We start from the raw sequence: 144,179 nt of genomic DNA on the forward strand, positions 1-144,179 counted from the left end.
GCATTATCTCTTCTTTTAGCCAACAATCACGTGCAAGCGCATGAGACACAAATCTTATTGAAGAGAAGCTCGGCTATGTGGGAGCCATAGCCGATATTTATGAGCTCAGCTACAATGTTTCCAAGAGGGTAATTTCTGACAACAATAGTACATTGACAATCTTTGCTTTAGACTTCCTTCTAAAATTTTGCAAATCTTGTATGTTAATAGGTTATGTTGAAGGTTGACTAGCTCCCAGTTGAGTACAAAGGGGCTGGAGCCACAATGACATAAGAGCCCTCTGTGTTTTGGTCAGTTGACTCTTCAAAGCCATTATGGACAACACAGGAACCATACATATTACTGGCACACTGTGAGCAAGCTTTCTTCTATGCTGCCCCAGATTCTCATAGTCCATGGAGGCAAGTTGTGCCTATCGATCCTCGAGGACGATGGGTGTTTGACACCACCTGTGGGGAGGCAGACCAAGAGAGTCTACAAGAGGATGACTCAACTTCTAAAGAGCCCCATTCACTCACAACATTAGTACAAGAAGTGCACCAGGAAGAGGAATTGAGTAACAATGATGCAACAGATGATGAGACGGAGGATCTTGAGTTTGAGTTGTGGACTTTGAGTCTCCTATAGACCCTAAACCATAGATATCTTCACCCCCCACTCTCGCTCTTTACGTACAACTCACGAACGAGGATCTTCAAGAGACAATGCAAGAAAATGAAGAGATTGACTTGATCATTGATCTCTTTCCAAACCACGCTTGAGTCGTAAAAGCCAAGGTATTCTGACCACTTTCTTAATGATTGCAAGAAAATCAAATTCGTATCAAGGGACCCTATTGGTAAGACCTAACACATTTTTCCATTGATCATATTCATTCATTCATTTCTCTCTTTGAAACTTACTAACAATGGGTGGGTTGGGTGGGGAGTCTTGTGGATGATATCCATCTATGGCTAGAGTTGGGGTTCGATTCCCCACAGACTCGATCTTGTTTGTTTGAATAGGTTTTGAAGATTTCATCTTTCTCCCCCCTCTCTCTCCCTCTCTCCCCCCCTCTCTCTCTCTCTCTCTCTCTCTCTCTCTCTCTCTCTCTCTCTCTCTCTCTCTCTCTCTCTCTCTCTCTCTCTCTCTCTAGTTGGAGTTACTAACCATGCATTATCTCATCGAAGTCTCAGCAGTCAAGCCATGTCGCGCAACACCCTCTTATGGCTCCATTCGGTATCAAACTCGTGCTCTAGGTGATTGAGGAAAAACCTTTTGTGGATCTCTAACTGATCCCTGCATTGCAACAAAAAAGAATTAAACCAACCTCCTGATATGTTGCAAATCATTAAAGCAAGTCAAAGATATATACGCCCATAGAACATGCACTCTAAGCATGTAGGTCTCCAGCACATCGATCCGATGTGTCGATGGAAAAGACATGCGCCACCTCTGATAGGTACCACCCATCCCTCAACATCAATGTTGCAAGTGACCCCTAACTCTTCAGTGCAAGTCCTGAATGGTGGCTGATGTGCTGTAGAGCTCTCTAGCAGGGTGTCAGACACTTGGGAGTGCAAGTGCTCCCTAGAAGCCATTGTTGCAGATGTAGATGTGGTGGCAGAGGTCCAGCGTTGCCGTCGTGGAGGCTCACTACAAGTAAGAAAAAACACAAGATAATTAGTCATAGGTTCATAGGATATCATGCTAACCTAAAACAGAGGGGCAAGTTATATAACTATGTCTCAATCCCGTGCTGAGTCACAACCCCATCATCCAGTGGTGGCTGGGTAGTGTCTAGAAGGGGAGTTCATGTTGTGTCTGGAAGGGGAGTCCTCGTAGCATCAACAAGTTAGAATTTTGCCCCTAAAAATACTATATAAAATATAAAACACTAGAAGAGCCCTCATCAGGGCAAAGGCGAGCTGGCCTCAAAATGTGTTGGAGATGAACTATCATTGCCTCCAGCTTCGCATCGAGGAGGAACTCATAATCTAGCCAATCCTCTACTATGTACTCTCTGGGGATGCCGCTTGCCCGCCGCAAGATAGTCCTCAAAGTGATCACTAGACCGTTGTTGGAAGAAGCCATATATGTAGATGACCTATTTGTAAAAACAAAAAAAGTAATATGTCAATATAAGCAGCAAAAAAAAAGTAACATGTCATGTGGCAATGACGACACAATCTTATTCCAGGTATTCATGTTCACTTTCAGGTGGATATGACAATAATTTGTCAACTCACTTTTAGGTGGATATGTATTTGTGTGTGTGTGTGTGTGTGTGTGTGTGTGTGTGTGTGTGTGTGTGTGTGTGTGTGTGTGTGTGTGTGTGTGTGTGTGTGTGTCTCTGTGCAGGGTCAACATGGGGCTATGTAAGGTACAAATGCAAGCACACTGAGTGGATGCCTTGGACTACGAGATGGCAAAGACTACTAATAAAGAAACCAATGGATATGAGACCAAAATTGGCACACAACCAATTGGGCTAATGATAGGAGGCACTACATCAAAAGGGTAGTATAAGACACCCACTAAGGACGAAAAGTTCTACTATAGACAAAACAGAAGGAGAGCCCATGAAAATGCCACTCCCACAAGCACCAAGCGATGGACAAAGATGCAAAGGCTGATTGCAACAAATGGTTTGGATGACATGAAATCCCTCATAAGAACTGAGATTACAACAATATGTATGCCAATGATTGACAAGGTATCAAGTGACATGAATGCAATGCACAAAACATGGGGAAAGGAATTGAATGCTAAAATGGATGCAAACCTGAAAGCGTGCATGAGGGTGTGTGGCAACATGCAACAAAAAGTCATGAATGACATGGATACAAAGCAAAAAGATATGTATGAAAAATTGCAGGAAACTTTCAGGAAATAACTAAATGCTGCTATAGAAACAAATGGGAAATCCTGCTCTAATAGTTGGGACGATGAAAAATATAAAGAAATCAAGGCTCACTTGCAAACGGATATGATAGATAACTTGAACATGGAAAGGGACGCTTGGAAAGCAAATATGGATGCATTGAAAGTTGACACAAATGCATGCATAGCAGCCAAGGACATGGAGATTGCTAAACTAAAAAGGCGGTTAGAGTCATGTAAGAATGAATTAGGGACATACAAGTCAATGATGGATGCACAATGCTAGATGCACAATGCTAGATGCACCAGAATTAAAGAAAGAGGTGGAAAGTTTAAAAACAGACATGTACACATGGGTGAATGTGGTAGAGGGAGCTCAAAAGAAAGTAGAAAATGTTCATCAGCAAACAATGAACAAAAGTGCATAATGGATTGAGATAGTCAAAAGAAACAAAGGGATGCCTCAGAACAAAGTAGAAATTATGAACGCAACACTAGAGGAGGAAGCAAAGAGGAAACTCCATGCATTGCATGTACGTGTGGTGGGATGGGCTAAAAAAGGAAACCCCCACAAGGATGCAAAAACACTTTGTGCTAAAATGGGTGCAGACGAGACATGCATTATGGATGACTTGATGCAGGTTATTTTGAGGATACTTTTCATGGGATAGACATGATTATGTATACAAAGACACATCAATGTATAAATTCTAGATTACTGGATGTTGTGGGATAAAAATGGGAGAGCATCTATAGACCTCAACCTCGTAGACCAAGAGGAACTAGGGGGTCAGGTGGGGTGGCTATTATTTATCGTGAGAGCCTCCAAGACATGATTCACATGGTGTCACGAGATGTGCATGCTAGATATATGTTACGTGTTATTCCAATTGTCATGTCTAGCATGCACATCTATCTTCTCTACTTCTCGGCCCATACATGGAAGTTATCTTTGGGCCTACCATAAAAACAAGTATCACCTTGGCAACATAATGGCCGAGCATAAATCAAAATAGGAGATACTCAATTTTTTCTTGGAAGGTCTCTTTTATGTTCTTCTTGCCCAACACTCCAACCATAGCTTGATATGAGTCTTTCTAAAAAGACCATGTGTGGAGTGCAAGTGAGTGGCAACCAGCCCTTTGAATGTGAAATCCTTAAGGATCATATGGGGCCAGCATTTCACTTTCCTTTTTCCCCCTATTGCCATAGTGGGTCCCTCTCACTCTATTTCCATCACTGATTCTAGCAACCCTTCCCCTTCTTCCCCACATGATATTGTAGGGGCCCACCCAATGTTTTTCTTTTAGGTGAATTTTTTATTTTTAGGCTAAAAATATGGGTCCTCAAACAAATCAAGCAAAAAGAAAGGTCATTTTGGAGCCCCCAAAATCATAATAATCACCTAAAAATGAAAATTTTAGTATAAATTTTGAGTTCTAATCGACTAATGCCTATTTCTATAGAGAAAAACTATGGATATCCACAAATATCCATACAAATGTATATAGGAATACATGATAAGGTACCTCTCAAGTACAGGAATTGTCAAACACGGCTCACTCTACTAGATGTCCCAAAAAAGAAGCTAAAGAGGTTAATCTTATGGCCCTGTAAGCAACTCAAAGGCAAGCTGATGCAAGCGAAGGCACTATCTTCTAAGTGTGTCATGCACATTCACTCTCTCAAGGAAAATGTTACTAGCCAAACTAATCACATTGAACATCTCAAGCAGCAACTCATGCTAGTAGGTGTGGAGCAAAATCAGCTTCAACCAGCTATTCAGTTGGGTACTCATTCACTCTCTCAAGGACAATGTTACCAGCCAAACTAACCACATTAAACATCTCAAGTAGTAGCTCATGCTGGTAAGTGTGGAGCAAAATCAGCTTCAGCCAGCCATTTGGTTGGGTGCCTACTACTTGGAAACTTTGGCTATGGAGCTCTTATTCCACCACATCTCCTAGCCCCCACATTTGAACTACATGGATCTCTAGCTCCAACAGCACCATTTGAAGAACTACAATCCGGTTCTTCCACCCCTACAATTGGTACCTCCACATCCTCGCATAGCCTAGACTTGGACTCCTCCTTCGCTTATGCCTCTTCCTTAAAATCTACTAGTTCTAGCTCCACCCCTAACCCTAGCATTACCACAACTAATAGTGCCTAAGGATACACCCACTCTAGAAGATGTAGGAGCCATTGAAGAATAATCTCCTATGGGTTTGAGTCCATCATGCATGTCTCGTGTCAACAAGGTGTAGAATGGTGCAAATTGGTAGCTAAGTGTCAATTAAAGATGACAGCAGTGGTATAGTAATGAAAAGAAATGGTGTAGCTAAGGATAGTAGCAGAAGGACTTCAAGCCACCATGGGCAAAAAGGCTATATACGGAGCAGATAGGAAGAGATGAAGGTTCTACACACAGATGGTCACACACATGGTTTGACATACACATGATTAGCTACATTTTTGCATTTCTATTGTAGCCATGGTTATTTAGCTTATGCCTTGTATTTTTGAGTAGACAATCCTTGTATATCGGTCTTCATCTAGCTCTACTAGTCTCTCAAACCAGAATGGGAGGGACTCTTATGAAAGAGGGTGATCTTCCATAGCAATCCATAGATTGGGAACAATCAACTCTAGAGGAGTGATTGCCTAAATGCCAAAAGCAAGCTTGTAAGGGGGGTAAGGCCAATTGTCACCTTAAAGGATGTGCGGTAAGCCCATAATGCTGCTGGGAGCTTTGTATCCCAATCTTTTTTGTGTTGCTCCACCAGCTTGGTAAGGTTTTTGCATAGGGTCTTGTTGGATTATTTGGCTAAGTCCATTTACTTGTAGGTAGTAAAAAGGAGAGGATTTCTTATGAATGACCATGAAGAAGGTAGTTATATGCTTAATGACCTTATTGATAAAGTGACTACAATGATCACTTACTAATTCCACTGAGAAACCATAGTAGTTGAAGATATGCTTGATTAAGAACGTAGCTATTGCATGGGCTAAATTGTTTGAGAGTGCCCAAGCTTCTATCCACTTAGTACAATAATCCATTGCATGGAGGATATATCTATTTTTGGTACAAGAAGGAATCGATCTCCTTATCCAATTTGGCCATGTGCAAATTCATGCAATACCTATCTATGCAAACTAGAATAGCATCTAGTTTAAGTAGAATTTGGTGCTGATAGAATCTAGGGTCCAATCCCATGCAAATACATTCAGAAATTTCGTCATGAAGGCAATGAGCTGCTCTTGAAACTCAGGTTGCAGGTGAGTATTGATCTTCACTGGCTTAGCATCTTTTAAACTAAGATAGACTGTGGAAATTGCATCCTTCATGACCCTAGTCACATTTTTCATATGTGCTTCAAATTCATTTTTTTGTCTTAGTATGTTTACTATATCCGATTCATTTATAGCCATAGCTTGAGTCCAGAATCAAGATTTCTATACCCTTGGAAACATACAACTATTGGTATCAGGCTCTAGGGTAGGATAAAGGAGGGAATGCAGATTCAAGTAATGCTAAGTGATTTGGATGGCATCCACAAGATAGAAGGGTTCCAAATGTGCATTTGCTACTAGGAAAGTAGCTCTCATCATCATCCAAGCCATCCACCATATTGGCTGTCTTAGCTACCATTGGTCTATAAGCTATTGATGGAGAGGGGATTTTGTTTTTAAAAATCATGATTTTGTTGTGACTTAGCACCCATGGTAGTTGAGGCGTTATTCCAATGTTCTTGTGAGAAGACGCTTACCTGGAATGTCTCTGAGGTGCTCACCGGTGCGACGTATTTGGGGTGATGCTCGTTGAATGCAGGGTGGGCCGGAGCAAGAAGATCTCTCTCTCTCTCTCTCTCTCTCTCTCTCTCTCTCTCTCTCTCTCTCTCTCTCTCTCTCTCTCTCTCTCTCAATGTGTGTATGTGGGGGAGGTGAAAGAGGGCAGGGCGATCTCTCTCTCTCTCTCTCTCTCTCTCCCTCTCTCTCAATGTGTGTGTGTGGGGGAGGGGAAAGAGGGCAGGCCGATCTCTCTCTCTCTCTCTCTCTCTCTCTCTCTCTCTCTCTCTCACACGCTCGCTCTCTCTTGTGGGTTGGGAATTGACCCAGCTTGCGAAGAAATTAAAATATACAAAGCATTGCTTAATCAATGACATCCATATTGCAAATGTCACTTAACACGTTGCAATTACGCATCACTTAAGCGACTTCATTGCGATGTAACAACGTGTCGCTTATACGACACTTTAAATGTTACTTAGGTGACGTGCACTAAGAATTAATATGAGAAAAAATAGGCCTCGCCTAAGCGACTCTTCGTCATTTTTCCTCGGGGGGGTTACTCATGAATATATGTATATATAATGTGAGTTCAAAATATGGGGTTTTTTAAACACCATTTTTATACATTTTTTACATACAGAAGGGTGTCATATAAAGGGGTTACTTACAGATTCAATAGAAAAGGGTTGTGTTTTATTCAAGAAAAATTCACAGATTGCGATATTTATAGATAGGCCATGAACGCACGTTTTATAGAGAATATATATATATAGTGAACCCCTCGAGCATTTTTCGTCGTGTCTCTAACACCACCTCTTGCTTCTAGTGTCACCAAATACCTCTAAAAATGGAGGTGCTTGGTGAGCTCACTCCGATCTATGTTATGCAGTAGGATATGATTCCATAGAAATATTATTGAATAAAGCTGAATCTCACATACAGGCCACCACATCTTCCACTTTATCAATCTTATTTACCTAAAGAGCCTATAATCATTGCATTAACATGACCTCCTCCACCTCCTTGACATACTCTTCTTCGATCCTCCATGGAGTATATACGGATCAATTTTGTAGTCATCCTTATAGACCCTAAGTGGCATTCGCCGTCAATTCTCGTACTGTCGATGGGTTTTTGAACATGATCAAATTTAATGTCGACTCTCAATGAATTATAATTAGGCATATTTAGAGTCTCCCCATTTGTAGATAATTGGAGCTACATGGTAAGAAGTGGAGTTGGCAATTCCCTATCCACGCAAACATTCATGTGGCAATGGACCCGACCCTCATGAAGGCTATTGAGGAGAGATGGATCAAAGAGTCATCTAAGCTAGCGTACTAATATCCTTTATTCGTGAGAAAGTGAGATATAGTGTCCATGATAAGAATTGCTATTCGTTAATAATAGGTAGGTGAATGTTTTATCAATTCAAGGTCAATGCTTCACCTTAGTTTTCTTTTCCATACCATGTAACTTGAAAGCCGTCTCTCACAACTTTAGGGGTCAAGGACTACATAGAAACACTTTTGTACATTGTTAACTCCAACAAAACTCCGTCCAAGTCACAACGAGTAGCTGGCCCCTGGGAGCCTTTTTGTCTAGCAGTCAATGAGTTGCAACTTGCTGGCCCCGGGGAGTCGGGACCGAGTCAATAAAGGTTGGGCAAGGAGTTGCAACTTGCTGGCCAACTTGCTGGCCCCGGGGACCGAGTCACGACCAGTAACCACTCTCTTTCAATTACGGACGGCGGGCCACGGCCCTTGAAGATCGATCGTCTTATCTTCTTTGATCGAGAGACGGACTAGAGCGGCTCGTGTCCGTGGGTTTTGACTGGAGTTGTATTAATAAAGTCAAACTGGCTGGCTACATCCGAATACTAGTCTTTCCACAACGTTGTTAGAAGGAAATGGCACACATAAGCTACTAAGATGCACGCTCTCTACCAGAAGATTCAAGAAAGAGGAGGAAGAGTGGTACAATTAATTGCACAAGAAGAGATGCTTTGAATATCAAGCACAACATAATGAAAAACCTGGATTACAATCCATGTCGAAAGCTTGGAACCCAAATCACAAATTTTTGTATGTCAAAAAGCCTGGAATCCAAATCACGAATTTCGTAAGAAAATATCCTAGATATTAGCCCTCCACTTCATCCAAGCATTTCCATGGCTTAGGAGTGGTCAAACTTTGCTAAGCCCTCTACATTATCCGAGCATAATGTCACTGGGGAGTGATCAAAACTAAGCCCCTATTATTAGCTCTAATGATCAAGTCTTTTTGAAGCATCATGTAATCATTCATGAGCAAGAACCCTATATCAAAGCCTTGGCGAGTGGGATCTTGTCTTGAATTTTCTATAACTTAATTATGCTCTAACTTTCACATATGAACCCAAAATATAGTCCTCAAGGTACTCAAATCAATTGAAATAGGCCTGATCTACAAGCCATCGTGGATAGAATTACAAAAATGATCTCACAATTGTCGAGTTTTACAAAACACACTATTTTAGTTGTTTTTTTTGTTTGGAAGCCCTGCACCACTTGAACATAGACTTGAGTTTAACCTACTCATGGATATTTAGCATTGTCACTTGGTGTATCTCTTGATAGATATGCATTGTCTCTTTAATCATTATAACACTCATGATCCATTGCTTTCCATAGATCATTCTTCTTAGGTTTTGTTACATCACTCGCAGTACATGCACACACTTGGCATCTTGATTTTCTACTTGCAAAGAGTGACAACATCACACACAACTAAGCAACTTAACATCCCATGGAAATAGAGCTATCTATGATTTTTTCATGGGTGGACACAGTTCTATAATAAGGTTTGCACACCATGATATGATTTAGAAAATTGTGGATATATTCTATCAACTAGCTTATTTTGTTTTGTCATAAAAATACCTCATCTATCTCTCAAGCTACTGCTAGAACTTTCATGATCACTATATTTTCTCATCACAATTTCTAAAATTATACTTGTCGATCGTGATGGTGGCTGATCTTGTAATTATTTTTCGGTATCTTTATTTAAAATTCTAGGCTTTAAGATGGATTTCACATCAAATTTTCACCCTGAGAGTAATTGTCAAACTAAAGCAACTAATAGTACTATTATTAACCTTCCTGGATCCCACACTATGGACAAAACCTAATAATTGGTATCAATACTTGTATGTCCTCCAGTTTACCTACAACAACATCCCACATTCTCATATTGATAAAGCACCTTATGAGGTAGTCTATAAAAAGAAATTGCCTATCCCTATGACCACCATTACAACTAATGTTTTAGCTAGTGTTGATACTTTGGTCAGTACTAACCATAGAAATAGTTTAGAGGAAGTTATTGAAAAGTTTAGGCAATTGCAATTGAGGTATGCCACCCAAGCTAACAAGAAGATTTAATATGGTGGAGAATTGAGAAGAGGAGGTAAAATCCATTCAAATGTATTCAAAAATTAATCTACTACCAAGGTATTAAAGCCCATTCTGTATTGCTCACAATATTAATATGAATGTATTTGGATTGGGCATTCCTCCGCACTCACAAATTCATAATTCTTTCCAGCTTACTTTGTTGAAACCATTTATGCAAACACCTCCAATTACTCATGTTGTAGATGACCCTCCTTTGTTTGAGGAAAATACCAAAATTTTAGTCCGTGAAGTAATTTTTGACCATGAGCAAACCACTACTAGGACTAGAAATCAATATGATAGAAATCCAGTCAAGTATAGAAACCATATAGTAGAAGAATCTTAATAAATTCAAAAATCAGCATTAACTCTAACCTATGACAATCTGATCAATGCCTATAACTCACAATCACATTAAATATCCCATGGGCATAGATTTATCACATGAGGAACTATTTTGTGTAAAAATCCATAGAACCTTATTCCATAAGAAGGTGCACATTTTTTTACATGAGGCAACATTAGTATGAGATTGGCCACCCTTGCATTTTTCTTTGTGTTATCAACTAGGGACAATTACTTTTAAACCCCTAGGAAATGTTATGAAATGATATTTATCACAGTATTTTACTAGAAGGCATTATGAGAATAAGATGATTGTATTTCATTTATGGTAGATTTTGCCTATTTTCCTCATGATCTGCAAGTTATCGCACGAGATGCATGTGTGATATTGGTCCCATTATGCCTGGAAGATACATAGAAGGATATTGTGCTATGGTAAGACTATTATTAGACAGAGTTATGCTTATTTTTGGGAAGTGAAAATTATATGCTTCATAGTGTGGAATTATTATTGGGAATTATACGCTACATAACATAAAAATATTACATTTTTTGTAGGCACTCATAATTGCAAGGACTTTGTATACTCACATATGCAATTGATTTATTTTGGATGTATTTGTTAAAAGGGTTAAAATATTATTTTTGGATATAAGGCTATTTAGAATATGGTGTCTTAGATTGATTTTCCCAAAAGTAAGTCCTGAAAAAAGAGAAAAAGTAAGAACACAAAAATATATCTAATGTATTTTGAGCATAAAAGCTTAATTCAATTTCATAAATATACGCATGAGGGAGGTGCTCACTCATGCATGAGGGAAATAGTATTCAATCTTGTATAGTGTATATTTTTTCTCAAATCTCTTCTCTCGTGCAATCTATTCAAGTTCTATTTTCTTTCAATTTTTCCCTATTGTATGATGAAGACTAGCAATGCAAATTTCTTAAGAATAAGCTATCTGCTATAGACGAGGTAGCTACATGCATATTGCTTAAAAGAAAGGGGGGAGGGAAGAAAGCATATTGAAAGAGGGAAACCTCACGATCTAACAAGGAAGGTCATAACGAAAGGATGGTTTGCGAGAGGATTAGTGTTCTGCTCTATAGTTAGATTTAATTGCAAGAGTTAGATGCATTATTAATAGCATGCCAGAGAGAGTCAGTGGAGCTTTTAACCTTAGTGTGAGGGTCTTAAAGCACTAAGAAAAAAGGGGACAATAATTGACCTCCCAACAACACATTCTACTCTTTCTAGGTAGCAAGGTAGGCTACATGATAGCTTCCAATAGTATTGGATCTTTAGAGTTGGCAATGTGGTTGTAATTGTAATGCTTTAGTATGGACTAGAAGCTGCAAGTCAATTGGGACTATAATGTTAAAGAATGAGTGAGGGTCTTTAAGCACTAAGAAAGAAGGGATACCACATGACATCCCATCAACAAATTCAACTCTTTCTAGGTAACAAGGTAGACTAAATAACAACTTTCAATAGTAGTTGGGAGGTGGGTGGATCTTTAGAGTTAGCTGTGGATGTGATTGTGATGCTTTATTATGGACTAGAAGCTCCAAGTTGATTGGGACTATAATGTTAAAGCAAGAGTGAGGGTCGTAAAGCACCAAGAAAGAAGGGGATAGCAAGTGACCTCCCAAGAACACATTCAGGTCTTTCTAGGTAGCAACATGGTCTAGATGACAGCTTCCAATAGTAGTTGGGAGGTGGCCGGATCTTTAGAGTTGGATGTGGGTGTAATTGTGATGCTTTACTATGTACTAGAAGCTCCAAGTCAATTGGGACTAAATGTTAAAGCAATAGTAGAGTGTCTTATGTTAGTGCAACCAACTAAAATGAATTAAAGGAAGCGTGATAATTGCAATCTTCTAGTTTGAAGATAGATGCATCTTCTCAAACAAAGCTAAAGAGAGCGAAGTTTAGGATTGTAATGGGTTTTTCTCAAGGTCAAGGATTAGGGCACTGTCTCTACAGAAGATTGCCAATAAGAAAAGGCTGCCAAAGTATCATTGGCAAGATTACAAGCCTCTTCTCATGAAGGGGGGCATTGCCATGAAAGTGGTGAAGGAAAAAACAACCCACTCATAACCTGATGAAAGAAGACAAGGAGCATTGTTAGAGTTAAAAAGACATTGACCAAGAGACATGATTATCAACATAATTTTTTTCTTGACATATTTTACTTCACAATGAAATTTCTTGAAAGGAAGGTTCACTACAACAAAAAGACCTCATAAATACACATTTAGACACGATTTTTGAATATAGAGAAATTCTTACGGGCGCGTCTATCCGCCCGTCTATTTGCGCGTCTACGATTTCGCGTCTATAATCGCATGTATCAATGAATTTAGACGCGCAATAGACGCACATATACATGTGCATATAGACACGCTGGTAGATGCGCTTTTACAAGCACTGATAGACGCGAACGGAAAATAAAAAATGTCATTAAAAAAAAAGATATTTAATTTCTTTTTTAAAATTTGAATTATGAAGCGCGTGTACAAGTGCATATAGTCTGCATTATAGACGCGCGTATAAATGCGAATTATCTGCAATATAGACGCGCGGATAGACGCGCAAAACAGAACTGGAAAAAAAAACCAGAGAGCATGTCCCATGCTCTCTGGTTTTTTTTTCTCCCTCCCATACATCAAATTGTGCATTTGGGAAAAAGACAATGTATCTTACGGGCACAAGAATTGAAAATAAAAGTCCATGTATTCATTATATATCAAAAGCATTTACAAGGGAAGTTTAAGTGCTTGCGACCTAAAGCGTGGCCACAAGTAGTAGGCTCAAAGAGATATCATACATATACAAGAAAAGAAGCCCTCATGAGGAGGTATGGTGCTCCTCTACGAATCTGAAGAGGAAATATCTTCGCTAGTACCACCATAGCTACTAGCGTTGCTATCCCCCTCCTCGCTATGCTCCACATCCGGGTTTGCCTACACACACAAAAGATTAGGGTTGCTTACATAGACAAGGTGGAGAAAAAGTTATAATTAGCTATACTTTTAATAGGAAAGTAAGAAAAACATACCTCCTCTGGCTGTAGAATCCTCATGGCCCGATTGTATTGGTCCTTAGTGATGAGACCCTCCTGATAGAAGTGAAGCCATGTCGCTATGCGGTTATGGCCTCGATGGTAACCTACCTCTCTAGGAGTAGGTGTCCTACCAACGATGGTAGTCTACAAAACATTTAGATATATACAAACAATTATGAGTCACAATATATTAGAATAAAATATATAAAGAATTGAAAGAAATATAAATTTAAAAAAACTAGAAATCAAAATATACTTACAAACTCTGCCTCCCATGATTCTCTGCCGCCCGATCCGTAATGCGACGATCCCATGGTTTCTATTTGGATTCGTCGTGCCTCTACGTGCTGGCGACTCTTCACTTTCTTTGCTGCTTTCTTCTTGGCTTTCTTCCACTCTATGTGGTGGCATATAAGGGGTTGGCTATAGACTCCACGCCCCTCCTCCAGCCTCCTTAGTGAGTCCCTCGCCCGTGTCATGAGGTGGGATCTTTTGTTGTGAAGCATATCCCTCACTTTTGTGCATCCCCAATCATTCGAGAATCGCTGACCCTCAAGATTTGGGTACCTCCTATGGACTGTCCTCAACACCTCTTGCCACAAGCCGCTTTTCTGATTTTTGAAGGCAATGAAACAATCTTTATACGTTGCATGAACGATGCTCCTCATGTACACCATTACATCCCTTCCCTCATCATCATGAAAGATGCCACCAGCATCTGTAACTCTATAGTACTGGCGTACAACCTCCTCTACGTGATCTACTGGTGAGGGTGATCGCTCTCCACCTCCTAGGCAACCCCCACACAAGCCTCGTCCTCCCCCTCCACTCTCGCTCCTCCCTCTCTGTTGACTATCCTCTGCCTCGCTAGACACACCAGCTTTTGCAGATGCATGTGCTTCTGCAGATACTTGTGCTTCAGCCGATGCACGTGGATCACGTGGAGTACCTGCATATGGAGTACCTGCATGTGGAGTACCTATATGTGGAGTCTGAGAAGTAGTGCCAGGCAAAGATGTCAGAGGCGTCCTAGACATGACACTGAACACCTCATCCGCTGTGGGAGAGCGGCCAAGGTGTCTGGTCATCTCTCCCATGAAGTCTTCCCTACTAGGAAAACCTCCAAAAAATGCATTAACCCCCCTGTCAAAGGAGGCCAATGTATCATTCATGCGATCCACATCTGGGTCATTGCTAGATGAACCAGGATACGACATCTGCAAAAAAACACAAGAAAAAGACAAATTTATTTACATACAAAAAATCATATATTACCTACATTTTCAAATAGCTTTCTTTAGACATTGAGTATAACACTTAAGTGCTTATGCTTCTCTTAAACAAGAAAACTGATAAACACAAACATGGGATTGGTCACATTCATCATTGCAAAAATATATTGTTTACTATCAAAACTGGGAGACCTGGCACATGTATCCCCGCGTCTAAATTGCAGGTTAGACGCGCCCTCAGACGCACTCCAGAGTGAACCTTCTGTCAGCGTGTCTATCTACGCATCTAAGATGCATCAGAGATGCGCTGTCAGATGCACATTCTAGGTCAATGCACGTGTATAATCGCGTGTAGACTGCAGGTCAACCTTCTGTGCAGTGCATGTATCATTGCGTGTATACTGCAGAGCACACACGCCAGCACACGTGCTCTAAGATGCGCCCTCAGAGAAACATTTCTCGCATCTATATCTGCGTCTACACTGAGATGTAGACGCGCTATCAGACGCGCTCGGTCGGCTGATTTTAGGCCGACGACCGCCATTGATGATTTACAAAATGCAATACATAATGGAATCACAAATCCTAAATACACAGACAGAGCAGAGAGAGGAAGACAGAAACAAAGAGAGAGAGAGAGAGAGAGAGAGAGAGAGAGAGAGAGAGAGAGAGAGAGAGAGAGAGAGAGAGTCACCTTGGGTGTTTGGTGTGGCGGGTGGTGGCGCTTCTTCCTTCTCCTTCTTCCTCTCCTTGGTAAGTTACCCTCCCTTGATGCTTGCTTACTGCTTCTTCTTGTTCTCCTCTCTCTTGTTCTCTCTTTCTTCCTCTCCTTGGCTTTTCTTTTTTCCTTCTTGTGTGTTTGAAATGAAAGAAGAGGTGAGTCATGAGGAGGTGAGGCATGAAGAGACTGCATGTCGGCTAAACTCAAGCTTCAGAACCGCAAAAAATGTAGGAAAGGAAAGTTGCAGTTTGAAAAGAAATGATTTAAGTATGATTTGAATTTTGACGTGTGCATCTATTTTTGCGTGTATATGCGCGTCTATTGTTCAGGTAGACGCGAGTATAGACACGAAAATAGATGCGAAAATAGATGCGGAATGAGAGGGGGAGAGGGAGAGGGAGAGGGGGAGAGAAGAAAACATAATAGAGAAATGAGAGAGAGAGAGAGGGAGGGAGAAGAAATAAGAGAAGGAGAGGAAGAGAGCCAAAGGAAATGAGAGAGAAAGAGGAGAGAGAAAAAAAAGAGAGAATGAGAGGAGAGAGAAAAAGAGATAAGATGTTAAACATAATAGGCAAATAGAGCAAGAGAGAGTATGGCCCCTGCATGACATCCACATCTGTGCACGACATCAACCGCGACTGGCCCCTGCAGCATGAGGCCTCCTCTGTGCCCTACTGCAAAACACAAACCAGATTGCCATCAAGACGATTGTTGCATGCACACAATCGCTTCCTTGCGGAAGTACTTTCATGAGTGGTTTCAAGTTATATCTAGCAGAACAAGCTCCTTACAAAGGTCAATCCAAATCGAAGGCTCTTCCTCAAGGCCTTTCAATTGAGTCTCTCATCGTCGACTACCTCAAGAAAGTATCACAATTTATCCTGCATTACCTGAGGGACAGGCATGGTGGGCAATTGATGATGAAGGATATTCAATGGTGTCTTTCCGCGCCAGCAATATGGGTAGAAGCTGCCAAGCAAAAGATGAGGAAATGTGCTCAGGAAGCTGGTATGGTCAAGGGAGTGTCAAGTAGAACATGCTCAGAGGATGCTAGCCCTCATCTATTAAGAGTAGTTCTGGAGCCAGAGGCTGCATCTTTGCATTGTCTCCAAAATGCTAGATTCCTATCCATCAGAGAAGGAGAAAAGTTTGTTGTGGTTGATGTGGGCAGAGCCACTATTGATTTGCTGGAGGGTGAGGATTTGCAAAAATCTGAGGTTGATGCTACAGCGTTAGATGCGACCTTATTGTGGCTTCAAAACTAATGAATGATCTACATTTCAATAATTATCCTTGGACCTAATGCTAGTCCGCTTGTCCAGATTTCTTTAGTATATTTAGGATAAAGGAGCCAATAAAGTGATACTTAACATTAATAAGGCAATAGCTCAGTTGTGAAATGGTCTTGGTCCAAGTTGCTTATATTGTTAGCCCATGCCAGTACCCAAAAAGTGTCACCTGATTGATAGCTGTCTTTTTACAGACTCCTCTACCCTGTAGTGTTCTGACTTTGCATTGTAAGCCTTGTGTATTCCAACCTCCCATGCCAATGAGAGAGGGAGAGGAGAGAGAAAAATGAATGAGAGAGAGGAGAGAGAAAAAGGAATGAGAGAGGGCAAGGAAGGGAGAGGAATGAGAGAGAGAGGAGAGAGAAAAAAGAGAGAGGGAAGGAGAGGAATGAGAGGGAGAGGAGAGAGAAAAGGAAATAAGAGAGGGAGAGGAGAGAGAAAAATGAATGAGAGAGAGAGAGAGGAGAGAGAAAAATGAATGAGAGAGGGCAAGGGAGAGAGAGGAATGAGAGAGAGAGGAGAGAGAAAAAGAGAGAGGGAGGGAGAGGAATGAGAGGGAGAGGAGAGAGAAAAGGAAATGAGAGAGAGAGAGGAGAGAGAAAAAGAGAGAGCGATGAGAGAAAGAGAGAAAATGATAGTGGGATAGACTTATTTGTTTTGTTACCTCTTGGTAACATAGACCTATAAGTAGATAGTTTAGCAAGGGCTGATCTCATTGAAGATGAGATGGATCATTCACTGTAACATACTTAATTTGCTTATTGATTTAATGTGTATTCCTAACTCTATGATTTTTATCATGCGCACACGTGCATACTCAAGAATCAATAGTCAATTTTAAAGCTAAATCGAATTTTCCATAATAAAAAGGAAGTATCTTTTATCATCTTCAAGTACGTAGAGAAATTACGAGATACATATTGCAATGCTTGCTACTAATTGTAAGGTTTGTGTCGCTTGCCGCTAATTACTTATATCAGGCTTGTCAACTAGAGAAACTGTCATTCATTAGAGAGCAATGAAAAAGTAATTATTAACTCTATTTTTTTAATTCAATGATTCAATGTGTTTTCTTAATTCTATGGTTTTTATCATGTGCACATGTGCATGCTCAAGAATCAATTTCAGGTGGTTAAATAATTATTAACTTTGGTTTTTTAATTATGTGAATTGCTAATTTTAGGTGGTTATATAATTGTGTGTTTACTGGCGCATCTATATTAACGTCTATTTGCACGGATATATAGACGCAAAATTCGCATCTATTTACACGCACGTTTTCACGCACTTATAGACGCTATGATAGACGCGCCCGACTTTGCGTGTCTAACATGCGCATCTATGCGTCGTTTCTGTTGTAGTGGTTGTCTCTAATAGCTCAGGGTAAGGTACTCTTTGAAAAAATCATTTTCCACAATTGAGTATGTAGGATAAACAATCTTAGATTCAAGACAAAATTCTTTCAATATTACTTTTAGTTAGAGCAACTTGCAACTTTTGGAAGAAAATTCTGAACACAAGGATCAAGTTTTGTCAAGAAACCAGTGTGCTTATCAAATCTCAACCTTGAGAGAATGGTATGCAACAAAGGGGTCCGAGATGCTTGTTTTCACAATTTTGGATTCTAACACTAGTCAAAATAACTCTTCGCTTCCCCAATTAGTGCAGCACCGCATTTTCAAGACTCAAAGACCAAACATAAAACATAAGATACAAGAATTCCTCTCTTCATCTCCTTTCTATCATCATCACACATCAACAATACCAAGCATGAGTTCTCCAAGCTTAATCCAAACACATAAAAATTACAACATAAGAGAATAGCTTCATGAAACCAACCTAATTTGTCCTTTAAAGCACCATTATGTACTTTGGAAGAGAAAATATATTGTTTTAATTTAGATAAGAATTGTGGTTGGTGCCCCTCCTTGTGAACTCGCCAGCCGGAGGAAGAGGACGGTGATTCCTTTTAGGGGATAGAGGCAAATTGTGAAAGATAAAAGACCTGTGAATGATTTCTGATCGAGCATCTCGTCGACTTCAACAAGCATCGAAGTGAAACAATTTCTCCTAAATTGTCGTGCGTAGGCGGAGGGACTCGGGAGTCGGGAGAGCAGCTGGCTCACTCCAACCCGGGGCCAGGACTCAACTAGCCTGTCATGACGTCTAGCGAGCTATTAAATGCACGTCAACTTTCAAGCCTTCAATAATTTGCGAAACCCAGGCCCGCCACCCTGCTCCCCGCTAACCACAATTTTTTAAAAAAGAAACCACAAAAAACATACCAAAAAAAGAAAAGAGTCTAATGAGTCCATGGCGTGAGAGTCGCCGCAGTAGAATTAGTGCACTGGTCAGTCACGACTCACCACAAAGAGAGAGAGCACGTTAGAGCGAACTGTTGGGGTTGGAGCCTGGAGGGCATGGCAACCGGATTACAGCAGGCGCACTTGGCTCGGATTCTGCGGGATCCAAATCTGCTGGAGGACATGCAGGAGAATCTGTTTCAGAATGTGCGAATTCTGGTGGTTGGGAAGTCAGGCTGCGGAAAGTCCACTCTCATCCGATTGATGATGGAGGAGGGCGCCATGAGGAAGATGCACCAGGAATTACCGATCACATCTGATCGTTCTAGTTTATCCTCTAGCCTTACGGCGCCGGCAGCCAGACATGACGGCCGTGCCGGCGTGCAGGACGTGTGGAGGGAGTGGAAGCACCCGGACGTACCGATCACCTTCCACGACACCAACGGCATGGACAACCGAGGAGCATCACGCCTACACGACATCAAAGACTTCCTGGAAATGCGCCAGCGCGGTACGAAATCGACCAGCTTTGTCGAGAGAGTCCACCTCGTCTGGTACGTCGTGCAATCCACCGACAACCGAGTAGCGGAGGACGGCGGTCTCATGAAGCTCATCAGCGGATACGACATCCCCATGCTGCTGGTCATGACCCACAAGGACGCCAAGGCCGACCTGAAAAAGTCCAGTAAACAGTCGCTGCTGAAGTTAGTGGGGAACTCCTCGAAAGCGGCTTTCCTCGAGGATCACCTGGTCCGCGTCGGCAACGACGTGGAAGAAGGGATCCTGGACCTGAAGGGTTTGAGGAGGCTCAACCAGGAGACCCAGGAGCTCCTGCAGGAGCAACAGAAGTTCACGTGGGCGGCCGCGCAGGCCATCGACATGGAGTCCAAGCTGGCACAGTCCGCGGAGCTCATCGTCAAGCTTAAGCGGTCGTCCATCCTCTCGGGTTTCTTCCTGGCCGCCATTCCCGCAGCCCATCAGAGCACCATTATCGCACTCTTCATCAAGATTCACCACGGGCTTTGCCGGATATGGCAGGTGCCTAGGAATCTCGAATCCGCTTTGTGGAGCTGCTTCTTCGTCCAGGAGAGCGGTCACTACGTGATGAGACGCCTGATTCCCAATCTCGTCGCCGCTGCGGCACTAGGCGTTGCCGTGGCCTCGACAGTCCTCACGGCGGGAATGGCTGCCCCGCTTGTGGCTGGAGTGATGCTTCCAGCTGGAATGAGGGAGTGCAAGGCCACCCCGACCATCTTCATGACCTACTCGCTCTTGGTCCTCGGTGGCATTCTGCATGTCCAGTGCGAGAATGGTGTCCTGGGCGGCTGGAGTAAGCACGTCGACACCCCAGTTGAGACCTTCTCTCGACAATGCGTTACCTTCTCCACATCCACCAATTACAAGAACCAATTGCTGCCCCTTGTCCGGAAGCACCGGTGCCTTTGGGACTCCGTTGCACGCACTAACAGTGAATCTGAGGTGATCAAGAACCAAATCATCGACTTCTACAAGCATCTCGTCAAAACAAGACCAGATAGCTTCTTCACTCTAATACGGACGACCGAGGAGAAGGTGAACTCCACCGACCTTAATTATTCAGTCAGAGTCTAACAAAAAACTGCCGAAAGCACTGTTCAAGGATCTCCCGAGTCCTTTGGTTGTATAAGGATCTCTTATCCTACTACTATTTTACTTGTGCAGAGCTTATTAATGTGGATGAACTTCCTCTTTCGATTGCTTTTGAGAGTCATGATGTTTGAATATAATGTGCACTGATGATGATGATCAATCGTTTTGGTCAAAGGATGTGGAACATAGTCCAAATATGCCGCTTGCTCAAACAAACATTGGGGGTTACAACATGCCAAGACCTTCTAAGCACTCACCCCCTCCCCCAGCAAACGATCTCAACAAAACTTCATGGAAAATGCAAAATGAGGTATGTCTATTGATCTTGATCAAGAAATTTTCTCAAGTATGATACATGATCATTTTCTAACATCAATAGAAGGAATGATCTCTTTCTCCAAATCCATCTAACTTTTTTTTTGTTAAACTAGCAAGTTTGGATCTTTCAGTGCAAGTACACAGAGAAAAAAAGAATGATTAATTCTATTCATGGAGAAAAAGTTCTCACACGCACCCTTAACCTTAGGGCTTCACTATCCATTAGCCCTATGTGCCATATGTACTTAAGCTCTAACTATAAGATTCATGATGTGTGAGTTTCACATTTAGTAAAACAAATCTATTCTCTTTGGAAATCTAGAAGTGTTTTCTCAAATCCTATAAATCACATCCTTTTATTAATATGTCTATATATATACTTCTATGAACACTAGGCCGCTTCGAAGCTTCCCTAGCACGAAGTAGCAAGCAAAGTTGCTATTGCAAAGCAACTTCACTCGATAATCCATTTCTCCTCTTTCGCTCCCCTCTTTTCCCCCTTTGTTTCTAATTTTCTCTTTCTTTCTCCCTCTCTCCCCCATTTCCCTATATTTAACTTTTTTTCTCTCTCTATCTCTCTTTGCCTTTAATTTTAGTTTATTTTCTCTCATCTCCTTATTCTCTCTCTCTCTCTCATCAAACATAAAATTCTCTCTCTCTCTCCTTTTCTTCTCCCCCCTCTCTCCTCTCTTTTCCTTCTCTCTCCCTCTTCTCTTTTTTCATCATCATCATCATCATCATCTTCTTCTTCTTCTTCTCTCTCTCTCTCTCTCTCTCTCTCATTATTCTTCTCTCTCCCTTCTTCCCTCCCTCCCTCCCTCAAAGTATAGGAAAAACTATCTCAAATTTTTTAAATTAAAATTGTATTTTTAAATATATTTAATTAAAATAAAAAGAATTTTTTGAGAAGGATTTTAAAAATATTTAATTAAAAGAGGAGAAAAAGGGAGGAAAGTTTAACTTAAAAAGTTCAATATAACTAAGAGGGGGAGAAGAGAGAGAGAGAGAGAGAGAGAGAGAGAGAGAGTGAGGAGAGAGGGAGGAGAGATTCCTTCTCTCTTCATCTCCTCCTTTTTCTTTTTTTCATTCTTCTCTCTCTCTCTCTCTCTTCATTCTCTTTAAATTTTTTCGTTTCTCTCTCTGTTTTAATTTTTTTCCTCTCTCTATAATTCTCTCTATCTCTCCTTTTCTTCTCTCTCTCTCTCTCTCTTCTTCTCCCCCCTCTCCTCTTTTTTTATTCTCTTTCTCTCTTTCTTTCCTCTTTTTTCATTTTTTATTCTCTCTCTTTTAAATTTGGTCTTTCCTTTCTTTATAATTCTCTCTCTCTCTATGTTCTCTCTCTACCTTTTTTATTTTAGTTTATTTTCTCATCTCCTTGTTCTCTCTCCCTCTCCCTGCTTTTCATCTCTCTCTTTCTCTCTCCCCTATCTCCCTACTTTTCTTCTCTCTCTCTCTCCCCTTTTATTCTCCCCCCTCTCTCCTCTCTTTTTCTTCTCTCTCCCTCTCCTCCTTTTTTCTTTTTTTGTTCTTCTTCTTCTCTTTCTCTCTTTATTCTCTCTTTATTTTTTTATTTTCTCCCTCTCTCTCTCTCTTTTAAATTTTATCTCTCTCTTTTCTTCTTCTTCTCTCACTCCTTTTCTTCTTTCCTCGCTTTTCTTCTCTCCCCCCCTTTTCTTCTCCCCCTCTCCTCTCTTTTCCTTCCCTTTCTCTCTCTCTCTCCTCTTTTTTCCTTTCCTATTCTCTCTCTCTCTCTCTCTCTCTCTCTCTCTCTCTCTCTCTCTTTTAAATTTGATCTTTCCTCCCTCTATAATTCTCTCTTTTTGTTCCCCTCCTCTCTCTCTCTCTCTCTCTCTTCTTTTTCTTCTTCTTTTGTCCCTTGCCCCCTCTCTCTCTTCACATTTTATTTTAGTTTATTTTCTTTTTCTCTCTCTCTCTCCTTTTTTTCTCTCCTCTTCTCTTCTCCCCCCTCTCTCCTCTCTTTTCCTTCTCTCTTCCTCTTCTTTTTTTCCTTTTCTTTCTTCTTCTTCTCTCTCTCTCTTTCTTCATTCTCTCTTTATTTTTTTATTTTCTCTCTTTCCCTCTCTTTTATTTTTTTTACTATCTCTCTATAATTCTCTCTCTTTTTCTTCTTCTTCTCTCTCTCATTTTATTCTCTCTCCTCTTCTTCTCACCCCTCTCTCCGCTCTTTTGCTTCTCTCTCTAATGTAGACGGGCATAGGTGAAGAAATGGTGAGAATAGGAAGGAATAAGGAAAGAGTCTAGGCTAAAATGGCCGGTCATGTAAAAAAAAGATCGGGTAATTTACTCATCAATATATGTGTGCATCACGTGGGTTCAAAATAAGGTATTTTTAAAATACCATTTTTATACATTTTTTACATACAAAAGGGTGTAATATAAAAGAGTTATTCACAGATTGGATAGAAAAGGGTTATGTTTTATGCAAGAAAAAATCACAGATAAGGATATTTATAAATAGGCCTTGAACACATGTGATGTAGAGGATATACATATAGTAACTTCCTCGAGATGGGCACCCAAAAGAGGAGGAGGTCATGTATAAAAAGGCAAAATAGTGAATGAATAAGATCATTCTTGTGTGTGGTCAAAACTAGCTCTTGTCTTCTTCTCCTTCTTCTTGTTCTTACTTTCTTGAGCTTGTGCTTTTAGAGAGGGAGTGTGAGGGAGTAAGTGTGTGAGAGTAAGGGACTATGGTGGAGAAGCTCTCCATCTTATTCTTATCTTCTCTTGTCTCACGCACAGCTATAGAGCTTGAGGATCAAGCTTACTTGAGGTCGCATCTTGGATTGTGGAGCTACCAGAGTGCTTGTGGGAGGGGGCAACTTGATCAAGCATGGAGGTAAGCTCACTACACTTGTAGATATGAGAGTCCACACAACTATGTGAGAGGTAGTGATTGGACTTGGCTTGAAACGCTTGAAGCAATAAGTGGTCCATGGGTCTTGGTAGTTGATCGAGAAGCTACACCATTTTGATTCCGTTGTTGGGACAAGGGATTCAAGCTTTGAGTGCTTGCATACTTAAAAATCGAGCGATGAAGTAAGAGTTCAACTTCAAAATGGCACTTAATTATAAGTAGGAAGTAAGGGAGTCATAGGCTATTCGATCTCTTTTATGGATAAGTTTAGGAAGCAAGGGAATCATAGGCTATTCGATCTCTTTTATAAGTAGGAAGTAAGGGAGTCATAGGCTATTCCATCTCTTTTATGGATAAGTTCAAGTTTAGGAAGCTTTTAGTGCATTGGTTAGAGTAGGAGTTGTGTATTTTCTAACAGATTTGGGACACTAAGATTTGAAAAATAAGAAAAAATAAGGAAAAGATAACTCTTTGTATAATTGAAAATAGGGAAGCAAGGAATTAGATTTTGCATATCAAGGAAGGAAAATAGAGGATAAGGGGAGAAAGAGAGAACATAAAAGGTGAAGCAAGGGGCAGAGAGAGCTCATTTGCATTCAGGGAGATTGAGAGAGAGCTAGTGAGAGAGAGACATGGAGTGATAGGTTCATAGACTACTGCACCAATGATCCTTATCCTTGACGCTTCCAGCTCTTCCAGGTATGTTTGAATCCTAGTTTTTGATTGTTCTATTGGTCTAGACTCCTAGATGAATTAAAGAGTGGCATTAAATCATTGAATAGAGCGTTTTTACCATTTGGAAAAATTTCAGGCGCCGCTCAGACGGTGACCACAAGCCTTGGATGACCAATTCGTGACTATGGCTCGAACATCCAAACCACTTAAGTAACCCACTCGGACATCTGACTCAGACGAGATAAAACCACTTGGCCTCCGACAGCCACTCGGCCACTTGAACAAGTATCCCTCATCCCTGACCACTCCAACATCTGAACCCACAACTTAGACAGCCAAGTTTGGAACTCGAACTAATTGTCCAAAACCCTGTCTGATTGGATTTTAACCCTTCAGGGGCTTGTTAGGACTTGGTTCCAACTGACCAATAGCCAGGCTAGAACCCGTAAATTAGACCATAATATTATTTTTACTTAGAGAAAGGAGGAATCTCAACCTAGTAGTCTGTGGGAGACTGAAAGATTGGACCTTTGGCCACTATTTGTGATTAGAGACCCAAGATGACTCCTTGGTGTTGAGCCAAACACACCAACAATCAGGACTTTGGATAGACTTCTATTGTTTCAAAAGTTGCAACTCACTTCGATGATAATCTCTGACCTTTTCTCTCAACATTCCACTATAACTAACTAAGTATCCTCCTCTCCAACCCAAGAAAGCAAGAATACAAGACTAGCTCGAGTTGTAGTGAACTTGCCTAACTTACCTTCTTGCGTTCGATGACTCAAAGGCTCAAAGATGGTTCCATAACCATGATCAACACAATCCAATGCCATCATTCCTTCACATCCACAACCAAGCATACCACCGAATCGAAGACCTAGAAGAGAAGACAAGAAAAGCAAGATGATGATGAAGAGCTTCAACTTCCCTCAGTCCCTCACTCAACACATCTCTCAATCACTCTCAACACAATGGAAGCAAGATGATAGAATGGAAAGATAGAATAGAAATCTTGAGTAGTCACACTGATAGAGCTTTCGCAGCATGGATGTGCCAAAAGGGTGAATACAATTGAGACCTCTCACCCTTATATAAACCAAGAATTAGACTAGGATTAGGGATTGTGCCCCTTTTTCTTTTTGTGTTTAGGGTTTGCATCCTCCTCTTGAGCATCCTACCCACTTTGTGGCCTCTAGGCCATCAATCATCATTGCATGTATTAACCTTAGCCTAATTAGATCAAGCTTAAGATATTCTAATTACAAATACATGTGCGCAACCCATGCAATAGTTCCATGCAATAGTTGCGGGTGTGACAAACACAATTATGAGTGATAGATGCAATCTACACGAGAGTGAGTGTGTCTCTCACAAAGTAATACATCCATGATAATGTGGTGATGTCCATCATCCCTAAAATACAGTAGTTGGCACTTATGCTTTCTGTAGCCTTCTCAAAATACCATTAATAGCTGGACACTTGATAGACCATCTATCATGACACATAGAGAACCCAGTTTCAACTGGTCGGGAGTAATCAAGAGAGAGCAGGAAACTAATTGATGAATTTGATGCCATAAAGGGTCACACTCTGAAGTATAGGCATTTAAGCATGTGTGAAAGCTAGAAAGCCTGATTTTGCACAATGCACATCAAGACACATTGCTGGTGTATAAGTATTGCACATTTGTGAACTATTGATTAACAAGGAACACACTAAGGGGAATTAATCTAAAAATGAATCCACCAATAGGAGTACAACCCCAAGAATTTGACAAGGGACCCAAAAAACCAAGAATAAAGACATAGAGGGGACTAAACCATCACATTACTGAGAGAAGAAAATGCTCACTAAGATTAGGGATACGTCTCTAATTGGCTTAGTTGACCTCATAGATGCACTAGTGGGTCGTGAGGCAACTAATATAGCAGGCACCAGCTCAAATGAGAATAGTTTTAGACCTCAACCTTGACCTTAACATGGGTGAGCACCCCGACGACATCTAGAAACTTGTCACACAATATGACTAGCAGATGAGGATAGCGCACCATGGACGACCAATTGGCATATATCATAGTCAACCTTAAGGAAGAGAGGAGACTGGAAAGGATGGCACTGTAGTGTATTATAAGTTATAGCCAGGAGAAAAGGGCTCAAAGTTTGTATCATGAGTGAGAGCTCAATGAGGTTCATAGGATCCTAGCCATATCAAGCAGGAATAGAATGGGAGGCAATGGAAATAGGGAGAGAGTCTTGGAAGCTGATCTTATAGTAAGTGCACTGCTCACCAAAAGATTACTAGATAATATCAGCGCTAAACAAAGTGGGAGGGCCTTGGTAGCATCATTACGAGCTACCTTAAATGCAAGGAACCAAATAAAAATACTCATATTTGCAAAGCAACCTGATAAATACCAGACAAGAAATTACCCCTACAACTTCGTCGAGCAGATTGAGCTGGTCTGTGAGGCTAATAATCTCAGGGACCCCACTCAGTGAGCACATGCATTTGGTCTTTGCTTGGGAGATAAGGGATGGACTTAGTTCACTAGTCTAGACAATGATAAATGTAATAACTTCACCCAGATGAAGGATCTCTTCATCAAGAGATTCTCGGAGGTAGAATACTCCAATAACCTCATTGTTAAGCTAATGAATGTCTACCAAAAAGACAAAGAGGACATACGAGAGTACATCACTCATGTGAGGAGTCTCTATAAGAGAATACTTGTAGTTGAGCAACCAATGAGAGAGCAGTCTCTATTGTAGTCATTAATGAGATCTGCAATGAAGGCCCTTGCAAACAACTCAAAACTACAAAGGGATGTACTTGCAAGAGTCTTTGAGAAAGCCATATGAGTAGATGACTTGCTTAGGAAGAGAAGCTCTCAGACGGTGTAGCAAAGTAGCAATGCCATTAGAAACATTGAGAGAGTTGTCGCAACTAGTGAATGAGCAATCTCCAGTGAATAGGAAAAAGGGAAGAGTGTTGACCAGACCCAAGCTATAGTGGAGCTTTCTAGACTGCAAGAGTCAATACAAAGACTAGTGCCGCCCCACGTGCAATGTGTGCACTTTGGAGGGAATCACCTACCCTTTGAATGCCCCAATCCTAGATCAAGGCCTTGTGTCAATTGTGGTAGATTTTAGCATGATGCCCTGCAGTGCTAGCTACCAAGAAGGTTGCCTTACACAAGAGCCTTACACTCAACCATATTATCCAGGAGTTAGACAACCATATTTTGGAAGGGGAGCCCCTTTGGCCCTCCATGTGCCCAACAATTCAAAGCTAGTCACCCCCAAGATAGTTCTCAACATAGATATCAACCCTATAGGAATCCCTAAACCTCCAATACCTATTGTGACCCATCCATCGAGCAAAGCTCTAGTGCACTTTATAGAGGAACCACTAGAGGAAGATTCTTACTTGAACCATGAAGAAGGCTATCCCATGTTGATGGACTATAGATCCGTGCTGGTCATGGCCTTAAGCAGAGGAAGAGGTAGAGGCCTAGGAGGAGTTTAGACCTAGAAACCCATAACATATTGGACATGTGTCCAATCCAAGGCATAGCTCATCTTCCTGCCCTAAAAAGAAGCAAGAAAATAGAGAGAAGGCTAACTTGAGATGCCCCAAATGTGGAGTCAAAAATATGTTTGCTGACTACTCTAAGTGAAAGCCCTCCACTATATTGGCAAACAATCGTACCATCTGTGCTGCTCGGACTCTTTTGTGTCGAGTCGCATGACAATGATGCTACACCTATTCCCTTAAATGTCATGACACGAGCTCAAACCAAGCAAGCCGATATCTCACTACTACCTGGGCCTAGCAACTTGGATGCATCCTCCATAGGAAATAAGAGTTGATGACGGAGGAAAAAGAAAACCGAGGCAAAAATAATGCTCAAGCCCAAGAGTGAGACCACATTAACCAAGGGAAAGCAAGTCATAGGTGCTGAAGTAGAAACATCTAGTCCTAAGATGAGAGAGAAGGGAACCCTAAGGTTGGAGAGTACCCTGGCCCCAACTAGCAGCTGAAGGTTGCAAATAAGGTCAAGGAATGGATAAAAGAAACACAAGCTTACCTATCAAGATGCCAAACCTATAGTTGAGGAAGATATTAATAAACTCTCAACCATGAGCCCACTAGTCTCACCCACATATTTGAGGGTAGGAGAGACAATGCCACCATGTGAACAACTGCATGGGTAGAATGAGAGGGCCAAGAATACACAAACAGTTCAAGAACAATGGCAAGGAGTCCATGAAGTTGAGGAGGAAAAGAGGGATGGCAAATTACTAACCACACTCATAACAACTCGTGTGACCTTGTCATTGGGAGAACTATTAGAGAAAACTCCACACTTTGGCAAGAATTGAAGTGATGGGTAGAACACAATAGTGACTATAAGCCACAAGACTTTCTAGACCATGACACCGTGATACACGTACCAAGCGTGACACTGAATCCCATGATGAAGAAGTGTAGTTCTTGAGTGAGATTGGAATATCTATCTTTTTTTGAGCGAGTGTTGTTCTTGATAAGTGAAAATTCTTAGACTCTCAATAGTCAACTAGGTTGTAGAAATTATATTTAGGAATTTGGGCTATTTATCATGCTTTGGGAAAGTATAGTCTTGATATTTAAACTCATGTGTAGTATGTTGTTGCATAGGCTAAGTAGTGTGTAGTAGTTATTTTTCATACTTTAAGACTTGGGGAAGTTACTCTATGTCAGCTATATGTATATCCCCTATATCACCTACATTCATGGCCTATTTCTAAATATCCTTATCTATGAATTTTTCCCGAATAAAACATAACCCTTTTCTATTCAATTTGTAAATAACCCTTTTATATTACACTTTTCTATATGTAAAAAAATGGAATTTTAAAAATACCTTATTTTGAACCCATGTGATGCACACATATATTCATGAGTAACTTACCCGAGCTGTAAGAATAATAATTATGCTTTCACATGTACCATGAGGTACAATACTTGAGATTTGTGGTTAGTAAGTAACTCTTGGATTAGTTGCCCCATTGTTGGGAAAAACTACTTACTAAGAAGTATAATTAATTTTTTAGATTCTTGTACTTGTTTCACATGCGGTTCTAGAATTGGAAATTGTATACTATCTTAGCGACTATATGTCCTTGAGCTAAATCCACAATTGTATTTGACAACTTTCTAGTTTGGTTTTTGTTTTCTTGTATGTTTAATTGTTTCACATTTGTTTATTATAGACTAGAGCTTCTAGATATGAACCCTCAAAAATATTAGAGGTCATTGCTTGGCTTGATAGTTGTGTGGGTCGCTTAAGACATAACATAGGCACCAATCCTAAACACCATATTTATCTATATTGCTACTAAGATTTCACTCAAATCTCTACATATACTCTTCATACACATTTGAGCCATGTCATCAATTAGCAATAATAATCAATCAATCTATTAATGATTACAAATTTGCATGTAGCTAGAGGAGTGCTATAATATATTAGCCTACTAATCGTAAAATAATGAGATTATAACCCTTAGTAAAATTGAAAAGTGATTTAAGGCAATGAATATTCAAGCATGCAAAAATATGTACTCCAAATAAATTGTATGCATATAAGGAGGGTTTAAGACTTGAGCCTTAATCTTTGCAAGCACATGCAATTTTATGGTGGGGGACATAGACCATTGCTTACTCGTTTTCTCTCTCTTTGAAAAACAATAAAAGTGCACATTCAATGACAAAATGTATTTTGTGATACTATCACACGACCCTTCTACATATTAGATCTAAGCCACTTTCTAATAATCATAATACTAACATTCATTTTGTAGGATTATGATGCATCATTTAACAATATGGAGTCAACCATGTGGACTCCAGAAAGTCATCAGGTATCTCCTTTAATTGTACAAGGATCTCTAATCTTAGTACTTGTTTACTTGCACATGGTTTATCAATGTAGATGAGCTTTCTATATTGGTTGGTTTTGAAAGCCATGATGTTTGAATATAATGTGCATTAATGATTGATCATTTTGGTCTTAGGATGTGAAACATAGTCCAAGTGCACCACTTGCCCGAGAAAATAGTGGGAGTTTCAAATGGTTCAAATCTTTCCGACACTCACCCCCTCCTTTTGAAAGAAATGTCAAAAACCAATCATTGGAAATCCAAAATGAGGTATGCTAATTGATATTAACTAGAAAATTTGGTCATGTATGATACGCCATCTTCTAACATCAATAAAAGAGAACATCGCATTCTCCAAATATATCTATCATGTTTTAATTGAACTACGAAGTTTGGATATTTCACTACATATACATATTGAAAAAGATAATGGTTGATTTCATTTAGGTAGAGAAATTTCTCATGCACACCATGAATCTTAGGGGTTCACTATGTATAAAAAACATTTATTACGTGTTCATGCTTTATTTGTAAAGGCCATTCTTTGTGACTTTCTCATTAGTAAAACACACCCATTTGCTAGAAATCTTTATCTCATCTCCACAATCCTAAAAATGATCACCTTTTCTTAGCAAATTTTTACAAAGTGTATAGATTTTTATATGTAAAACTCACATGATAAGCACATATCTTACATGGAGGGTGGATGTCCCAAAATGTGAGCATACCACATGAGCTCAAAAGGGGAATTTTATTTGGAAATATCTTGGTATATTATATAAAATTATTTGGTAATGATTATGTTACTACTTTTGTACTCAATTATAACAATAAAAAAATTGTAAACATTTGATTGTGATACCATGACGTACCCAATTCGAGATTGATGAGCAAGTTTTTAGTGGTGGATGGATTAAATGATGAACCCGTTATCTATCAACCTAATCAATCTTGGATTATGTATTAAAAAGCATAGGTTTAGCATACATTTAGGAAAGAGTATAAAAGTCTAAGAATATAACATGTTCACATCTTATTTAGTTGATTTTTCACTAATGGATTCCTGATTTTGGACCTTGGGCAAAAGCAAAGAGGTGTGTACCTTGCTCCACCATAACAAGAGGTGGGTATCTTGTTGGCATCTACATTTTTCCCATTGTATTTCTTCCATATGATAATCTAAGTATTAACTCTAGCCACCTTGGTTATGGCTTTTGCAATATTTCATGGTTCGTTTTGAGTGTTTCTTGCTTACAAGAAACTATCTTTCTTACATTGGTATTAGAGCAAGTCTTTGATTAACTTGGGACATCATTTTCAAGCTTTTATGTGATTTTGTGCATAAAAGATTGGTTACATTGGTTGAGGATCTAGTCTTTGTCTAGTTATTCCATATAACCATGACTAGGTAGGCTCTACTAAAGTAAAATGTGGCCATTTTGAAGGACATGGACAAGATTTGGAGAAAAGTGGTTGTCTTCTTGCCATTTTAGTAGGTTGTGACCTTTTCTCAAGTCATTTTTGGTCCAAGATTCCCTTGAAAATTTCATGGAGTATGTGGATCCTACCTTCCTATATTAGTCTCTCCCCTTGAATGGCCACTTGATCCTACATCTCAGCAACATATAGAGCATGGCTATAACCATCTTGTGGAGCTTTGAGTTTCTCACCTGGATAAGAGTGCTAAATTCATTTTGTGTTGTGTGTGCATGATGACATTTTACTCCATTTTTAAGCATCATGATTGCTTAATCCCTTATTTCAACCTATAAGATGCCTTCTATTGTTTGCCATTGGCAATTATAACTCCCATATTCTGGAATAAGAAGGACATTAGGTGATCAAATCAAAAATAATCAGGATTTCCAACCATAAAGTCATCCTATCAATGCTTATTGGATACTTGAAGCTTCTACAACAAAAATTGATAGACATTATACATATTCGGAGTCAAGAGATGTCATCCATGGCTATTACCAATGGGAAAAATGCTTGAATGGATAATCTTATCTACATTTTCATGTGGATTTTGACATCCTTTGGAATATTGGACTAAGGTTTAACTATAGTACAGATTTAAGGACAAATATTGATCCATTCCTTTATCATTCTCTGCTCCCATAACCCTAGCTATGGTGTAATATGATATCATTTAATATTAAGGAAGATTTTGAGTATTTCTTGGATCGTTTAATTCATTCTCATCCCTATCCACTCAAGGAAGGCTATTAGCCTCATATTGGTCATCCTCCCTCTTGATAGGAGCTATCATCTTCATTTATCCTCTTTGAAGAGTAGGGTTCTTTTAAGCTTGCTTTAATGATGGTAAAATATTGAACAAGAACAATTAATTTGCCTTGGAAAGCCTTCTATATTATATATTTACATGCATTGATCAATATTTTTGATCCGGAGGTCAAATGTGAAGTCAAAAAAGCCTCGTATGATGTGAAGGATATATAGGTTTGTCTATATATGTGTAAAATGAGGAGTTTGCCCCTAGCATGGAAGTTTTCCACCCCCTCCTTTGAAAGAATTTATCCACGTACTACAAAATCAAGTTAGCATAGCCTAATCAAGCTCTTGTAGCTTGGGTTTGAATCACTTCTTTTACTACGATTATTTAAAGAATTAAAAATTACTTAGTAAAGGATGTTTTCATGACATAAAGAGGGGCATTGCTAAATTTTTATGTAGCATGCTTAGCGTGTGATAGAATTTTTTTCTTTTTCCTTGCTTCCCTACCAATTTCCCCTATGCTTGTGTGCCCAAGGAGGGCTAGTATAGTAAGGGTAGGATGTGATGTCATCAAGGTTTCATTATAGCCTTGGACTACACCAACCACCGTGTAGTCATTAGGAGTGAATTGAGCTACCTATGTATAGTAATTCTGAGAAAAAACTACCTAGAATTAAGGGCACAAGGTAGATGGTGACTATAGACCAATCCTTGTGTATGATGTCCCTGAGAGGAGTGGAAGGGTTGGATATTGGGTTTGAGAGGATAATTGATCAACTCAAGGCCTTCTTGGTGGCTACCTAACTAGAAGGAGGTGTGAGAGGATAACTATGAAGGATGCGATGAAGAATCATGCATGTATGTCAAAATAAAATATGATAGTAATTAAACAAACAAAAACATACCGCTTGAATAGATGGAATGTTGGAGGATGGACATATCGACAACCCATCCAATAGACGGATGGACTCTTAAGAAAGTATACATACCATCTGCATTCAAAAGATAATAAAGAGTACCATTCTTTGCACATTTGATCTTAATAAAAATATCCCCATAATGTTTAGAAACTTATGGATTTTTCCTAAAAGATCCTTTTAAAAAATCCCCTCATGTAAATGTTTCTATGACTCTCTTCCAAATTACTAGTTTAATTAAGTCATCCTCTTGAATGCGCATTGTATACTTACATATTTGTCAATGATTTCCTCGAATTTCTAGGGGAATAAGGTATGACCATGCTATGTATGAGGGGCAAGGATTGATAACATGATTACATTTTTGTGATCTTATAACATCATTAAATATTATTTTATGCTAATAATGTTAAAGATAATGTAAATGTGGTGAAACTTTCTATAGCACTGAACCCCCATGGGTTTTTGTGTTTCCTTGTGGGTCCATCAAGGTGTTTCAGCCGAGGTGGGCCCGCCAAGCTTTCTAGAGGCATGGTGAGCCTTAAACCATAGAAAATCCACTATTTATAGAGAAATCAAATCTCATTTCTCACTTTTCAATATTTCGGGTGGATCTTTTGGGGAGTGCATCCTTCTTGTATGAAGAACTCTCCTACGGAACAACCCTAGAGTAACTTGTGTATTGAGTGGATGATTCTAAGAATCTTTAGATGAGCAAAAATCTATTATGTGCAAAGGGATACTTAAAAACAGATTCCAAAGCATATGCAAATAAGATCTGGTTACTTGTTTGAGCAAGAGCAAGATGTAATCCTTGATTAGTTGCTAGTCTTGATACTTGCTTTTAGCAAACATTGGGACAATTGCAAAGTGCTTTATATCTTGGGTATTTGGTCCTCTCATGGGTTGCATGTATCCTAGGTATGATCCATTGTATTAGAAAATAGTAATGAAATATGTGTGTTTTTTTTTAATGGGCTAGCATTCAACCTTGGGGAATGTTAGTTCATGGTATGGTTGTTGTTTGATGCGATTTGGACTATGTTGTCCCTTGACTAGACAAAGATTAGTTCATAATGATTAGCTTTGTTTATCATTAGTTTAAAAATTTAATTTAAATTTTAATGTTATGCTTATTTTTTATAAGTTATGTACAAGTAGGAACTTTTATACCCATGAACATTAGTATTCACATACTTATATTGAAATATTACATATTTAATAAATATGCAATGTTTTGAATATTCTCATATGTTTACTGGTGTCTATGTGTATTCCTTAGATATGAAAGTATTCAACATTCACATATTTATTGTATGTTTACTTATATATTTCATAATTCTTTCATGTCATGCCTCACAAGCATTATGTGTCTATAATTAGTGTACATAACATTTATTACAAGTGTTTAGTGTATCGTCAAAATGAATAGTGTTTTGATATTATATGTATTTGTTAAAACGATATAGGAATAGTATTTGCATGTGAGTGTATGTTTCTTATTTTTAATTGCACTTATTTCATATAATATTAAGAGTTTAAATATTATTTCATTCATTATTGTATAGTTCATTTGTCTATTTATCTAATTTATTGCTTTATGTATAGTTTCATGTATTACTAGTTTGTTGTAACTTGTAGCAAAGTAACATTATAGAGAACTAATCTTTTATCGCTTACTTTTACCTCCATTATGCATTTCCATATTCAAAAATATGAGAACACGAAATCCCCAAGTTTTCAAAGACAACCAATGTTTCTTTCTCTGAAAAGCCTAATGCAAAGTCAACTCCTAGCTCCAAAAAAAAAAGTCACTCGAGATAGAATGGTGATTTGCCAAATATCTTTTAGGTGGATATATGAATTGGGAGTGTAATTTTTGTCACATTGTGACATCTAGTGGTGAATGCCACATTAGGGACCATTTCCTTGATAGTGGGAAAAAGTCCATGTGTGTATGTCATACTAAGCCACTAAATAAGAAGCTAAAGCTATTTGAGAACATTACGAAAGAAAGAGGGATTTCGTTGCAAGGATATCATGTGGTGAAGTTGAGATTTTTGACTCCTAGAGTGACATTGTCAACTAGCCAAATGCCTCTCAATCTGAAATACCCCATGCTCCGAAAATATGGAGAGCTTCAAGTGTGACATGATGGGGGAAGTTACTAGTCCAAGAATAAAGCACATGCCCACCAAGCCTCTCTCCATGATAGTTTTTGTATGACACAATGAGTAGAAGTGTAGATGGCCTTGGCTAGGGATTTCTTTTCCTGACCATGTAATGAGAATTGTGGATAATGATCATTCAAAACATGCATGGAATACAAGTGGGGAATTTGGGGCTTTCTTTTTCCCTATGTCTTATCACTCAACATGGCATGTTGTTCTTAATAATTGCCACTCAAAGGTGAAGGAGTGGGTTGAAAGGATTATTATATTATTGTATTGGCAACAATGATTCTTGATAAACATCATGTTGGTTTCACAATAGAACATTGTTAAAGGGCATAAAGAGCACAAAAAAATTTAAGTTAGGGGAATGCACACAATGAGTGATAGTAGGGGATTGCATGATCAGTCCTCATGACATGCATATACCAAATTTAGGTCGCTTGCCAATAAGATGGCCCCTTCTCTCATCCACGTGCATGTACACATGCACACATATATACACATACATATACACTTAGTGGTAGGAAAAGATTGCCTCATGGCAAGCATATATTGAATTCATAGTGTATGCCAATTAGCAAGCCTATCCTATCACATACACCATACAAGGTGAAAAAGAGAGAGAGATTACCTAGAGGTAAGAGTAGAATAGAGCCCTATGGGTTCCCCGGGCTTGCCTTTATATAGAAATTTGAAGCTTATTGAGCTTTTTGTTTTGTGCCCAATGGACCGACATGCTCTACATATTACTTGACAGGCTTGGTGGGCTTTCTACTTTTCCTAGCAAGATTTTAGCTATTTTGAGCTTACATTTTACATCCAGAGTGATAAAATATCAATGTAATCATCTTAACATAGTAATCACACACCCTATTTAGATAAAATTTTAAGTAATCATGTAAATATTGAATCCTTGATAAGGGTTTGATAGTTTCTTTCCCTCCTTTTTAGGGATTGAACATTTACATAATTACTCAAAATTTTATGTAAACAAGGTGCATGATTAGTCTATTAATATTTTTACATTGACTATTTTTACATTTGAGTATGTTGAAGGTCACTTTATAACTAGCAAAAGGCTTGCTACACTCTTTTAGTTTCTTGGTGGGCCCACTTGGCCCGATCAAGATCCCATTAAGATTTTCCAAAACCTATATAAAGAGCACATGGAGTGTTGACATCTCATTATCTTTCTTGAAAGGGTCACCTCACTCTTATTGTAAAAGAGTGGGGATAGACGGGTAGGACACGGGTTAGCATGGGAATACCCAATTATACTGACAGGGTATATCAGGTGTTGAGAGACCCAATTAGGGCATCAGTTTTATCAATAATCAAGTCTCTTTTCTCCTTCCTTCCAGCTTTCATGGCTTCCCTCCTCTCTCTCTCTCTTTTCCTGTCTTTCTCTCTCTTCTACTAGTCTTTTTCTCTCTTTTCCTCTCATCTTCTTCCCCTTTCTCTCTCCTCTCTGCAATCTCTTCCTTCTCTCCTTCTCTCTCCTAGGTCTCCTTCACTACAATTGGTATGAGAGCTTAGATATTTGGTCATTTCTTCCTTATCTTTCCTCACATCTAGTTACATTTTACAGAAAGCCCTAGTTTAGATAGGTACAATAGGGACAAGAGCTGTAAGGAGCAGTGATGGAGTACCACAGGGGGATGGCAGCTTTCTTGAAGACCATATCAAAAAGCTTTACTCCGCCTACTGTCTACAGCTTTTCCCTCTTTCCCACTTCCTTCCTCCTCCCTTCACACACACTCTCTCTCCCCCCCTTCTGTCTGAAGCTCGAAGCTTCCTAGGTATGATGGAATGCGAAGTCTCCTATTCCCCTTCCCTTTCTGCAATGATAGGTTTTCAGCTCCTCGCCATGCCTTGGAATCTTGTTTCAGCTTAGTTTTTTCCTTTTTTGCCATCACAGGCGCAATTTAATCGGTTCTCCATTGCTCCAATTATGGCACCAATGATGACTCGACAGCGGACCTTTCATGATCTCTAGAGCTTTACCACTGGCTCTTCAGCTTAAACTCTCAGATCCAGTCCTCTCGACAGGAAGAGCCATTGCTTTCCTTTAGAAGACTAAGGTTATCCTGAAGCATCTCAAGGCAATTTGGCCAAATAATCATAGAGGGCCTTTCGTGATCTCTAGAGCTTTACCACTGGCTCTTCAACTTAAACTCTCAGATCCAGTCCTCTCGATAGGAAGAGCCATTGCTTTCCCTCAAAAGACTAAGGTTATCCTGAAGCATCTCAAGGCAACTTGGCCAAATAATCAGAATTTGGTCAAGCTTACAGACGTAAATGACAAACTTCGGGGATGTTCCTGGAAGAATTTTTCATTTGCGTGATTATTTGGAGCTGAATCTTTCTTCAGGCAGGAATTGTTACCATTCCCATCAGACTGTATCAGGCCTCTGCATAAAGTGAAGAAAGCAGAATCGGACTATATCAGGCCTCTGCATAAAGTGAAGAAAGCATAACAGAAGCCATCTCTTTCTCACGATTTTTCATGTCCATAGCTATTGTTATCACTTTTTTAAGAAGACTGGATTCAAATCAGGTGTAGCTAAGTCCTCCAGACTTCTTATTACTTCTCCAGCATCATCAGAAAGGACATATTCTTGAATGATACTAGCATCTTTCTGCTTAAACTTGGCTTCATCAGGCTCTGCAATGTCATTGTGTCGGTAAATGAGAGAGTTGATGTCGATGCTGCACTTAAAAAGCCGCTTTCTATTGCCTTAGATACAAGAGATAAAAGCATCTCTTTAGTATGTGTTATATCAAGAGACAAGTCATCGATAGCATCTGCAAGCTGACTAAAACCTTTTATTATTTGACTGGATGTGATCAATCCTTCTTCATCAGCTTCCTTCAACAAGGATAAGATCAAACCCTTAGAGCTCCTGTTCTCCATGAGCTATGAGTACAACAATCGACTGCAACAACACCCTTAGGTGTAAAGGACTCCTACAATAAGCTGTTCATTTTTTCTTTGGCTTCTACATTTTAAAGATATGCACAATTCAGTTCCCTCATTTTCGTCCTTGGAGTATTTTGATGGAGCCGACAGAGATTTGTACATCATACCGAAACAGAAGACCATGTGCAGAATTTGGGATTTTTGTGCAAATTACTAGTATTTGTAATGAAATTGATTGCTTGACCTGAACATGTCTAGGACTCAAAAACAGAGAATTGGCTCAATACTGATATGGGGATATGGATGCTTGACTTCCATCAAAAGATCATGTACGCGGGCAAGATTGAACATACTAATGTGATGAACAAGGCATAATCGATTTGGATCAGAGTACACATTAGACAACATATGATCGCATGCAATTGTGCACGCTTGGAATCACAGTGTTCTATCTTGCATGTATCACAACAAGCATCCTTGTAGTCAGCCTCTCAGACTAGCTCATTTGACATGTTGACAATGACAGTGTTAGACATGGGAGTGCATGATAGGTGTTTTGATGCTAATTGATCTATGGATGTGGTATGGTTATGCCTCAGATATTATATCATAATTGCAAAGGATATTGACACATTGACTTTTTTGGCAATGACACTTATGGTGGCACTCATATGCTCATGCTAACATTGAGATGTCGATGAACCCCTATTTTGCAGTGATGCTTATGTGGTCATGAGATGATCATGTTTGAAAAGGTTATGCTCTTATTGGCAATGTATTTGGCCATGGTGGCAATGGTTTGGACCATATTAGCAGTGACTTTCAATCTACAATGATTTACAAGACAACTTCCAACTCATAAAGGGGTTATAAATGTTGTTGTAGACTTCCACAGGTGTTTACAAAGGTACTTGTGGGTTGAAGAAGTATTTTCTGGTCCCCTAGGGTGCTCATAGGTCTCCCAAAGGTCCTCATTTAGTTTGATAAGTGATTAGACCCTACAGAGTATCGACTGTTCAAAATAGGCCTCTCACAGTTGAAAACAGGGTGGACTACACAGTTCAGCCATGCATTTCTTATTATAGAATTTTCAGTATAAGACCTGTTATTGCATACCTATGCTCTTTGTGTAGAGGGAATTGATACCTTCAAGTAGAGCTTGAAAGCTCCCCGATCGGAGCTCCCATTGGAGAGTTACAACCACTTTTGTGTGCAGTGGTCATGCAGGACAGGCTGCAGTCCCCTTCAGAACAGGCACAGAAAGTTGTTCACAATCATTTCTGAATATTTTTTGTCATAATTTTTTTTTCATATCTCCTAGAGGGCACTCTCCTCTCCATTGTGAACTAGAAAGTTCCCCGATCAGAGCTCCCTAGATTGAGATATTGCAGTTTTTGTGGCAGGGGGTTCGGTGGACTGCACCTAGTATGGCAGGTCATAAGGATAAAGCCAAGACCCAAGAGGACTTCCAGAGTGAAATTAGAGATTCCCGTGCATCTATGAATGATCCTAGCTCCGCCCAAGAGGATTATGAAGACATGCTTGAAGAAGGGCCCCCCGAGACGGACGATTTTGCTATGCTTAAAGATACACTATGTCAACATGAGACCCATTATGCTGAGCGGCATCGAGAGCTAGAACACTGCCATAGGGAGATGGAAAATCACCAAGATCAGCATCATAGCAAGATGATGGCTAAGATGGACTTGCTGGTAGAGCGCACGGTCACCCTCATCTCCACCCTCTCACCCTCCTCGGCTTAGCCCAAGGAGCATGGTCCTCCTCGAGAGACCAATCACCCTCCCCCCTTGATGATGGGACATGGCCAGCAAGGTTTTGATAGCACCCATGGTTTTTCCCATAGCACGTATGAGCTGGGTGAGCCCTCTATGCAACATGGTGAACCCATCCTCCCATCACCCGTAACGAACCCTTCCAACCCATCCTTGGGACAGCACCACCCACGTAGTGGAAGCTATATGCAAGGGCAAAATACAAATTTTGGGCAGAAAGGCCCTAATGCAGGTGCACATGGGTAGCATGTGCATGGTAATGGGTAGCATGCACATGGCAGTTTTGGGCAGCAAGGCCCCAATGCTCAGTTTGGTTCACATGCATTGCATGGGCAGCAAGGCCCTAATGTAGGTGCACATAGGCAGCATGCACATGGTAATGGGCAGCATGCACATGGCAGTTTTGGGCAGCAAGGCCCCAATGTTCAATTTGGTTCACATGTATTGCATGGGCAGCAAGGCCCTAATGCAGGTGCACATGGGCAGCATGGGAATTTTGGGCAGCAAGGTCCTAATAATTAGTTTGGCCCACATGTAATGCATGGGCAGCATGGCACCCAAGGGCATTTTGGTCAGCAAGGCATGTATGGGCATTCTCACAGACATTATGAGTACCATGACCATTGGCATGGGTTTGATGTGCAAAGGCAAGTGCATGCGCCTACTTATGGTCAACATGCATATGATGATTGTGAATATTTTGAGCAGCATGCATCTGACTCGACTATGTATGTTCTTATGAGCTACATTCTGGTCACATACATGGACAACCATCTAGACAGCACTATATACATGGGCAACATCATGCAAATGTATATGAGTATGTACATGGGGAGCAACATCATTATTAGTAATGGACTGCTCGATATCATCAGCCACTTCATCATTACTATAAGCAACATGCGCATCCTTATGAGCCACATGATACTTCTCAAGAACGATGCCATGATGAGAGCATCTCACTGCTCCAGGCTCATGAGCATGTGCCCCATTAGTCCAAGGCCCTTAACTTTGAATGCCCAGTAGTAGCCACGCATGTGAAACTCATGGACATGAAATGCCTAGGGATTGATGCAGTGAATGCTGTAGTGATTGTAGCCTCATCTGCCCCAATCCAACTTGACCTAGTAGTTCCCAATGAGTTTATGGACAAGTCAATGCATGCTCACGTATGGGTGGGTAAGGATCTTGTGCCACCATCACTGCTTGATGATGACACCATGAATTACTTCTATGATACAACGGATGCATTGGATCACAATTATCCTTTTGACCCCGGTGGTAGTATGTTGACCCATGCTTGTATGGATGACCCTTGTGCTCTTGATACTTATTATGCAGGTTATCCATTTGATCTCAGGGAACGCAATTGTCTTGGAAAATCCCTATCCTGATCAGCATTTCACCAGTGCAGTTCTTTCCCTAAGGATGAAATTTTGATTGAGCAGTAGCTAAATTTTCCCCAGTCTGAAATGCAGACAACTTACACACAATACACTATTTCAGAATAGTTTTTACCCTGCATTAATGACAGTCAAGTGTCACCTATATGGCTTGAAAGTACGCTTCCTGAGCTTTGTTTTGACATGTCATATGCCTCAATCAGAGCTTCCCATAAAAAGTTATGACCAGTTTTCTCCAGCAGGCCTGTTCTAGACAGCATGTTGTCCACTGTTTGTAAGCCCCTAATTGTCAAGAATTGGAGGCCAAACTCATATGCTATCAACTTGCACATGTCATATATCATATACACAATTCTATGCCCCAATTCCACATGAGATTATACTTTCCCATATCTATATTCTCCTTTGTAATGCTGAGCAGAGTAGTACTCTGCAACCCCCCCCCCCCCCCCCTTTTGCTGTAAGCCATAAGTCCTCTTTTTGCTTTTGAGGGAAAAAACCTTCGGGGTCAGGATGGAATGTAAAAGAGTGGGGATAGGCAGTTAGGACACCAGTTAGCATGGGAATACCTAGTTATACTAACATGGTATATAAGCTATTGAGAGACCCAATTAGGGCATCAGTTTTATCAATAATCAAGTCTATTTTCTCCTCCTTCCAACTTTCATGGCTTGCCTCCTCTTTCTCTCTCTTCTTCTAGTATTTCTCTCTCTTCTCTCATCTTCTTCCCCTTTCTCTCTCCTAGGTCTCCTTCACTACACTTATCTTGTCACTTGGTTGACATCTACTATTTTCCTTAGTCTCCAGAATAGACATTGCAGTAGCATATTAGGCTAATCAAACAACATGCAATGCAAGATTTATTAAAAAGGGATATTTTGCATTCAATGAGATGTAGTAGCAATAATAAATGTGGGATGAGGAAGGGATCACCTCATTAGCTTAGTGACTCAATGCCTACTAACTTACCCCTTTTACAAATTTTGTTTGATTTACTCAAGAATCACACAAAGCAAAGATGGTTACAAGTTAGGATTACAGATCTTGACTCAAGGAATGCGATTTTATTAATCTACAAGAATTTATGTATGTGATGAGTGACTCAATGGGGCTAATGCAATTGTTTGACCTATTCTATGCAAAAGATGATGACCAATATAGAAGAGGGCCAAATTCATGATGTCTCTCAAGTAATTAGGCATAGGCTTAGCAAATAGATAAAGAGAGAGATTAATATTTTCATGTGACATACCTTTTCCATGCTTGAAGGAGTAAGATTAAACTTCCATGATCAAGAGACCTAAATATTGCTTCCAAATTAGCCCATAGAATCAAGATGCCTTTAATGTCTTGAAATCTCTAGACATTAGAGTCATGCATTGTTGTAGGTGACCCCCTTGAACCTTGCTTAGGCCTTACTTCAAGAATAGGAAAGATTATGAGAAGCTTACATGGCTGCCATGAAGAATCCTTGGAATCTTGAGCTCCAAGTCTTCAATCTTGAGTAATTTGACCAAGAGCTACTATAGGTAGGTGTTGGGGATGAAATATGGAGCTCTTATAAAGGTTTGAAAGCTTGGGATTGTGTGGTTGTGGCTACATGCCAATAGTAGGGTTTCCTTAAAGAAGTAAGAAATGTCAAAAAAGGAGAAGAAGGCTTCAATGCAAGGATGGTGGCCATTCCTTAAGGAAAAGGTTGAATTGGAGGAGTACTAGTTTAAATTGGGCACAAGTAGTAGATTAAAATGCATTGAAAATTTTGGGGCATCTCTTAGTGGTCCACCTAGGCTTGGTTAGCTATAAAATGGTTATTGGCTTGATGTGGATGACTTGTAGAATGTTCCTATAATGTTTACTTGTCAATCAACCTCATAAAACATGTAAGACACCATGTGAGTTCAAAAGAAAGGGTATTTTATGTAATAAAATTTACATGATTATATTTTCAAAAGGTATTTTCCAATTAGAATTTGAAAAAAATCCATAAGGTTAATATAAGTAAAAATTTATAGCCTTATAGCGTGTAAAGAAAGGATATTTCTTAATATCCTTTGAACACACGTTATATCGACTTCTTATAGGTGAACCCCCTAAGTAATGCTTCTTGTCTCTAGGAGTGAAGATCAAAGGAGGTGACGAAAGATTTCTCCCTACATCTCCGTGAAAGTCTAGCATGAAGAAGAGAAAGAAGGTATTCTTGAAACAGTAGTAGTGGTTTCACTCTTCTCTAACTCCTACAGTGATCTCCTTTACAAAGAACCCCCTAAAATGTGCATAAAATTGAGTGATGACATGCTAAAATAGCCTTGTTACATCTAGATATGTCCATAGGCCTAGCCATAGCTCATGTGTGCCTTCCAAGAAAGTTGTTAGCTTCCCATGGGGGGACATGCCAACTCTTGTGGTTCAACACCTATTTATCCATTATACTAGCATAATGGAGAAATAGGTTATTTTTAATTGAGAAATAGGTGAAACTTGCTATGCAAGTCAATTAAAAATCCTATATAATGGAGAAATAGGTTATTTTTAATGGCCTTTGCATAGCAAGGTTTCAAAACCTATTTCTCCATTATACTAGCATTTTCTTCTCCGAAGACCCTAATCATAGCAAGGGCCATTAAACTTCAACATTAAACTTTTAAATCTTGAGAAAAGGCTTCATCTATAGCTTTTTTTATCATGTAACATGTCAGCTTGTCCACTTGTGGGACACGTCTTAGCAGCCATTGGGAGGGGAGTCTAGAAAGTGCCACTTGGCACTCACAAGGAATATCACAGGGTTTGCGATCTAGGTCTTCTCGAGTTTGCCCCGAAGCGGAAGTATCCGGCCAGAAGTCAGGGTTTCTTTCCTATCAGCCAAGTCTCTAGGAAGTAGCTAGCGTCAAGCTCCAAATGAACCACTTTGCGTAGGAGCAACAGAGTTGAAGTGGATTTATGCTGCACTTGGTTCATGGAGAATGGGAAACGAGAGGGATGCGAAGCTCAACCTTTCTGCCCATAAGGTATAGTCCCATTCCGCTTTCCTAAAACATCATAAATCGGGATTCTAACTCTACTAACTCTAGGTCTACACAGTCTTGTTATCACGTCTTTTGAGAAAATTTCGCTGATCAGGACCACCCTTCTGTAGGACAGACCCAAGTCATGTCCACCGCACTTTCCTCGGGTTGCTTAGTTATCTAATTACCTACCACATTATGTTTGACATACAAAAGTAGCTTCCTTAATTACCCAATTTAAACACAGGTTCCTTCATGCAACTTAGGCACTGACATAAAAAAATAATGTCAAGCAAGTTCCTTTTCCAAATATTTGACCTTTATTTATCATAGTCTTGAAATACATCAAGTATCATGCCCAAAGGCTATCCCAGCAATCAATAGGATTGATGCTCCAAGTTTCGCCCGTAGACAAGTACACGAGCCTCGAGATCCCATCTCGAGTCATGTCGACCTCTTCTATGGGATCCGGAGGCAAGGAATTTATAGTCAGAGCCTCCCCTTGCACCCATTTGTCCTCTTGCTCCAAGCAGCACCCACGAAGAGACCTCTTGCAGCGGGTTCGGTCCATGTACCTAGCGAGGCTAACAACCCCCATTGGATAGGGCCAAGCAGATCGGAGGGAACTGAACCTACCTCTCCCTCCAGGCTTTTAACTCGAAGCATTAAGTGTTTTGCGTTGAATTAGTTCCTTCAACAAAGAAGTTCAAACAATGTACCTAAGAGTACAATCACGATCATTTCAGTGGTCATTTGTATGATCAACTGCTAAGGTGTGATTCCTTCTTTCCAAACGCTCCCAGCATTCGATCCTGGATCATTCGAGACTTGGCGAGATTCCAAGGGCTTGGGAAGCTAGGTTGCTTGTTTCCCCTTTTTCTTTGGGTTAGGGTTTGTGCCCTACCGACCCTAATTATCCTTACCTTAGGTCTCCTTGTAAAATAGATCTTAGAAAACCATGTCGCCCTCAGTTGGTCAATTTGCTTCTTGTCAATTCCCAATTTCCCTAAGTTTGACAAATCGGACCTCAAAAGAGAGAGTTGTAGCAGGGCGACTACTTGACTTCTTAACGAATCTAACTTGTAATTAGATCTCGCCTCTTTTGGCCTAAGATGTAGTGGTAGCATCTTATGATTTAGTTGCAATAGCATCTGACCCTGCAGACTAGTTGCACGAGATAGGTAGTAGTGCCTATCTTGAGGAATTACATCCCTTTGTTTGTTGATATTACTAGTATTTGTGTCCTAAGGCTTGGTACCCTCTCTTACTTGCAACGTAGGACGATCTAACTCTACAAGCGCAATACTAAGCAACATTTTAACTTATCTTACTCTATCTTTCATATTGAATGTAATTATCATTACATGCGTCTTGCATCCTATATGCTTTTCATCAAATGAAATATAACCCTTTTATTCCTCTCCATAGCAAGTACCTATTCTTTAATTAACATCCTCCTACGAATCAACCTATTTACGGTCGTCGCAAGGGATTTTTTTTAATTGCACAAATGCATTGTGTGCAACATAACTCATTTATTCCAACGTAAGTTACCCAATGCAACCCTTCCAATGCCCATGAGCATCGCAATATATATTTAACCTATGTGCACGATGCAACTAGGACATTATTGCATGAGTGCATCTTTTAACACATGAACCATATATTCACGAATGCAACAACCTTTCATCATGATGGTGCGAGGAATATAAGTACCTTATCATGCAATTTAAAACTTTTTCGAACATCCCTATGATATTTTAAAAACAAAGTTTTCCAATAATGCAATTAAGTTTTTCCTATGGTAATTTATACTTAATATACCCATATCATGCGGAAATGAAAAGGGTGAATTTGATGGAACCTGAACTTCTGTAGTAGGGGTATTATCAGCTCTCGCGCTTTAGGTGGGGACTCCTACATGTGCTCCTCTTACTCTTGCGTGTACTCCTCTTGTGTGGCGCTTTGGGGCCATCGCAGATGGGACTTGGGAACAAGTCGGGTAGATGGAGGGTGTGCTAAAATTCCCTGCAATTGGCAGTCCTTCCCTCTCGCAAGGGAACTCCCTTCGCGGATGAATTGCGTCCTCCCATGGTCTGCGAGTGAAACACCCCCTAGAAAGATTTTTTGTGGAAGCTTGTAGGAAGCTTTTCAAGAAGCTTCTTTAAATTTTTTTTTCTGACTCGGGGGGCGTCGTGCTGATGAAGATGAGATGATGATGATGATGATGGCGACGGCTTTGGCAGCCTGGTGGCCTTCAGGCCGAGCAGGGGGGAGTGGTGCTGTTGTAGATCACGGGGGGGGGGGGGGGGGCGCTGTGTCAAAGCCATGAGGGAGGGGGAGGCTCCCCTTTTATAGTGGGGGAGGGGGTGGTTTATGGGGGGGGAGACAACCGTTTAACGGCCCCCACCCCTCCACCTAGGGGGTGCATGCCCCCCTCTTCTTCTCTTAACTCCCTCCCTCTCTCTCTCTCTCTCTCTCTCCCCGACATGCTGTTGGTAGGGGAGAGAGAGAGAGGAAAAAAATTGAATTAAATTTGAATTTTTTTTAAAGGGGGGGTTCTCATGGGAGAAATGTTACATCCTCTCCCCCTTGGAGGAATCGAGATGTCCTCATCTCGAGAAGATCTGGGGGTATTGTCAGTTGAGAGTATTGTCATCCATCTAGGTGGCATCCTCTTCAGGATAATATTTCCACTGGATGAGGTATTCTCTCATGATCCTTGATCTCAAATGCCTCTCCCTAACATCTAGGATTCTATTAGGCCGTAGCTCAAGGACTCCTTGGCTAGGCACTACAATTTGCTGATCATCAAGTACATGATTCAGATTAGATAGATACTTTTTCAATAGGCTAACGTGGAATACATTATGAATCTTTAGAGTTGCGAGCAGCTATAGTCTTTAAGCATTAGGCCCTAGGCACTTGATGATCTTATAAGGTCCACAATACCTCAGACTTAGCTTCTTGTACTCTCCCAAGGATGGTGAACTCTTTTTAGGGCATACATGGATGATGTTTACTACAGCACAAAGGAAAGGAACAATGGAGCAGAGGAGCAGGAAAATGGAAAAAGAAGATAACCGAAAGGGCATAGGACAAAGGAAGGAAAAGGCACCTTGGATGGAAGTCAGACCCTGAAAAATTTGAATGACGATCTCTCTAGAAGGCCTCAATGTCACCTCGAGAAAAGAAAAGAGTGAAAGTGCACCATTAATTGTGAAAGCGCTCCCGAATCCGTGTAAAAGAGTGCCAGGCTCACTTCTGTGCAAATTGTATGCACTAGTTGGGAATGGGATAAGTTAGAACGGTGGGAAATAGGAAAAGAGGGCTAATGGCCGGCCATGTAAAAAGTGGGGATGACCGCCCAAAAAGTAGGGCATGCATATAAAGTTCAAAAGTGAATGAGAAGATCATTCTTGTGTGTGGCCAAAGCTTCTTCTTCTTCTTCTCTTGTTTCTTGCCTTCTTGCTTGTGCTTGAGTGAGGGATTGAGGGAGTGTGAGGGAGTGAGTGTGTGAGAGTGAGGGATCGTGGAGAAGAAGCTCCCCATATTCTCTCTTCATATTCTCTTCTTCTCTTAACTTCTCTTTTCTCGCACGACTATGGAGGATGGAGCTTGGGGGAGAGGGCTTGAGGTTGCTTAAGCTTGCCACAAGGATCATGGAGCTACGGGAGTGCAAGAGAGAGGAGGGAACTCGATCGAGCATCAAGGTAAGCTCACTACACCCGTAAGGTAGGCATTACACGTCGGCTATGTGAGAGGTAGCCATGGCCTCGAGCGCCGCGCGCATCGAATCGGGCATAGAAGTAGGGTTTGCAATCTGAACCGGTGCTCGAGATAGTTAAGAGATTGAGGTTTTAATCCTTAGAGTAAGTAAGTATTGTGATTTGTTGTTGAATATTAGAGTAGGACTATCCATCTCCATCTCTGTTTTTTATTTTTGTTGCATTAGGTTAAGATTAGGATAGGAAAAAGAAGGAAAACAGAAAGGGTTTTGCTATTGCTGGAAACAAGGAAATAGGGGCATAAATTCAAATTTCTGGTTGGAAGAGTGTGAGGGATTAGCTTCTGAGGTTACAGCAGGCTGGGATGGGGCAACAATAGGCCCAGGGAACTAGGAAAGACCACACTTGACATTCTGCTTTGTGAGAGAGAGTGAGCTTGAGAGCCAGGGGGAGGGAGAGAGAGAGCTGTAGGGAGATCCTTGGAGTGCTGTTCGATTTGAGCACCACAGTGATTACAGGTATGTCTAGCATTTCCTTGTAGTGTTTTACACCTATTTGGAAAGTAGTGGATGATTCCATGGAGTAGGCATTGAGCTTGAGCCATCGTACACAACGCGCGCGCTGTTGTCTTTGTAGTCAGACCAAGTTGTCCGGGTCCGATTCCCAGAATCCGACCACCCAATTTCTAGAGTCGGACCGTCCGACTGCGAGAATCAGTACCACCCCGTCCGATCTGATTCGAGCATTCAAACCGAGTGCTAAAATCGGACCACGTGTCCTAGTTTCAAGATCGGACCACCCTGTCCGAGTTTCACAATCGGACCACCCTGTCCGAGTCTCAAAATTGGACTAGCCCCTTCGATTCTCAAAATCGGACCACCCTGTCCGAGTCTCAAAATCAAACCACCCTGCGCGAGTCCCGCAATCGGACCACCCTATCCGAGTCCCACAATCGGACCACTCTGTGCGAGTCTCAAAATTGGACGAGCCCGTCTGATTCCCAGAATTGGACCACTTTACCAGAACTTAAAATAGAGGGTTTTTAAACTTGCCTGGTGACAGTCCTAGCCACCTTGTTCACATCTCTCACCCCCCTAGAAACCCAATTTAGCCCTTAGAAGTGATACACCAGACAGGATAACCGAGGATTCACCCCAAATAGCTAGACACTGAGCAGATCGAATTTAGAACTCGACTTGACTTTCGGTAACCGACCAACCAACCAACCCTGAAGCAAAATAGAGAAAGCAACATGGACTTTCAGTAAGACCTTAGATCAGCGAGAACCTGCGCTTAAAGCCATATCAGGCTATGAACGTGAGGGGAAGGGTGGAGTTTGCATTGAGTATTCCCTGCATCTGCACCTCACTTTTGATTTTACCACCAAAGGTGCACTACAAGAAAAGAAAAAGCCTATTTTCACACTGAGCACTATAAAGCACAAAGCACAACTTGTGAATAAGATTGATAACTGCTTTCAATAACAAGGAATTCATTAGGAGATATAATAACATCAAGGAACCCACTATTAGGAGAAGATCCCAAAACATAGTTGGGTACCTGAGAGCGCCATTGGTAGGACCATAAGAGGACACGAAGATCCAGAAGGCGACAACATAGAGGATCGGACGCTACCGGAGCTACTTAAATTGATCGAAGACCTTGTGGAGCTGGAAGTAGGAGCAATGTTAGGATCATGAGGCAGACAAGGAGAGGACCGACTAGACTTGGGAGAATTCCCAGTCTTAGTGCAGGAGTTAGTCAATGAGTATGACTTGTTGACTAGGATGGTAGTTCAAGGCAGACCAGTAGAGGAAGTGGTAGTAAGCCTAGAAGAGGAAAGAAATGCGATTAGAAAGGTGTTAGAGAGCATAATTTCCTATAACCACGAGCAGAAGGCTAGGAAACTCCAACAAGATGTAGACATGTTGGACCCTATGTAATCCATCCACCGAGTGACGCTCGCTCCTATTCACTATGTGGAAGAACCTAGTGAAGAGGAGACCTACATGAACCCATACATATCCTATGATGAGAAAGGAAATCCAGTCCTGATGGAATACCGACCAGTACCAGTGATGGTGCTAGGTAGAGGAAGGGAAAGAGGCTTTGGAGGACCAAGCTAAGATCCAATATCATGCTGGACTTGCGGTCATCCAGGCCATATTTCATCATGCTGCCCGACAAGGGAACATGCAAACAAGGAAAAAGCTGACCTTTGATGCACCGAGTGTGGAATCACACACCTATTTCCTGATTGCCCTAGATGGAAGCCCTCAGTACCCTTGGGGCTGTTCGGTGTGGAGACCTTTGACAAAGAGGATACGCCCATCCCACTACATGTCATGATGCGAGCATAGAAAAAACAGACAGGCATCTCATTGCCTGGGCCAAGTAACCTGGATACAGCCTTGTTGGGAAAGAAAGGGTGGAGGAGAAGGAGAAAGAGAACAAATGCAAAGATTACCCTTAAGACTGAGGAAGCTACAATGCTAGTGACAGGAAAGAGGGTCACTAATGCAAAGGCAAAGACCTCAGCTCCTAAGACAACAGAACTAGGGAGTGCCAAGGTAGGGGAATACCCCCACCCCAAACGGCAACTCGAGGCTATAGACAAAGTCAAGGAGTGGGTTAAGGACGCCCAGGAACACCTTAAGGACATAGAGCCCATAGTCGAAGACCAAATTGAAGATCTCTTTATTGTGAGTACACCTGTTTCACTATCGCGACCTCAATCGGGGAATGCACCCACACCACATGAGATAACATAGAGGCAAGACCAGGAAGAAGCATGTCAACAAGCTAACCAAGACATATGGCCAAAGAGTGCTAACCAAGGCAACCACCCAGCAACCTCCTCACCACTATAATAACCATTTAGTAACCTTGAGACTAGGAGATCTGCTTCAGCAACACCCTTCCTTATGGAAAGAATTAAAGCACTGGGTGGAGGGAAGAGAGGAGCACACTGCCGCTGACTTGCAAGAGCAAGAAGTAGTCACACAGATTCCAAGCCTAATGCTACACTCAGTTCCAAGGTCACTGCATGTCAATGCTTTCTGGGAAGGCACTAAGATGCATACAATCTTACCTATCTTAGCCTTGGGGGATGTAACATGAAAAGGAATCGTAGACACAGGCGTCGATGTCAGTGTCTTGAGCCACGCTGTTCTATAGGCTTGGGGAAACCCACCCATGGAAACGGCTAGGTTCAATGTCACATTGGCCAATGGAAAGAAGATCAGACCATCCGGGGTCCTAAAGAGCTAGCCAGTGAAGGTTGCAAGGGTGCAATTTTCCGTGAACTTCATTGTCATGAAGGGAGTGGACTATGACATACTGCTAGGCCGACCCTAGATGAGGAACGCTCGAGTAATTGAAGATTAGGGTAACAATCTCATCTTCTTGGGGAATAGAACAGAAGTGGTAAGGGTTGAGATGGATACATGAAAGACTACCCCAGCCGACCTTTATCATCCCTTGCCCTGAGGACGAGCGGGATTGGATGCACATCTTGGCAACCATTGACCTACCGTTCTTAGATGAGGAAGAGCTATATAGGCAAGCTGCTAAATCCCCAAGCATGCCAGCAAGGGAGTCCATCATGCCACTCTGTATGATGGCAGGAAGCTCACGTAACCCAGGGAAACCGATCTCGTTCAATATCCCCACCAACAAGCTCGAGCTTCAGGAAATCATAGAGTACTTGACTGATAAACTGAAGGGCAACTTGGCTGCCAACCTAAAACCCCTAAGTGATCTTTTGGCTAAGCTTGAGTGAAAATGGACCAAAATTCACGATCTGAACCCATTATCCAATTGGGCTTTAGTCACTGACGAAAAGAAGATTGGAGAGAAAAGCCTAGGGGATGACAAGCAGTCAAAGGGGCAAGACTTTGATGATGAGGAGTATGAGAACTGCCGCTTTATTGGAGACGAGAGTGAAGAAGAGTTAGACACGATAGAATATGACACTGAAGGGAGAACGATCAAACAGATCAAGGTAGACTCTAGACCTAGAAGGGAAAGGGCAGGACAGAATGAAAAAGGAGCCATGCGGATGGAGTGCAATAGATCCTTGTTGGAGCACATAGGAGCCATGGATTACGAGCAGGCAGGAGTGGCATAACCATTGGTAGTTCCAGTGCTTAAGATGGATACACCTACTGAATTACGTCGTCCTGATGGCAATCATCCATGAGGCTATCAAGGATGCTGGTGTAGATGAAGAGCAAGCTGTGCATCAAAGCTCACCTCACCCAAGGAAGACGGCTCAAGTGAAAGGACAATAAGTGACAAAGGAGAGCTGAAGATACCACCTACTCAAGCTCAAGATGAAGAGGGCTCAAAGAGAGTTAAGAAGGGTGGAGGAGGAATGAAGGAAAAAAGAAGAGGAAGAACTCAAAAAAATTATTGAAGAATCAAAGAGGGCAGAAGAAGAGAGGCAAAGAAGGGCAGAGGAGGAAGCCGAAGAACTAAGAATGAAAGAACTTGCTGAGTTGGCAGAGGCCACTCATAGATCTGTGGAAGAAACCCATGGCGGAGGAGAGATCTATTAGAAGTCAAGCTCAGTAGGTCCGTCTTTATGTGTGACCGACATCTGTGACAGCTAGGTGTGTGCTGTCTCCATGTGACTACATTGAATAAGTCGGGTTTGTGTTAGTAGGTGACCTGACTAGACTTAGTCAGTCTAGTCAACACTAAGACTAGGTTACTTTACATTGTATTTGTGTGCTTCTCAGTTAGTGTGAAATAATGAAGAAAGCTATGGGAACCTGAAGGTTCATGGAGATTGAGTTTCCCTGTCTCTCTCTCTCTCTCATCTTTGAACATGGTATCAGAGCATTGCCAAGTTGAGCTCTCTGGAGTAGGAGGAAGGCAAGAAGACTTGCAGGAGTGGAAGATCAAGGGTTCTCAAAGATCAAACAAGCTGTCATTGTGATGGAAGGTAGGCATTGTGTGATTGCTTACTCTATGGTTCAAGCTACTGTCTGTGGCTTGTTTAGAGCTTTGTGAAGGGGGTATTAAGCACTAGTGTGTGCTTCATCATCATCACCATCATCAAATCGAGCTGCTAGAGCAAAGGACAGATCTACGCAAACTGCGCATGTATTCTACGGACATCTTCATGGCTGGAAAACATCATATGCAAGTGATATGAAGTGGCTAAATGCCTGACAGAGACTAGTGGAAGGTACTTGAAGAGTACAAGGTGTAAATGCTTATGTGAGAGCTCACCTATGAGCTGAGAACAGAGACTGTAGGTCTGCAACAAACAGTGGCATGTTGTATATAGGCATTACAAAGCATGTATGCATTTATGACATGAATCTAGAGCCCTTAAACATACCCAGAAGCATCTATGGAGCAAAAGTATATGCCAGGAAGACATATGTACTTGATGAAATGCATTTGAGCTAAAGTTGCTCACTGAAATCATTCAGATCTAATATATGTTAATGGCTGAAAACTGTCATACACAGTGAATGACAAGCATTATATCTTGCTGAAGCAATACATGTCACTTTGGAGCTTCTATCACCTATATGAACTGACATATGCATTCTGAATGTATGGAGGATTGAGGAAAGCATTGGATGTTGCTGAATATTCAAATCTGAACCTGAAATAAGTCCCTTCACAGTGCTTGGGTTGGTTGTGAATAGTCATGGTTATGAACAGTCATGTACTCTTTGACAGTGATTAATGAAGACAGGTTGTCTATGCTTACTCAAATGCTCATGTATTGAACTTACCACTACAAAGTAAATGTATGACATGTATTGAGGACTTTTGAAGCTGAAAAACATCTTGATTGCCAGAATATTGGTTGTTGGTGATCCGTAAGAAAATTTATGTCACTTATACTTGCTGGTTATGCACTGTTTTGTGCCTCTATGCTTATGTCTTGACTGCCAAATGTACTAGCAGCTATCTGGGAAGTTTTGGGACATGTATGATGTTAACCCTCAAACAAACGAAGGTGAAAAATCTGGAAAAGATAAAGCAGAAGACAAAGACAAAGGCCAAGGCAAAGAGAAATGAAAGACAAAGATGCACAAGGAGAAAAGTCCTAAATAAGGGAGAAAGGCGCACAAGGAAAAGCGCAAGTCAAAACTTTTGTAAAAGAGTGCAAGCGCATCATGGTTTAATTCAAGGAGCGCCCGTGCAATTTGTAAATGTAGACGGGCGGTGGAAAGAAAGCTAGGAAGATAGAAGGACAATGGGAAAAAGGGCCTAGGCTACGGCCGGCCATGTAAAAAAGGGGAAAAGGGGATGACCGCCCAAAAGGGATTTAGGGTTTTGTATATAAAGTTGAAAAGTGAATAAGAAGCTCATTCTTGTGTGTGGCAAAAAGTGGCTCTCCTCTTCTTCTTCTTCTTCTTCTTCTTGCTTGCTTGAGCTTGTGCTTGAGAGAGGGAGTGTGAGAGTGTGAGGGAGTGAGTGTGTGAGGGTGAGGAACCGTGGGGTGGAGAAGCTCTCCATCTTCTCCTCTCTTCTTCTCTTCTCTTCTCTTATCTTGTCTTGCTCGCGAAAATGGAGCTTCGAGCTTGGAGCGGGAGGATCAAGCTTGCTTGAAGCTTGCACTTGGATCGTGGAGCTACCGGAGTGCGCGGGAGAGGAGGTAACTCGAACGACACGGAGATAAGCTCACTACACTCGTGGATATGGATGGTGCGTTGGTTATGTGAGAGGTAGCCATTAGTGCTCGGCTTGGAACGCTTGAAACAATAAGCGGTCCGTGGGTCTTGGCGGTTGAGCGAAAGCTCTCACATTTTGGTTCCGTTGCCAGGACAACGGATTCAAGCCTTGAGCACTTGCGCGCTTCGAATCGAGCATTGGAGTAGGGTTTTCCCCGAACCAGTACTTGAGGTAGATAGGTAGGAAGCGAGGGGGTTGAAGATGGTATTCGATCTCCTTGGCAAGTAGGTTTTTTACTTTTTTGAGATTTATGTGTGAGATGGAGTAGTTAGGTATTTACTTTGTGATTTGGATGCATTTAGGATAGGAAAAAACAAAGAAAAAGAAGCAAACAGTAGGGTTTTCTGTTGCTGTATAATAGGCAAAAACAGGGAAATAGGGGCACAGATCCTTGGAGTGCCGTTTGATTCGAGCACCATAGTGATTCCAGGTATGTCTGGCATCCCCTTGTAGTGTCTTGCACCTATTTGGAAGGCGCTGGACGATTCGATGTAGTAGACGTCAGTCTAGAGGCATCACGTGCAACTCGCGAGCCGTCGGCCGCGTAGTCGGACCAGGCCGTCCGAGTCCTAGAATCAGACCAGTCCATACTCGAACACTCGGACTCGGACCAATCGGACCAGTCCATAATCGGACCACCCAGAATCGGATGCTCGTTCGTTCGGACCATCCTGTCCGATCGGACCACTCGGACCAACCCGTCCGATTTTGGAAATTGGACCACTTGGACACTCGGACTCGGACCATTCTGTCCGATCGGACGCTCGTCTGATCGAGGCAATCGAACCACCCTGTCCGATTCGATTCCCAAAATCGGACCAGTCCAGAAACGGACCACCCTGTCTAATCCGATTCCCAGAATCGGACCACTCCGAAAATCGGACCACTTTTTTTATCCAACTCTCAGAATCGGACGTGACCAAAATCGGACCACTAGTCGGATCGGACCACCCAAAATCGGACTCTTGAAAATCGAAAAGAAAACTGTCAAAATCAGACACGTGTCTAGAACACAAATTTTGACACATCTAAACCCTGAGATTGACCCCAAAGGCTACGTAGAGCTAAAAGCACATCATAGATTCATCACTGGGCTAAAATTTAAGGCACATAGTTCAAATTTGGCTATAAATGGTCCTCCAAATTGCGCATGGTATTTACCGTAACGGCCCTGTGGGTCCGGGGGGACTGCCCCTCCCGGACCCCCGCAGAGGGGGCTCCCCCTCCGCACCTCCCCCAAGTAGGTTGGAGAGAAAATGCGTGCCGTGACAGGTCCTCCAAATTGGACCCTAGCGAAGTAATGGCTCTACACGAGCATGGATCCTCACTTGCAAAAGAGTAGCCAAAAGCCCATACCCGAACAGAGAGAAACAAAGACCCTAGAACATCAATGGGACAATCTAGCCATCAAGGGCAAAAAAGCCACACCACAAGAACACAAAGACATTGTGTTCATACCATGTCTAGTCAGAGTGAAATGCAACATCAGCAAGTTATAAAGGCCAAGATGACTAGACATGACACTCTTGACGAGAGATGTACCTTGAGCAACACTACATAGACAACCCAAGACGTTGGTGGAGAATCCACATCTGATCATGCAAGTGGGGACTCAAGGGCATTTGTCAAAAGGCTTAAATTCACAAGCCAAGACTCGGAAGATGAAGACATAGTACCACCTGCTTATCTTAGGGTCAAACTCACTTCGAAAAAAGAGCATACTATTGATGTTCTGATTGATGAAGGAGCAGATTTTAACATCTTGACCTATGAATCATGGACCCTACTAGGCCAACCAAAGCTCACACCGACTAGTGCAACTCTTAGCCCTTATGGGGGACACCCACAAACACTCATAGGGAAGTGCAAAGTCCTTGCGACAATTGATACTGAAAGCTTGCCTATCCTATTTCATGTTCCTCCAAATAGTGCTAGCTGCGGGAAAGAAACCCTCCTAGGAAAACCCTTCAAGAGGGCGACCAAGTGTGAAGCCGACTATGTGGCACAGAGGATACACTTGACACTACCGGATGTGAGGATAGTCACAACCTTTAGCAAGGGTGACCTCATCAAACCTCGAGGGAAAGGAAAGGAAGGTGTTGACGTAACAGTCAAGCCTACTAACAAGAGTAAAGACTTGTTGGAAGAGTTGATACAAGTACAGGTCGAACAACAAGAACCAGTGAGAGTGAGGCCATGCTTGAAACAAAAAGGTCAGGAGACAAGGCCAAGGATGGAGTTGGGACTTACAGATATCGTAGAAGACCGCGAAAGAAGTCCAAGCCTTATAGACGGAGGCGTCGATGGAGAGCCAACACAACGCCATGATGGATATTCAAGGCGTTGCTTCGGGCTCAAGGGTATTATGTAGGCAACCGATGGATTTGGGTGCCAAAACCCCTTGCTAAACCTCCCTGGTCGACTGAAGGCCAGATCGTATCAAGAGCAAAGAAGCGTAGGAGGAGATCTAAATGAAAAACCAAGTCTCGAGTCAACAATAGTGGAGTGACTGAGCCCCTCATGGTCGAAATCAAGAAACCAAACGGGACCAATCGGAGGGTAGATCCCCAGCCTAGCATGCATATATCATTGAATTCGCGTGCATATATCATCGAAATCAAGAAACCAAACAATAGTCTATTTGCGCATCTATGATTTCGCGCCTATAATCGCATGTATCAATGAATTTACACGCACAAATAGATGCACATATACACGTGCATATAGACACGCTGGTAGACGCGCTTTTACAAGCACTGATAGACGCGAACGGAAATTAAAAATATCCTTTTAAAAAAAGATATTTAATTTCTTTTTTAAAATTTGAATTATGAAGCGCATGTATAAGCGCGTATAGTCTGCATTATAGATGTGCATATAAACACGAATTATCTGCAATTTAGACGCGCGGATAGACGCGCAAAACAGAACTGGAAAAAAAAACCAGAGAGCATGTGATTGCAAAGTAACCACATGCTCTCTGGTTTTTTTTTCCCCCTCCCATACATCAGATTGTGCATTTGGGAAAAAGACAATGTATCTTACGGGCACGAGAATTGAAAATAAAAGTCCATGTATTCATTATATATCCAAAGCATTTACAAGGAAAGTTTAAGTGCTTGCGACCTAAAGCGTGGCCGCAAGTAGTAGGCTCAAAGAGATATCATACATATACAAGAAAAGAAGGCCTCATGAGGAGGTATGGTGCTCCTCTACAAATCTGAAGAGGAAATATCTTCGCTAGTACCACCATGGCTACTAGCGTCGCTATCCCCCTCCTCGCTATGCTCCACATTTGGGTTTGCCTACACACACAAAAGATCAAGGTTGCTTACATAGACAAGGTGGAGAAAAAGTTATAATTAGCTATACTTTTAATAGGAAAGTAAGAAAAACATACATCCTCTGGCTGTCGAATCCTCATGGCCCGGTTGTATTGGTTCTTAGTGATGAGACCCTCCTCATAGAAGTGAAGCCATGTCGCTGTGCGGTTATGGCCTCGATGGTAACCTACCTCTCTAGGAGTAGGTTTCCTACCAACGATGGTAGTCTGCAAAACATTTAGATATATACAAACAATTATGAGTCACAATATATTAGAATAAAATATATAAAGAATTGAAAGAAATATAAATTAAAAAAAATTGAAAATCAAAATATACTTACAAACTCTGCCTCCCATGACTCTCTGTCGCCCGATCCGTAATGCGACGATCCCATGGTTTCTATTTGGATCCGTCGCGCCTCTACGTGCTGGCGACTCTTCACTTTCTCTACTGCTTTCTTCTTGGCTTTCTTCCACTCTATGCGGTGGCATATAGGTGGTTGGCTATAGACTCCACGCCCCTCCTCCAGCCTTCGCAGTGAGTCCCTGGCCCGTGTCATGAGGTGGGATCTTTTGTTGTGAAGTATATCCCTCACTTTTGTGCGTCCCCAATCATTCGAGAATCGCTAACCCTCAAGATTTGGGTACCTCCTATGGACTGTCCTCAACACCTCCTGCCAAGCCGCTTTTCTGATTTTTGAAGGTAATGAAACAATCTTTATACGTCGCATGCACGATGCTCCTCATGTACACCATTACATCCCTTCCCTCATCATCATGAAAGATGCCACCAGCATCTGTAACTCTATAGTACTGGCGTACAACCTCCTCTACGTGATCTACTGGTGAGGGTGATCGCTCGCCGCCTCCTAGGCAACCCCCACACAAGCCTCGTCCTCCCCCTCGACTCTCCCTCCTCCCTCTCTATCGACTACCCTCTGCCTCGCTGGACGCACAAGCTTCTGCAGATGCACGTGCTTCTGCAGATGCTTGTGCTTCAGCCGATGGACGTGGAGCACGTGGAGTACCTGCATATGGAGTACCTGCATGTGGAGTACCTGCATGTGGAGTCTGAGAAGTAGTGCCAGGCAAAGACGTCAGAGGCGTCCCAGACATGACACTGAACACCTCGTCCCCGCTGTGGGAGAGCGGCCAAGGTGTCTGGTCATCTCTCCCATGAAGTCTTCCCTACTAGGAAAACCTCCAAAAAATGCATTGACCCCCTGCCAAAGGAGGCCAATGTATCATTCATGTGATCCACATCCAGGTCATTGCTAGATGAACTAGGATACGACATCTGCAAAAAAAACACAAGAAAAAGTCAAATTTATTTATATACAAAAAATCATATATTACCTACATTTTCAAAGAGCTTTCTTTAGACATTGAGCATAACACTTAAGTGCTAATGCTTCTCTTAAACAAGAAAACTGATAAACACAAACATGGGATTTGTCACATTCATCATTGCAAAAATATATTGTTTACTATCAAAACTGGGAGACCTGGCGTGTGTATCCCCGCGTCTAAATTGCAAGTTAGACGCGCCCTCAAACGCGCTCCAGAGTGAACCTTCTGTCAACGCGTCTATCTGCGCATCTAAGATGTAGCACAGATGCGCTGTCAGATGCACATTCCAGGTCAATGCGCGTGTATAATCGCGTGTAGATTCAGGTCAACCTTCTGTGCAGCGCGTGTAACATTGCGTGTATACTGCAGAGCACACGCGCCAGCTCACATGCTCTAAGATGCGCCCTCAGAGAAATATTTTTCGTGTCTATATCTTCGTCTACACTGAGATGTAGACGTGCTATCAAACGTGCTTGGTCGGCTGATTTTAGGCCGATGACCGCCATTGATGATTTACAAAATGCAATACATAATGGAATCACAAATCCTAAATACACAGACAGAGCAGAGAGAGGAAGAGAGAAACAAAGAAAGAGAGAGAGAGAGAAAGAGAGAGAGAGAGACTCACCTTGGGTGTTTGGTGTGGTGGGTGGTGGCGCTTCTTCCTTCTCCTTCTTCCTCTCCTTGGTAAGTTACCCTCCCTTGATGCTTGCTTGCTTGCTTGCTGCTTCTTCTTGTTCTCCTCTCTCTTGTTCTCTCTTTCTTCCTCTCCTTGGCTTTCCTTTTTTCCTTCTTGTGTGTTTGAAATGAAAGAAGAGGTGAGTCATGAGGAGGTGAGGCATGAAGAGACTAGGTGAGGCACGAAGAGACTGCATGTCAGCTAAACTCAAGCTTCAGAACCGCAAAAAATGTAGGAAAGGAAAGGTGCAGTTTGAAAAGAAATGATTTAAGTATGATTTGAATTTTGACGTGTGTGTCTATTTTTGTGTGTATATGCGAGTCTATTGTTCAGGTAGACGCGAGTATAGATGTGAACATAGATGCGAAAATAGATGCGGAATGAGAGGGGGAGAGGGAGAGGGAGAGGGGGAGAGAAGAAAACATAATAGAGAAATGAGAGAGAGAGAGGGAGGGAGAAGAAATAAGAGAAGGAGAGGAAGAGAGCCAAAGGAAATGAGAGAGGAAGAGGAGAGAGAAAAAAAGAGAGAATGAGAGGAGAGAGAAAAAGAGATAAGATGTTAAACATAATAGGCAAATAGAGCAAGAGAGGGTATGGCCCCTGCACGACATCCACATCTGTGCACGACATCAACTGCGACTGGCCCCTGCAACATGAGGCCTCCTCTGTGCCCTACTGCAAAACACAAACCAGATTGCCATCAAGACGATTGTTGCATGCACGCAATCGCTTCCTTGCGGAAGTACTTTCATGAGTGGTTTCAAGTTATATCTAGCAGAACAAGCTCCTTACAAAGGTCAATCCAAATCGAAGGCTCTTCCTCAAGGCCTTTCAATTGAGTCTCTCATCGTTGACTACCTCAAGAAAGTATCACAATTTATCTTGCATTACCTGAGGGATAGGTATGGTGGGCAATTGATGATGAAGGATATTCAATGGTGTCTTTCCGCGCCAGCAATATGGGTAGAAGCTGCCAAGCAAAAGATGAGGAAATGTGCTCAGGAAGCTGGTATGGTCAAGGGAGTGTCAAGCAGAACATGCTCAGAGGATGCTAGCCCTCATCTATTAAGAGTAGTTTTGGAGCCAGAGGCTACATCTTTGCATTGTCTCCAAAATGCTAGATTCCTATCCATCAAAGAAGGAGAAAAGTTTGTTGTGGTTGATGTGGGCAGAGCCACTATTGATTTGCTGGTGGGTGAGGATTTGCAAAAATCTGAGGCTGATGCTGCAGCGTTAGATGCGACCTTATTGTGGCTTCAAAACTAATGAATGATCTGCATTTCAATAATTATCCTTGGACCTAATGCCAGTCCGGTTGTCCAGATTTCTTTAGCATATTTAGGGTAAAGGAGCCAATAAAGTGATACTTAACATTAATAAGGCAATAGTTCACTTGTGAAATGGTCTTGGTCCAAGTTGCTTATATCGTTAGCCCATGCCAGTACCCAAAAAGTGTCACCTGATTGATAGCTGTCTTTTTACAGACTCCTCTACCCTGTAGTGTTCTGACTTTGCATTGTAAGCCTTGTGTATTCCAACCTCCCATGCCAATGAGAGAGGGAGAGGAGAGAGAAAAAGGAATGAGAGAGAGGAGAGAGAAAAAGGAATGAGAGAGGGCAAGGAAGGGAGAGGAATGAGAGAGAGAGGAGAGAGAAAAAAGAGAGAGGGAAGGAGAGGAATGAGAGGGAGAGGAGAGAGAAAAGGAAATGAGAGAGGGAGAGGAGAGAGAAAAAGGAATGAGAGAGAGAGGAGAGAGAAAAAGTAATGAGAGAGGGAAAGGGAGGGAGAGGAATGAGAGAGAGAGAGGAGAGAGAAAAAGAGAGAGGGAGGGAGAGGAATGAGAGGGAGAGGAGAGAGAAAAGGAAATGAGAGAGAGAGAGAGGATTAAGATTTCACTCAAATCTCTACATATACTCTTCATACACATTTGAGCCATGTCATCAATTAGCAATAATAATCAATCAATCTATTAATGATTACAAATTTGCATGTAGCTAGAGGAGTGCTATAATATATTAGCCTACTAATCGTAAAATAATGAGATTAAAACCCTTAGTAAAATTGAAAAGTGATTTAAGGCAATGAATATTCAAGCATGCAAAAATATGTACTCCAAATAAATTGTATGCATATAAGGAGGGTTTAAGACTTGAGCCTTAATCTTTGCAAGCACATGCAATTTTATGGTGGGGGACATAGACCATTGCTTACTCGTTTTCTCTCTCTTTGAAAAACAATAAAAGTGCACATTCAATGACAAAATGTATTTTGTGATACTATCACACGACCCTTCTACATATTAGATCTAAGCCACTTTCTAATAACCATAATACTAACATTCATTTTGTAGGATTATGATGCATCATTTAACAATATGGAGTCAACCATGTGGACTCCAGAAAGCCAGGTATCTCCTTTAGTTGTACAAGGATCTCTAATCTTAGTACTTGTTTACTTGCACATGGTTTATCAATGTAGATGAACTTTCTATATTGGTTGGTTTCGAAAGCCATGATGTTTGAATATAATGTGCATTAATGATTGATCATTTTGGTCTTAGGATGTGAAACATAGTCCAAGTGCACCACTTGCCCAAGAAAATAGTGGGAGTTTCAAATGGTTCAAATCTTTCCGACACTCACCCCCTCCTTTTGCAAGAAATGTCAAAAACCAATCATTGGAAATCCAAAATGAGGTATGCTAATTGATATTAATTAGAAAATTTGGTCATGTATGATACGCCATCTTCTAACATCAATAAAAGAGAACATTGCATTCTCCAAATATATCTATCATGTTTTAATTGAACTACGAAGTTTGGATATTTCACTACATATGCATATTGAAAAAGATAATGGTTGATTTCATTTAGGTAGAGAAATTTCTCATGCACACCATGAATCTTAGGGGTTCACTATGTATAAAAAACATTTATTACGTGTTCATGCTTTATTTGTAAAGGCCATTCTTTGTGACTTTCTCATTAGTAAAACACACCCATTTGCTAGAAATGTTTATCTCATCTCCACAATCCTAAAAATGATCACCTTTTCTTAGCAATTTTTTACAAAGTGTACAGATTTTTATATGTAAAACTCACATGATAAGCACATATCTTACATGGAGGGTGGATGTCCCAAAATGTGAGCATACCACATGAGCTCAAAAGGGGAATTTTATTTGGAAATATCTTGGTATATTATATAAAATTATTTGGTAATGATTATGTTACTACTTTTGTACTCAATTATAACAATATAAAATCTGTAAACATTTGATTGTGATACCATGACGTACCCAATTCGAGATTGATGAGCAAGTTTTTAGTAGTGGATGGATTAAATGATGAACCCGTTATCTATCAACCTAATCAATCTTGGATTATGTATTAAAAAGCATAGGTTTAGCATACATTTAGGAAAGAGTATAAAAGTCTAAGAATATAACATGTTCACATCTTATTTAATTGATTTTTCACTAAAGAATTCCTAATTTTGGACCTTGGATAATAGCAAAGAGGTGTGTACCTTGCTCCACCATAACAAGAGGTGGGTATCTTGTTGGCATCTACATTTTTCCCATTGTATTTCTTCCATATGATAATCTAAGTATTAACTCTAGCCACCTTGGTTATGGCTTTTGCAATATTTCATGGTTCGTTTTGAGTGTTTCTTGCTTACAAGAAACTATCTTTCTTACATTGATATTAGAGCAAGTCTTTGATTCACTTGGGACATCATTTTCAAGCTTTTATGTGATTTTGTGCATAAAAGATTGGTTACATTGGTTGAGGATCTAGTCTTTGTCTAGTTATTCCATATAACCATGACTAGGTAGGCTCTACTAAAGTAAAATGTGGCCATTTTGAAGGACATGGACAAGATTTGGAGAAAAGTAGTTGTCTTCTTGCCATTTTAGTAGGTTGTGACCTTTTCTCAAGTCATTTTTGGTCCAAGATTCCCTTGAAAATTTCATGGAGTATGTGGATCCTACCTTCCTATATTAGTCTCTCCCCTTGAATGGCCACTTGATCCTACATCTTAGCAACATATAGAGCATGGCTATAACCATCTTGTGGAGCTTTGAGTTTCTCACCTGGATAAGAGTGCTAAATGCATTTTGTGTTGTGTGTGCATGATGCCATTTTACTCCATTTTTAAGCATCATGATTGCTTAATCCCTTATTTCAAGCTATAAGATGCCTTCTATTGTTTGCCATTGGCAATTATAACTCCCATCTTTTGGAATAAGAAGGACATTAGGTGATCAAATCATAAATAATCAGGATTTCCAACCATAAAGTCATCCTATCAATGCTTATTGGATACTTGAAGCTTCTACAACAAAAATTGATAGACATTATACATATTCGGAGTCAAGAGATGTCATCCATGGCTATTACCAATGGGAAAAATGCTTGAATGGATAATCTTATCTACATTTTCATGTGGATTTTGACATCCTTTGGAATATTGGACTAAGGTTTAACTATAGTATAGATTTATGGACAAATATTGATCCATTCCTTTATCATTCTCTGCTCCCATAACCCTAGCTATGGTGTAATATGATATCATTTAATATTAAGGAAGATTTTGAATATTTCTTGGATCGTTTAATTCATTCTCATCCCTATCCACTCAAGGAAGGCTATTAGCCTCATATTGGTCATCCTCCCTCTTGATAGGAGCTATCATCTTCATTTATCCTCTTTGAAGAGTAGGGTTCTTTTAAGCTTGCTTTAATGATGGTAAAATATTGAACAAGAACAATTAATTTGCCTTGGAAAGCCTTCTATATTATATATTTACATGCATTGATCAAGATTTTTGATCTGGAGGTCAAATGTGAAGTCAAAAAAGCCTCGTATGATGTGAAGGATATATAGGTTTGTCTATATATGTGTAAAATGAGGAGTTTGCCCCTAGCATGGAAGTTTTCCACCCCCTCCTTTGAATGAATTTATCCACGTACTACAAAATCAAGTTAACATAGCCTAATCAAGCTCTTATAGCTTGGGTTTGAATCATTTCTTTTACTACGATTATTTAAAGAATTAAAATTTACTTAGTAAAGGATGTTTTCATGACATAAAGAGGGGCATTGCTAAATTTTTATGTAGCATGCTTAGCGTGTGATAGAATTTTTTTCTTTTTCCTTGCTTCCCTACCAATTTCCCCTATGCTTGTGTGCCCAAGGAGGGCTAGTATAGTAAGGGTAGGATGTGATTTCATCAAGGTTTCATTATAGCCTTGGACTACACCAACCACTGTGTAGTCATTAGGAGTGAATTGAGCTACCTATGTATAGTAATTCTGAGAAAAAACTACCTAGAATTAAGGGCACAAGGTAGATGGTGACTATAGACCAATCCTTGTGTATGATGTCCCTGAGAGGAGTGGAAGGGTTGGATATTGGGTTTGAGAGGATAATTGATCAACTCAAGGCCTTCTTGGTGGCTACCTAACTAGAAGGAGGTGTGAGAGGATAACTATGAAGGATGCGATGAAGAATCATGCATGTATGTCAAAATAAAATATGATAGTAATTAAACAGACAAAAACATACCACTTGAACAGATGGAATGTTGGAGGATGGACATATTGACAACCCCATCCAATAGACGGATGGACTCTTAAGAAAGTATACATACTATCTGCATTCAAAAGATAATAAAGAGTACCATTCTTTGCACATTTAATCTTAATAAAAATAACCCCATAATGTTTAGAAACTTATGGATTTTTCCTAAAAGATCCTTTTAAAAAATCCCCTCATGTAAATGTTTCTATGACTCTCTTCCAAATTACTAGTTTAATTAAGTCATCCTCTTGAATGCGCATTGTATACTTACATATTTGTCAATGATTTCCTCGAATTTCTAGGGGAACAAGGTATGACCATGCTATGTATGAGGGGCAAGGATTGATAACATGATTACATTTTTGTGATCTTATAACATCATTAAATATTATTTTATGCTAATAATGTTAAAGATAATGTAAATGTGGTGAAACTTTCTATAGCACTGAACCCCCATGGGTTTTTGTGTCTTTTGGCCTAAGATGTAGTGGTAGCATCTTATGATTTAGTTGCAATAGCATCTGACCCTGCAGACTAGTTGCACAAGATAGGTAGTAGTGCCTATCTTGAGGAATTACATCCCTTTGTTTGTCGATATTACTAGTATTTGTGTACTAAGGCCTGGTACCCTCTCTTACTTGCAACATAGGACGATCTAACTCTACAAGCGCAATACTAAGCAACAATTTAACTTATCTTACTCTATCTTTCATATTGAATGTAATTATCATTACATGCGTCTTGCATCCTATATGCTTTTCATCAAATGAAATATAACCCTTTTATTCCTCTCCATAGCAAGTACCTATTCTTTAATTAACATCCTCCTACGAATCAACCTATTTACGGTCGTCGCAAGGGATTTTTTTTAATTGCACAAATGCATTGTGTACAACATAACTCATTTATTCCAACGTAAGTTACCCAATGCAACCCTTCCAATGCCCATGAGCATCGCAATATATATTTAACCTATGTGCACGATGCAACTAGGACATTATTGCATGAGTGCATCTTTTAACACATGAACCATATATTCACGAATGCAACAACCTTTCATCATGATGGTGCGAGGAATATAAGTACATTGTCATGCAATTTAAAACTTTTTCGAACATCCCTATGATCTTTTAAAAACAAAGCTTTCCAATAATGCAATTATGTTTTTCCTATGCTAATTTATACTTAATGTACCCATATCATGCGGAAATGAAAAGGGTGAATTTGATGGAACCTGAACTTCTGTAGTAGGGGTATTATTAGCTCTCGCGCTTTAGGTGGTGACTCCTACATGTGCTCCTCTTACTCTTGCGTGTGCTCCTCTTGTGTGGCGCTTTGGGGCCATCGCAGATGGGACTTGGGAACAAGTCGGGTAGATGGAGGGTGTGCTGAAATTCCTTGCAATTGGCAGTCCTTCCCTCTCGCAAGGGAACTCCCTTCGTGGACGAATTGCGTCCTCCCATGGTCTGCGGGTGAAACACCCCCTAGGAAGCTTTTTTGTGGAAGCTTCTAGGAAGCTTATCAAGAAGCTTCTTTAATTTTTTTCTGACTGGGGGGGTGTCGTGCTGATGAAGAGGAGATGATGATGATGATGGTGGCGACGGCTTTGGCAGCCTGGTGGCCTTTAGGCCACCAGATCGAGGAGGGGGGGAGTGGTGCTACTGCAGATCACGGGGGGGGGGGGGGGAGGGGGGCGCTGTGTCAAAGCCATGAGGGAGGGGGAGGCTCCCCTTTAGAGTGGGGGAGGGGGTGGCTTATGGAGGGGGAGACAACCGTATAACGGCCCCCACCCCTCCACCTAGGGGATGCATGCCGCCCTCTTCTTCTCTTAACTCCCTCCCTCCCTCTCTCTCTCTCTCTCTCTCTCTCTCTCTCTCTCTCTCTCTCTCTCTCCCCAACATGCTGTCGGTAGGGGAGAGAGAGAGAGAAAAAAAAATTGAAAAAAAAATTAAAGGGGGGGTTCTCATGGGAGAAATGTTTCATCCTCTCCCCCTTGGAGGAATCGAGATGTTCTCATCTCGAGAAGATCTGGGGGTATTGTCAGTTGAGAGTATTGTCATCCATCTAGGTGGCATCCTCTTCGGGATAATATTTCCACTGGATGAGGTATTCTCTCATGGTCCTTGATCTCAAATGCCTCTCCCTAACATGTAGGATTCTATCAGGTCGTAGCTCAAGGACTCCTTGGCTAGGCACTATAATTTGCTGATCATCAAGTACATGATTCAGATTAGATAGATACTTTTTCAATAGGCTAACGTGGAATACATTATGAATCTTTAAAGTTGCGAGCAGCTATAGTCTGTAAGAATTAGGCCCTAGGCACTTGATGATCTTATAAGGTCCACAATACCTCAGACTTAGCTTCTTGTACTCTCCCAAGGATAGTGAACTCTTTTTAGGGCATACACGGATGATGTTTCGTGCAGCACAGAGGAGTGGAACAATGGAGCAGAGGAGCAGGAAAATGGAAAAAGAAGATAACCGAAAGGGCATAGGACAAAGGAAGGAAAAGGCGCCTCGGATGGAAGTCAGTCCCTGAAAATTTTGAATGACGATCTCTCTAGAAGGCCTCAATGTCGCCTCGAGAAAAGAAAAGAGTAAAAGCGCACCATTAATTGTGAAAGCGCTCCCGAATCCGTGTAAAAGAGTGCCAGGCTCACTTTTGTGCAAATTGTATGCACTAGTTGGGAATGGGATAAGTTAGAACGGTGGGAAATAGGAAAAGAGGGCTAATGGCCGGCCATGTAAAAAGTGGGGATGACCGCCCAAAAAGTAGGGCATGTATATAAAGTTAAAAAGTGAATGGGAAGATCATTCTTGTGTGTGGCCAAAGCTTCTTCTTCTTCTTCTCTTATTTCTTGCCTTCTTGCTTGTGCTTGAGTAAGGGATTGAGGGAGTGTGAGGGAGTGAGTGTGTGAGAGTGAGGGATCGTGGAGAAGAAACTCCCCATCTTCTCTCTTCATATTCTCTTCTTCTCTTCTCTTCTCTTTTCTCGCACGACTATGGAGGATGGAGCTTGAGGGAGAGGGCTTGAGGTTGCTTAAGCTTGCCTCAAGGATCGTCGAGCTACGGGAGTGCAAGAGAGAGGAGGGAACTCCATCGAGCATCAAGGTAAGCTCACTACACCCGTAAGGTAGGCATTGCACGTCGGCTATGTGAGAGGTAGCCATGGCCGCTCGGCTTGAAATGCTTGATCAATAAGCGGTCCGTAGGTCTCGGGGTAGAGCTCGGTAGCTCCCCTTCACTTTGGTTTCGTTGCCGGGACCTACGGAATTGAGCCTCAAGCACCGCGCACATCGAATCGGGCATAGAAGTAGGGTTTGCAATCTGAACCGGTGCTCGAGATAGTTAAGAGATTGAGGTTTTAATCCTTAGAGTAAGTAAGTATTGTGATTTGTTGTTGAATATTAGAGTAGGACTATCCATCTCCATCTCCGTTTTTTATTTTTGTTGCATTAGGTTAAGATTAGGATAGGAAAAAGAAGGAAAATAGAAAGGGTTTTGTTATTGCTGGAAACAAGGAAATAGGGGCATAAATTCAAATTTCTGGTTGGAAGAATGTGAGGGATTAGCTTCTGAGGTTATAGCAGGCTAGGATGGGGCAACAACAGGCCCAGGAAACTAGGAAAGACCACACTTGACATTCTGCTTTGTGAGAGAGAGTGAGCTTGAGAGCCAGGGGGAGAGAGAGAGAGAGCTGTAGGGAGATCCTTGGAGTGCCGTTCGATTTGAGCACCACAGTGATTCCAGGTATGTCTAGCATTTCCTTGTAGTGTTTTACACCTATTTGGAAAGCAGTGGATGATTCCATGGAGTAGGCATTGAGCTTGAGCCATCGTGCACAATGCGCGCGCTGTTGTCTATGTAGTCAGACCAAGTTGTCCGGGTCCGATTCCCAGAATCCGACCACCCAATTTCTAGAGTTGGACCATCCGACTGCGAGAATTGGACCACCCCGTCCAATGTGATTCCAGCATTCAGACCGAGTGCTAAAATCGGACCACGTGTCCTAGTTTCAAAATCGAACCACCCTGTCCGAGTTTTAGAATCGGACCACCCTGTCCGAGTCTCAAAATCGGACCACCCTGTCCGAGTCTAAAAATTGGACCAGCCCCTTCGATTCTCAAAATCGGACCACCATGTCCAAGTCTCAAAATCAAACCACCCTGCGCGAGTCCCACAATCGGACCACCCTATCCGAGTCCCACAATCGGACCACCCTGTCCGAGTCTCAAAATTGGACGATCCCGTCTGATTCCCAGAATCGGACCACTTTACTAGAACTTAAAATAGAGGGTGTTTTAACCTGCCTGCTGACAGTCCTAGCCACCTTGTTCACATCTCTAACCCCCCTAGAAACCCAATTTAGCCCTTAGAAGTGAGACACCAGACAGGATAACTGAGGATTCACCCCAAATAGCTAGACACTGAGCAAACCGAATTTAGAACTCGACTTGATTTTCGGTAACCAACCAACCAACCAACCCTGAAGCAAAATAGAGAAAGCAGCATGGACTTTCAGTAAGACCTCAGATCAGCGAACCTGCACTTAAAGCCATATCAAGCTATGAACGTGAGGGGAAGGGTAGAGTTTGCATTGAGCATTCCCTGCATCTGCACCTCACTTTTGATTTTACCACCAAAGGTGCACTACAAGAAAAGAAAAAGCCTATTTTCACACTGAGCACTATAAAGCACAAAGCACAACTTGTGAATAAGATTGATAACTGCTTTCAATAACAAGGAATTCATTAGGAGATATAATAACATCAAGGAACCCACTATTAGGAGAAGATCCCAAAACATAATTGGGTACCTGAGAGCGCCATTGGTAGGACCATAAGAGGACACGAAGATCCAGAAGGCGACAACATAGAGGATCGGATGCTACCGGAGCTACTTAAATTGATCAAAGACCTTGTGGAGCTGGAAGAAGGAGCAATGTCAGGATCATGAGGCGGACAAGGAGAGGACCGACTGGACTTGGGAGAATTCCCAGTCTTAGTGCAGGAGTTAGTCAATGAGTACGACTTGTTGACTAGGACGATAGTTCAAGGCACACCAGTAGAGGAAGTGGTAGCAAGCCTAGAAGAGGAAAGAAATGCGATTAGAAAGGTGCTAGAGAGCATAATTTCCTATAACCACGAGCAGAAGGCTAGGAAACTCCAACAAGATGTAGACATGTTGGACCCTATGTAATTCATCCACCGAGTGACGCTTGCTCCTATTCACTATGTGGAAGAACCTAGTGAAGAGGAGACCTACATGAACCCATACATATCCTATGATGAGAAAGGAAATCCAGTCCTGATGGAATACCGACCAGTACCAGTGATGGTGCTAGGTAGAGGAAGAGAAAGAGGCTTTGGAGGACCAAGCCAAGATCCAATATCATGCTGGACTTGCAGTCATCCAGGCCATATTTCATCACGCTGCCCGACAAGGGAACATGCAAACAAGGAAAAAGCTGACCTACTGTTAAAAGGTACACCAAGAAACGTGGCCCCAAGCCACACCTCCTCGGACGAAGTCCAAAGAATCCGCAGGCCAGGGGAGTGGACGCTTAGGGAGGCACACAAAATGTGGCAACGCCAGTTGCATAGACCCCCAACGCATGCTCGAGCACCAGGTGCTCACGAAGTGACAAGGCAACCAGGGACATGGCAGAATTTAATGAATTGTTTAAAGACATTCTGGAAACGGTAGCGGCCGAGGACTACACCATTCATGTCCCGGCCAACATGTTCCCTGCCCAACCTCAGGGAGCCCCGCACTAGCACCGCCCCGGTCGTCTAGCCAACCAGACTCACCCTGCCTCATACCTATTGACTAAACCCCTATGATGTACAAGTAGCTCGACAAGTCAGCATGCCAAAACATTTTATTTTTTGATGAGTAAAGGGGCAAGATCCCCACTTGTACACATTCCCGTTACCTCTCGTTAATGTATGTGACCTTAACAAATAATGAAATAGGCATCCCAATAGACATCATAGCATTCTGAAAAATTATGTCTTAACATGATTGCATTGGTCTGATGTACTTAACGTAAGCGAGCATGTACTCTCACGAAGTGACAAGTTGATGCAGAATGACACAAGTCAATGTCTAGAAGCGTTTAATATCCAAGTCACCACAAGACCACCAACCCCACAAAGAACCATTATGGAGGAAGTGATAGGAATACCAAGAAACAAAAGCCATGACGGAAACGCCACTGGATGAGAACCCAAGGACACCTCTGCAGAAAAAAGCACATATTGCAACTAAGCATGGCCAAAGCATAATCATTGATTACCTCCTCCTTCTTGGCCAAACTCTATGTTCGAGCAGGCGCTATGCTCTCAACAAGGGCGAACGTCTCTTCATCATCGAGGATTCAATTCGCAAGATGCTCTGCCCTTGTCCATGCACAGCTCACTCCAACTACTACCTCAATTGTTCGATGTCTCACATGTTACAAAGAGGTTTGAAAAATCTCAATTGAAAGACAATGGAAAAGTACACCATACTTTTCAAGCACCAAAAGTAGTCACTAGCTACCAAGAGCTAGACATCAAGGAGCTCAATTATGACTACATGGCCTTGACAAGCCCTTAACCATGTCTCCAGCAATCTTCAAGTGTACTCCCTGTCTTCATCGACAAAATTTTCCATCAACTTAGCCCCTTGCTTCACTAACCCATTGCTATACAAGGAACCAGGCCGACAGTCTTCTAACTAAGTAATATCTAAGTATGCACAAGCACTCACATAATACATGCACCGAAGTATATATACAGTTTTTTAACTATACAAGGAACCAGGCCGATAGTCTTCTAACTATACAAGGAACCAGGCCGACAGTCTTCTAACTAAGTAATATCTAAGTATGCACAAGCACTCACATAATACATGCACCGAAGTATAAATATCTAAGTATGCACAAGCACTCACATAATACATGCACCGAAGTATATACACAGTTTGGGCCCTCAAGTGGAGGACAATACTCTCAGCTTGCTTAGAGTTCCACCTGTCTCCGAAACTAATGGCACTATGTCTTGTGCACAATAGAGAAAACTAGCACTACCCTTAGGGAGAGACCACATGAGAGGTTTTCAATTGCAAGTGTGAAAGACTCCAACGAAAGTGTCGTTCGCTCTTCATCAACACCCAACTCTGAATGCTTATCCCTTACCATCCGACAAGCCTGCAAAGAATCGTCATGTGCAGAATCCCCAACAAACCAACACTTGTGCTGGCCATCAATGCAATCCCCAACACAGAATAGCCCTACCATCAACTCCAACAACCTTCCACCAGCCCCCTTGGCCACCAACAGGCCCCCAGGACCTTCTGCCACACCACCACCAACACTCCTCCATGGAAACCACAGGCGTCCTTGTCACCCACGTCTTCATTGCATGCTACAGCCTGCTACCTACGACAGTGAGTGCCATGGGACTGGCACTCGTCTAGGAGAGGGGTAATGTTAACCCTCAAACGAATGAAGGTGGAAAATCCAGAAAAGATAAAGCAGAAGACAAAGACAAAGGCCAAGGCAAAGAGAAACAGAAGACAAAGATGCACAAGGAGAAGAGTCCTAAATAAGGGAGAAAGGCTCACAAGGAAAACACAAGTCAAAACTTTTGTAAAAGAGCGCAAGCGCATCATGGTTTAATTCAAGGAGCGCCCGTGCAATTTGTAAATGTAGACGGGCGGTGGAAAGGAAGCTAGGAAGATAGAAGGACAATGGGAAAAAGGGCCTAGGCTATGGCCGGCCATGTAAAAAAGGGGATGACCACCCAAAAGGGATTTAGGGTTTTGTATATAAAGTTGAAAAGTGAATAAGAAGCTCATTCTTGTGTGTGGTAAAAAGTGGCTCTCCTCTTCTTCTTCTTCTTCTTCTTCTTGCTTGCTTGAGCTTGTGCTTGAGAGAGGGAGTGTGAGAGTGTGAGGGAGTGAGTGTGTGAGGGTGAGGGACCGTGGGGTGGAGAAGCTCTCCATCTTCTCCTCTCTTCTTCTCTTCTCTTCTCTTCTCTTGTCTTGCTCGCAGCAATGGAGCTTGGAGCTTGGAGCGGGAGGATCGAGCTTGCTTGAAGCTTGCACTTGGATCGTGGAGCTACCGTAGTGCGCGGGAGAGGAGGTAACTCGAACGGCACAGAGGTAAGCTCACTACACTCGTGGATATGGATGGCGCGTTGGTTATGTGAGAGGTAGCCATTAGTACTCGGCTTGGAATGCTTGAAACAATAAGCGGTCCGTGGGTCTTGGTGGTTGAGTGAAAGCTTCCACATATGACATGAATACCACTTAGTTTTAACCTTGGAATTACTGCTAGTTACTCACAGTTTACAATTTTCAGATTGCATGTATTCACCCTGGCAGTGAGGTTGCAAAAGCTTAAGCTGAAGCAAGTACATAGCTTATGTATTGACAGTTATACCTACAGCTGAGACCACTTGTTTGTGGGTTGTTTTGGGTTATCAGTGGGCTGAAATACCCTATTTTTTATTGCAATTAATTGTAGAAAACTGTCATAAACTGTTGTGGACTAAACTTGGTCAGTGATACTTATCGACTTGCAGGGAGTCATGCAGTTGATAGAAAGTCTATTGCATCATGGCTAATGCACATGGGACTGACAATATCACTCAGATAGTTGGAGAAAAGTTAGACAACAAGAACTTTGCATTATGGAAATTCAGGATGAAAAACTTTCTGGTTGGTAAAGGTTATTGGAATCTATGTACAGGAGATGAGGCTGCTCATGAGTTGCCTGCAACGAATCCAACTAATGAACAGAAAAGAGCTTATAGGCTATGGAATGAGAGAGCATGCAAGGTGCTGCATTGGTTTTCTCTATGTAAATCTGATACTATGGTAATTCAAATCACTAGATGTGAGACTCCGAAGGATGCTTGGGACATACTGATGAAAAATTATGGAACCATGACACATGCATGAAAGATCCAGTTGAAACAGCAGTTCAACAACATGTCTAGGACTGGCATGAGCATCCATGTGTATACCACGGAGATTAAGACCATAGCTGATCAACTTGCTACCATTGGCTCAAGTGTATCAGAAGATGATATGATTACTGTTGCCTTGAATGGATTAGGGAAATAGTACAAATCTTTTGACACATCCATCTCTATTAGAGAAGAGCCCCCTACCTGGGAAGAGCTAGTTGCTTTGTTGCTGCATGAGGAGGTTAAACTTGGTTTGAATACAGGTTTCAATGCATCTCAGAGTAGAGACACTGTGTTATACTCTAGCCAGCGTGGTAGAGGATTTAGAGATTGTGGTTCATTTCGAGGTCGTGGTGACACTCGTAATGCTTATGGACAACAACAGTAGCAGGGTAATTGGCGTGGTACAAATACACGAGGCCAGCGTGGATCTGGCGGGTTTAGAGGCAGGGGGAGATCACCCTGAGGTAGAGGTGGTGGATCTGGTTCATGGCAGTCTTCTAATCAGTCCAATAGGGACAAAGATTGCCATTATTGTGGCATGTATGGGCACATTGCAAAGGATTGCTACAAGAAGCAGGGAGATATGAAGGCAAAGGGCAGACAACATGGGCACTATGCATCTTCCAGTGGTGCTCATGATGAGCAAGTTGATAGACTCTTTGCCATGCAGCATGTATCAAAAAATGCATCGAGACATGATAGAGATGATAGATGGTACATTGACTTTGGAGCGTCAAACCACATGACACCGCATGGAGAGTGGTTTGATGAGATGGTTGAAGGTACACATGGTCATGTATGTACTGGGGATGACACCCAACATGACATAAAGCATAAAGGGATTGTTCTTCTTATGATGCCTGATGGCAAGAAGAAAGGCCTGCATGATGTATTACATGTACTGACTATAACAAAGAATCTTTTGTCTGTGGGTCAAATGGTAGAACAGAATCTACAAGTGAGATTTAACAAAGATGGATGCTTCATTGAGGAGTATGGAAATGGCTGCAAGTTAATTGCCAAGGGTAGAAGGGATGGCAAGATGTTTACATTGGATGCGACCCTTCCGGGACTTAAGGTAGCCATGTTTTCTCATGATGAGAGTGCCATTAGGGATGTAAAGATTTGGCACAAGCATATTGGACATGTCAATGCACAAAAGCTGAAATCTATGCAGCAGAAGGAAGTGGTACTTGGATTACCTAAATTCAAGTATAATGACTTTGGTCATGTATGGCCTGCATGTCAGTTTGGGAAGCAAGTACGGTTTCCTTTCATGAAACATGTAAAAAACAACACTAGGCCTTTACAAATGGTGCACTCTGATGTCTGGGGTCCTTCACATAATGCTTCTTTTGGAGGTGCACGGTATTATGTATCATTTATTGATGATTTCAAAAGGTACACTTGGCTTTATATTTTGAAGCATAAAGATGATGTGTTTGATGCATTCAAAGACTTCAAGAAGCATGCTGAAAATGAGTTGGGTTGCTACATATCCTGTTTGAGATCAGATGGAGGAGGTGAATATGTCTCTAATTACTTTGACAGGTATCTTGCTAAATATGGGATCAGAAGACAGCTCACATGTAGCTATACACGACAGCAAAACGGTGTTGCAGAGAGGAAAAACAGGGTCCTGATGGAATCAGCTAGAGCTATGCTGAATGAAAAATGTCTACCAAATGGTTATTGGGCTGAAGCAGTGATGACTACTGTCTATGTGCTGAATCGAACCCCTACAGTAGGGATTCATGATGTCACTCCATATGAGAGGTTGTATGGTCATAAACTTGATATTTCGCACTTGAAGGTATTTGGTAGCATTGCATATGTGCATATACCGGATGAGAAGAGGAAGAAATTGGATCCTAAGGCAGTGAAGAGTGTGTTTGTGGGATATGCACAAGAACGGAAAGCTTATAAGTGTTATGTACCTTCTACGCATGAAACACTCATAAGCAGAGATGTGGTATTTGATGAGTAAACATCCTGGTATGGGAATCCTGTTGCAGTGCCTACTGATGGCTCACCCAGTATGAGTCATGCTGAAAATGCTCCTGCAGAGAGTACTTCCATGAGTGGTCAAACAGGTGATGTATCATCTACAGTGAGTCCTTGGATAGGACAATTGCGTAGTCACACTACTGCATCCACTGACACGGATATGTCAATGAGGGGGAGAACAGATAAGGGAAAAGAAAAGGTTTTTGAATATGTAACAGGTCCACTCACTGCAGGTTATGATTCATCTAGTAGTGACAGCTTAGATAGTGAATTGGGGATTCCGTTTGTTATGACGCCAGGTGCTAGGCAGAGTCGTTATGTGCCGCCTCATGAGAGGCAAGCACACAGTGAGCCACAGCTCAGGAGATCAGAGAGGGTCAGACGACCTATTGATAGATATACTTACACTGGTTATTCAGCCCGTCATTATGCTTATATGACAAAAGTAACAGGTTTTAGAGAACCAAGTAAGTTTGATGAGGCAGTTGTAGATGAGGATTGGCGTGCTGCTATGGATGAGGAATATTCAGCTTTGGCTGAAAATGGCACATGGGATTTGGTACAGTTGCCTGAGGGCAAAACACCTATTGGCTGCAAGTGGGTGTATAAGGTAAAATGTAAATCAGATGGATCATTGGAAAGATACAAGGCCAGGCTGGTTGCAAAAGGATATGCGCAGTAGTATGGTCTTGATTATGAGGAAACTTTCAGCCTTGTAGCAAAGATGGCCACAATTAGAACTGTGATTACTTTGGCAGCATAGCTAGAGGCTGGAAACTATGGCACATGGACGTAAAGAATGCCTTTTTGAATGGAGAGTTACAAGAAGAAGTTTACATGGAACAGCCTGAAGGCTATGTGCATCCAGAATTTCCAGCACATGTATGCTGGCTGAAAAAGGCATTATATGGGCTGAAATAGGCACCCAGAGCATGGAATGCTTGCATCAGCAGTTATTTGCAGCAACATGGTTTCCGATTGGGTGATGCTGATCATAGTTTGTTTGTGAAGAAGACAGATTATGGCTATGTATTTCTAGTGGTCTATGTTGATGACTTAATCATTACAGGAGATGATGAAAGTGGGATTGTTGAAGTAAAGACACGTTTACAGGCTGAGTTTAAGGTCAAGGACCTAGGAGAGCTGAAATATTTTTTGGGGATTGAGGTTGCCTCTACACCTCAAGGCATATGGCTACTACTGAAGCAGTATGCTTAGGACATGTTACAAAAATATGGTATGGCTGATTGCAAGCCTATGGATACGCCTTTAGAGCAGAATGTCAAGCTGTAGATTGATGTTGCGACAGAGATTGAGAATGTTACCATGTACAGACAGATGGTAAGCAGCTTGATCTATCTTACGATCACTAGACTTGACTTGAGTTATGCTGTGGGGCTGATCAGCCAGTTCATGCAGAAGCCTCACAAACCACACTTGGATGCAGTCAGGACAATTTTGATATATGTAAAGAGTACCATAGATCATGGGCTATTTTGTGCATATGGAAAACCCCTTGACTTGATGGGGTATACTGATGCTGAGTGGGCTGGTTGCATGTATGACAAGAGGTCAACCAGTGGTTATGAATTTGGATTGGGTAGTAGCATGATTAGTTGGCAGAGTAAGAAACAACCTACAGTTGCACTGTCCAATACGGAAGCGGAGTATCGTGGTGCAGCCTTAGCGGCCTATGAAGCTATGTGGTTTTACAGAAATTTTTGAATGACTTGGGAGTACACTTGGACAACAAAGTTAGGCTGTACTGTGACAATTTGAGCAGTATCATGTTAGAAAGCAATCCTGTTTATCATGCAAGGTTGAAACACATTGAGGTTCACTACCATTTCATCAGGGAAATGGTTTTAGCAAATCAGATTGACTTGGAGCATGTGAAGACTGAAGACTAGGTAGCAGACATCTTTACCAAATCACTTGGTAAAGATAAGTTCATTCACTTTAGACAGCTACTTGGAGTGATGTAGATGACTTGCGTTTTGTTTTTTAGCTTGAGGGGGAGTGTTAGAAATCAAGCTCAGTAGGTACGTCTTTATGTGTGACCAACATCTGTGATAGCTAGGTGTATGGTGTCTCCATGTGACTACATTGAATAAGTCGGGTTTGTGTTAGAAGGTGACCTGACTAGAGTTAGCCAGTCTAGTCAACACTAAGACTAGGTTACTTTACATTGTATTTGTGTGCTTCTCAGTTAGTGTGAAATAATGAAGAAAGCTATGGGAACCTGAAGGTTCATGGAGATTGAGTTTCCTTGTCTCTCTCTCTCTCATCTTTGAACAAGATCGATCCTTTGAGTCCCCGCCATGAAGCTGAAGCAAGTGGCAGTGTGGAAACAGCCCCAGTAGTTGTAGGCAAGGGAAAGTCCCTGCTGCACCCCCTGCCTTCCTCCTTTGTGCCAATACCAACTGACACCACAACCACAACCACCCCGCAACCCACGCCCTCTCTAGACGCGGCCCAATTGATGAATATGATGCAGCTACTTGTCAGTAAAGTGGCTGAAATTGTACCAAAAGCCAGAGCAAAAAGGCCTGCTGGCGCAGATGCCGAGTCGAGGCAAGATCCAAAATGACAGAAGCTAGAGGCATCAAACACTACAGCCCCCACTCCCATGCTATCTAGTGTCGACTATGACGCTTATGTGGCTGAGCTTCTAGCACAATTGTACAAGGAAAAAGAAGAAAAGAAGATAGCCCTGGTGGAGTTAGAGAAAGAAAAGGAAACTTCAGTAGCCTTAAGGCTAGAAGTTTCAAAGCAAGGAGCCGACTGAAGAAGGGAAGTGAAAACTCTACAAGATCAGTTGGAAGCAAAGACCAAGGAAGCCCAGTACAATGAGAGCCGCTTAAGACAAAGGCTGGAAGATGAAGAGCAAAACCTGGTGGCAGAACAACGAAGCTTGAAGTTACTAGTGCAGCACTATGCTGACTTGCAACAGAGAACTGCCGAACTGGAAAGGTATAGACAGATAGAAGCTCAGGAGGGTAAGCCAAGTGAGCAACAAGAAGATGCCATAGCTTTCTGGCTATGGTATGAACTTGAAGAACAAGATAGATTGGAGAGGGAAATAGAGTTCCTAGAATAGGAAAGGCTGAGAGTTCCCATAGTAGAAGCACAAAGGCTGCAGAATGAGGCACGAGTGCAAGATGCATTGGAGATTACCAAGGGAGACATAGAGGCCCTCATGGCCATGTCAAGATTGTGGGAGAGAAGGAAGGAGTCTCACTTGCAGCTTTCTTGCTTGCACAATGGGGGAATACACACACAGGTGGAGGCTGAACACAGTTTTCCTCTTCTTAGTTGTGTAAGCCAAAAGAACACACGTACAAAAGAAATAGAAGAACCCTATATGTGGATCTCAAACCAAACTCAACTAACTAAGGTAGCATACTAACTGAGCCACGAACTAGAGTAGATAAGGATAGCTTTCATCTAGCTATTATTCATGGGCGGTGTACCAACCGCATCTGCAAGTAACAAGTCGGTGACATAAATGCACAACGGTCACCCTAGCATATCACGATTGGAGCTCGATATCTCAACACTCCCCCTTGAGCTCAATCCCAATTTTTGCACTCCAAGCAGGTCTCTGAACTTGCGCAGCTTCTCTACGCCCAATGCCTTCGTAAATATGTCAGCTACCTGATCCTCTATGCCGACATAAACTAGATCTATGCTTATACTGTCTCTTTGCACATTGTGCATCTCTTGCTTGAGCTGCATTTTCCTGGAGTGCGTATTTGTGCTATATATTTTTTACAAAGTATCCCATGCCTCCTTTGGCGTACTTGCATCCTGAATATGCACAATCATAGAGTCTGAAATACTGATAGACAGCCAATACATAACTTTTCTGGCTCTCTCATGCCATCCTTTAAATGCCTGCATTTGTTGTTGATTGGGAACATCAGGAAGAATTGGTTCTTCTTCGTTTCTTGCAACGAATTCCCAATATCCTTTTCCCATAAGGAAATTCGTCATTCTAAACTTCCATGCTTGGAAGTTATTCTTGTCAAGTTTTTCAGTGAAAATCTGTGAAAGAGAATCAGATGCCATTACAGAACACTACAAAGAATTCTGTCACTGCAAAAAAACAAAGCTTCAGCCTCACAAGGGCAAATCTGCAAAACTGACAAAAGTGGTATTTGACCACACAGTCACTTCCTAGTGACGATTTTGCATCAACAGGAAACAAGGATGATTCTGTAACTCCCAATGTCTCTGTGCATAGGCATACGATGCAATCTCTACAGTAACTTTTCACCGACCTGTAGAACAATGGTTGCATAGCAAAAAATAGGGCATTTTCCTGAGTGCGTGCGAAAAACTTCCGCCTCCAAAACAGGCCCCGAAATAGCCTCAAATCAAAAAAACAGGGCAACTAAGGGCTAAAGCTCTTACCCGCAGCATATACTGCCCTCTTGCTTCACCGTGAAGAGCATCTCAATCTGAGACAATGCACTCTTGCACTTTTCGGCTGTGCTACCTGCAGAGACTTGCTCCCAAAATAGAAAAATGAAAGCAACACTGGTCCTCTTATTATCAGAACACCGCGAACTTGGTTTGCTTTCTTGAGCTCCTTACCATGAACAAGGCTCTGATACCATGTCAAGATTGTGGGAGAGAAGGAAGGAGTCTCACTTGTAGCTTTCTTGCTTGCACAATGGGGGAATACACACATAGGTGGAGGCCGAAAACAGTTTTCCTCTTCTTAGTTGTGTAAGCCAAAAGAACACACATACAAAAGAAATAGAAGAACCCTATATGTGGGTCTTAAACCAAACTCAACTAACTAAGGTAGCATACTAACTGAGCCACGAACTAGAGTAGATAAGGATAGCTGTCATCTAGCTATTATTCATGGGCGGTGTACCAACCGCATTTGCAACTAACAAGTCAGTGACATAAATGCACAACGGTCACCCTGGCATATCACGAGTGGAGCTCGATATCTCAACAGGCCATGGCCTTCACCCAAAGAAGATTGCACTTCACAGAGATCCAAAGTCAAGAGCAGCTTGTGCAGAGCTATTTGTTGAGGTAGAAAAAAGATTCAACATTGCAAATCATGCAAAAGAAATTGCTGAAGAATAGCTGGCTCAAAAATCTAGGGAAAGGAATCAACTCTGGTTCTTAATGAATGAGCAGCAGGAGGTTGTGACAACCTTGGCAAGTGAGTTGGAGGAGGGAAGAAAGAAGATGGATGAGAGAGCCAATGAGTGGGAAAGAAACAATTTTGAAAGAGTTAGGGATTTAATAGAACGCTTGGCGGTGGCTGAGCGTGATAGAGTTCTTGCGGAGTCCAGGGAAGAAGCTGCTGATGTATGTGCCAACACACAAAGGCAAGCCTTCCTTAGCACAGTACTACATGTCACCCAGGCAGAGGGCAATGATTCAGTGGAGAAGGTAAGAAGGAAGCTAGAATTAACCACCCGAGCACTAAAGTATGGCCTTCAAGAACGAGAGCTTCCAACGGGCACATGAATCACAAAAGAGCAGCAATTTCACTACCTACGCCGTGCCGGCCTCTCCACTATTGAGCTTAAGGAACTTGGATTTGAAGAGCATGAGCAGCCATCACCACCACCACAAGCGGTTCCATCAGTTGTCGAGAAAAATGTTGAAGAGGGTCTGGACTTTGAGCAAGATGCTGAAGAAAAGCAACAAAGAATGCCCAATCCACCTCTACCAGACCTCCCCCCTGAAGAGCTCGAAGATGCCCATATGCCCGAGCAGCACATTGTGGCAGCCAGAAGAAGAAGACAAGAACTAGCAGAGGAAGCCCAACGCAGAGAACGATCATTGCCAAGACAATTTCCTAAAGAGCCAGTGCCACTATGGGGGAATCCCCATCCTATCAATTGGCCTCCGGAATTGTTCATATGGCGTCAACAGGAGTTCCAGACGAGGTTGTTTGAACTTTCATTTTCTTATCCACGCTCTCTGGACTGTGCTTTGCCTCTAGGTATTCTAGCCAAGATCAAGGATCTGGCTAATGATCTTGCAAACAGGTGGATAGAGGAAAGAAGCCTCATAATAACCAGATGGATGCAAGAGCCTGAAGACTACAAGCAAGACAAGGTAAACAGGGTTTGCAAAACCATCCAAGGCTACAAGGCACAGCCAAAGTGGCGGAGGAGGATTTGGGATACCAATTTTGACGCCTGGACTGCCTTCTGCAGCTCGCTCCCTGAAGAACGCAACGACCCCATCTACATGCCCTACCCCTGTAGGCATGGAGTTGACTATGATTAAAATATTCATGGGGATTTTGACTTTCCTAAGATATATAATGTTAATGCCCGGAGCCTCGAGGATTGCCTAGTCTTTAGGTTAGAGGATCTCCTCCCATCTATCAACCGCTTTCTCGCAGATTTTTCTTCTTGCCCAGATCCAGCCTTCTTAACTACCTGTAATTATCTTAGGCTTATCAAGTTCCTACTAATGTAGAGACCCACAGCCGAGGAAGCCCATCTCCCTCCACTCTTTTGACATCAACCTAGGTATAGATAGTAGAGCCATGACTAGACTAATGATGAGGACAACCCTACTTCCCTCCTTTTGCCTAGAAATCTTAGAGGATATGAGTGATACCCGTTTCACGAGGTGCAATCATCCTTTCTAGTCACCTACACCTCTGAAGGCCCGGGCCAGTATTGAAGAATACCTACAAAGTCACGCATTCCTATCTCAATGCTTGTGACCACCACATAATCCAGCTGAAGGTGATAGGCATTAGCTAGGACATCTTCCTTGTATGCAATTCTTCAAAAAAAAAAGAGAAGAAAAAGAAAAAGGCATGAGGGCTCACTTCACTCACTACACCTAGGGTTTACACCTAGCCCCTCCCCCACTTCACGCTTAGGGCGGGTAGGACTTCCAGACTTGTCACCCTAAGTTTTGCACTGCACCTCCAACAACACAAGAACTGGGTCCTCAAGTGTGGGACATTACCAAGGGCTTACCCAAGGTTAGACCCATCTCCGAGTTCCACTACATATGTACTTACACCACATCATGAGACAGACACACCCCTTAGGGAGTGCACAACTTTCTCTTGCAGGCTATGATCGTGACTCAGTGAATGGCTACCCAGCTAAAGAAGATCATCCATGACATCCGCTAATGACCACAAATTTTTCCCTGAGTCGGAAAAGACACCACTATAGTAACTTCAGGAGCTTTTTCATACTCTGATGGTTGGATGGACCAACATGCTTAATGTAGCCAACTATCTGCCTGTTAATGGCTACCATGACTGAACCAAATCAAGCAGAAGGAAAACTCAGTGATGGACCCACCATTGGCATAGATTTTGGAACCTTATATTCTCCAAATGCATGTTCAAACCCCTAGACCTGCGGATTGCTTATTGATTAAGTGCTTTCGGATCATCACAGGATGCACGGTTACATGGTTCTCAACAGTTGGCTGGCAATGAACAGGATTAGAGATGCCCATGCAAAACCTTTATCAGCCCGTCGCAGAATGGGAGCTACAACTGTGTGAGAAATGCCAAGCATCTTCATGAAGTCTAAAGCATGCCAGAATCTCTTCCGGTCATCGTTAATCAAACTCCATCACCTCTCATTCACAAAAGCACCTTTTGATTGTGGTCATCTGCCCACCAATTCCACTTAGCAATAACCCTAACTATCCCACTACTCCCCACCACAGCGCCATGGGACTAGCACTTAGCTAGGAGGGGGGTAATGGTTATCGCAGCACAAAGGAGCGGGAAAATGGAGCAGAGGAGTGGGAAAATGGAAAAAGGAGATAACTGAAAGGGCACAGGACAAAGGAAGGAAAAGGTGCATCGGATGGAAGTCAGACCCTAAAAAATTGAAATGACGACCTCTCTAGAAGGCCTCAATGTCGCCTCGAGAAAAGAAAAGAGTAAAAGCACACCATTAATTGTGAAAGCGCTCCCGAATCCCTTTAAAAGAGTGCCAAGCTCACTCCTGTGCAAATTGTATGCACTAGTTGGGAATGGGATGAGTTAGAATGGTGGGAAATAGGAAAAGAGGGCCTAGGCTAATGGCCGGCCATGTAAAAAGTGGGAATGACTGCCCAAAAAGTAGGGCATGTATATAAAGTTCAAAAGTGAATGAGAAGATCATTCTTGTGTGTGGCCAAAGCTTCTTCTTCTTCCTCTCTTGTTTCTTGCCTTCTTGCTTGTGCTTGAGTGAGGGATTGAGGGAGTGTGAGGGAGTGAGTATGTAAGAGTGAGGGATCATGGAGAAGAAGCTTCCCATCTTCTCTCTTCATCTTCTCTTCTTCTCTTCTCTTCTCTTTTCTCACACGGCTATGGAGGATGGAGCTTGACGGAGAGGACTTGAGGTTGCTTGAGCTTGCCACAAGGATTGTGGAGCTGCCAGAGTGCAAGAGAGAGGAGGGAACTTGATCAAGCATCAAGGTAAGCTCCCTACACCCGTTTGCGTGTCGACTGTGTGAGAGGTAGCCATGGCAGCTCTGCTTGAAACACTTGATCAATAAGCGGTCCGTAGGTCTCGGGGTAGAGCTCCATAGCTCCCCTTCAGATGAAGACCATGTCACCTTCGACGAAGGATCTGTCTTGTCGTTTTGAGTCAGCATAGGCCTTGTGTCTATCCTTGGTAGCTTGAATGTCTTGTCTTATTGATTTGATTTGATCATCCATGTCTTCTAGCATCTGTCTTGAAGCTTCTACCCTCAAAGTTGGATCTGAGAAGCTCAAAGGGGTATGACAATCATGCCCATACAATGCTTAGAAAGGGGTCATCTGAATACTCTGTTGGTAAGAAGCATTATAGGCAAACTCAACTTGGGGTAAGTATTGAATCCACTTTTTGGGTTGGAGACAGTAGTATGCCCTAAGAATATCTTCAATTTCTTGATTGAATCGTTCTGTTTGACCATCAGTTTGGGGATGGTAAGATGTGCTGAAATAGAGTTGTTTCAATGGCCTCAAAGATGGCTCTCTAAAAGTGTGAGGTGAAAAGAGAGTCACGATCACTAATGATTCTTCTGGGTAACCCATGAAGTTTAAATATTTCCTTGATGAATAATCTTGCGATGTATGAAGCTTTATAGTTCGTCTTGACAGGGATGAGATGTGCAATCTTGGTGAGCATATCTACTACAACAAAAATAGAGTTATATCCTCCCTAAACTTGGGGTAGGCCAACAATAAATTCCATACTAATGAACTCCCATTTCATTTGTGGAATGTCAAGTGGTTGCAATTTCTCAGGTATTTTAACATGTTCTGCCTTAATGCATTAACAAGACAAACATTTCGTGACATATTTGAGTACATCTCCCTTGAGCCTTTCCCAATAATAGCTCTTTTTGACTGTATCAAGGGTCTTGGCATAATTAGGATGCCTTGAGAAAGGGAGTCATGGGCTTCCCAAAGTATCTTCTACTTGAGAGTTTGGATTGCAGGGATACATAATCTTGTCCTAAAGTAGACAAGCCCACTACTGATGGAGAATTCTTGATACTTCGTCTTTAGCTTCGGGTCTTGATCCTTGATGGGGATCTCCCTTAGCATTTTCTGATAGGCTGGGTCATGATATGCCCATCGTTTGCTAGCTCAAGAATTGGATTGTTTGGCATTGATAGCTTTGTGGCTAGAGACCTTGTTGTTGATGGATCTTGCAAAATGAGAGAATTTAGAAATGCCTTGCGACTAAGTGCATCGGCAACTACATTCTCTTTTTGAGGCCTATATTTGATTTCAAAATCATATTTTTCTAGCACTTCGATCCATCGACGTTGCCTCATATTGAGCTCATTCTGAGTGAAAATCCATTTAAGACTCTTGTGGTCCATTACTAAGGAAATTTTGTTACCTAGCAAATAATGTCTCCAAATTTTGAGAGGATGACAACCAATAGCTCCAGGTCGTGGGTAGCATAATTCCTTTCATGGCTCTTTAATTTTCTTGAAGAATATGCTAGGGGATGACCTTCTTGCATAAGCACACATCCTAAAGCAAGTGAGCTAGCATCAATTACCACTTCAAACTCCTTACTAAGATCAGGAAGTTTCAGCATGGGTGATGATACTAAGTTTTGCTTTAGTTTGTCAAAGCTGCTATGTTCAGCCAGGTGACCATACAATTGCTACTTGCTTCTTTAGTAGGTCAGAGTCAGAGGTGCTGCAATGAAAGCATAATCTTTGATGAAAATTATGTACCACTCTGTCAACCCAAGAAAACTTCGTATTTATTTGATAGAAGTTGGTGTTGGCCATTCCAGAACGTCTCTGACCTTAGGTGGATCTACTGAAATTCCTCCTGCTGATACAATGAATCCCAGATATTCAATCGGTTGCTTGAAAAATGCGCACTTCTTCTTCTTGGCATAAAGCTTGTGTGCTCTCATTGTTTCAAAAACAATGCGAAGCTAGGGTTCATGATCTTTTCCCTATTCTGAGTAGACTAGGGTATCATAAAAAAAGACGAGTACAAAGTCATCAAGATAGGGCCTAAAGATATCCTTCATTAACCTGTTGAAGGTAGCAAGAGCATTCGTTAGCCCAAATGACATCACTAGGAATTCGAAGTGTCCATACCTTGTACTAAATCTGGTCTTCGGAATATCTTCTTCTTTGATCCTTATCTAATAATATCCCAATCTGAGATCTATCTTTGAGAAGATCTTCGGCCCTTGAAGATGGTCAAGTAATTCATCTATTCTTGGAATGGGATAATTATTATTTTTGGTTGCTTGATTCAACCCTTTGTAGTCAATGCATAGGCGAAGTGTTCCATCTTTCTTCTTTTGGAACAACACTGAAGCTCCCCATGGAGAACTGCTAGATCGGATGTAGCCTTGATCTAACAGTTGCTTGAGTTGCTCTTTCAGTTTGATAGCTTCTGGGATGGACATCTTATATGGCCTATTTGCGATCGGTGCGACTCCTGGCACAAGTTTTATTTCATGGTCGACTTCCCTTTGGGGAGGAAGTTCTATCTGATCTTCACGGAATACGTCTGCATATTCCTTTAACCATGAAGGTTCTTCTCCGGATTCGTGATTTTGATCTAGCTTATTTAGTTTAATCAGATAGATAGGTAGACCCTTTTGAACACCTTTTATTATCCGTGTTGCTTTTGCCAACTATATTTTTGGCATACCAGCCTCACCTTGAGTCGTGACTAGTTCCCCTTCAGAATTTCGGAAGGAGACTTGGCCCTTCCCACAGTGGATGTGGGCATCATTGGGTATTAGCCAATCCATTCCGAGTAAACATTCGTGGACACCTAGGCTCATTACCCTGAATCTCACAAAAGTTGGCTTCCCACCCAGTAGGAATTTCACCTTAGCAGTTTGCCTAGTACAAGTTACCTCACGACCATTTGCTAATTCCACAAGTAAAGTAGGTGCATCTATTGTGGCTATCCCTAATCTCTTTGCACAGATTGGTGAGATGAAGGAATGTGTACTACCACAGTCAATCAAGGTTTTCAAGCTTTTACCTTGATATTTTAATGGAGTTTGAATCACCGAGAATTGGCGATTTGGACCCTTCTTTTGAAGAGTGGCGTGAACCATTGCCCTCTCAATGTCAGCATCCATGGATGGGTCTTCTTCATTGTCCAACGCCTTGGTGGAAACACTGGAGGTCCTCCCTCTGGCCATAAAGGTGGTTCCTTGGTCATGAATGGCTCTATTTTAACCTTGGAATTGTCCCTAGCGATGCCCTCTGCCAAGCTTGGGACACTTCCTCTTGAAGTGTCCGAGCTCATTGCAATGGAAGCAGCGTGGGTTGCGATCATTGCTTTGTGTTGGGACAAAGTTGTTGACAACATTGACTCTAGCTTTCTTTCTTTGGCCCTGATTCTGACCCTGCGCTCTCTTATTCTGAGCCTTAGACATGCCCTTATTCTGATCTTTGTAAGGCCAAATCCTATTGTTCCTTGGTTTGGTCTGCACCTCTTGTATTATTGGAGCAGCTCGAATGAGTGGGTCTTGTAGGTCCATTGGGCGCATTGATTCCAATTGAGTATTTATGGGTGGATTCAACCCAATACAAAATTTTGACACATGTTGTGTCATATCCATTGGGGGTGCATACCTTAAGAGTGAAACAAACTTCGAATAATATGCTTCCAGGGATAATCCTAGCTTCTTCAAGCCATAGAATTCATTCATCTTTTGTGTGCAGTAGGCATGTGGCAGATACCTCCCTCGCATAGCTTCCTTAAGCTTATCCCAAGTGACTGTCCCCTCCAAGATCGCTTGGTCTCTGCACCAATGTTTCCTTAAGGGATAATCCTAGCTGCTTCAAGTCATAGAATTCATTCGAATAATATGCTTCAAGGGATAATCCTAGCTGCTTCAAGTTATAGAGTTCATTCATCTTTTGTGTGCGGTAGGTAGGTGGCAGATACCTCCCTTGCACAGCTTCCTTAAGCTTATCCCAATTGACTATCCCCTCCTAGATCGCTTGGTCTCTGCACCACTGTTTCCACCAGAGTCTCGCTTCGCCTGTAAGCTTAAGTTTGGCGAGCATGGCTTGGTTAGCAGGTGTAGTTCCTGCTGCCTCAAAATAGTCCTCCATGGACTCAATCCAGATCTCGACGTCAGCTTGAACAGTCCTTCCCTTGCCATCAAAATCGGGTGGCTTAATTTGTTTGAGAAGGAATTTCTTCTCTTGAGCCACAGCTGGACTTAGTGCAGGAGTCGGATTTGGAACCTGCGCTTGGGGTTGCATTTGAACAATAAGATTCTTTATGTTAACATCTTATCATACGTTCCCAAATTATGTTAATATGACTAGCACAACTTTTTAGCTAAGTGATTTAATCATTTAACACCTTAGTTAATATTTATGATCAAGATAGACAATTGTAAAAAGTCTTATTTAATCATGAAGGCATAACCCCTTGAGTACATTTATTTTGGATAAGTAGGATAGGCTGATTGATACATCAGTTTGAGGAAAATAGGATTGTGTTACAATGGGCTGTAAGGACGGAATAATAATATGGATTGGGGTCATGGATTTTCAGGAAACGGTAAGTCATAGGAAGCTTGGGGTATCCCTTCCTTCGATATCCGTTCTTCTCGTAACGCCCTATCACTTTGATTTTGTTAGCAGAGATCACCTGGGTCACTTCTTCATAGACATACCTGTTTTGCTTGACTTGCCGACCGGTAACGTGCAAAGTTGTGTTTGCACGAGCTTCGACAAAGATGAACAACTTCACGATCTTTAAATCCTCCATCCACTTGATTCTCTTCAAGTTGGTCTGAAGGTATGCGAGTTAGTGGCCTACTATGTAGTATATTCCTGAGTCTTCCATCCATCTCCACTCCACATACAGGGGCAAAGGATTATAGATGCGGTCCAGAACATTCATCATGCCAAGCCTCTAACGATAATTTGAAGCATGCATTGCAGTCATGAACATGACCCGGAACACCAAGAACAACCCAACATCCATAAGTGAGTAAAGAAATGTTTTCAGTAGAAAACAATGCTCTTTTTTACTCACCCTCCCCTATTTATCCCCTTATTTCCTTTTATTTCCTCCATTAAGTACCCTTATAATCTTTAGATACTCGTTAGTTTGCTATGATACCAACTGTAATGTGTTCGCTTGTCCACTTGTGGGACATGTCTTAGTAGCCCATCAGGAGGGGAGTCTAGAAAGCACCACCTGGCACTCGCAAGGAATGTCACAGGGTTTGCAATCTAGGTCTTCCTGAGTTTGCGCTGAAGCGGAAGTATCCAACCATTCCCACTTAGGACTGACTTGAAGTCAGGGTTTCTTTCCTATCATCCAAGTCTCTAGAAAGTAGCTAGCGTTGAGCTCCAAATGTACTACTTTGTGTAGGAGCAACATAGTCGAAGCGGATTTATGCTGCACTTGGTTCATGGAGAATGGGAAATGAGAGGGATGCAAAGCTCAACCTTTTTGCCCATAAGGCATAGTCACATTCCGCTCCCCTAAAACATCATAAATCAGGATTCTAACTCTACTGACTCTAGGTCTTCACAATCTCGTTATCATGTCTTTTGAGAAAAGTTCCCAGCTAACCGGGACCACCCTTCCGTAGGATGGACCCAAGTCACGTCGATCGCACTTTCCTCAGGTTGCTTAGCTATCTAATTACCTACCACATTATGTTTGACATACAAAAGCAGCTTCCTTAATTACCCAATTTAAACACAAATTCCTTCACACAACTTAGGCACTGACATAAAAATAACAATGTCAAGCAAGTTCATTTTCCAAATATTTGACCTTTTTTTATCATAGTCTTGAAATACATCAAGTATCATGCCTGAAGGCTATCCCGGCAAAATCAACAGGATTGCTGCTCCAAGTTTTGCCCATAGACTAGTAGAGCCTCAAGATCCCACCTCGAGTCACGTCTGCCTCTTGTGTGGGATCCCGAGGTAAGGAATTTACAACCAGAGCCTCCCCTGGCACCCAAGCATCCTCCCGCTCCAAGCAGCACCCACAGAGAGACCTCTCGTGGGGAGTTCGGTCCATGTACCCGGCACAACTAACAACCCCCTTGGATAGAGCCAGGTAGATAGTTGGAGGTAATTGAACTTACCTCTCCCTCCAGGCTTTTAAACTAAAGCATTTAGTTTTTTTCCTTGAATTAGTTCCTTGAGCAAAGAAGTTCAAACAATGTACCTAAGAGTACAACCACAATCATTTCAGTGGTCATTCATACGATCAACGACTAAGGTGTGATTCCTTCTTCCTGAATGCTCCCAGCATTCGATCCTGGATCGTTTGCGACTTGGTGAGATTCCAAGGGCTTGGAAAGCTAGGTTGCTTGTTTTCCCTTTTTCTTTGTGTTAGGGTTTGTGCTCTACCGACCCTAATTATCCTTACCTTAGGTCTCCTTGTAAAATAGATCTTGGACAATTTGCTTCACTTGGTCAATTTGCTTCTTGGCAATTCACAATTTTCCTAAGTTTGACAAATCGGACCTCAAAAGAGAGAGTTGTAGTAGGGCGACTACTCGACTTCTTAACGAATCCTAATTTGTAATTAGATCTCACCTCTCTTGGCCTAAGATGTAGTGGTAGCATCTTATGATTTACTTGCAATAGCATCTGACCCTACAGACTAGTTGCACGAGATAGGTAGCAATGCCTATCTTGAGGAATTACATCCCTTTGTTTGTCGATATTACTAGTATTCGTGCCTGGTACCCTCTCTTACTTACAACATAGGACGATCTAAGTATGAGAACGCTGGGTTAACTCTGTAAGCACAATACTAAGCAACATTTTAACTTATCTTACCCTATCTTTCATATTGAATGTAAATATCGTTACATGCGTCTTGCATCCTATATGCTTTTCATCAAATGAAATATAACCTTTTTATTCCTCTCCATAGCAACTACCTATTCTTTAATTAAACATTCTCCTACGAATCAACCTATTTACGGTCATCACAAGGGTTTTTCTTTTTTGCACAAATGCATTGTGCACAACATAACTCATTCTTGCCAACGTAAGTTACCCCATGCAAACCTTCCAATGCACATGAGCATCACAATATATATTTAACCTATGTGCGCAATGCGACTAGGACATTATTGCATGAGTGCATCTTTTAACACATGAACCATATATTCACGAATGCAACAACCTTTCATCATGATGGTGCGAGGAATATAAGTACCTTGTCATGCAATTTAAAACTTTTCAAAAAATAAATAAAGGGGGGGTTCTCATGGGAGAGATGTTTACAGATCACTATATATCAAGAATCTTGAAGAAAGTACCAGGATTGTGAAGATTGAAGGAATTCTTATGACAACTAGTATTGCTTATGGAATACAGATTTTGGGGGAAAATATTTATTTCAGCCCATTCTTTCATACAAGAGCATTTCATCGTATTGAGGGGCATTGGGAGATTACATTGGAGATGCCCTTGAAGCCCAATAGCCAAGAGATAAAAGGATTCAGGATATTGGGCACCTCACCTATCCATTTGAAGAGACACTTCTTGAAATTTTTCTCTTAATGTCTCTAATAACACAATATTAGTGAGTTTGGGAATCTCCCAATTCCCATTTTTTGAATATTAAAAAGGTGGCACTTGGATAACATATCCACAAGTTTCTCAAAACCATATGATGTGACCTATCATTGGAAAGCGATTGAAAAATGGAATCTATTGAGCTATAGAGCGCTCAATTTGGAGTTATAGTATCCAAGCTATGACAAATCCAAAGATTTGACCATGTGTTCCAAACTTATGGGAAATTCCCATATTCCCCAATATGGTGTTTAATCCTATTTCTTAATCTTTAATCCATTTGCTAAAACAATATTGATCCAACATTTACCTCTATTCTTAATCTTTATAAATATTTGCATTTTTAGAATTGATCGAATTGAAATCTTTCGATTAGAAGAGAAAATTATAGAAGTATCAATTTGCATTCATGCTTGAATCAACCTTAAGCCTATGGATTGCTTCTCTGATCTTTGGTGTTTTCCCTTATGATAAATTCAATATTGTAAAGGGGTTAGCAAGAAAATCAATGTCACCAATTTCTAAGGTATTTCCTAATTCTATTCATCTAAATCCTCAAATTACCATGCTTTCCATTAAAAGATCAAAGCTCCTTTTCCATTCATGTGTATGATTTTTGTCTTTGTAATTCATTATTGAGCTACCATGTCTACTATCTCTATCAAGAAAAAAGGTGGGTGTCAAGGGAGATACTTGAGGAAGAACTTTGCACACCTCTTGATGATTCAAAGCCCATGTAAGGAGCCCTATCTTGTCCTTTTATCCCTCACATGGTTACTCACATGTAGAGGACTAAATATGAAGGAAACTTAAAGAAATTCTTGAACAAATAGGGCATTCAGAGATAGATGAAAGAAATTTATAGGTACTATAGGTATAAAGAGGGCATTACAAGTTTCTATTGGTATAAGTAGGGTCCTACATAGCACTCTGAGGTTCCTATAGGTCTCACATGGATTCCCACATAGTTTATGGGTCTCAAAAGGTGATACATGGCATTTTTAGACCAAACAGGGTTCCCAGAGCGTGCATATCTATTCTTGAAAATCACAAAGTTTGACCTACATAAATTTATGTCCTCGTGCTAATGAAAAAGTTGATAGCTCATTTTGAAGAGGGCTCAATAGAGAAAAAAAAAAGTTGAAAATTGATCAAGAAAGAACTCAACTCAAGGTGGTCAAAATTTCATTCCCATGGATGTTTTTAAGGAGCACGAAGAGGATCTATGATTTGAATATGGGGAGAAATGCACAACGAATGGTGAAATTAAATGTTTGTATAAGAAGTCCAAAGTCAATAGTATGTTTTTCATTGAAGAATCAGGAGATGAGGATGAAGCCCCACTTGTGATGGGTTAGATCAACTCTAGGATTCTTTAGAGGGATTTTCTTCTTATCTGGTAAACATATGCCTTTTGATTTGGGTGGAGATGATTCTATCAAGCTATTGAATATTTCCACTTCAACTTATTCAATCTCAATAGATGTTTGGACATGTTCAAGAAGCTTGATTACAATAAGAATTGAAGGGAGAATCCATGGCAAGATTGTGTACATTTTGCTGAATAGCAATAGCACACATAGATTCATTAATAAATAGGAAATGAATAGATTGAAATGTTTTTGCACTAAGTTCAAACAACCTATTAATGCACAATTGGCTAACGAAGATGAAGATATCAACACTCCCCCTATACTTGGTTGAAAACTATGTGATACTATTGGACATAATTACATTGGGAATGGACCCATTGATGTTATTGTGGGTAGTGATTAGTTGAACTGGTTTTTGGGAAACATTATGATGGATTTCTCTTAGATTTTGTATATGGAATTTATAAAACAAGAATAGGTATTATACCTAGAGGAGATAACAAACTACTACTATGTTTAGGTAAGTTTATATTTAAAAGTCCCATTAGGCTTGTTCAAAATCTTGAAGGGGTCTTCTACAATAACAAAGAGTCCCATCAAGCAAGAAATGTTAATAATAGGTCATCACACTTAGTTTTGACTTGATATGTTAATAATGTAAATCCTAATATTCATGTTAACATAATCCATGCCCCACACACTATAGTATTGGGAGAATAGATGCATCACTCAAGAGTTATCTTTTGTCACAACCTAGAGGCCAAGAAAGCTCTAATAGAGGGTGGAATAGAAGATGGCTCACCTACAACTCTACTCCTAATGGCATGAATGCATTACCTTCTCTATCAAAATGAATGGACAAATGTTACAAACACTTAGGGTTTCTTGATGTCACTTTTAGTGATCATCTATGCAATCACATGAGGTTTTGTTAGAAAAGATAAAGGGACTCATGGACTCCTCACACCTAAATGAAAAGACAATAAAGTCTATTGGAGGACATATATTGTTGAACTAGTGGGTGGGTTGGAAACCTTATCAAAGACGAAAGCTTTTGTAGAGCTTGTAATACTCCATTCTTCTCTAAAAATTTTACTCATGAAAATACCAAGCTAGAAAGTGGAGAATATTATCAAGGATTTTTGTGAAGAGAAGAAAGGACGAAGACTCAATAGAAGAAGACTCAAAAATATGAGGAGTTGGCTTTTAGCTTCATTAAAGTGGAGAGATTCCCAAGGTTGTGTTTTTGTACAATATACATATATAGTATAATTGTAGAGGATGATTCTTATCATGTGTTTATCATGTAGCCATTAGATTTAAGTAGGGACAAAACTTACCCTTTTATGTTCATTCAAGAATTCTATATTTTTTGTTCTTGGTAATAACTAGTCCCTTGAGCCCATTTTGAAATGTTTTTAGTTTGCATTGAACAAAATTTAATCATTAATGAAGGCTACAAAGAATCATAGAAATATTTTTTTTCCTATAATTTTCACTAATATTCCTCTCAAGTAAATGGATCTTGTGAAGATACTCTTCAATGGATACTAAATGAAGCTTTTTTCCATTTTGCATTTCTTAGGTCTCTCCCTATGATGACTCAGAACAAAATCCTCCTTATAATGACGATAATGATGGTACAAACACAGAAGACTCAAGTACAACATTTATGTAACAAAGTGAGCTTGAGGACTACTGAGCTTGAAGAAGGTTTATGTATCAAAGTAGTGCATAGATGACAAGTGCATGCTTTGAGTTACTCAATTCTAGAGTTTAGGAAAATATTAATTTGGTGTTTTTAAACCTAATATTTAGATATACCATAAGTTTATCTATATACTTTTGTTATATTTGTGAAAGTATTTAGATACACCATAAGTCTATCCACATACTTTTTTTCATATTCGTTAAAGTATTCAAAGAATATGGGATGGTAGAAGTCATATTCAAGACCTATGGCAAAAGCACTTCGACAAAGTTTATGTATTCCCCTAGTGAGAATTGAAATTCACAGTACCATTCATAGTAAAATTATCATGACTTTTTTTGTGCACACCTATCATCACACTTGTAGTAATCTCTCTCTCTCTCTCTCTCTCTCTCTCTCTCTCTCTCTCTCTCTCTCCCCTTGCTTCCTCTCCCTCTCCCTCTCTATCTACACACACACACACCCCTACAAATCATGGACCATCTATGACTTTAGATCTTACACTCATGTTCACACTTGTTTTCTTACAACATAGCTTTTGGAATTTGGAAAAAAGTCATGATTGTAGAATAGTTTAGCCATGTTGCTACATTATGAAGTATTGTCTATTGAAACTCTAAACAGGTGGTAAGATTTAAAAGTTAGGTGAGTATGTAAATATTTAAGTACACAAGGAAATTGGAACCTTGTGATGTATTTGGAAAAACAGGAAGAGAAAGGGATGTAGTACTACCAAAAACTCAAAAGCGGTAAATCATGGTGCACACATCTTATAAATCCTTGTTGGATAATATTTAGAATTTCAAATGTAGTTAGCATCTACTTTAGTCACATGATGTCTCATATAAAAAAAACTTTAGTTTTTTAGAAAAAGACAAATTGTGAAGAAATAATGTTTCAACTGTAGGTGAACGATGGAAAATTTCTATGCTATCAAAGACTCTATGTTGGGAAATCAACAATATTACCACACTCAACACAAGAACAAGCTAGCATATCACGGTCCTCACTTGACACTTTTTGCACTACATAGGATGAATTTCACACTACATCTAATAATTTTCTTGACATCTGTGTTAGTGTAACTTTTTTGCAATGCATGTTTAGACACTTATAGCAATGGTATAGTGAGAAAAAAAACCCTACAAATTTTCCACTACATTTCTTTTGCCATGGCAAAGTGAGAGAGAGAGAGAGAGAGAGAGAGAGAGAGAGAGAGAGAGAGAGAGAGAGAGAGAGAGAGAGAGAGAGAGAGAGAGAGACTTATGTGAGAGAGTAAAGAAAAGGAGACTAAATCTTGCAAAGAAATACATCTCTAATATATTAGGAATTAATATTGAAGAGAGTAAGGAGAGAATCTAACTTTTAAAGGAAACCATGAATAAAAAAGATATTTTGAAGACTCTTAAGTCACTTGAAAATGTGGATTAGAAAGGCCCAACTCTCAAAGAGTTAGTAAAGGGCTTAAAAGATATGGTAAAACTAGGTGAAATTGTGGAGACATGTGAAACTATGGGTATTAGCTAGAAAGGTTATTGTGCTATCTCTAGATTATGGTTCAAGCACCTTAGATGTAACATGGTAAGTGCATTTGGGCTACCTTGAGCCCTTGCAAATTTGGTTACAAGGATTTCTAAGAATCATAAGATTCCATATACTTTTGGAAAGTAAATTCATATTATTGAAGGGCCTATGCCTTATGAAAAGCATCAAAGAAAATCTATTTTTGAATGCTATGTGTTAAACAATATATGCGTTGATTTAAGAAGAGTGCAAATTATAACCATCCATGTGTATAAACTTAAAGTAGAAAAATGTTATAGTAGTTTAAAGTTCTTCTTGAAGTTGGATGAAGCATGGATTCAAAAAGGACAACAAATGAATCGAGTTAGCATTTGCACCATGAAGTGGGTATTTGACCCAATCTATAGAAAGTATTTTCCAATATTTATAGAAGACCAATTTTCATGTGATTGCATAGATGATCACTAAAAGTGACATCAAGAAACCCTAAGTGTTTGTAACATGTGTCCATTCATTTTGATAGAGAAGGTAATGCATTCATGCCATTAGGAGTAGAGTTGTAGGTGAGCCATCTTCTATTCCACCATCTATCAAAGCTTTCTTGGCCTCTAGGTTGTGACAAAAGATAACTCCTGAGTGATGCATCTATTCTCCCAATACTATAGTGTGAGGGGCATGGATTATGTTAACATGAACATTAGTATTCACATTATTAACATATCAAGTCAAAGCTTAGTGTGATGATCTATTATTAACATTGCTTGCTTGATGGGACTCTTTGTTATTATATAAGACCTCTTCAAGATTTTGAACAAGCCCAATGGGACTTTTAAATATAAACTTACCTAAACATAGTAGTAGTTTATTATATCCTCGAGGTATAATAACTAATCTTGTTTTATAAATTCCATATACAAAGTCTAAGAGAAATCCATCATAATGTTTCCCAACAACTAGTTCAACTAATCACTACCCACAATAACATCAATGGGTCCATTCCCAATGTAATTATGTCCAATAGTATCACATAGTTTTCAACCAAGTATAGGGAGAGTGTTGATATCTTCATCTCCGTTAGCGAGTTCTGCATTAATAGGTTGTTTTAACTTAGTGAAAAAAAATTTCAATCTATTCATTGCCTATTTATTAATGAAGCTATGTGTGCTATTGCTATTCAGAAAAATGTACACAATCCTGCCATGGATTTTCCCTTCAATCCTTATTGTAATCAAGATTCTTGAACATGTCCAAACATCTATTGAGATTGAATAAGTTGAAGTGGAAATATTCAATAGCTTGATAGAATCATCTCCACCCAAATCAAAAGGCATATGTTTACCAGATAAGAAGAAAATGCCTCTAAAGAATCTGATGGACCTAAAAACGGACCGGCACTGGCTCATGCACTAGCCGGGCCTCGTCACTACGCACAAGACAACCCCTCGGCCTCGCCGCCAGGAGCGTTTATCAAAATCTCTGCCTTCCTAAACATTGCGTTTGTAATACGTTGTAGTCCAACTAATCCTAACCCAATATTACTCCTCAGAGGGAGTCCCTTTCACATAGCCAAAAGGCTCGAATCACATACACATGGGTTCCTCCTACGGCTGAATGCCGTCAACCCTCTGCGACTCTCCTACACCTTGGGGATTGGCCCCTCAGTGCGTCGCTCAACAAATAGACACATCGCACAAAAGTCGCTCAAGGTACCAAATAATTGTATACAGGAATGTACCATTGTCCTTACTTCTCTTTCCCCTAGACCCCACAACTAGCCTATGGCTTTGGGTGTCATGTCTCTCACTCAACGTGGGTCAAGATCCTAATGAAAACAATTGCTGTGCATCCAGGATTTCTGATACCTTTTAACATTTCCATGATTTATGTATATTGTGGATGCTAAGTGCCCAAACAATTATGAAATCAATATTGTGCACATGTGGAAAACATCCTTTCAATGATTTTCAACTACCGTTCTTATGCGTCGTTGCACGAACCTAGCACCAAGGAAACCCTCGTGCTACTAGGCTCTTATTTTATAATTATTCACCGACCTATATGGCATGCAAACAAATACATCAATCTTTTCATCATTTGACTCCACATTTAGACACACTCTAACCATTCTACCCTCCCATCGATCAAATGCTGCATTGTGGTATAGATTTATAGGACATTTTGCCATCATTTTATGTGAAAAAACGGAAAGAGACACACTAGAACAAGAAAGTGGGGTTGAACTAAGGCAAATCCTCATGATTTAGTCCCCACAAACATTCACAAACATTGTTCTTAATTTTCACTAATTTTTTGCACCCAAAATGCATTTTTCCCCTATTTTTAGTGATTTTCCTCTATTTTCCTTGTATTTTCCCTTATTTTTTGCATTATTTAATTACTAAAAATTCAAAATAGGTTATGGGCTGTGGCCCTTAGTTCCTTCTTGCAGCAAAATTGAAAATTTAGTTGGTGTTCCTATTCATTCTCCCATTTTTATGCCCAAAAATATCATTTTTCCTTGATTTTCCATATTTTATGTGTTTTAGTAAATATTATTTTGAACCACAAGATGCATATTTTTTGATTTTCTGATTATGATCAACAAGTATTCATGGAAAACAGCAACATAAACAATTTTTAGCCCACATGAACAACATTTTATCAATTAAAAGCCATGAAATCTCAAATTTCCTTTGAAAAAATTGAATTACTGCTTATTTGCGTGTTTCGGGTTTCATGTCCATGGCTGCAAATCTGAAAATCAGCAGCACTTCATGCTCAACACGATCATAAATCACCATTTCCAGCCCATGGAGCCATCCGATCCATGCCGGACAAGCCTCCGTCATTCTTTCTTCTTCCTTCTTCTTCCCACATGAACTCGCTCTTAGAGGAGAGAGAGGGAGGAGAGAGAAAGATTGATTTTCTCTCTCCCTCTACAGGCCGCCATTGAATGCGTGGAGCGGAGCGATGTGGAGCAGAGATCGAATGTGGAAGCCGGGGAGAGTTGGTTTCATGGCTTCTTTGCAAGCCTGCATCTTGATTTTTTTTGGGGGGGGGGGGGTGGGTGTTTTTTTCGGCGCTGAAAAATAGCCGCCGCCCCCCCTCCATCATGAATTTTGGAGAAGGGGGGGCGCCAAAGGGCACCCCCCACTAGCCACACCCTTTGAGATTTCAACTTTGGCCCCTTTTTGGGCACCCCGGCCGGTTTTGGGCAAACTTCCTCATACGAGCTCCGATTGACGTGCTATAAATTTTTGGGCATCCGTCTCGACATCCCGGATAGGCCTGCAACACCCGTATCCCATCCCAATGGACAAAAAAATTAGTAAAAATCCGGACGTGTCACTTGGGCGCCCGTCGACTGCTTGTCACTTAAAATCGTCCTAGATCGAGCCGCCACCTTTGACGGTGAATATTTTTCCCTTGATATTCATAATTTTTAGCTATTTTTAAGCACTTCCCGTCACCTAAATTCCACTCTCATTGGCGACCATGGGATAGGGCGACTCAGCCCGTCGAATCCACGAACATATCTGCACATAAACAACCAAAGAAGCATCAAACTGATACAAAACAAATATATAATAAAACTCAGCACAATGCTTCCCCTACCCCTGGACAGAACCAAGGCATGACATCCACAAGGAGTAGGCCTAGCATCATCTAATAGAAGATCCGAAGAGAGTCGCTAACCAACTGATCCAACACAGCCAAACTAAAAAACCTGTCAAAGAGGTTGCCCTAAGTGGTAGGCTGAACTACTTACCAACTAAAGACAACACAACGAGGAGCTCCTACTAGGCGAGGACTCCTATAGCCTGATCAAGGAGTATTTTCTTCCAGTACATTTCTTCTTTTAGGGTTTTTATTTTAGTAACATACTTGGGCATGTAAAAAGGAGGGAGTTGAGCGTAGTGACCCAAGGAGAACAGGGCATCGGCCTCAGGACCTGTCTCGGCACCCAAGAATCTGCCAAGCCCTCGCAAGGTGACACTTAATCTTTTTCTAACGCTCACTTTTATTTTCGCTCCAACCTTTCTCGTTTTGGTATTATATTTGGCAAGAAGCCACCCCTAGGAAGACAAGGTATCGGCCCCAGGTCTGATTCGTCCCTAGGAACCTACCAGGCCTTCGCAAGGCAATGATCAACTGCTTACACATTTTCATCCCTTTTCTTTTCTTGGGATAGGGGTTAGAACCCCTTTTTACACACCTTCGTATTTATAGTCATCTTGTAGGATGTTCAGGATTTCTTAGCATCATTATTATTATCTTCTGGCAGGCTTCTCTAACTGCCTCACTACTAACAAGAACTCCTAGAACGGCTGCCTAGCAGGCTAGCAGAACAGGGCCACTAGGACTTCCTTCTAAAACAGGTCTTTCGATGCCTGACAATGTCTTTACAGGAGGCAATGACTACTCCAACCTCCCTCAAACATACATAGCCTAAACCTGGGATTTCATGCCTTGGTTGCCGGTCCCCACCAAAAATGTATCCCCTTGACAAGTACAAAGACACATATAACGGGAAAGAAAAGTACTCGTAAAGGAGAAATATCACCTGGATTGGCCACAAGAAGCTTCCATCGCAGCAAAGGCTCCACCAAATTCCACTAACCACGAAACCTGTCCACCACAACACTTAAAACAAAAACCCAATTAAACGCACCCGCACTAGACAGGGAAATGGCCCTCTTGGCCTAATGAAATGAAACTTGACTTTGCTACAAAACTGAATCGGCCCTCTTGGCCTAATGAAGTCAAACAATACTACGCATAGCATCCACCTGGAAACAATCATGATAGACATCAAAGCATACCATGCCCAGGGGAACAGAGGCTCGTAGCCCTAAACTAGGTGCATTAGATTATGACCCATCCCTCCTGCGTATATCGCAAGAGGTGTTCGCATCACATGTCGTCTAATCAATCTATGGGTCCAAGATAATAAAGGTAGATGAGTCTCGCTTACCCTCTGCATACGCGAAATTAGCCAATGAATCGGCAAACTGATTCCAATTCCGTGGAATCAGCTGAAAAGACACTCTATGGAATTCGTCTAGCAGGGCTATGGCAGTATGATGGTACATGCAAAGGATGGGGTTTCGTACCATGTACGTCCCATTGAGTTGATTTAAAACCAACTGAGAGTCCCCTTTCACCAATAACTGGCGGATACCACCCTTCTTTGCAATATTCAAACCCATAATCAGGGCTTTGTATTCTGCCATATTATTGGTAAAATTCGCCCCGAGAGAAGCAGCTAACTTCATGACAATGCGTCATCGGGGGTCTCGGATGACAACTCCTACACTTCCTTTTTTGCATACACCCCTGGACGCCCCATCAAAGTACAAGGTGTACGTCCATAAAGGGTTTACATATCCCACCATCCTGAACTCTACTCGTAAGTATGGTAATCGAAATTCAGCATATTCAACGGGTGGACGGTAGGCTCCATCCCTCCATCATCATTGAATTCAACAGGGATGCTCGTCAACATTTGTAGGCAGTGATGGCAGAAGACCTTGATCTCCCAAATAAATGTCCCGCCTTCTTGCTCAGTCACCTTGTATCCTTTGCTCCACCAAATGAGCTTTCCTTGTGATACCTCTGCTCTAAATACGGGTGTTCTAAATAAGGGATCAGACGACCCATCAACCTCTATCACGATTTCCTTGCAGATATTTGATCAATCTCGCCTAGACCTGCAAGGCAGTCATAGTATTAGTGCAATCAGAAATAATAAGGTTTAATCTTATTAAGATTAACCTTATTTTTAAATTCTACCCCCTCAAGGTCAGCTAACAAAACTGTGGATTTATTCTTTCCTATTCTAACGATCCTATAGGGCCCGTCCCATTTGGGCTCTAGCTTGCCTGGAAATAATTCACGTCGTGCGTCATAATACAGAACAAGCTGTCCTTTCTTGAAGGTGTATTTCTTGGCTTTGATGTCGTGTAACTGCTTCATTCGGCGCTTCGCCACTTCTTGGTGCAATAAGCTCTGCAGCTTAAGCTCATCTAAATGTGCCAGTGTTGTCAAGCGCTCAAAAAGTGCGTCTTCATCACTCAAAGAATGATTGATGGCAAACCGAATAGTCGGCAGCTCAATCTCTAAAGGCAAGACACACTCCTCCCCATATACTAACTTGAATGGGGTATGGCCAGTGGCTCGTTTGAAAGTCGTATTATAGGCCCACACTGCCACGTATAACTTTTTATCCCAATCCCGTTTCTTTTCTGACACAATTTTGGATAGGATGCCCACAAGCTGCTTGTTGGTGCTCTCAACTTGCCCATTGGCTTGCGGGTTATATGGGGTTGTCTTGTTATGCTTGATTTGCCACATCTCTATCAAACTTTTAATCACCTTATTCAAGAAATGGGTTCCGCGGTCCGACACTAATTCTTTCAGCGGACCAAACCGGCATATTATCTGCTCTAAAAGGAAACTAGCAGTTTCTTTAGCATCATCTTTCCTTGTTGCACGCGCTTCTGACCACTTTGTGAAGTAGTCAGTTGCTACAATGATGTACCTCTTTTGCGCAGTCGACGACGGAGTAATAGGACCCACAAAGTCTATTCCCCACTTCTCAAATGGAAGGATCGCCATAATAGGGGTGAGTGGTCGTTTCCTATTCTCTCGACTATCATGTCGTTGACAAATATCACATCTCTTAACATACGCAAACGCATCCTGGAAGATGGCAGGCCACCAATAACTTGCTCTTAAAGCCTTTTGTGCTGTAAGGCGTCCAGCAAAATGGCCACCGCAAGCAGAATCATGGCACTCTTCCAAAATGAATGGCACCTCGTCAGGCATCACACATCGGCGATAGATGTCAACAACCCCTTGCCGATATAATGTACCTGCGATCAAGGCAAACTTTAACGCTTGCTGCTTAATTTTCCTTCTCTCAGCTTTAGATAATTCGGATCCCACCTCTCCCGTCGATAAATAATGCGTTATTGCAGCGTACCGGGAGGGAATAGATTCCGTATCTATTTTAAATAACAACTCCATGTCACTACCTTCAGCCACAGATTCTTTTGGCTCCCCAAAGTCCACAAGACATTCCACGATGCCTTGCAACCTTGGTGGCTTACTCTTGATTTCATAATCAAATTCCTGCAAAGTGATTAACCACTTCGCTAAACGATCAGGCGGCTGTAGCTTATTCATCAATAATCGAAGTCCCTCCGCCTTCGTATAAAGCATGACTTTCTCATAGAGAATATAATGCCTGAATTTCTTGGTCCCAAAGACCATTGCTAGACACAACTTCTCCATGTAGGCATAATTGATTTCGGATACCCCCAGCTTTCGGCTAGCAAAAGCAATCGGGTGGTACCACTTCTCTTCCCAAATTTGGGCTAAACAACAGCTGATACTATACATGGTGGCTGTTGAAAATATATAGAACACCTCACCTCTTTTAGGTGCTTTTAAAACGGGTGCTCTTGCTAGCTCCTGTTTCACATCCTCGAATGCTATCTTACAAGGGTCGCCCCATACAAACGAACAACTAAAGGACAATAAGTTTGTAAGTGGCAACGTTCTTTCTGCCAACGCGTTTATGAATCTACGGTAATAACCAACCAAAGACAGAAAGCTATGAACTTCCTTCAGAGTGCGTGGTGGACCCATGGCAACTATAACTTTGACTTTCTCGGGGTCTGTCGCAATTCCTACCGAACTGACTACATGACCCAGCAATAGCCCATAAGGTACTCCAAAAATACACTTCTGTGGGTTTAGGGTGATGAAAAATTGTCTACAATGCTCAAAGCATTTTCTTAAAATGATCAACTGCCTTTCTCTCACGGTGGCGGCCCCTAAGTCATCAATAAACACCTTCAACTCTTCAGGGGATATGTCACCGAATGTCTTATCTATTGTTCGTTGCCACGAACCAGGCGCATTGCATAAACCAAAGGCCATCACATGGTATGCAAAAGTACCAAATACAGTAATGAAAGTTGTTTTCAACTTGTCCTTTTCTGCAATTGCCATTTGGTTGTATCCTGCAAAGCAATCCATGAACGAATATATCTCCCTACCCGCTAATTGATCCAAAATCTGGTCAATAAATGGCAACGGGTAGTAGTCCTTAACTGTCTGCTTATTCAGCTTTCTAAAGTCTACACATAATCGGATTTGATTATTCTTCTTCTTTCTTATCACAACCGGCAAACACCATTCCGTGTGTTGCACAGGAAAAATCAAACCCGCTTTCCGAAGCTTCTGTAACTCTTCAAACAGCCCGTCCCTCAGTTCGAAAGGCATACGCCTTACTTTTTGTCGTACAGGACGACTGCCCTCTTTCAACGAAATTGTATAGACAACAAGACTAGGAGGAATGCCCCTCAACTCATCATAACTCTAGGCAAAGATATCACGGAATTCCTGAATCAAGGATACATAGTCCTCCCTTTCTGCTGTGCTGAGCATAGAACCTAATTTGATTGGCCGTGAATCATCAGACGTACCAAGGTCTAGCTCGATAACATCTACATCTCTTATACGATCTTGGCCCTCTATCGGCTCATTCAAAGTGATCTGATAGATGTCCTCTGTGGTGGATCCCTCTTTGGACTCATCACTCGATGATGTCTCACTGGCATATAAATCTTCTAGTGTCTCCAATTCTGTAGAAGATAGAGGAGCTCTCTCAGTCTGCAGGGACTCAGGATAAGCATCAACCACCACACGCTGGGCACCTCTGCCGAATATCAGTCGACCGGCGGGTATATCTACTTGGCAGTCTGCTTGCAAGATCCAAGGTCGTCCGAGTAATACTTGGTAACTTGGCCGGCCTGCAAAATGAATCACCCGAAAGTCCAACAGGCATTCTACATTTGCAACAGTGACATGGACCTTAGTAATGCAGCCTTCCGACTGTCTCAAACTATCATCTGCCATTCTGAGAATTGTGGAGGTATCTTTCTGGATCACAAGACCCAACCTTTCCATCAATTCAGAACTCATAATGTTAACAGATGATCCCGTATCAACAATGGCATAATCTACTAATATCCCATCGACATAGGCTGCAACCCTTGGGCAATGCTTCTCAGCATGCTCGAACCAATCATCACCAACTCGCACGATACCCAAAGGTTCTACGATATACCTGGTACGTAGGATCTTTCTAAATTCCTTGCGTACTCCTGGGGAAAGCTTAATAAGCTGTAAAAGATTCACATCTGGCTTGACTTCGCAAAGAGAGCTCGCCAAATCCAATTCATGATAGTTCGATAGAGCTCGCTTTTCACGCCAAGCCATCCGCTCTTTAGGTTGCGGAACCGGATTTATTGCCTCTTTCTTAACTTTCACCTTCTTCTTTGGTGGTTCCTTATCGGTTTTACTCTCCACGGGCTTCAAAGGTCCCCCTTCCATGGCAGGATCCAAAACCTGCATTCCTTTGTCGCCTTGTTTAGGGTTTCCGTCGACAGGCTTATCATTGTCGGCTTCTCTACCCTTTTGACCTCTTGTAAGAACAACTCGCAGATTAGAGGTTTCAGCATCATTAACGCGTACAGCCTCAATCAAACTGACCCCACTACCACTTGGTAGCTCCTCCACTGTAGTCTTTGGTCATTGAAGTATTTGTTTAGGCCCATCTTCTCACTGGGAATCATTTCCTTGGGCACGATGATTAATAGGCCCTGGTTGCCGACTACCTCGTTGGAGGGAACTGATCTTACTCCAGCAAGTAGTTGCTAAATGGCCGGATTTTCCACAAATGTTGCACTTAACATTTGGGCAATTTCTTGGATAGTGCTGCCCACCACACCATTTGCAACTAAACCTCGAAGGTGCACCCTCCTCTGGGTATCTACTTCCTATCAAATTTTGTTGTTTTTTAAGGAAGTTGACATCAACAGCTATTTGTCGATACTGCTCTGTAATCATGTCGATATAATGCTTCATCATGTCGTTCCATCGGCCTAACAATTCGATTAGGCACAGGTTGTTGAGCCACAGGCATGGTGTTAGAATTGACCGCCTGGCCTCCACCACTTGGAGCCATTTGACTGCTCGTAGGCATCGATATGCTAGGGGGAGCTGGTAATAAAGGCACATTCTGTATCATGTTCCCTCTCCCATTAGGGTTAGCCATCGCTATCCCTTGGCCACTACTGCCATTGGCCATTGCCACATTATTTCCCCATACTAAACCCATATTCGAATTGCCTCGAGAAGCATAGGCTGCTTGTAGTCGTGATTCCACCTCTTGTGCTCGTGTAATGGCAGTATCTATATCCCCCAAGGGGACACTACTCAACTGCAATTGAATGTTAAAGTTCAAACCATGTAGGAAATATTGCAATTGGGAAGCTGCGGGGATAGGAATAGAGGTGTCCAACTTACGGAAAACCTATTTTATTTTCTTCGCATAAGCACGAATATCCTCGTGTGGTTCTTGGCGGGTCACGTTGAGTACACGCAACCAATATTGCCCACCCCTTTCAGGGGCAAACTCCCTTCGAAAAGCTCCATAAAATGAATCACTATTCAATATGGTTCCGGCTTCTAAACCATGATACCATATAGCGGCTCTTCCTTTGAGAGTCATGTTGAAGAACATCATTAAATGTCCTTCTTGTTGAATGCGATAGTTAAACATCAGCTTTTGAAACTCCCTAATGTGGAGTTCCACATCTTCCTCAACTAGCCCATTAAAAATGGGTAGTGGGTAACCTAGAGCCGGCAAATCCGTCGTTCCTGCTGGAATTGCAATAGGCTGTGCCATGACGAGGATTGGATTTGCACTAGGAATAGGGGACGGGGGGGGTTACACCTCCCGCACTTGATATAGACTGGCTTATGGAAGAAAGGGGAGCACTAGAGCTTCCATCTTCTCCTAACTTACTGCGCGTGGCCCCAAGACCACTAGATCCACCCCCTCGTAAGGGTTCAACACCGCTATGCTTAGGGGAATATCTCCTAAAAATTTCAGCACGTCGCCTAGCTCTTTCGTCTCTCTCTTGCTTTTGGATTTCTGCTAGACGATGCTTATCAATAAATAACGGATCAATCTCAATATCCTTTGGCATAAACTGCTAGTTGGTCCCTAGACAACCAGGATTCGAGGAACGCCACTTTTAAGCGGCTCCCGGCAGACGCACCACTGATCGACCTAAAAAACGGACCGGCACTGACTCATGCACTAGCCAGGCCTCGTCACTACGCACAAGACAACCCCTCGACCTCACGGCCAGGAGCGTCTATCAAAATCTCTGCCTTCCTAAACATTGCGTTTGTAATACGTTGTAGTCCAACTGATCCTAACCCAATATTACTCCTCAGAGGGAGTCCCTTTCACATAGCCAAAAGGCTCGAATCACATACACATGGGTTTCTCCTACGGCTGAATGCCGTCAACCCTCTGCGACTCTCCTACACCTTGGGGATTGGCCCCTCAGTGCATCGCTCAACAAATAGACATATCGCACAAAAGTCGCTCAAGGTACCAAATAAGCGTATACAAGAATGTACCATTGTCCTTACTTCTCTTTCCCCTAGACCCCACGACTAGCCTATGGCTTAGGGTGTCCTGTCTCTCACTCAACGTGGGTCAAGATCCTAATGAAAACAATTGCTGTGCATCTAGGATTTCTGATACCTTTTAACATTTCCATGATTTATGCATATTGTGGATGCTAAGTTCCCAAACAATTATGAAATCAATATTGTGCACATGTGGAAAACATCCTTTCAATGATTTTCAACTACCGTTCTTATGCGTCGTTGCACGAACCTAGCACCAAGGAAACCCTCGTGCTACTAGGCTCTTATTTTATAATTATTCACCAACCTATATGGCATGCAAACAAATACATCAATCTTTTCGTCATTTGACTCCACATTTAGACACACTCTAACCATTCTACCCTCCCATCGATCAAATGCTGCATTGTGGTATAGATTTATAGGACATTTTGCCATCATTTTATGTGAAAAAACGGAAAGAGACACACTAGAACAAGAAAGTGGGGTTGAACTAAGAAAAATCCTCATGCTTCAGTCCCCACAAACATTCACAAACATTGTTCTTAATTTTCACTAATTTTCTGCACCCAAAATGCATTTTTCCCCTATTTTTAGTGATTTTTCTCTATTTTCCTTGTATTTTTCCTTATTTTCTACATTATTTAATTACTAAAAATTCAAAATAGGTTATGGGTTGTGGCCTTAGTTCCTTCTTGCAGCAAAATTGAAAATTTAGTTGGTGTTCCTATTCATTCTCCCATTTTTATGCCCAAAAACATCATTTTCCCTTGATTTTCCATATTTTACGTGTTTTAGTATATTATTTTGAACCACAAGATGCATATTTTCTGATTTTTTGATTATGATCAACAAGTATTCATGGAAAACAGCAACATAAACAATATTTAGCCCACATGAACAACATTTTATCAATCAAAAGCCATGAAATCTCAAATTTCCTTTGAAAAAATTGAATTACCACTTATTTGCGTGTTTCGGGTTTCATGTCCATGGCTGCAAATCTGAAAATCAGCAGCACTTCATGCTCAGTACGATCATAAATCACCATTTCCAGCCCGTGGAGCCATCCGATCCATGCCGGACAAGCCTCCATCATTCTTTCTTCTTCCTTCTTCTTCCCACATGAACTCCCTCTTAGAGGAGAGAGAGGGAGGAGAGAGAAAGACTGATTTTCTCTCTCCCTCTACAGGCTGCCATTGAATGTGTGGAGCGGAGCGATGTGGAGCGGAGATTGAATGTGGAAGCCGGGGAGAGTTGGTTTCATGGCTTCTTTGCAAGCCTGCATCTTGATTTTCTTTTTTTGGGGGGGGGGGGGGGGGGCGTGTTTTTTTCGGAGCTAAAAAATAGCCACCGGCCCCCCTCCATCACGAATTTTGGAGAAGGGGGGGTGCCAAAGGGCACCCCCCCACTAGCCACACCCTTTGAGATTTCAACTTTGGCCCCTTTTTGGGCACCCCGGTCGGTTTTGGGCCAACTTCCTCATACGAGCTCCGATTGACGGGCTATAAATTTCTGGGCGTCCGTCTCGGCATCCCGGATAGGCCTGGAGCTCCCGTATCCCGTTCCAACTGACAAAAAAATTACTAAAAATCCAGACGTGTCACTTGGGCGCCCGTCGACTGCTTGTCGCTTAAAATCGTCCTAGATCGAGCCGCCGCCTTTGATGGTGAATATTTTTCCCTTGATATTCATAATTTTTAGCTATTTTTAAGCACTTCCCATCACCTAAATTCTGCTCTCAGAATCCTAGAGTTGATCTTGGCCATTCTTATCTTCAAAGTCTTCATTTCTAGCATAACCCATCACAAGTGGGGCTTCATCCTCATCCCCTGATTCTTGAATGACAAACATACTATTGACTTTGGACTTCTTATACAAACATTTAATTTCACAATTCGCTATGAATTTCTCCCATGTTTAAATCATAGATCCTCTTTGTGCTCCTTAAAAACATCCATGGGAATGAAATTTTGACCACCTTGAGTTGAGTTCTTTCTTGATCAATTTTCAACTTTTTTTCTCTCTATTGAGCCCTCTTCAAAATGAGGTATCAACTTTTTCATTAGAATGACGACATAAATTTATGTAGGTCAAACTTTGTGATTTTCAAGAATCGATATGCACGCTCTGGGAACCCTGTTTGGTCTAAAAATGCCATGTATCACCTTTTGAGGCCTAAACTACATGGGAATCCATGTGAGACCTATAGGAACCTCTGAATGCTATGTAGGACCCTACTTATACCAATAGAAACTTGTAATGCCCTCTTTATACCTATACTACCTATAAATTTCTTGCATCTATCTCTAAATGCCCTATTTCTTCAAGAATTTCTTTAAGTTTCCTTCATATTTAGTTCTCTACATGTGAGTAACCATGTGAGGGATAAAAGGACAAGATAGGGCTCCTTACATGGGATTTGAATCATCAAGAGGTGTGCAAAGTTCCTCCTCAAGTATCTCCCTTGACACCCACCTTTTTCCTTGATAGAGATAGTAGACATGGTAGCTCAATAATGAATTACAAAGACAAAAATCATACACATGAATGGAAAAGGAGCTTTGAGCTTTTAATGGAAAGCATGGTAATTTGAGGATTTAGATGAATAGAATTAGGAAATACCTCAGAAATTGGTGACATTGATTTTCTTGCTAACCCCTTTACAATATTGAATTTATCATAAGGGAAAACACCAAAGATCAAAGAAGCAATCCATAGGCTTAAGGTTTATTCAAGCCTGAATGCAAATTGATACTTCTATAAATTTCTCTTCTAATTCAAAGATTTCAATTCAATCAATTCTAAAAATGCAAATATTGATAAAGATTGAGAATAGAGGTAAATGTTGGATCAATATCGTTTTAGCAAATGGATTAAATATTAAGAAATAGGATTAGAGACATTAAGAGAAAATTTCAAGAAGTGTCTCTTCAAATGGATAGGTGAGGTGCCCAATATCCTAAATCCTTTGATCTCTTGTCTATTGGGCTTCAAAGGCATCTCTAATGTAATCTCCCAATGCCCCTCAATAAGATGAAATACTCTTGTATGAAAGAATGGGCTGAAATAAATCTTTGCCCCCAAAATCTTTATTCCATAAGCAATACTAGTTGTCATAAGAATTCTTCAATCTTCACAATCTTGGTACTTTCTTCAAGATTCTTGATATATAGTGATCAAAGAAGCTATAGATGAAGCCTTTTGTCAAGATTTCAAAGTTCAGTGTTCAAGTTTAATGGCCCTTGCTATGATTAGGGTTTTAGGAGAAGAAAATGCTGGTATAATGGAGAAATAGGTGTTGAGACCTTGCTATACAAGGGCCATTAAAAATAACCTATTTCTCCATTATATAGCATTTTTAATTGACTTGCATAGCAAGATTCACCTATTTCTCCATTAAAAATAACCTATTTCTCCATTATGCTAGTATAATGGAGAAATAGGTGTTGAACCACAAGAGTTGGCATGTCCCCCCCATAGGAAGCTAACAACTTTCTTGGAAGGCACACATGAGCTATGGCTAGATCTATGGACATATCTAGATGTAACAAGGCTATTTTAGCATGCCATCACTCGATTTTATGCACATTTTGGGGGGTTGTTTGTAAAGGAGATCACTATAGGAGCTAGAGAAGAGTGAAACCACTACTACTTTTTCAAGAATACCTTCCTTCTCTTCTTCATGCTAGACTTTCACGAAGATGTAGGGAACAATCTTTCTTCACCTCCTTTGATCTTCACTCCTAGGGACAAGAAGCATTACTCAGGGGGTTCACCTATAAGAAGTCATCTATATAACATGTGTTCAAAGGATATTAAGAAATATCCTTTCTTTACACGCTATAAGGCTATAAAATTTTAATTATATTAACATTATGGATTTTTTTCAAATTCTAATTGGAAAATACCTTTTGAAAATATGTTCATGTAAATTTTATTACATAAAATACCCTTTTGAACTCACATAGTGTCTTACATGTTTTATGAGGTTGATTGCCAAGTAAACATTATAGGAACATTCTACAAGTGATCCACAGCAAGCCCATAACCATTTTACAGCTAACCAAGCCTAGGTGGACCACTAAGAGATGCCCCAAAAATTTCAATGCATTTTAAGCTACTACTTGTGCCCAATTTAAACTAATACTCCTACAATTCAGCCTTTTCCTTAAGGAATGACCACCATCCTTGCATTGAAGCCTTCTTCTCCTTTTTTGACATTTCTTACTTCTTTAAGGAAACCCTACTATTGGCAAGATTAGGGTAGCCACAACCACACAATCCCAAGCTTTCAAACCTTTATAAGAGCTCTATATTTCATCCCCAACACCTACCTATAGTAACTCTTGGTCAAATTACTCAAGGTTGAAGACTTGGAGCTCAAGATTCCAAGGATTCTTCATGGCAGCCATGTAAGCTTCTCATAATCTTTCCTATTCTTGAAGTAAGGCCTTAGCAAGGTTCAAGGGGGTCACCTACAACAATGCATGACTCTAATGTCTAGAGATTTCAAGACATTAAAGGCATCTGGATTCTATGGGGTGATTTGGAAGAAATATTCAGATCTCTTGATAATGGAAGTTTAATCTTACTCCTTCAAGCATGGAAAAGGTATGTCACATGAAAATATTAATATCTCTCTTTATCTATTTGCTAAGCCTATGCCTAATTACTTCAAAGACATCATGAATTTAGCCCTCTTCTATATTGGTCATCATCTTTTGCATAGAATAGGTCAAACAATTGCATTAGCCCCATTAAGTCACTCATCGCATACATAAATGCTTGTAGATTAATAAAATCTCATTGCTTGAGTCAAGATCTGTAATCGTAACTTGTAATCATCTTTGCTTTGTGTGATTCTTGAGTAAATCAAACAAAATTTGTAAAAGGGGTAAGTTAGTAGCCAATGAGTCACTAAGCTAATGAGGTAATCCCTTCCTCATCCCACATTTATTATTTCTACTGCATCTCATTGAATGCAAAATCTCTCTTTCAATAAATCTTGCATTGGATGTTGTTTGATTAGCCTAGTATGCTATTGCAATGTCTATTTTGGCGGCTAAGGAAAAGAGTAGATGTCAACCAAGTGACAAGATAAGAGTGAGGTGACCCTTTGAAGGAAGATAATGAGATGTCAACACTCCATGTGCTCTTTATATAGGTTTTGGAAAATCTTAATGGGATCTTGATTGGGCCAAGTGGGCCCACCAAGAAACTAAAAGAGTGTAGCAGGCCTTTTGCTAGTTATAAAGTGACCTTTCACATACTCAAATGTAAAAATAGTCAATGTAAAAATATTAATAGACTAATCATGCACCTTGTTTACATAAAATTTTGAGTAATTATGTAAATGTTCAATCCCTAAAAAGGAGGGAAAGAAACTATCAAACCCTTATCAAGGATTCGATATTTACATAGTTACTTAAATTTTTATGTAAATAGGGTTCCATGTACATTTGTGACCAGAAAGAAGAGCCCCAACTAAATACCCTATAGATTTGAGTAAATTTAAAAATATAAAGACATATGGGATCCCATTCTATCAATTTCTCTTAGAAATGTTTATATTTGTACTTTGCATGCAGAGATTACAATGATTAACAAACTTCCCAGGTTGCATCTTGACTATGCATATTTTATTAAGTCATTATCTTTATTTAGATGAGTATATTAAGACAAATCCAAGGAATTAATCTCGGAAATGGATTTTCATGGGACCAAGTTCACTTATGAAATGATCCAACTTTGAGGTAAAACAAGAGATGTCTTGGTCAATGTTTCAATGGGAGGCTCAAAAGCTAGACGATTTCTAGGAAGCCATACAGGAAAACAAGTGAACATGACTTGGAAGTGTTGTAGAGAGTTGTGTGAGACGCACACCACGACTTGCATTTCTAATAATAAGGGTTTGGATAAAACATTAGGAAAAAAATGAACCCACAAATTGGCCTTTTAGACCCCCCCTCTCTCCTCCTTAAAAAAAGAAAAAGAGGAGAGAAGAATAGTAAAATAATCCTCTTCTCTCTCCACTTTTGCAATCTCATTTTGCCTTTTTTATATTATCTACAAAGATATACTTAGATTCCTTCTCTCTCCTCATTCAAAAAGTCTTTTTCAACCAAATTTTATATTCAAAAAGGAGTTAGTTACGGGAGTGTGGTGCTTCATTTTCAATGCAAAATGATTAGTAGATACGAGGCAATTGATTTTTTAATCGAGAACAAGGAAAAAGAAAATTTATTTTTTAATAGAGAATAACAAATTGATTTTGGATATTTTTTATATTCTAGCTTTTGGTCAAAAAACAAGCCAACTAGTCAAATTTCATGTTTTTTGAAAATATTTTTGAAGGTAAAATAGAAATGTCTAAAATATGAAAAGTCTTAGATATCCCAACCCTCTGAGCTATTTTCTCCCATATCTATACTCTCTCATGGCTCTATTGTGACATCTTCTCTGTGTTTATGCAACCTTCATTAACAAAGTGAATTACTTACACCCTCCTTTCCCTTGGCACCTTTGTGTGCCTCTCTGTGCATCTCCACTCTACCTCCTATGACAATCAAGTAGGATCCCAATTTTTATTAATAGTAAAATAAATACAAGAAATAAGGAGCTGCATATTGAGGTAGAGATTGAATACGTCCTATAATTCAAAAGAACCCATCATACTAGTGTCAACCCTCAAGTTTTGCAGAGTTACATGCAAATAGGATTGAAAAACGTGGATTTGTGGGTTGATGGGGGAATCTACCCAATTGACCCCTTTAAAAATAAACCTCATACTTTCTCAGGAATCACAAATTTGCTAAAGTATGTGTGCGAGGGTGAAAATGGGTTTCTCGGTTACACTAGGCGGCTCAATGATCAAGTGTTCAAAGTATTTACAACTTGCCAAGCAACCATAAAAAATTATCATGATGTGATCATTGCACATCAACTTCATATACAACATCTCATAGGATAAGTGGTACAGTTGAATGATACTATAATTCAACAAAACAATCAAATTATTTCAATGCATGACACTATCCATGGCATTGGTATCTCATATGAGGAGGCAAAGGCACAATTGGACGACCTGAGAAAGATCAATATCAAGCTAACACATGAGTGAAAATGAAAGAAGAAGCCAATCATTAAGTTAATTGTGAATAGCGGCTGGTGGAAGCGACGTATCAAAGCATGTAAGATAGCTCAGAATGAGAAACTAAGTGAGGGTGAGGTTGGATTATGTATTAGTAGATTGTTGAAGGCAAGTACATTGAGCAATCCTAAGTTTAGGGTTGTGAAGGAAAAGGAGATTGAGTGCACATAAAAGATGTGCCAAACGAGTTCTCAACTATGGATGCACAATTCATTTGTGACAAGGCCGGTATTAGCACAACGACTTACTCAAAGATATTGAATGTTGTGAAGGCTGGGTCTGGTCGTGTGCTGAAGAGAAATAGAATTGTGCCTCTTCCTCAACCTTCAAAGTTAATAGAGGCCCGACGACAACTTAATACAAAGGTTTTGGAGCTGATAGGAGATCCCATGCATGTTCAATGCATGGAAACACTAAAGGTTGGGACAAAAAATGCATATGAGATGAAGTTCACCGAACTCAACAATTACTATTTAGATTTGTAGAAGGTGCAATCGGCAATGGTAATGTACTATAATATGTTTGTTGAGAAATGTAATGGTAAATTGTAGTTTGTTATAAGATTGGATGAAACCGAGGTTGTCAAAGGAGTAAAGCTTGAAAGAGTTAGTGTAACTATGATGAATAGAGCTTTATAATTCGACAAGAAAAACCCAGGGAACTTTAGTGTTCAATTCGAGCGCCATGTGTAGTGACTCGTTGCATTTGAAGTTCCTAAGGAAACATTTGAGGTGTTGCAGTTGTTCTTTATGCACTGAAGCATTGCAAGCATCATCGATCATCAAGAATATGGTGAGATGCTCTCGATTGAAGGTAGGGTATGGTCAATACTTGGTTGAATGGCATCTTGTAGGAGACTTGAAAATTTTAAAATGCATGTGTGGAGTCTCCAATGGCACAAATACAAAGAATCCATGCATATTTTGCTTGATAGAGAGGGTGGAAGGAAAGGACGGAAAGAAGAACTAGAAAAGGGTGACAAGTGCTACACCGGCGTGCAATAGAGAAGATCCCACTTAGAAGCCCATCTTCAACATTCCATTGGATCGTATTCACATTTATTCATTGCATGCTTTTGTCAGAATCATGGAGAAACTTATATATGAATACATTTGCTCTGATTTTATAGGATGCAACTAGAAAAAGAAGCCATTACAATGTGTAAGAATGTGGAGCGAGTGCTATCAGAAATTGGGCTACACAAGCATCAAGTGACGATTGAAAAAGATGAGGAGATCAGGAAAATCTTGTAACTTGCCAAAAAAGCTTTGCTTTGGAGGAGAAAAGGCTATGAAGTTTCTCTCAACACCCATCAATGAGGAAGGGAATGTCATGGTTCATAGGCTGTAGGACAATGATGGGTGGAAAAAGTTACATTTTATAGTTCCTACTTGAATTAATGGAGGAAAAACATGGTTGGCCAAAGCTAAGGTTTGAATAAGTCTTAACAAATTGGCTTCCTTACTTTGCAAGATGGTGTTTAACAATAAAGATAAGCAATAATTTATCGATGTTGCGCATAGCTTCTACAAAAACACAATGGAAGCGTGGGGCAAAAGCTCTATCACACATTACATGGTACATACTAAGTTAATATTTTAAAATTGTATGAATTGTATAAACTATTGAGCATAGTTTTACTCATGTGTGATATGTGTCTTTGTAGCATATCCTTGAGGCACATGGGCCATAGTTTGCAAAAAAGGGAAGCATTGGAGTTTGGTCCACACAAGGGATGGAAAATTCACATTAGATAATACATGGTGCATACCAAAGAAAAACCGATCATGGTGGAGGGGTGAATGGTAGCAATCCAATGATCCAATTGCTATCTTAGTGGTATAGGATTATAGTAGCGAATGAAGCTAAACTCTTGCAAAAGAGACCAAATGAAAGTGCTGATGAATCGGCTACAGATATGATGGAATCACATCATGTCACTAAAAGAGTGTGTTATGAAGCCTCAAGTACCAAAGAAAACCATGCCAAGTGGCTAGAAACAAGGCTACAAGACAACAAACGGGTTCGAAGAGAGCTAAGATAGTAAGATGAACAATGTGTTTAGTGTAAATGCAATTCATAGTTTAAGAGAGAAAGAGGGAGTGTGCATCTATGTGAATCAGTCTTATAGTTTAGGGTTATATAAATTAGGGTTTCACTTTCTATCTTATTCATTGAGTTCTCACATCTCTTGTGCAGGAAAGATGGCTAGGTCTAAGGTAGTTGCAAATAAGCTTTTGCTCGTATTCAGCCCCTTGGAGCATCTACTAGCTCGAATGCACTCCCTTCTCAACCTAACCCAACTTCCTCAAGCCGCCCTCACAAGGGTCCTCCTCAGCATCCTCACAAGAAATACAAGTGGAAGCTAGGTATAGTGGCCCTAAGCGTCATGAGATTGTGCAAGACCTCTACCACACAGAAAGCAGGAGGTGGTTTCTGGAACAAGGTCTGATCGCTTCACAAAAGAATGTCTTCATGCTCTACAATGTGCAAGGGCCTTTTTAGTTGACTTGATGAATTGATGCTCAGCGTTGTGCAATATATGCAAAGTGTATCACTGTAACTCCCAAGGACTTCCATCTTGTAAGCAAGCTTCAAGCAGTGAAGGATACATTTGTTACAATGGAATGAGCATAGTTTGCAATGTTATCTTTTTTGGCATAGTGTTATCCTTGTGCATTGGACATATGACTATGTCCCAGTGCAAAACTATTATACACACCCTTAAAATATGAATTAAATTTTTACTCTTCTCCTTCACTCTCAAATTTGACTATGCATCTTTGCTATATTTTCAACTCTTACTTACAGTTTTTGCTAGCACTGTCAATTTCAATAGGAAAAACATGCAAAATTTTGCCATTTCTTGTTGCAGACCTACTCCTAATGCCTTTGCATAGTCTATGTGGTGGGAAGTTTCTAAGGGCCAGTAGTAACAATGTTGATTTCTCAATTATCAATCCATCCATAATTTTGGTGTGGGATAGTATTTAAAATACTAAACTATATCGGAATGTGATGAAACTTCACACGCACACTCGTTAGGTGACCAAGAGCCCAAATTATTTTTTTGGGAAAAAAATGCTTGCAGACCCCCACACGAAAGTTACTCCAGACACTAGACTCCGGACAAGGGGTCTGTAGGCTTTTTTTTCCCAAAAAAAAAGGCTCTTGGCAGTAGGAAAGTGGCTCCAGATGCCAGACTTCAGACTAGGGATCTGTAGGCATTTTTTTCAAAAAAAAGTAATACCCTAACGAGTGCACGTGTAAAGTTTCATTGCATTCTGATAAAAGGTTATGGATTTATGATCACACAATGGACAATGCGTATGAAGTTGCATTAACATAGTTTTGGGGTTTAAATGGGTTAAAAGTTCATTCTTATTCTCATTTTCACATCTTGTTTTCTTTGCTTCCTCCATTCTCACACCCCCAACCTCTGTCTCTTCTCCATCTTACCCTCCTTAAGATTTCATGGCATGCACCAAGCAAGCATGTCGCCATTTCAAAGACCTCATACTAAGGCCCGCCACCTGGAGCACAAGGACCACCACAGAAGAAGAGGAGATGGAAACCGCACACTGTTGCCCTTTAGGAGATAAGGAGAATTCAACACAAATACAAGCATCTCATTCCAAAAAGATCTTTTCATAAGGTTGTTCGGGAAGTCATGCAAGACTTGGAGTTGAAAGGGATGGGAAGATTTTGGGCACGAGTGCGGGATGGCCCACCAGTAAGAAGGTGGACTTCTGTAGCTATGGAGGCCTTACAAACAGCTGCAAAGGGGTTTCTCATTGACTTGTTTGATGATACACAGCTAGTGGCCATCCATGCAAAGCGTATCACAATCACAGATAAAGATATAAACTTTATCATTCCGCTTCGACATTGCAAGGAGACTCCTCCATAGGTTATGCGATTAATGATGGAAGGTTTTTTAATGAGTGTTATAGCACCATAGCATCTTAGAAGGCCAAAAAAATTTGTATGCTCTACCACATTGGAATATTTATATATATATACATAATATCTCATGTGATGTGTACTGAATTCAAATAATTGAGTAAAGTTGTTTTGTTTTGTTTCTTGAAACGCACAACTCTTAATTTTTGTTTAACATATACACGCATCAAAAGTGATAATACATACGGATACGAGTTACGTTATCGCTTATGCACAATTGCAAGTGCAGTACTATGCGTTGACATAATTAAATTGGATCATGTTAACGTATGCGAATGCGTTATTCATGTACCACACATTATCATCACGCTTACACGAACCACATATTTATTCAATGAATATTTATTTACGGGGACAAAGTAAAATATCTTATATTTATCAATAAAAATACATGTGATGGCTAATACAAAAAGCCGATAGCTAACAAGAACTCTCATTCATTCCTTAGCTTTTTCATGCGTGGAGAGGAGGGGCCAGCTTCCAATGAAAATAGAAATTCCTTCTTTTCTTCAAAAAGACATGCTCCCCCTTCAGCTCTTTCTCTAAGAGAAGCGGATGTGACACGTTAGCAAGATCACCTAATGTAGCAAGCACATACCACCACATGTTTGGTCAAACAAGTAAATAAGCTGTGACCACTTGATTAGCACCACCTTCTCCAAGCTAGATGTCACATGTATCACTCGAAAAAGGTCCAAACTTAGTCAAAGCTCAAATTTTCATGATTGTTTCTTGCCCTCATGCTGAGCACTTCTTATGGAAGACCACCAAGTCTACAAAAAGGTTGCCAATGTACTCCTTTAGAGTTGAATCCTTCTGTCGATCCGCATGCCGAGCTCCTCCTTGCCTTGATGCAAACTCATCTATATACAATATTTCCTAAATGACAAAGTCAAATCAAACAATATATTTAGCAACTAGCCTAGAGTTACCAGAAAGAGACGAAACTTGACGGTAACGTGTATCAGGTCCCCCGGAGTCCACCGGTGAAATCTTGGTCAAAAGCCTAGAAAGTGGCCTCAAATGCCAGAGACTTCAGACAGGGCAGTTGCAGGCATCATTTTTAGCCAATATTTCACCTAGTGGACTTCGGGGGACCCGATGCACCCTACCGTCAAGTTTTGTTGCATAAAAATATATGGTAGTTAAAAATCTCACCTTCTCCAGATCATCTTGTATCTTCATTTCCTCGTGTATTAGTGAGGCACCTCTTTGGGTAGAGGGATCTACAAACTCCTTGGTAGGAAACTCGGGCCTTGGTCCAAAGATCATGCTGTAGTGCTTCAAATTCAGCATCCGACACAAGGTAATCTTGTTCAATCGAGGTAATATGCTCCTGTGCTTCTATGATGGCACTCATTGTATCTAAGCTTGTACCATCATATCTTCCAATCTCTGCCATCGTAGGATGGAAAACAACTATTCTTCCTTCATTTACAAGTATGGTAGCACATCTGATAGAAGCAAGTATTGTACACCATCTACTTCAATGGGCATCAAGGAGGCAAGGTTGGGTTTGTCAACTTGTGGCTCTTCTGATGAAGATGACAGCATGAGAGCCAATCCTTGCTCTGCCACAACACCCGATGTTCATCTTCAACATTTATGAGCTCTTCAATCAGTTCTTCTCCCGTGTATGTGATAGCAACAACCTGTGGAGTTGTATCTTCATCGCTCTCCTCCTCTACGGGTGTATCCAATGCAATGAGATAAATTGCAAATGCACAATCACACTCCACAATATCCAAATGTGTTGTACCTGGTGCACTGCCCATGGGAACAATGAATAGTCTGTGCAAAGGATCCACATGGGCCAAACACCTATTCACCACTTTTTGGTGATTCTTCCCTACTTGAAATACCATGAGATGTTCTAGAGGCAAGTCATGTCGGATCCCTCGATGGAGTATGTGCAGGTAGCAATGGTGCTCACAAAATCTTCCAAAACCTAAAGGGGGGGATCCAATGATGAGAGCATGCTTTCAAGGTTGAAGTTCTTAGAGAAAACCTGAAATATCTTGTCACCCTGGCTAGCAAAGATAGTCTCATGAATCCACTCATCAAAGTGTGCGTGAGTATCCATCGTAGCATGTAGGAGGGATACGGTGGATATAAAGAGATGAAGAGAGAAAGGATGAAATGAAACAATGAAACAAGAACCAAACTAGTTCTACCTTAAAAACCTTAAGTTTTAAACCATTAAAGGTTGTTCGCATGCGATATTTAGTTATTGCTTTACTTACGTTTTTGTAAAGTTTACATGCATATGTAAATGTGTTGATGTGGAAAGTGTATAGCTAGTGTATGATTTTACATAAATACCATAATTTTTAAATATTATAAGTTTACAAACGATAATATTATATTGGCCAAAAAATTTTGAAAATTTTACAAGTGTTGGATATTACAACTTGTCATGTTGGGATTTTTAGGGAGAATCTACAATTTCTAAAATATGTGGAGCCACACACTTTCCACTAGTAATAGTATCCTCAGCTCAACTTCAAATTTTCCTACCATCTAGTTTAAAATAGAAGCTAACAGGTGGATTTTGCATTAATATTTTAATTTCTTGGTGCATTATACTCAAGGGACAATCATCCTCCATTTGCAATACTTGGGGCTCACGGCCCTCACAAATGACAGTAACATCCACAACGGCACTTTCACGCATGTCTTAATGAAGGCACAACCATTTACCCTTGAGCATCCTCCATCTACGATACTTGAACACTAGGCATAAAGTCCAAAGTACCTGTAATTGGAAAGAAAAGTTAGCCGATCCATCCCAAAATAAGATAATAGTCCACTAAGAGAGAAAAATTTTACCTGAAAGCTATGTCCCTTGTTGTGACTCGACACTCCACTATGTCAGGATTGTGAGTCATTTTTTATGTCTAAGTTTTGCCTAGAATCCTTGTTACATAATCCTCCGATACACTTTTTATGACGTGCGTGCTTCTAGTACATCTCAAACCCTTACATTCCTTGTACATATGTGCAAAAATTACAATCCGTATGAACCAGCTTAGATGTACATTCTTTGAGCCAATGCTTGGCTTCATAGAGTTCAATATGTCTGCTGAAATTTTTGTGCTACACATGTGCAAAATGTCACTCCTACACAATGGCCATTCTATGCTATTGAGATTCAATTTGTGCATAGACTCAAGGCTTCTATATTCTCAACCCCCCTTGGGCAATATGTACTTGGAGTCATAGAGAAAAACAAGGTCCTCTACGAGATGCTTAGCTATACGCCCCTCAAAGAGCAATCTACTAATTTTGAGCTGGTAACACTTAAAAGAACTTGTGAAACTCTTAATATTTTGCCACTCATAGCAATCCAAGGGTAAACTTCTGTAAATAAGAGACAAGTAGTTACATAGATATCATGAAATTTCTCATCCTCAATGAGTTGCAAATACTTACTATTTGCAATGTTTCGTTGAAAGGGCATAGTGGGTGCAATATGTATTTATTTTGGCATGAATACATGTTGTACAAACGCCTCTCTTACAAGGTGAGAATCAACATTCTTTTTTCTGAGAGCTCAAATTTTACCCTTCCAGTGCTTTGATACATCAGCAATTGCATATGCTTTCACCCTAAAAGCTCCCTTCATACTTGGACGCATATGTACCCAAGACGAGCAATGATACGTATCAGTGATCTGATTCTATTCTTCATCTTTTCTATTATGTACTTCTATTGAGAGAATTCTTATTCTTCTCTCAAGCATTATAACCTACACATTAGATGTAAAGAAGTATGTATTAGACCCTAAATAATAAGCATTTTAAATCTGTCTAGTAATCACCAATATGCCATACAAATCAACATGGTATTAAGAGATGTTTACACTTTTGTAAACGGACACAAACATCGATATTGAAACACATGGATATGTACATCGACACAAATTATAGATTCAATTTCAAGGCATCACTTTAGTCATACCATTTACATGAAATATAATGAAAAGAATAGCATAAGAATGCTCAAAGAATTTTGCCAAAATAAATTTTATTATAATGAATAGGAGTTTGATTTGACTCAATACATTGTATGAAACCTGGGTATTATAGAGTAGTTGTTATAAGGATAGCATCCACATGGCATGCAAATCTTAATAGGCACATTGGATTGACACTTGAGATATTCTATGACTCAACACATTGTGCATTATATGGATGACATGATACAAGAGTTTCATGGATCATTGCCAATTCGCATGGAGATCTGTAATGGACACATAGGACCAATAAAGCAAAGGATCTTTGAACCATCGACTTCCAACAAATCCATATCATCCGGCATAAAGGAATCACTCACCACATCAAAATAGTTGATCGAGAATTATGCGCTTCACTTAAACCTTGCACAATACTTGCATGTACAAAAAAAATACATGCACTTTTAACCAAAATACTTGTATGAATCCCTTTTAACAAAAAATATCTAGATAACTACATGAATAGAAACAATACAAAATAGGGCCAATTTACCTATAAGCTGATCTGCTGAAGATAAGATTGAATCATTTGCTGATTAAAACTCATTGCAAATGATGAACAAAATAAAACATCAATCCCATCAAATATAAAAGTAACTAATTAAATGAATAAATTTTGGCACCACAAAAAGTGGCAGATTTATCCATCATTTGAGCTACAGAATCTCTGCTCTACCTTGTGTTAAGTGCTGCAACAACAATCGATCCTTAAGATAGAACTAGTATCAAACCCTATCGTAAAGATAGTAGAAAATGAAAAATGCAGAGAGGAAGAAAAAGAGAGTGTTGCCAGGTGGCACCTACGCAAAGGGATGAGCCCCTTAAATGGTTCTTCTTTGTGTGTACATTGGCGGGATGAGCGCCTTAAATGGTTATTCGTCAATGCGGGACACGTTCCTAAGAATTGTCTTAGGCGGAAGGTCGATGGGGATGCCTATCCTTTTTTGGACATCGATGCAAGTGTGAATGTGGGTGATACCATTTTATCCACACAAGTATTAACATCTTCGTGAATTAATTATTGTATGGAATTCCAAATTAATTGATTTATGTGGCTAGCTGTAATTATTCATTTGGTTATTATTCTAACATGATTTTCTGAATTTTTGGTAGCTGATGTGTAGAGCAAGGAGAATTGGAAAGGCGTGCCATGCGCAAGCATTTTAAAGATTATTTTCTCAATAATTTATTTGGTAATTCTTGGATTATTATATTAGATGCACCGCTATTTCTTATAAAGTGTGTGCATAGTCTCTATGTAAATATTTATTAGCAAAATAGATTTTTAGAAGATATGTCCAATAAAATATTAATGGTTCTAGAGAGTTGTGGGATGCACAACTGCTAGCATCCATTAATTCAAATTACTCTATCTATTTTCCAGTACACTCAAACTCTTTATGTAAAGAGTGATTGTAAAGGGCCTAAATCTTGGGCAAAGAAGATTTCATAATATTTCTATAAATATGGTATGAATGGAGCTTCCCACTTTATGTCCGGGGAAGATTGAATCCAATCTTGTGTCGCTTCATCTTACTTTACCTTCTCTTTTAGTCTATTTTTAATTTCTCATGAGTCGTATGCAATTTTATGAGTAAAAGAGAGAAAGAGGGATCTTCTTCCATTTGCTACGTGCAAACCACGCATCCGTTGCTTGCAACAGTGGTATCAAAGCCTAGGCTACCTCGTGGGCTTCCAATCGCCTATCCTCTGGCGTGAAGGTAAGCCCTCTATTGCAAATGGGCTCTACGGTCCGTCTCATCGCGAACCGACTACACGGCTAGATTCCTAGGCCTTCAAAACCCCCAACCCCTCTATCACAGTCAATAAATTTTGTTATTTTCCCAGACATTGAAGAAGACCCACTCCCACATTGAGGTGATTAGTAAGATTCATTAAAGCTTAATTAAAATCTTTGCTTAAGCTTAATCAAGAGCTTAAGCTCTATTTCGATTTCGTGGGGGGGCCTTTTTTTTGACACCACGGTAGCATCCACGACGTCTTCTTGTCCTAAAACGTCAAGTTTCTTAAGTCTTAAAGCCTTATTAAGTAAGTTACATTACCACTTACATAATCAACTTCATCTTATCTTACTACGTGTCATACATAGACTCTGCAAATCTTCACAAGTCACAGCTGACTATCTCTTCCATAGAGGTAGTTCTCACGTAGTTCTTTCCAGCTTCATAAATTTCACGAAATTTCCATAAAAAATTTACTTCCTTTCTTGCTTGCTTCCATCCATAATTTCTTGTCCAAAGGCCGCTTAAAATTTTGGTCTTACATGCCAAAATTATTCAATGACAAGCAAGGTGTCTTTTCATTTGCAAGGCATTCTAAATCTCCGGATTTCTCCATCAAGCAATCATAGCCAATTTCGACTCTACATCACCGCTTCTTGAGTCAACCCTGGAGTAGCGTATGGATTTAATATCCATGCAACTTGAAGAAGAGCGTCAACACCGCATAGAACTGGAGCAAGAATTGAAGTCCCTCAAGCGTCCTGCCACTGAAATTTCTACCAACGAGGACAACCTAGTTCACGCCATCAATACTACTTTGGATGTCCACGCTAGTCAAAAGGAGTCCAAGATAAGCAAGTATACATTCGAATTTAATTCTTTTGATGGTCTTAAAGATGGTCGCAAAATTCTCTCATGGTTAAGTCAGTTCGAAGCTTATTTTGACAATGATAAATACTCAGAAAGTGATAAAATTAAATGTGCATCTCATTATTTTATTGAGAAAGCTGCATTATGGTGGGATATCACACGTAAAAGCATTGATCGTCCTCTCATATGGAATGACTTTCGCAAGAAGGTTCTTGCAAATTTTCTCCCTGCACAATTCGAGCTCCACATGCAACAACAATGGGACCTAGTCATGCAACATGAACGTGAGTCTATCCCTCAATACATAGAAAGATTTTGGAGCACTCTCTTGCAGCTCCAAATGGTGGAGCCAATGGGCCGAGTCTACCTTTAAGAGAAAGCATATGTCCAACTTAATTCCATCCATCCAAGCCAAAGTCAACATGTTCAAACCCAATAATCCGGATGAAGCCATATCCCTAGCTCACGACAGTGAAAAGAAGCAGTCTAAAGACCGAAGGCAATTTTTGGCATCCGTAACAACATGGGTAACAACTTTTGTTTTAATTGTTTCCGTAACTTCAATTCTCAATATGGAAAGAATCATTTTAACCGACGGCCATGGATGCGAAATGTTCTTAATAATCATGGTCAATCAGTTTCCAATTCTAAACCTCCCAATCTACCTTCAAATTTGCCTAAATCTGGTGAACCTAAAAATGTTAACCCAAGTGTCTCCAATGCCATTTCCAAAATATAATTTGTTATAATTGTAAGCGTCTTGGTCATATTGCGAGTCATTGTTCCATGGGCAACACCCGTGGATTGAAAGAAACCCACGGTGCATCTAAACTTTCTTGGAGCTGAAGAATCCAACGAAGACCTTGACTTCGATGAGGCTACACTTATGGGCAAAAATTCTAATGAACCTGAAGACCTTGCTGGTAAAATTTCTATGCATGCCTTATTAAAGATGCGATGTAAAATCAATAATAATGATATCACTGTTTTGCATGACGATGGTAGTACTCATGATTTTGTTTTAGAAAAAGTAGTTAAAAAATTACAACTTAAAACTATTCCATCTACCTATAAAATTAAGGCTGCATTTCTAGGACAATGATATAATGGTACTAAAGAAGTTCATAATTTACAAATTAGTATTGGATCTTATAAGGAAAAGTGAAAATTTTTAGTAGCACATTTTCAGTCTGCTTGACGTAATTCTAGGAATGCCATGGCATCACCAATTCAACCCCAATATAGATTACAACACACACTCAATGCACATTGAGCACAAAGGTAAACAAATTTTACTCGAAGGGTTAACAACAACCGAATTATTTCCAATTATTTGTCATACACAGGCGAAGCGAGCTTTGCGTAAATAATCAAAATCTTTCTTAGTATGGATTAATGAAGTTGATGTTACAAAAACTGAACTAACTTCAAAGTAATAGCATTTTATTACTAAATTTTCTGATTGCTTTTCTAATGATTTACCTTTACAACTTCCTCCACCATCACGACCCGAAGACGACCAAATTGATTTACTTCCTGGTAGTCAACCACCTTGCAAAGCTCCCTATCGCCATAACCAATTAGAATAGAAAGAGATTCAGAAGCAAATTGAAGAACTTCTAAGTAGAAAATTAATTCATCCAAGTAGTTCGCCTTTTGGAGCTCCTGTATTATTAGTTAAAAAGAAAAATCAAACTTACCGCATGTATATAGATTATAGAGCACTTAATAAAATAACGGTTAAAAATAGGTATCCAATACCTAGAATAGACGACCTTGTAGATAAATTACAAGGAGCAATAGTGTTTAGTAAAATTGATTTAAAATCAGGATATCACCAAGTTCGTATGTCTACTTTTGACATTTTTAAGACAGCTTTTCGTACACAATTTGGACATTATGAATTCTTGGTAATGTCCTTTAGACTTACCAATGCACCAGCTACATTTAGTAGAATGATTAATAGAATATTTTTGCATTTTCAGCATTGTGTAATAGTTTTTTTTCATGACATTCTTGTCTTCATCAAAATTGAAAAAGAACACGAAGAACCTTTATCTTTAGTGTTTAGTTTGTTAAAACAAAACCATCTATATGATAACCCTAACAAAAGTTCTTTCTTTCAATTTGAAATAGAATATTTAGGTCATATTGTGTCTACCAAAGGTATACACGTAGATCCACGTAAAATTGAAGCAATTAAGTCTTGGCCAACACCTAAAAATGTACATGAAGTTTGTTCATTTTTAGAACTAGCTAGTTTTTATTGAAAATTTGTTAGAAACTTTTCATTGCTTGCTTTACCGTTAACTCTTTTGTTAAAGAAATGTCTTGTTTATCATTGGGGCGACAGCCAACACGATCGTTTAAAATACTTAAGCATGCACACACACACACACACACACACACACACACACACACAAGTTTTGCAGTTATCTGATGTGGGAGCTTTCGCTCAACCGCCAAGACCCACGGACCGCTTATTGTTTCAAGCATTCCAAGCGAGCTCTAATGGCTATCTCTCACCTAGCCAACGCGCTGTCGATCCTACGAGTGTAGTGAGCTTACCTTGATGCTTGATCGAGTACCCTCCTCTCTCTTGCACTCCGGTAGCTCCATGATTCTTGATGCTAGCTCAAGCATCCTCAATCCTCCTCCATCTCCAAGCTCCACCCTCCATAGCCGTGCGTGCAAGAGAAGAGAAGAGAAGAGAAGAGAAGAAGAGAAGAGGAGATATTGAAGAGCTTCATCCTCTTGATCCCTCACTCTCACACACTCACTCCCTCACACTCTCACACTCCCTCTCTCAAGAGCACACACAAGCAAGAAGGAGAGAAGAAGAGAGGAAGAAGAAGACTCCTTTTGCCACACACCAAAAAGAATGAGCTTCTCATTCACTTTTCAACTTTATATACAAAGCCCTAAATCCCTTTTGAGCGGTCATCCCCTTTTCCCTTTTCTACATGGCCAGCTGTAGCCTAGGCCCTTTTTCCCATTTCCCACCACTCTAATTTTATCCTATTCCCAACTAATGCGTACAATTTGCACAGGAGCGAGCCTGGCACTCTTTTACAAGGATTCGGGAGTGCTTCCATATTTAATGGTGCGCCTTTTACTCTTTTGTTGTCTCGGGGCGACACTGAGACTTTCTGAGGGTCATGCCTCAACATTTAAATTTTTCAAGGTCTGGTTACCAGTCAAGGTGCCTTTTTCTGCTTTTATCGTGTGTCTTTTTTGCTATTTCCTTTTTTTCCATTTTCCACTCCTTTGTGCTATGGGAAACACGGTAACATTACCCCTCTCCTAGCCAAGAGCCAGTCCCATGGCATTGTGGTGGGAAGTAGTGGCTAGTTAGGTCTGCTACTAGGCGGAACTGGTAGGTGGATGACACTACTTCCAAGGTGGTTGTGTGAATGAAAGGTGATGGAGTTTAATGACGATGACCAGGAGAGATTCCGGCATGCTTTAGGCTTCATGAAGATGCTCGACATCTTTCACACAGTTGTGGCGTCCATTTTATGATTGGGGTTCCAATTGGCTAGTGGAAATTATGTAGCCGATCATCCCTTGAGCATTAGAAATGCTTGAGGCAATAAGCAATCCCTTAGGAGGATGGTATTGGAGGGATTTATCCTGGAGAATCCCCCCCCCCCCCGAACTCTGCCTTGACAATGATATGGTTTGTCTTCGCATTGAAAATCTGTGTCTTTGATTTGAAGATCTTTGTCTTTTAGTTGAAGGTCTTCAGTGCTGCGTTGAAGATCTTCAACCTTGCATTGAAATTCTTCAAGCTTGTGGAATCAATAAGCGATAGGTAGATCTTGAGGCGCTGGGCATGCATCTTTGGAAGATGAGGTTCCAAGATCTATGCCAATGGCAGATCTATTATTGAGTACTCCTTTTGCTTGATTTGGTTCAATCATAGTAGCCATCAGCAAGCAAATGCTGGTGGCATGAAGCACGTTGGTCCGTCCACTCCAATGCAGAAAAGCTCCTGAAACAACAGCAATGGTGTCATGTCCGGCATATGGAAAAGATTTTGGTCATTAAAGGATGCCATGGGTGATCTTCTTCAGCTGAGTAGCCAATTCTTGAAACTCGAATATAACCTACAAGAAAAGTTGTGCACTCCTTAAGGGATGTGTCTACCTCTCCGTGTAGTGTGTGGTGCCCATGGCAGTGGAACTGGGAGATGGGTGTAACCTTGGGCAACCCTTGGTAATGTCCACACTTGAGGACCCAGTTCATGTGTCATTGGAGGTGCGGTGCAAGTCTTAGGGTGACAAGTCTGAAAGTCTTGCCCTTGATGTGCCCTAAGTGTGAAGTAGGGGAGCAAAAAGGCCTAGGGGGTTAGGAGCAGAGCCGCCGACCGGCCGCAGCCACCGGGCATGCCTAACTTGAGGACCCCTAGGTGCAGTGGTAGTGCTCTATGTGGTGTTCAAGTGCTGCTGCGAGCGAGTGCTTGTGTGCTTTTTTTTAAAAAAAATGATAGCCAAGCCTAATTGTCCTCATCGGAATGAGGAGGCGAAGGGGGTCGAATAGATTTGCTCAAAAACTGGTGACTTTGCATGTAATCTTTCAGATTCATGTGGACATGAAGAGAAGTGGTGGAGAGGAAAGGGTGATTGCACCTAGTGAATTGGTTGTCATTCATATCTTCTAGGAGGGGTAGGCAAAAAGAGGGAAGGAGACTAGCCCTCATCATAAGACGAGCCATGGCGCAGTTGTCCATAGCGTTAGGGTCAAAGAATAGGGAAGGTAGGCCGCGCTCCTGTGGAGTTGGGTCCTGCTTAAGGAGTAGCCTAAGTAACCTAAGATAATTACAGGTTGTTACAAAAGTGGGGTCAGGACATGAGGAGAAATCCGCAAGAAAGCGTGTCATAGAATCATCTAGGCTTTCGACGGTAAAGAGAAGGGCATGCTCGAAGGATACTACATTAGAGTTATAAATAATAGGGAAGTTGTACCGCCCATGGAGGGTGGCATCAAAATCCACCCCTACCCTTCGAGGATATTCCATGTAGATAGGGTTGTTCCACTCGAATGACAGGGTGTTACAAAACGCCATCCAGGCGAGCATGCTGATGTCGCATATTCGCCTTCTCCATAGGGGTTGGCTTTTGTAGCCCTATATAGTGTGTGGAACTTCAAAAACTTTGTTTTGCCAGTAATCAGCTGCTTCTATGCCCCAAGAGATCAGGGTCTTTTCTCGCTCTTCTAGCCATCTTTGCCCCAACCAGCCACCGACTACGATTACCTCATCCATCACCTTGAGTGGAAAGACCCTCCACATGCTGTTGGGTAGGAGGAAACTAAAGGTGAATGGATCCTTTCCTTGTTCTTGTATCTTCCACAACACTAGTTCTGTGTGGAATCCCACGGGGAGACCATCAGGGCACAGTGGGAGAGGAGTGGATGGTAGCATGGCTGGTTTGGCTCTCAGCTGTTTCCTGGCTTCCTCTACTAGCTTTCTGGGTCTTTCCCTAGAGGCGGCTTTTCTTTCCACAGATGGGTCCTCTTGTGGCGGCTCTTGAGACTGCAGCGAGGGGGGTTGTGGAACTACATCCTCCCTGAATCGGTTCATGTCGATTTCAAGTTCTGCTTCCTCCCCCTGCCGCTCTCCGTGTGCTGCTTCTTCTTCAAATCCGAGGGCGTCGATTTTCTGAAGGCCACTTGGGCAGCTTCTGCCTTGCTCTCTGTGATGATTTTCTCCTTCTCTACCAGAGCAAGGCATCATGCCAATGTCTTCACCCTCTTTTCATTGTGTGCAGCCCACTTCTTTGCTCTTTTGTTCATCTCTTCCAAGCTCTCTCCTTGGTTTAAGGTTAGCATCATGAGTTTCTACTCATAGTCTTCCAATTCCCTGACCAGCCTCTCTTTCTCTTCTTTTCCAGAGTTCAGTTGATCAGTCAGGTGCTCGATCTCCTCTTGCTGCTCCTTTATGCCTTGTTTTCTCTCCTCGTCCATGGCATTCAACTCAGCCACAAGCGCATCAACCTGAGCAGATTTTGTAGCGAGCTCCTGGTATTGCACTATCAGGAGCTTGTGCTCTCTTTGCATTTTCACTAGTTCCTATGTCTCGTTTTCAAGCTGCTGTCTCCAGTGCTCCTCCCTATCATCCTTAGCCTTCATTTCTTGTTTGAGATCTGCGATCTCCCTCTGCTGCATGGCTATCATCCTTGTTTTATCCAGATGGAAGGCGGCCACTGATTCCTTCTCGACTGCCAACTCAGCCACGGCTATCTTACATTCCTCCTTAGCTTTCTCCAATTAGGAGAGCATCTCGACGATGCTATTGTAGTAATTAGCCGATGGAGTCATCGTTGTGTGGATGGGTGAGGTTGAGACTTCTACCTTCTGCCTTTTGGGCTCTTGCTTGGATTCCGCATCAGTAGCTCGCTTCTTTTGTCCTGTGGCCGTGGTTTCTGTACTTTGTCCTTAGCCCATCTCTTTGTTGATGAAGTATTGCATCCACGCCACAAATTTTGACATGTCGGCACTGGTCGGGATGCTAGGGGTGATGGTGGTGGGTTCAGTAGAAGGCACCAGGAGGGTAGGGATTGGATGAATCGGGGCCATGCCCTTGCCCTCAGGGACTGGAGGTGGCACAAACTCCGGTATTTGTGTGCTAGACCCTGGCCCTTCTTCTCTATGCGGGCTCAGGTTCCCCAATTCATTTGCTCAGCTCTGTTGCTCGATGGACCGGCGTGTGGCTTCCGCCAGGTCCTCTTCCTCCTTCCTTCCTAGCTCTTCCTCTTCCTCATCTGCCTTTCTTTTCCTTTCCTCCTCCGCTTTTCTCTGCTCTTCCTTCTTTTTCCCTTTTTCTTCTTTTTCCTTTCTTTTCTTCTCCTCTGCTTCTCATTTCGATGCCTTCTTTACTTTTTGTAATTCTTCTTTTTCCTTCTCCTCCTCCCGTCTCTTCGTCCTCTCTCTCTCCTTGGCCTCTTTTAGGGACTCTTTCTTTGCCCTTTCCAAGTCTTCTCTCTCCTTCTTTCTGCCTTCGTCATCCTTCTTCTTTCTCTGCGTTGTCTTCTTCTTGGGTGTCCTGCTTGTCTTTTTGCTTGTCTGTCCCTCCCCTTCTTCTTCTCTCTCAGTTCTATCGGTGGACCTATCCTTGTCCTAGTGAGGAGGGGATCTTTCTGGTGTTTCTCCTTCTCCTTCTTCCACATCTTGTGCTTCCTTCACTGCCTCCTGGATGACCACAATCAAGACACCTCCATACCCGATGAAGGAGGCTTTGGAGGAGGCTTTCTTTCTTTCTGTAACTTTAGAGGCCGGAGATTCTCCTCCTGCTGTACACTTCCTAGGGCCAATGCTTTGGTTGCCTAATCGATCGTTTTTCGCACGTACCCGTTTCAATCTACTTCGTCTAGGGTATGGGCTGCTACATTCTCCAGCACCGATACACTAATTCGATGCATCAATGAATTGTAACACTGGCTGGAGAAGAGCACATGTATCAGCTTGGCCTGCATCCTAGCTTCTGCGTCGAGGATATCCTGGATGCTTATGGCGTCATTTGTGAGCACATCTTCCTTCTTCATTTTAAGCATGGCATAAACATCCCTTTTTTGTTTGCTCTCCGTCTTTGGTACCAATCCCAAAGCCTTCTCCACCAAGGCTCGATCTAACCGGACCTATACCTGCTTTGCATCTTCTCCTCTGCCCACTGTTACAATACCACATTCTTGATCTGGGTTGTATGCTCTTAGAAACTCCACATACTTCAGGTGGTCTGGCTCCTACGAGAAATTTTCAAGGTATTTCATGAGGTAGCATTGTTCAACCACTCTCCTGGCTACTTCCTCCTTGGCCACCACGACTTCTATGTTGTGGATGGTTCGGAATTTGAGCTAGTTGAAGGCGTGGTTATCTAGATGGATGCGGTATTACTCCCTTTCCTCGTTTGTGAAGGGGAGTCGATGGGCATGGTCTTACTACGACATTTTATGCTCCTGCCATAAATTATAACTTTTCATTAGTAATTTTCATATATCAATTCGCTGATTGCTGGAAAAGAAAAGCTCTATGCTTTTTGAATGAATTCATTAGGAAGCCATGTAGATTTTCCTTTTTAGACTTGGACTTTTTGCCCTTTACTTCAAATTTTTCCTGTCCATTTTCCTACCCCGTCCGTTTTTTCATACTACATGTTTATTCTTTTCACTAATTTTACTTTGATTTATCCCCTTTGATTCGTTTCTCTTCTAATTTCTTTCACCTTACCCCCTCCCCTTCAGCCTTGAAAAGAATCCTTCCTAGGATTGGGGGTCAAAAGGTTAAGGGATTTCGGCATGTTGGGGTAGGAGTTACTTGTGAAGTAGCCAAGTATAGAAATTTGGATTGTATTCCAGTTGAGCTGCACAGTCCAAATCGAAGGGTCGAATTCCCATGTGCATGATGTATGTGAGAACATTTGTGAGGAAGTCACCAGAGTCGACCCGACTCGCAATGTGGAGTTCTTCTTCTGTTAAGAGGCGGTCAAGGTAGGGATGCCCCTTGATGTGCTCTTCCATGGGTCGGCCCCAAAGAGTGGTTAACACTCTATACGAGGTGGACGTGACGTAAGTGGGGTCATACTCTGCTGTTTTGATGGCGCGGCACTACTTGGCATTGGCCATTATGCGGCACCCCTCAACTTCCCATTGCAGTCTAAGAGTGTATCAATGCTTCAAAAACGTGGAGTCAATATCAGTGAGCTTGGATAACTCGTTGATTTCTTGATCAGTGATAGCAGAAGTGGTTCACTGATCGTAGGATGTGATGAGACATTATTTAATGGCTTGCTCTTTGGAGATCTCGCTGTTGAGCAACTCAGCAATAGAGCAAGAAGCTTTTGCAAATGTGAATTCAAAAGTCTCCCAAGAGCAAGGCATATTGCGCAGTTCAGGTGCAAAGGGTTCTTCTAATACACCTAAGTCCAAGCGGTCGTAGCTGAGGGCTAGCAACATGAAGGTGGCATTGAGTTGTTTAATGCATTCCACCACATCATCTCCAGTGTCCTTAGCGAGGTCTGCAGCTAGCACCAGAAAGGATTTTCGTTCATAGGAGGGCGTAAGGCCAACGGGTGGTCGAGGTTTTTTAGAACTAGAGGCCTTGACAATACAGAGTTGCGGTTGGGAGTTTCCTTGAGCCTGCAGTTGGCCTGTTTGGAATATGGGTGGATTAGGGTTAGCCACAATAGATGGACTGCTGCATTTAGGTTTGCTTTGGGGAGTCAGATTGACTTGGTCGGATGATGCCTCCTATGACGGTGGCTGTTGCTTGGGCCAATAGGCTTGTGCGACTCTCTTGGGCCAAAGCGTAGATGATTCGGATGGCTAGGGCTCTGAAGAGCACTGTGGCTTATGGTTTTGAGGTGCTATGGGACGTGGGCGGATCAAGCTTGAGGGTGGTTTTGAGGTGCTATGGGACGTGGACGGATCAAGCTTGAGGGTGGTGTATGAATAGTGCCTCTGGCCGTGAGTGCCTTAGGGATCCAGAGCCAGGTATTTCCCTCGTAGTAGCCTTGCGTATGCAAGAGGGCTTTTGGGACCCATCTTTGCTTGATCACGCTGCGCTTCTTGTGATTGTGTCTTGGCCTCCTAGGTTTAGAGTTCTGGGTCTTATGCGAGTAGTAGCGTCGACTCCTAGGCAATGGTTGCGGCTGTTTAGGCACCCATTGAAGGCGAGGTTGTTGGGCCTTAGCTTTGATTGCCGTGGGTTGCGGTTTATGGAAGTTAGGGAGTGGCGGCCATGGACTACCCCCTCCTTAGTCTTGCCTACGGATGTCTCTATCAGTGGCTTTGCGGATGGTGATGGTGTCGCGCGACCCTTGCGAAAAGCTGTGACAATGCACACATTGCCTATTGCCATGTGAATGCGCTGCGACTCATAATCAACATTGCAGTGAGTCTACCTTTTGAAGGTTTGCCCCAGCAATGACTCCGTGCCTGCGCTTGTAGCGCTTGGCAATACGTAAAAAAGCATTGGAACAGTCTCAGACTCAATAGAAACGACGACCCTACACTTACCGAGAAGTGCGTATGAGTGGGCCCCATATGGGTTTAATTTGGCAATTGTGGATTGAAGTAGTGGTTTGCCAAGTTGGATCCAATGACCGTGGGTTAAGACTTCTACGGCTTCCTCATCCTCTTCGTTAATTTTGGTGATTGTAGCTACTCGTACGTTGACCAGTGGTTCTAACAATGGTGGCTCATGCAAAGGATGCGTGGGAGGGTAGTACTTCTTGACACAACTGTCATTGAAGAAGCATATTCCCTCACCGTCTAGTGTCTCAAGCTCGACATTGCCGGTTCGGATGATTGCACAAACCTTGAAGGGTTCGAGATCTCTGAATTTTATTTTTTGCTTATGCCCCTTAACTGAGTAAAGGAGCACTAAGTCACCCTGTTCGAATTCGTGCTGCTTGACATGCTTGTCAAACCAGCTTTTGCGTTGGGTTTTCTCACAGATAAGCATGTGGGTGGCTAGAATATGAATTTCTGATAGGCGTTCAAGCTCGATCAGGTGTTGCATCCATGCCTCCTTCCCTTCCCATCATTCTTGAAGTGCTATTCTTAGGCTAGGAACAAAGAATTCTAATTGTAGAATTGCCTCAGTTCCATAGGTCAGCTTAAAGGGGGTTTGGTCGACACCCGTTTTATAAGCTGTGCAGTAGGCCCACAAGACTGCCATCAGCTTGTTGTCCTAGGCTACGTGAGGTTGAGACTACCTTAGTCAGGACATTGATAAGAATCTTATTAGTTGATTCTGCTTGGCCATTTTTCTGAGGGTAGTATGGTGAGGATTTGCGATGGATGATGAGGAAAGTGGACAAGAGATGTGCTATCACGTCGTTGATGAAGTGCATGCCTTGGTCACTAACCAGTTCGATGGGGCAGCCGAAGCGCGAGATTACTTGCTCCCATAAGAACTTGGTAGTCATCCTAGCATCATTTTTTCCTGTGGCTCTTGCCTCTACCCATTTTGTGAGGTAATCCATGGCCACCACGATGTACTTGGCTTGTGAGTACTGGCCGCAGGACTGATGGGTCCTATGAAGTCGATTCCCCATTTTTCAAAGGGTTGGCAATCAATAATTGGGGTCAACTCCATTTGATCCTTGCAAATCAGTAATTTTGTCCGTTGGCACTCGTCACAATGCTTGACTAATTGCTTAATGTTGTGGAAAAGCATGGGCCACCATAGTTGAGACTGCAGCACCTTCCGTGCTGTCATGTCTCCACTAAAGTGTCCTCCCGCAATGCCGTTGTGCACCTCCGAGAGCACATTGTGCATCTCATGCTCACACACGCATCTACGCAGCAATCCGTCTTGCCCCAGCCTATAGAGTTGGCTTGCAATCAGCTGGTAGGGTTGGATCTTCAGGATCAAGTGCCTAAGCCAGGCTTTTTCTATTGGTCGCTCAAGTAGTTCGTGCTCGAGCACTTGGACTATGTCGTCCGCCCAATATGGCATTAGATCAGCCTTAAATAAATCTCTCTCACTGGACAGGTGGAATAGGTGGGCGTCGGGTAACTCATCAACAATGCCTTGTCCCAACAGCTTCTCCTGTGGGGATACATGACATGTGATCAACCATGTAATGTTGTTTTCCCTTTCATACTACCACGGAGAAATCAAACTCTAGAAGCAGGAGGAGCCATTGAGCTATGCGCCCTGTAGCACAAGGTTTGTTTACTAAATAGAGCAGGGCTTGATGGTCCACGAAAAAGATGAAGGGTGTGGCCAATAAATAATGCCAGAATTTATTCACAGTGAACACCATGGCTAATCCCTCTCTTTCTGTTGTCGAGTAGTTCATCTCCATCTCAGTGAGTTGTCTACTAGCAAAGCTCACTAGATAATCTAAGTTGTGCTCGCCAGGTTGGCACAACACTACCCCCACGACAAACTTAGAAGCATCTATGTGCACGTGGAAGGTAATGGTCCAATCTGGGGCTCGTAGAATTGGTGTTGTTATCAGAGCCTTTTTCAATTCTTCGTACGCTCGTTGGCATGCTTCGGTCCACTTGAAGACAATCAACAGCTTGTACAATGGTCTGGCGATTAGCGCGTAGTTCAGTACAAACCGTCAATGGTATCCTATATGGCCTAAGAAGCATTGAACTCCCTTGTAATTAATTGGGGGTGGAAGGTCAACATTAACACTGACCTTCGAGAAGTCAGTGGCAATGTCGTTCTTTGGCACCACGTGTCTTAAGATGCATCCATGCTTTACCCAAAACTGACACTTCAAGGGGTTCAAGGAGAGACGATATAAGCAACACCGTTCAAAGACTGTGCGGAGTTTGTCTAAATGTTCGATCCAGGTCGAATGGACGCACATGTCATCGACAAAGACCTCTAACTTCTTGCAAAGCATGTCCTTAAAGATGGTGTACATGAGACGTTGGAAGGTGGCAGGAGCATTGGTCAACCCAAAGGGCATGACTATGTATGCAAAGACGCCCCACTCAGTGGCAAAGGCGATCTTGTGCCTGTCCGCAGGATGCACTTGCACCTGGTTGTACCCTGAGAAGCTGTCCAAAAAATTGTAGGCTTCCTTGCTTGCCACCCTCTCAAGCATGTGCTCGGTGTACGGCAATGGATAGTTGTCTCTCTTCGTTGCAGCGTTCACCTTCTTGTAATTGACACACACTCGGATTTTTCCATTCTTCTTCATCACAATGACTATGGGTGATACCCAGTCCGTGTGCTCAATTTCGTAAATGAATCCAGCTCTCATCAACTTGTCAATTTCCTCTTTGATAGCATGAGCGTGTTTTGGATTCATAGGGTACGGTTGCTGCTTGACCGGTATTGCGTCCGACATCATGGGTATGTTGTGAGTCACGACACTTAGATCTACCCCCTAAAGCTCCTTTAAGGACCAGGCAAACACGTCTATATACTCTCGCAAGAGAGCGACAAGACTCGTTTCTTCTTCACCGGTTAAGTCGTCGGCAATGAATACTAGTCAGGGTGTTTCCCCTTCCTGGCCTAAGTCTACCTCCTTGGCTTTGGTTGGTCCCTCAATTGGTTCGCTCGTCTGCCCTTGATGTTTGGCACCTAACAGAACTACTATCCTATTTTCTTTTTTGAATTTCATGAAGCGTTTAGGGAGCTCCTATGGCTTTCGTTGTTCTTCTGTTCGTGTAACCCTGGGTTGCTTTTCCTTTTCCTGCCTTAATCGTCTGAGCCTCAGGTGGATGGGTAGGTCCCCCTTGGTACGTTGGGCGGCCTAGGGATCTCTGGATCACTATCCAAACTAACTTCTGATTCAGAGTCAAACCCTCCGTCTTCGCTAGAAGAGGTGGTCTCCCCTGGTGGCCGCAGTTCAGATGGTGATTCAATCCTAAGTATTGATGTCGTTTTTGGCTGGGCTAGGCCTGCTTGCTCAAGGTCTATGGATCCTACACGTTCCAACCAAGCGCGATCACATTCCATGCCCATGACTCCTCGCTCTACTCTAAGGGTCTACCTTTTCTGCGGCTTGGCGTCTGCTTGTATCTAGTCAATTTCTCATCCTTTAGTGTCGTATTCTATGGTATCTACTTCACCCTCGCTCTCATCACTGAAGGATTGGCAGTCTTTGTATTCATTGCTAGAATCTTTGTCATATGACTGCTCATCGTCTCCTAGGGTTTAGTATGCCCCATGTCGTTGATCAGGAACTAGGGCCTAGTTATACATGAGGTTTAAATCATGCACCCTGGTCCATTGCCACTTGGATTCCTCTAAGAGATCCTCGAGTGGTTTGAAATTTGCAGCTGGATTGGCAGCTAGCTAGTCTGTTAGGTATTCCAGTATCCCCTAGAGTTTCCTTTTGTTGGATGGTACGTGGAAGGTGACATGCTTAGGCTTTCCACAGAGGCTTCCTACCATCATGCAGACTGGTGTAGAGAGTGCTCCATTAGACCTGCCAATCGTTTTGATGGCTTGCTCATACGTCTCATGATCTGAGAATGGCTGGTCGATTGTAGCGAGAATGTGCATCCGATCCCGCTCATCCTCTGGGCATGGGATATACTTGGTCAAGGGCCCATAGGGCTTCTTGACCTGAGTGTTCCCCTTGAGCATAGCAAAGATGGCGTCTAGGTCTTCCAAGTGTCCATATCTATTCTTATGGCATCCATTCTATTGCCAAGGAAGATCAAGTCGTTACCCCAATCTTCGATGACTCGAGCGTTGCGCATCCAGGGTCGACCTAATAGGATATTGTAGTCCACTCCCTTCATGACTATAAAGTCAACAGAGAACTGGACACCTGCGATCTTCACTGGACAATTCTTCAGTACCCTGAATGGCTTCACTCTCATAGCGTTTGCGAATGTGACATTAAACCTAGTAGTTTCCACAGGCAAGTTTCCCCAAGTCTGGAGCACTGCGTGGCTAAGCACACTAACCCCAGCTCCCATGTCTACGATTCCCTTTCTTGTTGTGTCACCTAGGGCTAGGACTGGTAAGACCGCATGCATCTCAGAGCCTTCCCAAAAGGCATTGACGTGCAAGGATTTAGGCACAAAGTCCAGCGTCAAACTTGGTAATTGCATTTCTGCATCATGATCTTGAGGGTCTGCCGTGACGTGCTCTTGTGACCCTTCGACCCACTGCTTAAGATCTTGCCATAGGGTAGGATGCTGCTTAAGCAAATATCCCAGGCTAAGTGTTATAGGGGTGGTCACTAGCGTGGTCAGGAGATCGTTGGATACTCGTCCTTCCCCTAACCTAGATTGTCCGGGCCAATGGCGGCGGTTGATCTGCGGCTCTGTCACGTCAAGGCTTGGTCTTAGCAGCACTGCTTGTGGTATGGTTGCTTCTACTGACTTAGGTTGAGGTGGTGATATCGGCGTGCTTATGCTGGAGAGGTCATCGATCTCGTCTTCTACGATGGGCTCAGCATCTTTGAGGTGCTCTTGAGCCTCCTTCACCCATTCCTTCACCTTTTCTATGGCCTCTAACTGCCGCTTCGGATGCAGGTATTCCCCTACCTTAGCGCTTTTTTTTTCGGCCATCTTAGGGGATGAAGTCTCTTCCTCTACGTCTGAAACCTTCTGTCCAGTAGGCAGAGTCGTAGCACTCTCGGTCTTTAGTGCGGCCTTAGCTTCTGATTTCTTCTTTTCCCACCTGCGACTTTTCTTCCCTATCTAGGTTGCGTCAAGATTGCTAGGTCCTGGCAGAGAGATGCCGGCCTGCTTCGTTTGGGTTTGGGTCATGACCCGCAATGAAATAAGGGTGGTCTCCCCATCAAGGTTTTCGACACCAAACAGCCCCAATGTGACAGATGGTAAGTTGGTTGAGCTAGAGGATGGCTTCCGCCTTGGGCAATCTACGAAAAGATGGGTGATTCCACACTTTATGCACCTTTGGTCATCCTTGTCTTTGTTTTGCTGCTCTCTTTCAGGGCAGCGTGATGAGACATGACCGAGGTGACCATAAGTCCAACAAGTGACTGGATCCTGTGGCTGCCCTCCTAGGCCTCTACCTCGTCCTCGTCCTAACACCATCACCGGTACGGGTTGATAATCCATGAGGACCGTGTTACCCTCATCGTTGTGAGAGACATAAGGATATATGTAGGTCTCTTCATCATTTGGCTCCTCCACGTAGTGTACTGGAGCATCGGTCGGTGGGTGGGTCACGTAAGGACCAGGCGGTCTAGGAATGCCAGTAGGGTTGATGTCCATTCTAGGGACGGCTGGCTTCATATCATTAAGCGCGGGAAGAACCAATGGGACTCCCCGTCCAAAGAATGGCTGCAGCCTATTCGCTAGATAAGGTTGGCCATAGGGTTGCGAATATGGAAGTCTTCTTGATAATCTACAATGCATGACATCATGGCAGAACCTACTGCAATTAGCATAAGGTCTTGACCTAGGGTCTTGACACTCGGTCGGCAAGTGGTTTTCGCCACAGTATACGAATTGGACGTGCGGGCGTGTTAGTCGTCTCAACATGTCTTGCAACTTGGCTTATTCCATCTTGACCTCAGCCAAGCCTTGGTTTGTCTCGGTGGCCTTCCCTTTATCTTGGGATGATGGGATTGACCACTCACTAGAGGCTGACGTTCTCTCTGAGCTTCGCGAGTTGGTCTCCTCTACGTTCGAGCCACTGGAGCTCCGCTCTTTCAGCTGATCATCGACTCTGATGGCTTCCTCAAACACTCTAGCTATCGTGTCTTGTTGCAAGCTTGAATTGCCGGCCAAAGCCTTATATAACTCCTCATCTTGAATTCCGCTAATGAATACAGTTGAAATTGCTCTTTCAGTCGGTCGCTCACCCAGAGGGATTCTCTTGAAGAGACTCCTCACATGGGTCACGTAGTTGCAGATGTCCTCCTTCTCTTTCTGCTTGACGTTCATCAATCGTACTAGCAGGTTATCGGAGTATCCGGGCTCGGCGAATCTCTTGACGAAGAGATCCTTGAGGTCATTTAAGTTGGCTCGCTCTACAGCATCTAGGCTCCTATACCACGTCCTACCCTTGTCGCCTAAGCAAAGCCCAAATGCTTGTGAGCGTTGAGTTTGGTCATTGAGATCGTTGGCTTGGGAGAGTTGCTCAAACTGCTCAACAAAGCTGTATGGGTCGTCATGAGGTTGATACTTATCGATTTTCTTGGCAACAATTGGTATTTTGGCCTGGCTTTTTGAGCCTTGGTTCGTCCCTAATCGTGGGAGCAGCGACCTCGATAGTGCGGTGGCACTCTGCTCTACTACTGTATTATCGAGCAACCATTTCATGAGAAGCTCGCTCAACGTCAAGTCTCCGTCTAGTGCTCTCTCATGGTCCATTCGGTTTTGGCCAGCCAAGTTCAGTACTCGCTGCACCTCATGCAGCTCCATGCTTTGCCTTTGGCTCCTAGCCTGCTTATCCCTATTGTACTTGACTATGCCGTGCAATGCTTTGCGGGCTAGCCTTCTCTCCTCTTCTAGATCTGCAATTATTATGTCTGCTATCCTGCCACGGTGCTCGTACCAGGCATGCGTGTTGTAACTGCTCACCAGCAGCTGAATAGTTTTTGGGAATACATTCAAATCGAGCTC

The 144,179-nt window shown here is 41.6% G+C and overlaps 2 protein-coding genes across 5 annotated transcripts; both read left to right on the forward strand.

Annotated features, from left to right (window-relative positions):
- Nucleotides 1–16,202: 16,202 nt before the first annotated feature.
- LOC148012604 (uncharacterized) lies at nt 16,203–16,718 on the forward strand. Its single transcript, XM_087669175.1, has one exon. It carries the CDS (start codon nt 16,203–16,205, stop codon nt 16,716–16,718), a length of 516 nt encoding a protein of 171 aa, XP_087525301.1.
- Nucleotides 16,719–19,034: 2,316 nt separating this feature from the next.
- LOC148012605 (uncharacterized) lies at nt 19,035–118,896 on the forward strand. 4 transcript variants are annotated; one of them, XM_087669552.1, is made up of 7 exons: nt 19,035–20,617; nt 20,850–20,984; nt 30,394–30,453; nt 30,607–30,741; nt 63,053–63,109; nt 63,263–63,397; nt 118,762–118,896. In XM_087669552.1, exons 1-7 carry the CDS (start codon nt 19,163–19,165, stop codon nt 118,783–118,785), a joined length of 2,001 nt encoding a protein of 666 aa, XP_087525678.1. In that variant the 5' UTR covers nt 19,035–19,162; the 3' UTR covers nt 118,786–118,896. The 4 variants fall into 4 exon arrangements, with proteins under 4 accessions (XP_087525678.1, XP_087525677.1, XP_087525680.1 ...); XM_087669551.1 differs by lacking the exon at nt 118,762–118,896 and adding an exon at nt 96,240–96,697; XM_087669554.1 differs by lacking the exons at nt 30,394–30,453; nt 30,607–30,741; nt 118,762–118,896 and adding an exon at nt 96,240–96,696.
- Nucleotides 118,897–144,179: the final 25,283 nt, after the last annotated feature.

Source organism: Lygodium microphyllum, chromosome 27 (assembly GCF_053477565.2).
Source record: "Lygodium microphyllum isolate KBCC chromosome 27, Lygodium_microphyllum_v1.1.10, whole genome shotgun sequence".
NCBI classification, from domain to species: domain Eukaryota; kingdom Viridiplantae; phylum Streptophyta; class Polypodiopsida; order Schizaeales; family Lygodiaceae; genus Lygodium; species Lygodium microphyllum.

Excerpts from the sequence above, each read along its gene's own strand:
- LOC148012604 (XM_087669175.1), top strand. The coding sequence starts at position 16,203 with ATGAGTGGTTTCAAGTTATATCTAGCAGAACAAGCTCCTTACAAAGGT.
- LOC148012605 (XM_087669551.1), top strand. The coding sequence starts at position 19,163 with ATGGCAACCGGATTACAGCAGGCGCACTTGGCTCGGATTCTGCGGGAT. Across the intron at positions 30,454-30,606 it reads GGACTCCAGAAAGTCATCAG|GATGTGAAACATAGTCCAAG; the intron begins GTATCTCCTTTA and ends TTTTGGTCTTAG. Across the intron at positions 63,398-96,239 it reads CATTGGAAATCCAAAATGAG|GTCTCTCCCTATGATGACTC; the intron begins GTATGCTAATTG and ends TGCATTTCTTAG.